At 42.5% G+C, this 124,796-nt stretch overlaps 2 protein-coding genes across 3 annotated transcripts in view; both read left to right on the forward strand.

The window, feature by feature from the left end:
* Positions 1-37,610, forward strand: part of CIP2A (cellular inhibitor of PP2A) — a 52,561-nt gene extending 14,951 nt beyond the window's left edge. The window contains exons 6-21 of one of the 2 annotated variants that reach the window (XM_044285142.1): positions 1,783-1,905; positions 7,658-7,803; positions 13,103-13,178; positions 20,761-20,988; positions 22,006-22,165; positions 22,443-22,584; positions 23,582-23,681; positions 26,220-26,338; positions 26,982-27,168; positions 28,887-28,961; positions 29,045-29,155; positions 30,832-31,028; positions 32,428-32,541; positions 34,354-34,436; positions 35,473-35,612; positions 35,939-37,610. In XM_044285142.1, the coding sequence (XP_044141077.1) occupies positions 1,783-1,905; positions 7,658-7,803; positions 13,103-13,178; positions 20,761-20,988; positions 22,006-22,165; positions 22,443-22,584; positions 23,582-23,681; positions 26,220-26,338; positions 26,982-27,168; positions 28,887-28,961; positions 29,045-29,155; positions 30,832-31,028; positions 32,428-32,541; positions 34,354-34,436; positions 35,473-35,612; positions 35,939-36,109 (2,172 nt within the window). In that variant the 3' untranslated portion in view covers positions 36,110-37,610. The remainder of the gene's footprint in view (positions 1-1,782; positions 1,906-7,657; positions 7,804-13,102; positions 13,179-20,760; positions 20,989-22,005; positions 22,166-22,442; positions 22,585-23,581; positions 23,682-26,219; positions 26,339-26,981; positions 27,169-28,886; positions 28,962-29,044; positions 29,156-30,831; positions 31,029-32,427; positions 32,542-34,353; positions 34,437-35,472; positions 35,613-35,938) is intronic. The other variant, XM_044285143.1, reaches the window with a different exon arrangement.
* A 22,262-nt stretch (positions 37,611-59,872) lies between these two features.
* Positions 59,873-121,621, forward strand: MYH15 (myosin heavy chain 15). Its single transcript, XM_044285021.1, has 42 exons — positions 59,873-59,997; positions 65,183-65,286; positions 67,262-67,405; positions 68,001-68,157; positions 69,512-69,539; positions 69,793-69,889; positions 70,204-70,224; positions 71,288-71,380; positions 72,098-72,161; positions 76,770-76,868; positions 79,715-79,818; positions 79,930-80,068; positions 83,267-83,385; positions 85,531-85,680; positions 88,861-89,031; positions 89,117-89,296; positions 89,387-89,519; positions 92,667-92,734; positions 93,529-93,616; positions 93,704-93,821; positions 94,287-94,410; positions 96,125-96,261; positions 98,099-98,354; positions 100,415-100,657; positions 101,046-101,222; positions 102,051-102,196; positions 102,749-102,839; positions 103,169-103,558; positions 103,978-104,104; positions 104,455-104,573; positions 105,210-105,406; positions 108,986-109,335; positions 110,428-110,552; positions 111,522-111,637; positions 114,123-114,315; positions 116,110-116,313; positions 117,098-117,223; positions 117,410-117,580; positions 117,663-117,767; positions 118,085-118,180; positions 120,313-120,444; positions 121,496-121,621. The coding sequence occupies exons 1-42, from the start codon at positions 59,907-59,909 to the stop codon at positions 121,511-121,513; spliced, it is 5,811 nt and encodes a 1,936-aa protein (XP_044140956.1). The 5' UTR covers positions 59,873-59,906; the 3' UTR covers positions 121,514-121,621.
* Positions 121,622-124,796: the final 3,175 nt, after the last annotated feature.

Genomic DNA, 124,796 nt, shown 5'->3' on the forward strand with positions numbered 1-124,796 from the left:
AATATTTTCAACATATTGTGGTCTGTCCTGGGCCATTGAAAGTTGAAACAAGACTCATACAATGACAATGGGCAGTCCATTGTAATGTTAGATATTGTGACTGTAGTAAAGTCACAGTGGGGACCTGCAGGAGTCAGAATAACCCCTGGCAATATGTTTGTTTATGACCTACACCTCTTTCCTTCATATTACACTACTTTCACATCAGCGTTTTGGCATTCCGGTTTTGAGATCCAGCAGAGGATCTAAAAACTGGGCCAAAACAGTTCCGTTTTATCCGTATTCATTTCAGTGGGGTATGGTCGGTCCGGGATGCATCAGTATGCCTTTCATTCTGGTAGCATTCAGTTTTGTGACCAGACACACAAGCGCTCCAGTTTTGTGTCTGGTCATGGAAACGGAACAAATCAAATTCGTCACTAAAAACAATGTAAGGCTACTTTCACACTGGTGTTTGGTGCGGATCCGTCTTGTATCTGCACAGACAGATCTGCACTGATAATGCAAGGGCTTGTATCCATTCAGAACGGATCTATTTGCATTATTCTTTAATTAAAAAAAAAAGTCTAAGTCAAAACTTTCAATGTAGGTCAGGACGGATCAGTTTTCAAATGCACCATATTGTGTCAGTGAAAACTGATCCGTCCCCATTAACTTACATTGTAATTCAGGATGGATCTGTTTTGTCTCCGCATCGTCAGGCGGACACCAAGCGGCGTTTTGGTGTCCGCCTCAAAAGCGGAGCGGAGACCAAACGCAGCCAAGCTGACGCATTCGGAACGGATCCTTATACATTCAGAATGCATTGGGGCTGAACTGATCCATTTTGGGCCGCTTGTGAGAGCCCTGAAACTGACTTCACAAGTGGACCCAGAAACGCCAGTGTGAAAGTAGGCTTAGTCAGTGGTGTCAGATCCGTTTTTTTCGGATCCTAAAAAAAACCAGATGCGTCACCCATTGACTTACAATGTTTTTAGTGACGGATCCAGTTTATTCCATTTTGATTTAACACAACCGCATCCTAGTGGAACAGATGCATCCTGATGTTAAATAAACAGAACCATTTTGGTCCGTTTTTGAGATTCTCTGCCAGATCTCAAAACTGGAAACAAAAACGCTGATATGAAAGTAGCCCAAGTCATTGGAGCATGTGGTTATGGCCTTGTGGCTGCTGGATGTGTTACACTCTACGTGACTGGCCCAATGTCTACATGCTAGCTCTGTTGGGTCCCAATCAACCCAGTTAAAAAAAATAAAAAAAAATAAAGCGTTGAATGGGTAATGATCTTTTTCTTTCTTTTATTTGTGTGCTCTGAGACTTATGCATGTTGGACCCAATGGGGGACATTTATTAAGACTGTCGTTTTCTACGATGGTGTTAAGTCCCTTTGCGCTGCTGGAGGAAGCGCCAAAATATTGTAGAGGTACTGGTTCTCTAAATAGGTTTGGCGCTTCCTCCAGCATGCTGTGCGGCAGATCTAAATCTGTACCAGCTCCCTTGCTGTCGTACATTTGAGACCTTTTTCCACGCCAAAAACCAGCATGGAAAACGATAGAGCTGGGCCTGCCAGCCCGCCTGCTTTTCTTAACCCTCTGGAAAAGTCGTGTGAATAGGGAAAAGTTTGCGACTTTAATGTGGCAAAAAGTGACGTATATAAGTTAATAAATTTCCCCCAATGTATTGTAGATACCAAACAGTAATATAACCAAACAAAACACCTCTTCCATCAAAGTGTTTGTTCTACATTTTATGTGCATTTTTATTTTCTTTTTTTTTAACAGAACAATGTTAAAGGATTCTATCGCACCCTGATTAGCTTCTTGGCCCACACCCGTTTGACTGTTGTAGTATTTGCGCTTTCACTACTGGCAAGTCTGACATTAAATGAAGAAGTGGGAGAAAAGGTGAGGTTTTCAGTTTTTTCCCCTCAGTAAGATAAATATACAGTATTTCTTTATTATTTAACGTGCATTGAGACATACTCCACATGTTCTTTCTTCTGTGCTCAGCTTCAACTGTTTGGCTTCTGTCCTATCTGGGGAATTACTGCAATTGCAAATAGTTGGCAGTGACGGACGTTTGCATTTTTTCCAGTTCTTTACAGCTATCGTTCTTTCATACATCATACACCTGCTGTAATTTAAGTAAGGCTACTTTCACACTAGCGTTACTTTCATCAGCTCTGAATCCGGACAACCCATTTAAGTGGATGCAGTTTCTATTACAGTCACCGTCCTGGGAAGGACTGTCTACTAGTTTGGTATATAAAAGGGGCAGTTTAAAGTATAATGTACATCTTCTGGGGGGGGGGGGGGGGTCGCCACTGTCGGGGAGGGTGCTCTGCCTGTAGGCAGGGGTTATACAGAGACACCTCAGGGAAAGAAGATGCTTATCCCGTCTGCCATTATTCTGCCAGATTCCACCGATTCAGTACTGTAAGAAAGACTAACGGTATATCCATCAAGATATTTTGGGTGATCAGAGTTATTGGCATCTATATGCAACAAGCATTTATTATCTGTGAGAATGTCTTTTCATATAAGAAGTTTGATTTATTTTAATCGTTTAGAATAAAAGATTTTATCAGAGGCGTTTAGTTCTGTTATTAGTGGCTTTTTGTATACAGTGATATTTCAGTCTAATGAGATGTTCTGTGTCCCTCTGTGCTGTATGTTGGCCTGCTGAGACTTGTGGTGCACCACCAAAGCATTTCTAGAACTGATGTACTGATCCTGATCAATCATATTGTTCATTTGCAACAGTGATCTCTGAATCCTGTTCCCCAAGTCCCTATTTTTTTATAAATAAAAATGAACTATTTTGACTAACATTTACCACTGTCATGAAGTACAATATGTGAGGATAAAACAGTCTCAGAATGGCCTGGATAAGTGAAAGTGTTTTAAAGTTATCACATTTCAGATTTGCTAAAAATGGCCTAGTCCTTAAGGTGAAAAATGGCAGGGACCTGAAGGGGTTAAGCTCATGCCAGGGCAGTCTTGGTCAGATCTAGGAGCCAGCTGTAAAAGTACAGAGCCTAATATTGACTGACTTAAATGCCAAACAACCTGGTTGAGGAGCAAATGATGGTGTAGCAAATCAAGGGTGGTATGATAACTTATTGAATACCTGCAGTGCTATAGCTGTGTTTCTTCTCATGTGGCAGCTTTCAGCTCTACGTTTGGAGGAGCCACTGCTGATAGCAGAGAAGTGTGTTATTCCTTGTGTTCTTGAACTTCAGTCAGTACTCTGAAGTGTCTGTTGGCTGCAGACAGCTGTCCTGCCAAGGTCAAGCACCTCTCCATTTTGTTTAATTGCCTTTAATTTCTACTAGAAGAGGCTTTAAGCTTCTCACTATTGATCAGCTTTTAAGTTCGCCATCGTTTTTCGGAAAAAAAAAAAAGTTAATCCTTATTTCCCCGGTCTTCTTCATGACAGCACATCAGAGATTGACTTCCTCTGATAGGACAGGAAAAAACACAGAGAGGTTAAAAACCCCACCCCTTCCCCTCATCGCCAGTGTTTTTTCCTGTCCTGCCAGGGAAGTAAGACCAGAGAGGTGCTGGGAGCTCTATGGGGTTCCTGACAGTATCATTCTTTGCGCATCTTTTTATACAGACCGGAGGTCGGCTCCGGCTGCTCGGCTCTCCCTCCTCCTCCTCCCCCTCCTCCTGCAAAGGTCTGTGCCCAGGCCCCTGCAGATGTTGGTGACCTCAGCAAATTTCCCTACTGCAGCGGTCCGGGGGGGCTATATGCGGAGTAGATGGCAGCTGGAGCAACGCTAGGACGCGCTTCCCTCCAGCCGCTGAGTAATGACGTCGGACGCAGAGCGGGCATGACGTCGCGCCGCTGCTCGTTCCGGCGCATACCCAGTGGAATAGAAGTGGGCTAATGCCGGCTGAAGATGGCGCCCAGCCACTCGGACAACTCCACAGCAGTGGCTTTCATTCGTCATCAGGGAGAAACAAGGCATGATCAAGACAGATATTCTCGTGGGCAAAGAAGAATTTAAAATCTCTTGCAGCAGTGCTCCCTCAATGTAAGGGCAGATTTTCTCAGATGGCAGAGACTAGATCCAGGCGAATGGTCTCTTTCTCAGACAGCCTTTCGGAGGATCCAGGTTCAGTGGGGCAGTCCGGGTCTGGATCTGTTCGCCTCAAAGAAAAACCACAAGGTTCCTCATTACTTCTCCCTCAACCCAAGGGATCCCTGCGTAGCGGTAGATGCCTTCACTCAGTATTGAACGTCGGGTCTCGTCTATGCCTTTCCGCCAATTCCGATGATTCTGAAGGTCCTGCAGAAATTCCATACCGAGAAATGTACCCTAATCCTGGTAGTTTCCTTTTGGCCCAGAAGGGTCTGGTTTGGTCTTCGGAGATCCCTCAGCCAGGAGGATCCACTCCTGTTTTCCCCGGTCGAGGACCTCCTAACACAGGGCCCATTCAACCATCCGAACCCCAGGCTTCTCAAACTATCAGCCTGGTTACTGAAAAGTCCATCCTCCTAGGTCTGGGTCTATCTCAGCAGGAAGTCCAAAACCACATATCTTAAGGTGTGCAAAAAGTTTGCCTCTTGGGGTGGGGACAGGTTTAACCAGTCCACTCCCAATATCCCTCTCATTCTGGATTTCCTTCAGGATGGGTTGGATATGGGTCTCTCCCAGAACACTCTAAGGGTACAGGTGTCTGCCCTGGGTGCCCTCTACAACACTAGTCTTTATAATGTCCCCTGGGTTTCTAGGTTTTTAAAAGCTGCAGATAGGCTAAAGCCTAGAATTAAGAATATGGTAGCTCCGTGGAACCTGAATACAGTTCTTAGGCTTGTCAGATTCCCCGTTTGAGCCTATAGATCAGGGGTGGCCAACCTTACAGACACAAAGAGCCAAAAAAAAATATCTTATGACTGCCAAGAGCCACAAGCTATCCGTTTACACAAATATGCGTGCACACGACAGTATTACTGCAATTAAGTTATCAAACATTTAAAAGTGCATTTAAACCACCTTTCCTACCTGTAGTGTAGACAGCTTTAGTGAGACTTCTGGCAATCTTTGTTTTTCACAATGTGTTTCAAGATTTCTCAGATGACGCCCCATGCTCAGATGACGCCCCATGCTCAGATGACGCCCCATGCTCAGATGCTCAGGGGTGATTTGACATAGGGCAGATGTGAGCATGGGGTGTCTGATATTTAGTGTCTTATGTGAGCACTGGAGAGGCTTATTTGTGGGTCTGATGAGGATTTGGGGGTCTTATCTGAGCTCATACTAACCCCATGTCAGATAATAAAACTGTGGAGGCTTATCCTACCTCTGCTGCCGCTGCTCTGAAGACTGTGGCGACCTCTCCATAGTGACCTGAGCGCGGGCCTGCATGGTATTAAGGGGGGGGGGCACTACGCCACCAATGACAACCTTTAATACAGATACAGGGGGCGGGTGCCGGCAGAATCTCATAGCCGACACCTGGCCTCTATGCTGCGTTCCCCAGTGGAAACAGCCCCTCCCCTCCTCTTCCCCTCTTAATTCTCATTGGTCGAAGCAGCACAGGGAGGAGGAGGGGACTGCTTTCTTCTTCCTTCTCCCGTGCTGCTAATATTTTTAAAACCTGCGACATCCCTGGCCCTCTCCCCTGCGAGCCGCATATGTAGAGGAGACCGCACTCCTCTGAGAGCCGCAAGTGAAGGTCCGAGGAGCCGCATGCGGCTCGCGAGCCGCGGGTTGGCCACCCCTGCTATAGATTCTCTATCAGGTGGCTTACTCTTAAGACGGTTTTCCTGGTAGCAATTTCCTCTGCTGGGAGAGTTTGTGAGCTTCAGACCATTTCCATCTAGGAGCCATTCCTTAGGGTCCTAGAGAATAAGCTAATATCTGAGCTGGACCCCAATTTCTTCCTAAAGGTAGTATCCACCTATCACAGTTCCCAAGATATTGTTGTTCCCTCATTCTGTGCCAATCTCGGGAATGAGCAGGAAGCTAAATTCCATAGTTTAATTTCCGCAGTTCTTTGTTATATAGATGCTACCAGAGAATGGAGGATGGGCAAAAATCTATTTGTGCAGTTTTTTGGCCCTTATAGAGGCAGGAAAGCAGCTAAGAGCTCCATATCCCGTTGGATAAGGAGTGCTGTTACAAAAGCATATAGAGCCTCTGGTAACGAGCCTCCTCCTTCTCTCAGAGCTCATTCAGTAAGAGCAGTGTCTACCTCCTTGGCTGAAAGGGCCTCTGCCTCCTTAGGCAGATTTGCAGGGCGGCTGCTTGGAAGAGGGCCCATACTTTTTACTAAACATTAGAGGCTTGATGTATTTGCCAATGAGGATATGGCCTTTGGTCGCAAGGTCCTGGGTGCTGTAGTCCCTCCCTGAGTTTGTTTCACTTTGTTAGTTCTCTGATGTGCTGTCATGGAGACGACTGGGGAAATGAATTACACTCACCGGTAATCCGGTTTCCTGGAAGTCTCCATGACAGCACATATTTCCTACCCTTCTATTCTATAATATTCTTTTTGGTTCTACCCTTTATCTTGGTTTCCGTTATAATACACTGGCGATGAGTGATTGGAGATCCAAAGAACAGTCCCAGTTACTGAGCACATCACCACCATGATAGCTTTCCCCTTCATTTAGAGCAGTAATAGTTAATAAAACCATTACAGGTGAAACTCGAAAAATGTGAATATCGTGCAAAGTTCATTTATTTCAGTAATGCAACTTAAAAGGTGAAACTAACATGAGATTACATGCAAAGCGAGATACTTCAAGCTAGGGCTGCAGCTAACGATTATTAGAATAATCAATTAGTTGTCGATAATTTCATTGATCGGGAAAAACACAAAAATGACAAAAAAAAGGGGTTTATATGATTTTACTTGAAAAATTATGTTCAAAGGCCATATTAAAACAAATTGTGAATGGGGGATCTATGGATGGCACGGTTATGGAGGGGTTCAGTGGATGGCACGGTTATGGAGGGGTTCAGTGGATGGCACGGTTATGGAGGGGTTCAGTGGATGGCACTATATAGCATCTTATGCTATATGTGTCATCCACAGATCTCCCCCATAGCAGTGCCATACACAGATCCCCCTCCCCATAACAGTGCCATACACAGATCCCCCTCCCCATAACAGTGCCGTACACAGATCCCCCTCCCCATAACAGTGCCATACACAGATCCCCCTCCCCATAACAGTGCCATACACAGATCCCCCTCCCCATAACAGTGCCATACACAGATCCCCCTCCCCATAACAGTGCCATACACAGATCCCCCTCCCCATAACAGTGCCATACACAGATCCCCCTCGCCAATTTGGATGATTATGGCTTATAGCGTATGAAAACCCCAAAGTCACAATCTCGGGTCCCCTTTGCTCAGGGGGTATGGCTTAATTAGCTGACTAGAGTGTGACACTTTGAGCCTAGAATATTGAACCTTTTCACAATATTCAAATTTTAAGTTGCATTACTGAAATAAATGAACTTTTGCACGATATTCAAATTTTTCGAGTTTCACCTGTATGTTTAGGGTTGCTATTAACTTGTAATTTTTAAAATGAGGAAATTAATACATGTCTATATAATGTGTGAAATATATTGAATTGTGATTTGCAGTACAGTTTTACAGTTTCGCCATTTGAATTCTATATCTTTCTATAGCTTTTTCATTCCAGAAATATTCATCAAACATTTCAGTTAATATTTAACATTCTTGTCAATGGGGATGGTACTTTAACAAGAAAATACTCTGTGGACCTTCTTATGGATTTGTTAAAAAACCCCAAAGTTGCAGATTATTTATCAAGGTAGGATTTAATGCATTTTGTGTATTCATATGTGTTTTTTTTTTTTTTAAGGCTGAGTTTACAACAGACTTATTTTCCATAAACAAACAAACACATTAAACACAAACTGAGCACAAGTCATTTTCAAAACCCATTCAAGTAAATGGCATTATTATGGTACAGAATAACGGAAAAATCCACACCAATGTGAACTTGGAGAGTACAAAACCATATTTCTCGCCCATTTCCTTGGGGGACACCGGAGACCTCGGGGTATAGCTCAGCTCCCTAGTAGGCGTGACACTAAGTGAAAACTGTTAAGCCCCTCCTCCAGCAGCTATACCCTCAGCCTGGAGAGAGAGACTGCCAATTTTTTGCTTGGTGTCCAAGGAGGCAAGACATTCCCTGCTCTGCGGGCTGCTTCTCCTTATCATTTTTTATTTTTGATCTATTTTTGTTTTCCTCTTCAGGGACAACAGAGACGCCTGGACCTCTGTTTTTCCCAGGGTCGAGTTGCGCCAGTGCCGGTCACCCACACTGCTGCCTCCCCCACAGAAGACGAGGTGGACCAGGGCAGCCTAGCTCCCCTGCATCCCGCCAACTTAAGGGTCGCCTACACGCCAAGTCCCTCTTCCAGCGTCCTGCCACTACGGTGCCAGTAGCTGAAGGGGCGACCCTGCTGGAATGGACCGAGGGTGAAGACAGCAGACTGTGAGAGGTGGCTGCTCCAGCCCTAAGCCTCTTCCCCGCCCCCCCGCATCTCTTCCGTCACCTGGGCTCTCTAATTGGACGGTGGTCGAGCGCCCCTGACTTCCAGGACCGCGTCTGCGATTCTACTGGCCCCCGCATCTCTTCCAGCCTGCTCCTGCTTCACCTGATTGTTCTAATTGAATGTCGATCGAGCGACCCTTCCTCAGCTCCGCCGGGACTCCCGACGGGCTGCTAATTTCTCTTTCATCGGCACCAGACTAGGCTAGATCTGGTCCGGCGGCTCCCCGCTTCATTGCAGCACCTCAGGGGTTAATTTTACAGCGCACGCGGTACTCTTCAGCAGTGGGGACGAGGCCTATTTTCCCACACTCCGCTCTCTTCCCGCCGCTCTGCTGAGGACAAGGAACCTGCCAGCGCTGCTGCCTCCTTTACCTCTGGGACCTCCAGCCGTCCAGTGCTGACTCCTGCCTCTTCTGCTGCTCCTGGTGTCACCTTTTCTCTGCTGCCTGCTCCTGATGCTGCTGCTCCATCGCTTTGAGGCTCTCCTGGTAGGACCGTTAACTCCTCCTAGCACCAGTGGCCCTAGCCTAGGTATAGGCCCTCTCTTCCTGGGTTATTTATACCTCCAGCATTTCAGATCCCACAGGGGCCCCTAAGCCTTGGTACTATGCCTGTACCGCCTGCAGAGAACCCTTTCTGCGTGGACAATCTGATCTGCATTGCTCTGCATAGCAGGGTCCGCCGTGCCGTTCCCCCCCCCTGTTCCCTCTGGACCGCCTAACTGGGTTAGATCCCTGTCCCAGACCGTGGAAAGTCTCACCCACATAGTAGGCCGTCTTGTCAAGAAACCGCCTACCCCGCAGGCTGCCGCACCCTCCTGGACTTCCGCTTCTGCCGCCCCCACTAGTTCCCTCGCTCCCAGTGAATCCTCCAAGGCCCGGCACTGTCTCTTTTTTTCCCGCTCCAAACAGGCATCCTCATAGTCCGCTCTTCTGCCCTAGCCGTTTCCGTCAGAAGGGAGCTTTGGCTGAAGGTTTGGGCGGCGGACGCCGCCTCTAAGCGTTCTCTTACTGGGCTACCATTCACAGGCTCCCGTTTATTCGGGATCCCTTTTGGATGAGATTATTTCTGAAGCCACGGGTGGCAAGAGCACCCATCTTCCCCAGTCCAGAACCAAGGGCGCCTCTCGAGGCCGCTCTGGTTTATCTCGTTTACGATCCCCCCGCAGGTCCTCCGGGGATCGGTTCGCAGCTGGTTCCTCCTCTGGCCCCTCCCAAGATAGATGCAAGAAGCCCTTCTCCTCTTCAGGGACGTCTGGTGGGCTCCTGTCTCCGACGCCTGGGCGCTCAAAATTGTATGCCCCCGGATACAAAATCGAGTTTGCGTCTCTCCCTCCGGATCGTTTCTTTCGGTCCCGTTCTCCACGGGACCCCGAGTGTGCGGCTGCCTTCTCCGCAGTCATTCACACCCTACTGGACAAGGGAGTCATCGCTCCCGTGCCTCCGGCGGACCGGTTCAAAGGGTTCTACTCAAACCTCTTTGTGGTCCCCAAAAAGAAGGCTCGGTGCAGCCAATTCTAGACCTGAAACAGCTAAACAGTTTTCTCCGCCTTCGGCAATTCCGGATCGAGTCCCTCTGATCTGCTATGGCTTCCCTGGAGAAGGGGGATTTGTCATCAGTCGACATTCAGGAAGCCTACCTCCACGTTCCGGTCACTCGGTGTCACCATCGTTTCCTTCGCTTCGCAGTTTTAAACTATCGCTATCAGTTTGTCGCCCTTCCTTTCGGCCTGGCAATGTCTCCTCGTGTATTCACCAAGGTCCTAGCCCCTGTACTGGCCTTGCTCCGATTCAGGGGAGTTTTTCTGCTGCCTTACTTGGACTACATCCTCATCAAGGCGCCCTCCTTTTCTCAGACATCCACCAGCGTGGACCTCACTCTGGAGACCCTGACGCGGTTCGGTTGGCTTGTCAACCTTCCCAAGTCTTCCCTGAACCCCCTCCAGACGGTTGATCTTCCTGGGGATGCTGCTGGATACGGAGGCGACGGAGATCCGTCTTCCAACGGACAAGCGTCTGGCCCTCCACCGGTCGGTTCTCAATCTTCTTCTCTTGCCGCCGTCCGTCTTTCCGATCCAGCATGCGGGTATTGGGGCAAATGGTTGCCTGCTTCGAGGCGATTCCATTCCCGCACCTTTCAAAGGGCGATCCTCTCTGCCTGGGACAAGTCGCCGGAGAGTCTGGACCGGCCCTACCATCTACCTCCCTGAGTTCGGGCTTCCCTCCACTGGTGGTTACGGACCCCTCTCCAGGGCAAATCATTCCGTCCAATCACCGAGCTGGTGGTTACCACCGACACCAGTCTGCAGGCTTTGGGGGTGGGGCGGGGTTTCCTCCCCGGTCCATCCAGGGAACTTGGTCTCAATGGGGGTCCAAGATTCTAATCAACATCCTGGAATTGAGGGCGATCCTATTGTCGCTCCGACACTGGACTCCTCTGCTAAAAGGCCATCCCGTCCGTGTACAATCGGGCAACGCCACAGCCATGGCGTACATAAACCACCAGGGGGCACTTGCAGCGGCATTCTCCTCTGGGCGGAAGCTCACGTTCCGGCCTTGTCAGCGATTTATGTTCCAGGGGTGGAGAACTGAAAGGCAGACTTTCTCAGCCGGACCACCATCGATCCAGGCGAGTGGTCACTACACCCGGACGTGTTCGAGTCCATTTGCCTTTGTTGGGGTCGTCCGGATGTGGAGCTCATGGCCTCCAGGGTCAATCACAAGCTTTCCACCTTCCTGGCCAGGGCAAGTGACCCGAGAGCGTACAGCGCCGACGCCCTCGTTCTTCCGTGGCAAGTATTTTCCCTTCTGTATGTGTTTCCCCCTACTGCCTTGGGTTCGCCGGAAGATTGCGACAGAAGGCATTCCCACGATCCTGGTCGCTCTAGATTGGCTTCGCCGGTCTTGGTACGCCGACCTGATGCAGCTCCTGGGAGACGCGCCGTTGCCTCTCAGAGAAGATCTCCTCTCTCAAGGACCGATCTTCCACTTGCGTTTAAGGTCGCTACGTTTGACGGCGTGGCTGTTGAGACCACCGTTTTGACGAGACGGGGATTTTCCGCAGATGTGGTTCGCACCATGATCCGCGCCCAGAAGCCTGCCTCGTCCAGGATCTATTATCGGACTTGGAGGTCTTACCTGCGATTCTGCAAGAATCTGGCCGTTCCCCCTCTCCGCTTTTCTCTCCCCACGGTTCTGTCCTTCCTCCAGTCTGGCCTGGACTTGGGGCTGGGACTCAGTTCCTTGAAGGGTCAGGTGTCGGCTCTGTCCATCCTCTTCCAGCGTCCCCTGGCCCCTCTCGGGCCTGTCAAGACCTTCATCCAAGGAGTGGCTCACTCGGTTCGTCCGTACCGTTCTACGATTCCATCCTGGGACCTGAATATTGTGCTTTTGGCGCTCCAAGCTTCCCCCTTCGAGCCGTTACGGAAGATCTCCCTACGTCTTCTATCCTGTAAGGTCGTATTCCTTGTGGCCATCACATCTCTTAGACGGGTGTCCAAATTTGCGTTCCTTTCTTGTTCTGAGCCTTTTCTGGTCTTTCACCAAGATAAGGCTGTTCTTCGTCCCTTCCTTCCTTCCGAAGGTGGTCTCTGCCTTTCATCTCAATGAGGACATCGTCCTCCCCTTTCTGTGCCTCCAAGGTGGCTATAGCCCACATCATCAAATTGGCTATTGCTGAGGCTTACCGCGCCAAGGGCAAGGTTCCGCCTTTCGGTATCACCGCTCATTCCACCAGAGCGGTCGGTGCCTCTTGGGCCCAGAGACATCGGGCTTCGGCTGAACAATTGTGCAAGACGGCCACTTGGTCTTCCTTGCACACCTTTTACCAAGTTCTATAGGGTGCACACTCGTGCATCGGCAGATGCTGCTTTGGGCAGCCTGGTTTTGCAGGCGGCGGTTTCTTGATGACTACAGTTGCTTCGCCGTGGGCTTTGGTCCCTCCCCTCCTGGACTGCTTTTGGACGTCCCAAGGTCTCCCGTGTCCCCCAAGGAAATGGGCGAGTAAACAAGATTTTTGTATAACTTGGCAGTAAAATCTCTTTCTCGCTCTTCCTTGGGGGACACAGAACCCACCCATCGTTGTTTGTTCTACAGGTTACGGTTTTGTTGCCCCTGTTGGGTAACTGACTTGTTGGTTCCACTTTGTTGGTCATTGCCTTTTCTCACTACTTGGACACGCAACTGGCAGTCTCTCTCTTTCTCTCTCTATCTATCTATCTATCTATCTATCTCTCTCCTGCATGAGGGGCTTAACAGTTTTCACTTAGTGTCACTCCTCCTAGTGAGCTGAGCTATACCCAAGATCTCCTGTGTCCCCCAAGGAAGCGCGAGAAAGAGATTTTACTGGTAAATTATACAAAAATCTTGTTTTTAATAGATCCTACCATTAAATTTTTTTTATAAAGAGGTAATTTTTTTGCTACTTTGGTAGTTTATAGGAGCAGTGATGATTCACTTCAATAAGAACTAATAATAATGCTTATGATTCATCAAATTGTGTGTGGACTTTTTACATAAAATCTCCTTTCTGTTTTGCATTACCTTTTTAGATATGAACATTTCAATTCATGTCTTATTCAAGTGCTGGGACTCCTACATGGCAAGGATCCTGATTCTGCTATGAAGGTATTTTACCTATTTATCTTAGGCCTAATTCACACGTTAGTGTTTTGGTCAGTATTTGGACAGCGAATATAATGCAATAAGGTATAATGCAATAATTTGCACATATTCTGTGTTTTTAACCCACCCCTGGTTTCGGCTCACGATTGCTGACTCAATGAACTGGTACTTAACCCCTTAAGGACCGGGCTCATTTTCACCTTAAGGACCGGGCCATTTTTTGCAAATCTGACCAGTGTCCCTTTAAGTGCTCATAACTTTCAAACGCTTTGACTTACCCAGGCCGTTCTGAGATTGTTTTTTCGTCACATATTGTACTTCATGACACTGCTAAAATTGGGTCAAAAAAGTTATTTTTTTTGCATAAAAAAATACATTTTTTACCAAAAATTTTGAAAAATTAGCAAATTTCAAAGTTTCAGTTTCTCTACTTCTGTAATACATAGTAATACCCCCAAAAATTGTGATGACTTTACATTCCCCATATGTCTACTTCATGTTTGTAGCATTTTGGGAATGATATTTTATTTTTTGGGGATGTTACAAGGCTTAGAAGTTTAGAAGCAAATTTTGAAATTTTTGAGAAATCTTCAAAATCCCACTTTTTATGGACCAGTTCAGGTTTGAAGTCATATTGTGAGGCTTAGATAATAGAAACCTCCCAAAAATGACCCCATTCTAGAAACTACACCCCTCAAGGTATTCAAAACTGTTTTTTCAAACTTTATTAACCCTTTAGGTGTTCCACAAGAGTTAATGGCAGATGGAGAAACAATTTTGAAATTTCTATTTTTTGGAAAATTTTCCAATATAATAAATTTTTTCCAGGAGTAAAATAAGGGTTAACTGCCAAACAACACTCAAAATGGGTTGCCCTGATTCTGTAGTTTGCAAAAACACCCCATATGTGGTCGTAAACTACTGTTTGGCCGAACGGTAGCACATAGAAGGAGGGGAACACCATATGGGTTTTGGAAGGCAGATTTTGCAGGACTGGTTTTGTTTATACCATGTCCCATTTGAAGCCCCCTGTTGCACCCCTAGAATAGAAATTTCAAAAAAGTGACTCCATCTAAGAAAGTACACCCCTCAAGGTATTCAAAACTGGGTTTACAAACTTTGTTAACCCTTTAGGTGTTCCACAAGAGTTAATGGCAGATGGAGAAACAATTATGAAATTTCAATTTTTTGGAAAATTTTCCAATATAATCAATTTTTTCTAGGAGTAAAACAAGGGTTAACTGCCAAACAACACTCAAAATGGGTTGCCCTGATTCTGTAGTTTGCAAAAACACCCCATATGTGGTCGTAAACTACTGTTTGGCCGAACGGTAGCACATAGAAGGAGGGGAACACCATATGGGTTTTGGAAGGCAGATTTTGCAGGACTGGTTTTGTTTATACCATGTCCCATTTGAAGCCCCCTGTTGCACCCCTAGAATAGAAATTTCAAAAAAGTGACTCCATCTAAGAAAGTACACCCCTCAAGGTATTCAAAACTGGGTTTACAAACTTTGTTAACCCTTTAGGTGTTCCACAAGAGTTAATGGCAGATGGAGAAACAATTATGAAATTTCAATTTTTTGGAAAATTTTCCAATATAATCAATTTTTTCTAGGAGTAAAACAAGGGTTAACTGCCAAACAACACTCAAAATGGGTTGCCCTGATTCTGTAGTTTGCAAAAACACCCCATATGTGGTCGTAAACTACTGTTTGGCCGAACGGTAGCACATAGAAGGAGGGGAACACCATATGGGTTTTGGAAGGCAGATTTTGCAGGACTGGTTTTGTTTATACCATGTCCCATTTGAAGCCCCCTGTTGCACCCCTAGAATAGAAATTTCAAAAAAGTGACTCCATCTAAGAAAGTACACCCCTCAAGGTATTCAAAACTGGGTTTACAAACTTTGTTAACCCTTTAGGTGTTCCACAAGAGTTAATGGCAGATGGAGAAACAATTATGAAATTTCAATTTTTTGGAAAATTTTCCAATATAATCAATTTTTTCTAGGAGTAAAACAAGGGTTAACTGCCAAACAACACTCAAAATGGGTTGCCCTGATTCTGTAGTTTGCAAAAACACCCCATATGTGGTCGTAAACTACTGTTTGGCCGAACGGTAGCACATAGAAGGAGGGGAACACCATATGGGTTTTGGAAGGCAGATTTTGCAGGACTGGTTTTGTTTATACCATGTCCCATTTGAAGCCCCCTGTTGCACCCCTAGAATAGAAATTTCAAAAAAGTGACTCCATCTAAGAAAGTACACCCCTCAAGGTATTCAAAACTGGGTTTACAAACTTTGTTAACCCTTTAGGTGTTCCACAAGAGTTAATGGCAGATGGAGAAACAATTATGAAATTTCAATTTTTTGGAAAATTTTCCAATATAATCAATTTTTTCTAGGAGTAAAACAAGGGTTAACTGCCAAACAACACTCAAAATGGGTTGCCCTGATTCTGTAGTTTGCAGAAACACCCCATATGTGGTGGTAAACTACTATTTGGCTAAACGGCAGGACATAGAAGAAGGGGAACGCCATATGGTTTTTGGAAGGCAGATTTTGCTGGACTGGTTTATTTACACCATGTACCCTTTCAAGCCCCCTGATGCACCCCTAGAGTAGAAACTCCATAAAAGTGACCCCATCTAGGAAACTACGGGATAAGGTGGTTGTTGTTTTGGGACTATTTTTGGGGTAAATTTGATATTTGGTTGCTCTATATTACTCTTTTTTGAGGCAATGTAACAAAAAAAAAAAAATCTAAAATTGTTTCTACATTCGCTATTTAGTTTTGTGGAACACCTAAAGGGTTAACATAGTTTGTAAAGTAACTTTTGAATACCTTGAGGGGTGTAGTTTCTTAGATGGGGTCACTTTTTTGGAGTTTCTAGTCTGGGCTACATCAGGGGGGGCTTCTAATGGGACATGGTGTCAAAAAAAAAACTGTCCATCAAAATCTGCCTTCCAGAAACCGTATGGCGTTCCCTTCGTTCTATGCCCTGCCGTGCGGCTATATAGCCATTTACGACCACATATGGGGTGTTTCTGCAAACGACAGAATCGGGGCAATAAATATTTAGTTTTGTTTGGCTGTTAACCCTTGCTTTATTACCGGCAAAATGGATTTAAATTGAAATTTTGCCCAAAAATAGGCGTTTTGGCACCGTTTTTATTTTATATTTTTAACACCGTTCATCCGAGGCGTTTGGTCAAAAGTTATTTTTATAGCGACGACTTTTACGCACGCGACGATGCCCAATATGTATGGCTCTCAGACTTTGGAGACACTAAGCAGGCATCCTAAAACTGCGGCCCTCCAGATGTTGTAAAACTACAATTCCCACCATGCCCTGCTGATGGCTGTAGGTTGTCTGGGCATGCTGGGAGTTATAGTTTTACAACATCTGGAGGGCCGCAGTTTGAGGATGCCTGCACTAAAACTAATATTTTTGGGGGAAAGAAAAATAGTTTTCGTGTCTCCAAAGTCTGAGAGCCATAGTGTTTTATGTTCTCTAGTGAACTGTTGGGGATTATAAAAATTTAGTACTCCATGGAAGTGTGATACTCCCTGAAGCAATCGATAACGCAGAGGCCCGGATGATCGGGGCACGTGTCGCACTGAGTGGTGGTGTCCTTCCGTATCCCCCTCCTGCGACACACTCTGCACTTTTTTTGGGTTCGTCCCTTCTTTCCAGTATGGGGGACCACACCTGGAAAGTGTTGGCCAGGGACGATCCGGGCGCCTCCAGTTCCCGAGGTACTCCGGCCTGCTCTTTCCCGGTCCGAAAAGATCAGGTCCTTGAGGACTGCCTCATAGAATTGGAGGAATGTCCCTGTGCTGCCAGCGCTTCGGGATAGTACAAAAGAGTTGTACATGGCAACCTGCACCAAGTAGACCGCAACTTTTTTGTACCATGCCCGGGTTTTGCGCATGGCGTTATATGGCGTGAGGACTTGATCCGAGAGATCAACTCCTCCCATATACCGATTGTAGTCGACGATACAATCGGGCTTGAGGACCGTTGCCGCGGTACCTCGCACAGGGACTGGGGTGGTGCCGTTACCGTGGATTGTGGACAGCATAAGGACATCCCTCTTGTCCTTATACCTGACCAGCAACAGGTTTCCACTGGTAAGTGCACGGGTCTCACCCCTGGGGATAGGTACCTGGAGGGGGTAGGCAGGGAGGCCGCGCTGATTTTTCCGCACGGTCCCACAAGCGAACGTAGATCTGGCGGCAAGGGACCTGAACAAGGGAATGCTGGTATAAAAGTTATCCACGTACAAGTGGTAACCATTATCCAGCAGTGGGTACATAAGGTCCCACACGAGTTTCCCGCTAACACCCAGAGTGGGGGGACATTCTGGGGGTTGAATACGGGAATCTCGCCCCTCGTACACACGAAATTTGTAAGTGTACCCTGAGGTACTCTCACAAATTTTGTATAGCTTCACGCCATACCTCGCTCGCTTTGTGGGAATATATTGGCGGAAACTGAGTCTCCCCTTGAACGCAATGAGCGACTCATCAACCGCGACCTCCCTTCCAGGTACGTAGGCCTGCTGAAATGTGGCCCCAAAGTGATCGATGACAGGCCGTATCTTATACAGCCGGTCATAGGCAGGATCACCTCGGGGTGGACATGCTGCATTATCGGAATAATGCAGACATTTCCGGATGGCCTCAAACCGGGAGCGTGTCATGACCATACTGTACAGTGGGGTCTGGTACAGGACGTCCCCACTCCAGTATTGCCTGACACTGGGTTTTTGGACTAGACCCATATGCAGCACGAGGCCCCAAAATGTCCTCATTTCGGCTGCACTGACCGGCGTCCAGCCACCGGGTCTAGCCAAAACTGAGCCTGGGTTTTGAGCGACGAACTGTTGGGCGTACAGATTCGTCTGCTCCACCATCAAATTCACCAGTGGGTTACTGAAAAAAAAACTAAAATAGTCAATTTCAGTAAACCCCACTGTGGGAATCTGGATTCCAGGATTGCCAGCGAAATCCGGAATCTCAGGCTCAAAGTCCACTGGGGGACACCAGCTAAGTTCATCGGCAGGGGTCTCCGGTGAACTTATTTGGTGGGCCGGGAAACCAGTACGAACCCCAGGGCGGCTCGTACTAGGGTGGGCCACAGGATCCCTAGCATGTGCGGCCCCTGGCTCCGCCTGGCGGCGTCTCCGCCGCCTTGGTGGCTCATCGTCATCCGATGATGATGAGGAGGATGCTGATGATAAGAGGAATGTGGGGTCATCCTCATCCTCACTGGGGCTCTCGGAGTCGGAGGCAATCTGGGCATATGCCTCCTCGGCCGAGAACACCCGGCGGGCCATGGGTGTGTGTGCGTGTAGGTGTGCGTGTGTGTAAAACTTTATTATATGTGCGTGTGTGTGGGGGCAACGGGTGTTCGCGTACTAAAAAAAGGAAAAAAGGGCAAGTGTTAGGAAAAAAAAAAAGTTGCTGATTAGCGGTACAACGCTGATCAGCGGTGGGGCAGGCGATGCGCTAACAGTGGACGGACGCTAAAAAGTGCCGACCAGTCAGCGAACGCAGAAAAAAAAGTGGTGGTGAGGGGGCTAGTGGTGGTGGTGGGGGGATGGGGGGGGTTGGGGGGAGTGGTGGGGGGGTGGGTGGGGGGGCTGGTGGTGGTGGGGGGCTGGTAGGGGGGGGCAAGTGGCAGGGGGGGGTCTGGGGTCTGATGGATCAAAAAAAGATTTGTGTAAAAGTTAAAAGTTTTTTTTTTTTTTTTTTCCTAACTAACTTTTCCCTTCTTTCCCTGCCTAACGATGCCTCTCCCTCACTGACCCTAACCTACCTGGGTGGCGATGGGTGCAGGAGGGTGATGGATGGCGATTAGGGGGACACAGGAGCTGGTGCTGGACGATGCTGCCGGGTGCTCGTGCAGAACAGGAAGAGGAGGGGAGAGAGGAGCGCAGGAAGTTTGAATCTCGCGCCTCTCTCCCCTGCACCAATCAGCACCCTGGACAGCAGTGTTCAGCACCAGGGCCAGCACCGCCTCCTCAAATCCTCGGACTGCGATTGGTGGTGTATAATTACGCCACCGATCGCAGTCTTTTTCCGGTTCATCGGGTCACCGGACACCCGAATGGACCGGAAACGCAGAAAACCGCAGGTCTGAATTGACCTGCGGTTTTCTGCGATCGCCGATACGGGGGGGTCAAATGACCCCCCCCTGCGTTGTTACGGGATGCCGGCTGAATGATTTCAGCCGAAATCCCGTTCCGATTAACCCCCGCGGCGCCGGAATGCCGATTTTAAGTCAGGACGTACCGGTACGCCCTTGGTCCTTAAGGACTCGGGAAATAGGGCGTACCGGTACGCCCTGTGTCCTTAAGGGGTTAATAGGACTGGCAATGCAGGGAAGACTGTGTTTTTATTCATGTAAAGGATGTGTGTAGTGATGATTTTATTAAACTTTTTTTATTCTAAAAACCTTAGTTATTATTGGCCTCCTAATAGACTAATTTCTTTTTGTTATGTAGAGATTACTTCTTAGCAGTTATCCCTTTTCCACAGGCAGGATTACAATGAAAGGTAACACCGGTTTCTAGATAACACAGGATCCACCATTCATAGGTGATGGTTACATCTTATCACCCCCCCCTCTCTGCATAATGACCTGCAAATAGAGGTCTGTCACAGAGCATAACTAGAAAGCTTTCCCAGAGAAGACAGTGAGTTATCTCCTGTCCTTTGTCCATGTGGCTGAGGTAAAGCAAATCTCTGAATCTATGTTTAGAAAATGAAGGCAAATGAAATATAAAAATATGCTTCAGTATTTGGTTTCAGTTTGTAAAACATGAGGTGATACATTCCCTTTTAAAGAGCATTTGTCACCTAAACACATTTTTTTTTCCTGTTAGGTTGACCAATATTTATTCTCTGCATTATTTGAGGGTAATTTTCTTAATATGCTCTACCCCACTCGGTGATCCACAAATTCCTCAGTATTTCTTAGTCATAATCATTTCTAATGAATAGCTCCTAGGACAGGGATGCTCAACCTGCGGCCCTCCAGCTGTTGTAAAACTACAACTCCCACCATGCCCTTCTGTAGGCTGATAGCTGTAGGCTGTCTGGGAATGATGGGAGTTGTAGTTATCAAAACAGCTGGAGGGCCGCAGGTTGAGCATGGATGGCTGGTTAGCTTTTGTTATGTGACCTTTTACGTATGACTTAAAGGAATTCTGGCACCAGATTTAACCCTATTAATCTAGCTGACATTAGCGATGTGCTAATGTTAGCTAAACCTAACTAGCCTATTCCTATGCCCCCGTTGCGCCAGAAATCTAACTTGTATATGCTAATTAGCCTCTAGGAGCGGGGGGGGGGGGGGGGGGGTTGTTCCTGCTCCTAGAGGCTCCGTTCTCCCACCCTCCAAGTCCTGATTGACAGGGCCAGGCAGCGCTCTCATCTGTTTGCCAGTCCTGTGCTCTGGTGAATTCTGTATTTCGGGTGCCTCAGCCATCAAAGACGTTACGTGATGAGAATAGTATATCTTCTACATGAGTCCGTAAAATGATTTCTCACCTAAAGTTCTGTATTTTTCAGGTGTTAGAATTGTTGCTGACTTTCTGCTCGGTCCCCAGTTTACGCCACGTACTGCGACAGACTATACTAGAACAATCGAGTATGCCTTCTGCAGGGAATAAGAGACTTGGGCCACGTACAAGATCTGCTGAGCCTGCTGTGGCTCTTGTTCATTGGTCCAGCCAAGCACTGGACGCTCCTCAGAACTGTGCAGTACTGGCACTGGAGCTCTTCAAGGAAGTTTTTGCAGTAATTGTCTACCTTTCCTTTCGAATTTGATGTTTCTATACAATTGTGAAGAGTATCTGTAAATAAAAAGGGTGACCTGACCTGGTCCTTTCTTTTCCTCTGATACATACTAGTAAATCTTTGGAGAAAAGACTTGTATTTTTTTATTATTATATGCTTGCTCTTTGTCGTTAAGTTACTTAAAGGGAATGTGTCATCAGAAAATGACCTATTTAAATCATGTTTTTATGTTTAACATTATTATTATTATTATTATTATTTTCCATGTCAATATCTATATGTTAAACATACAATCCTAAAGTTTTGGGTCACTAAACATAATAATAGTCACCAGTTCTTGTTCTGTACAGATCTCTTTATTGCAGTTATCTGATTTTCATTGCAAGCAGGATTACAATGACCGATATCACCTAACATAGAGTAGATAGATTATACAAATTTGGATATATTGGACCAGACAGATTAGGTTAGATTGGACCAGACAGACGGGTAGATGGATTAGATAACGCAGGATCCACAAATCGCAGTTTATCTACTACCTCCTGACATCTGCACAGGTCACAGAGCATGCCTAGAAAACTCTCCCATAGAAGTCACTGAGGTCCCCTCCTGTCCTTTTTGTCTATGGCCCATGGTGGCTGCTGTAAAGCATATCTCTAAATACGGTTAGCAACAGCTCAGGCAAGATCTTGTTCAAAAGGTAGAATTTAAAAATCTGTCATCAGAAAATGAAGACCGATTAGAAAAAGGATATGTGTCACTATCTGGTTGTAACTGGCAGATAAATGTTTTTGGTGGCACATTCCCTTTAACTACCATACCCTTTTAGCCAAGAACAGTAAAATCTAAATGTTAAATAGGTCAGACATAGCCATTGGATGTGATGATCTTTCAGGGTACCTTGCCCCCCAATCAGAGATTGATGGCCTATCCTAAGGATTTTAAAATCCCAGAAAATCCATTAAATGTTTCCTCAGTAAGGATTTGATTGTTCATTCCTCTCTACCTTCTTATTAGGATGCCATTGACACTGGGACCAGCCAGTCTGCAGAAAGGTTTGTAGATCTTCTGTTGCCTGTTATCCTTGAGCAACTTCACGTTCCTGATCCTTCTTTGGATGAACAATTAACAAAGAAGAAATGTGAAAGAATGGTGAAATCAACAGACGTATTGATCAATATCCTTTCATCCAGCTTATTTTTGTAAACCTGCCAAATATGAAGAATTTAGATTTTCACCACAATAGTTGATCAATATTTTACAGCCATTTTTTAACCCAAAATCAAGAGTGGAGGCAAAGAAGATAAGTATACATTTACATTCAGAAGGATACACTTTTATTATATTGTTTGTGGTTACGATCCAAAATACTGATCAAGTGTAAAACGGCTGGGTCAGGTGGGTCAGTACATACTATCCCACAGTTACAGCTCTTCTCCTTAACCTTACTTTACCGCTCTGTACCGAAGACGCATTAAAATCCCGGGTCGCCACGAAGCTTGCTGTCAACAGATGTGTTGCTCTTGTAGAATACCAGTTCACCTTCAGTGGGGCAGACTCCAGCTTTGGGTCTAAAATGGTGGATTCTGAACTCTCGTAAGTTTTTATGTTTTTTTTCCCTAACTGTGTAGATGCATAACCGTGTGCTAGCCTGATAACACATTGAATCAAGGGGTTGTTAATGAGACTATTCCGAATTGCTGATGTTTTGTTTAGCACAGGCATGCTCAACCTGCGGCCCTCCAGCTGTTGCAAAATTGCAACTCCCAGTATGCCCGAACAGCCTACAGCAGGGCATTGTGGGAGTTGTAGTTTTACAACAGTTGGAGGGCCAAAGGCTGAGCATACCTGGTTTAGCATAATTTTGTGCAGTGTTTTATACCTCTGTTCAAAGGGAGTGAGGCATATGGATCCTATATACTTTTTTTGCATAAATTCTGACTCTATACAGAGTCGATGAAGTGCTCAGAGCAGCGTCCCCCTCCCCCCTTTGTGTGTTTTTGTTTTGCTTTTTTTTTCCCATTGATTATGATGTAAATAACATTTGAGGATTTTTTTTACTTCTTATCGGCATTAAAGAGGTTGTCCCATTAACTATATTGATGACCTATTCTCGGGATGGGTCATTAATATCAGATCGGCAGGGGTTTGACTCCCATCACCCCTACCAATCAGCTGTTTGTAGAGAACGCAGCACTCTCGCGAGCACTGCTTTCTCTTCACTGTCTATCTGCTCATCATCAACATTGCAGCGGTGAGCAGGTGTAATTACAGCTCCACTGTGTCATTCACTTCAGTTGGAAGGAGCAGACAGAGTGTAACTGTCAACGGCAAGTAGGTAAATGGTGACAAGAAGGCTGCGCTCACAAGAGCGCTGCTTTCTCTTCAAGCAGCTTATCGGCAGGGGTGACGGGAGTCAGACCCCCCCTCACCAATCTGATATTGATGACCTGTCCTGAGGCTAGGTCATCAGTATAGGAAACAGGACAACCCCTTCAACGCGACACGCCAAATTCTTAAATATGATTGCAAACACAAATGTGGATACATTAATTTTATTTATTTTTTTACAAATATTTGCTTTTGTATCAAGCAATGTTTCCTCAGATGTTATACTGAAGACTTTGGACGTTATGAGCAGAATAAAACAGTTGGTCACAAACATGGAAGCTGCCTTCTATAAGATACTGCAGGTATGGCTTGTTAACAAGCAGTCTGTATGGATACCACTGTTTGCAGTAGTGGTCATGTCTGAAGACAAGTATACTGAGGAAGCAGTGTCGTATTCCCCGGCATAGCACATAACTGTTGGGGGAATATAACTCACCCTACTGAAAAACAGTGGACTTGTTCACCACAGCATTTATTCCCTTACATTTGGGCCAGACAGTTTATGATTGACCCAAAGTATTTTCTCTTCCAAGCAGTGCTTATATATCTGTTTTTTTGGGCAGGACCTAAGAGTATGTACTGTATTTATGTATTTTTATTTTTTCTTAGTGTAGTAACTCATGCACACATAAGGCATCATATATAGTGTCCTAACAAATAAAAGGGAGATTCCCAACTGGATATTAATGGCATATTCACAGAATATGCCATAAACGTCCGGAAGAGATTGGAGCCCGCCCCATCACGTGACCGCTCATGTGCAGCACTCTCCATTTGCATTTTTGAGAGTTCTGAAAAAAGTTGAGCGCTGTTAGGGTACTTTCACACTAGCGTTTTTCTTTTCCGGTATTGAGTTCCGTCCTGGGGACTCAGTACCGGAAAAAAAACTGATCAGTTTTATCCTAATGCATTTTGAATGGAGAGCATTCCGTTCAGGATGCTTAAGTTCAGTCCCTCTTACGTTTTCTTGGCCAGAGAAAATACCCCAGCATGCTGCAGTTTTCTCTCCGGCCAAAAATCCTGAACATTTGCCGAAATGCCGGATTCGGCCTTATTTTCCATTGAAATATATTAGTGCCTGATCCGGCATCGTGTTCCGGCAAAACGGATCCAGTTTTCCGCGCAGACCTTTAAAAATGCAAAAAAAAAGTAAATACCGGACCCGTTTTTCCGGATGACACCAGAGAGACTGATCCGGTATTTCAATGAATTTGTCAGATAGATCCACATCCGGATCCGTCTGACAAATGCCACCCGTTTGCGTCCGGATTGCCGGTGACTGAACTGCCTGCTGGAATCCTCTGCCGCAAGTGTGAAAGTACCCTTACTCTATTACATTAGCTACTTATAAAAGTGAATGAAGAAAGCAGTGAGACAGGTCCCTTTCTTCAGATTAGGTGCAGGTTCCACCTCTTCACAGTCGCTGTGTGAGCCCTGTTTCCAAAGAGGTAGGGACCGGCACTTGTCAGACATTTATTGCATATCGCGTGAATATGCCGTAAATATCCAGATGGAAATAACCCTTTAATTTCTAAACTTGCTCTGGAAAAAAGCTGTCGCTGTATCGCTGTGATTTGTTGAAAATTGAAGATGGAATTCTAGCAGCCTTTTTTTTTTTTGTTACTAACTGCACCAGGAGATAAAACATTGGCTCTCTGCTTTTCTTGAAATGTGTGCTAAAGAATAATAGCATTTGAACACTTTAAATCATCAAGTGCTCTTTTTGTCACACTTAAAAAGAAATGTAAAAGCAAAGATTTTGTGGAACGCCTACTATGCAGCTTGTGAATTATTTCTAGTGTAATTAGGAGGCAAGAATCATGCAAGATCAAAATGCAATCTTACTGAGTGTAATATATATATATATATATATATATATATATATATATATATGTGTGTGTAGATTCCAAAGACATACTGATAGGGACCTTAGATTGTGAGCCCCATTGGGGACAGTTGGATGATAATGTCTGTAAAGCGCTGCGGAATTAGTTGCGCTATATAAGTGTGTATAATAAATAAATAATATATATATATATATATATATATATATATATATATATATATATATATATATATATATAGGGGCGTACATAGAAATCATTGGGCCCCATAGCAAGAATCTGAATTAGGCCCCCTAACTACCCACCCCTGGCCCATCCCACCACCTGCCATGGCTCCTCTCATGCTACACCCCCGTTGTATTCCTACTGACCCAGAGAATGAAGGGCACAGGTCAGTTTTGCCGCAAAAGGAATGCCGTAGGAACAAAACCTGTAAAACGGTGGAGGAATAGCTTTTTTTTCCCCAATTCCACCCCATATTATGCCCCCCAAAATGCCCAGCAACGCATACAGGTAATACTTATGCCTGAGGAAAGGAGTGCAGCCAATAGCAGGCTGCAAAGGAAATGAGCCATCCTAGCGTCACCCGCGATACTAGGGAGGCTCGTTCCCATCGTGGCCTGCTATTGACTGCCCCCCACATCCCCGGATGTTTTCATTCGCGCGATGGGGGGGGGAATGCAGTGGCGGCTGTGTGGGCATCAGCGACGCAGGTGCCTGGGAGCAGACTAAGTATTACCTGTATGAGGTGCCCAGGCATTTTGGGGGGCATTATATCCTTGCTGCCTATGCACCACCGAACCCCCCCACCCACCCCAAACACAGCAAGGTGACTGAGTGGGTATGTGCTGCTGGGCACACTGCCGTCTATCATAAAGCACAGTTTTAAATACAGATTTGGCTAACATTTAACATCTGCTTTTGGTGCCCTAATTTTAACAAGCCCATCTGTTGCCTTCACACCTACCTTGTTTCATGTACGTTTTTTCCCTGCAGGACCAGCGTTTGATTCAGTCACTGTCTTTTGCATTAACCTCAGATAACAGAGAGCGAGTTCAAGCTGGTCTTCGAATATTATTTGAAGCTGCACCACTGCCGGACTTCCCAGCATTTGTGTGAGTAAATGGAATGCAAAAAGTCATAAAAGGCTAAGCAGTAAACAAGATAGCGAAAATAATTGAAATAGGTTTAAAGAGATAAAAATTACAGCATTTCACCTAACCAGCAATTACAGTATTTTGGGGAAGGGGGGAAGGGGGGCACTTTAAATATTTAAGCATAGTTGTGTTAAGTGAAAATTACAGAGCTTGCTTCCTTAGGAAACTAAAAGTTTATGGGGGACATTTATCAAGACCAGGGTTTTCTATGTCTTTCTTGATATCCCCTGCTCCACCAGGGGATGTGTTTAATTTATAATAAGGCTTAGGCCTCATAATAAGTTGAACGCATCCTCCAGCTGTCTGCACACCTAGAATGAAACCTACAACAGCTTGTAGCTAGTGTAGATTTCAGTCATCATTTATTCATACATGCTATGCCCCCTGGATAGTATGAAATCGGGATATGTGCAAAAATATATTTCTTTTTTTTGCAAATGGCATTTCAAAATTAAACAAAACCCATGATCCTCTAGCATACTGGATTGGTAAATGATCCCCATTATGTTTTGTTTCAAAAATGTTATTTCTTGGAAATCTCAGGCAGAGCTTGTCAACATTAAGTACTGTGGCTGATCTGATATAATCTGTACCCTTTTAGGCTTGGGGAAAGTATCGCTGCTAATAATGCATATATACGGCAAGAAAAAGATCATCCGTCAAAAAGATTTGGGTTGCTTGTTACTGCAAACAATTGTAAACCACAACAGACCCCTAAAATGCACAGCATGGATATATCAACCTTAAGTATTCAGGATCTCATTCAAAAACTGCAGACCGGGATGGAGGTAAAATTTAAATACTGTATATACTCGAGTATAAGCCGACCCAAATATAAGCCGAAGCCCCTAATTTTACCCCCCAAAAATGGGAAAAATTATTGAATCGAGTATAAGACTAGGGTGGGATAAAAAGAATGCCAACTATGTTTGCATAGAGCAGCCTGTGTTGGGGCTCATACTATACACACAGTGTTACTGCATGAGCTGCGTTACGGCCTTCGTGCAGGAGAACAGAAGAGCAGTGATATCAACAGTCATTGGACCACCCACAGAGGCTGCAGAGGATGAGTGGGAGAGACTCCCATCAACTGGGCATTTTTCATTTTTTATTTTATTTTTTATATTTATCAGGTTGTTTTTTTTTTTGTTTTTTTTTGTTCCCCCCCTCCCTACTTCATACTTGGCCAGGGAGGGGGGGCTGTCCAGGGGGAGGGGAGACTGTGCAGGGGCCGGTACTTACTGCCGGTGTAAATCTTGCGGTCTGCTCCCAGTGTAAATCTCGCGGCCCGCGTGTCTCGCGAGATTTACACTGGGAGCTTATTAGAGGTGCCGCGCGGACGTGCTGGGAGCTGACCGGAGCAGCTGTAAAGGTAAGTAACAGCTTCTCCGGCCCCCAACATGTCATGGTCTGTATTATGGCAATGTAAGTTGCCATAATACAGACCTAGACTCGAGTATAAGACGAGGCTTTTTGAGCACAAAAATATGTGCCAAAAAACTCGTCTTATACTCGAGTATATACAGGTGAAACTCTCAAAATTAGAATATCGTGCAAAAGTCCATTTATTTCAGCCATGCAACTTAAAATTTGAATATTGTGAAAAGGTTCAATATTCTAGGCTCAAAGTGTCACACTCTAGTCAGCTAATTAATCCATATCCCCTGAGCAAAGGGGACCTGAGATTGGGACTTTGGGGTTTCATAAGCTGTAAGCCATAATCATCCAAATTATAACAAATAAAGGCTTGAAATATCTTGCTTTGCATGTAATGAGTCTATCTCATATGTTTCACCTTTTAAGTTTCACCTGTATATGTGTGTGTGTATATTTAAGATTATATATTATCCTGAGAACAGTTTAATCACCTGGACCTATGCTTGTATATGAGAAACTGTACGATACAGCACTGTCTGACAAAAAAAACACAGAGCAAATTACAGGGAATTCTGTTCTGTTCTTTAGGATGACATGAGCTATATACTGCTGCTCTATCGTGAAAAATATTCTACAGTTTTCAAACCAGCACCCGAATCTGAATACTTTTGTAATTGCGTGTAATTAAAAATTTAGCATAGCCACTGAGTTATTCAATAAAGTTTACCTGTACAGCTCCACTTTTTTTTTTCTTTGACCTGCGCACTGAGATGGCCTTCTGAGCTCTCAAATGCTCTTTTTATATTAGTCATGGGATAGCCCCTTTAAGCCTTTCCGCCTCATAAAGGAAAAAGTTTTGATATATTTGATACATTATGCTTGTATAACAAAAAAAATTTAGGTACACCAAATATTTAATTTCTGGAGCTCCCGGCATGCTGGACTACTACTTGGGTGCAAATTCCTGGTCCCTTGTCTTGTAGTTTGAATACTGAAATGTCCATGTATGCCAGTGTTGTAAAGCCTTGGTTACTCCTGGGCGCCATAATTCATATGTACTTGACTGCAATGTCACAAATAGGAGAAGTTATGCAAATGACCATATTTATTGTTCTGATTATTTTTGCAGTTGAAAGAACAAGTGAGTGATGTTAGGATTTCTGATATCATGGATGTTTATGAACAAAAACTGTGCGCTCTAGCTGTAAGTACTGAGCTTTTTAGCAAGGTTATTCAGGTTTGTACTCTAGAGAACTAGTTATTTATCTGTCCTATGTGTTTTCACAGTCTAAAGAGAGTCGGCTACAGGATCTTTTAGAAGCAAAGACCTTAGCTCTTGCTCAAGCAGATCGACTTATTTCACAGTATCAATGTCAGAGAGCACAAGCTGAAGCAGAGGTGAGACAACTATTTTGCAGAGGCATCTGACAGCTTGTGTTCTATAGATGAGCTGCATAACTAAAGTGCACTGGATACTCTTATTCTGTCACAGTATAGTATCGGAGCCATTTATTTGTGTCTGAATACATTTAAAAACAAGTGTATGCCTTGGATATATTAAAGTTTATATAGAACTAGCTGAAGGACCCGGCTTCGCACGGGTATATTTCATCTATTTAATTTAATGTTTGTGTGCGTTGTTAAAAGATATCGACAGTATCCACTAAAACAGTGACATCTACAGCACCCCGCCCCCTTAACACTAACCCTCTCACAGTGCCCCGTGTCCTTAAAATGGGACCTCCACAGCAGCCCAACCCTTTAACTTCAACCTTCACAGCAACCTGCCCCTTTAACAGTGAGTTCCACAGCACCCCACCCCCTTGACAGTGACCTCCACAGGGGCCCGCCCCCCTTAACAGAGACCTTCGCAGCAACTGCCCCTTTAATAGTGGCCTCACAGTCCCCTCCTCCCTTAACAGTGACCTCCACCGAGCCCTCCCCTTTAACAGTGACCTCCACAGCAGTCAGTCTTTTTGTGACCTCCACAGTACCCAGTTTCCTTAACAATGATTTTCGCAATAACTCACCCCCTTAACAGTGACCTCCACAGAACTCTGTTCCCTTAAAATGTGACCTCCACAACAACCCGCCCCCTTAACAGTGACCTCCATAGCGCACACTTCCCGTAACAGTGACCTCCACTGTTCACTGCCCCTTTAACAGTGATTTCCACAACACATGGCCCCCTTAACAGTGGCCTCTACAGCAATCTACCCCTTAACACTGACCTTAATAGCGGACCGTCCCCTTAATTGTGACCTCCACAGCAGCCTGCCCCTAGGTTGGCCAGAGGTCCGTTTTTAGACCGGACAGTCCGGCTTTCAGATTCCCTGTCCGCTGCAGGGCCTGGACGGACACAGGGATGTCCTTTTGAACAGCTAACTCTCGGATAGCAGCACTGTACTGTCTGAGTGTGAGATACAGGAAGAGAGTCATCCTCCTTCCCACCCCTGCAGCTGACAGTTTATTTTTACCTTCATTTTTTCAATCCCCGTAGGCTGTGGAGTGGGAGGGTGTGTGGCCTAACCGGGTCGGGGCATGGCTTAGCGGGACCTGGGGGCAGGGTTTTTAAGTCCATCTTTTGAGGGTGCCCTAAATGGCCACCCTACCTGCCCCCTTAACTGTGACATCCACAGCACTCCGCTCCCTTAACAGTGTCACCTACTGCGCCCTGCCCCTTTTAAAGTTGACCTACAGCAGTGAAGAAAAATGGCTGGGTTGTTATGGAAACCTGGTGTAAAACTGTATGTGGAGACTAAGGGCCTGCGAGCTTCTATTGGCGGATAAGGGTCATGTGACCGTGTGTATGGCAGTTGGGATATGAAGAGAAAGACCTGCAGGCTTCTATTGGCTAATGCATTGTTTGGGAATATCTCAGGAACGGTACGTCCTAGAGAGCTGAGACCCGGTCTAAAACCTTCCCAGACACCTAATGTACCTGTGTCCAAATTTCGGATTCCTTTAGCGGACATGCACATTTACATACACTCAACTTTATACATTAGATTATATTTGTTTTCTCAATGTCTGGCACCTTCATATTTTTTGCATGGATTTTTTTCATACTGCAGGCAAGAAAGCTGGCTGCATTACTTAAGGAGGCAGAAAGGAAGAATGAGGAACGCTGCTTGCTTCTAAAGTCTCAACAACTTGAGTCTGAACGAGCAAAGAGTGACATTGAGCAGTTATTCCAGCACAGCAGGAAGTTACAAGTTGTGGCGGAAGAGCATGAAAAACTAAAAGTCTCCTATGCTGATCACATATTGAAGTAAGGATTCTCCTACTCGTTCCTCTTCAACAGGAAATTTAAAGGGGTTGTCCAGTTCAGAAAGAAACCGGACAACACATGGGATCCTTCAGCAAACAGAACGGAGTGTTGCACACCTGACGGATCCTGCACCACTTCTCTGGTTCTCTCAGGCAGGCTTTGTTACTGCAGCGGTGATGTCATGTTAACAACACGTGACCACTGCAGCCAGTCCTCAGTGATCACCACTGCAGCCGGGTAAACGGAGCCCAACCAGGAGAACCAGAGCAGCGTTGTGGGATCTGTCATGTAAGTAACACTCAGTTGTTTTTTTGCAGAAGGATCCCATGTGTTGTCCTGTTTCAGCAAGAAATGCCTTCTTTGTCATGCAGTTTTTGGTACACTTTGCAGTATGTCAAGAGACTATTCTGTAGTCAGGATTTGGTAATTGTTTAATTTACTTACATTTTTGGGCATTTTTGTAATGTTATATTATCAGTTTTTTCAAAAGGAAGTGCGGCCACATTAGTAACCACGAGATGAGCTTATGTTTGAAAATGTGATTTGTCAATGTTACACTGACTATAAATTCCCTGTTACTAACCCGTATTTGCTGAAGCAAGTGCTTGTTTATGGAGTCATATTTCTGTCCCCATTTTCATCATATGTAATGTATAATATGGCCCATCGCTGAACAGTGACAGGCTTTCAAAGCTTCACTCATCACTATATGTCACCTTTTTAGTCAGCTTCTCGGAACTGATGGTAAAACTGAAATTCCATTAGCTGTTTCCATTTATCATACCATAATAATATCTATTAGTAAATGAAACATTAACATATTTGATATACTGTGACCGTCACTCTAATGTCTGGAGACAAAAAAAGCTGCACAGAGTTGCAGCCTCTATTATAGTCCGCAGCTTCATCTCCAGTTCTGATGATTTCAGAACAGAACGCCACCACAATTTCATTCTGACTTAGGGTGCGCAGGAGCGCACGGCGTCATTGGTTGCTCGGACGCCGTGCGCTTTATGCCGCCGCTGCTGTACAGTAATACACTCATATGATTTAAACGAGTGTATTACTGTACAGCAGCGGCGTCACTGAAGCGCACGGCGTCATAGCAATCAATGACGCCGTGCGCTCCTGCACTAAGCAGGATGCCAGTCCGGTATCTCATGGACCGTGTGAATTCAGCCTTAGTGAGCGTCTTTGCACCAGGACCTGTACCATAAATCGGCCATTTTGACTTTTTTTTTTTTTTTTTTTCACCGTATGGGATACATTTTTTTGTTTTATTTTAATAGTATGATGTACGTTTTGCTTGGGAGCCATTTTGTGCCCTTGCGATTTAGCTCTTGGGCTTGATGTTGCTGCCGTAGTTTTTGCGTGCAAATAAACATGCCTTGTTTTATAGATATGAACTCTGTGAAAAACAGTACAAGGAGCTGCAGGCGTCGTATAATGTGTTAAGTAAGCAAGCAGAGACCATGAAAAAGCTGAATGACTCCCTCAAGCTACAGAATGAAAAGTAAGATTGAGTTTCTTCTTTTGAATTCCGTATGTTCAAGAGGTTGTCGACTAAACCCTGAGTTCCCAGCTTCCCATATGTGCAAATGTTTGAACAGTTACATTTTTACAAAGAAGTAATTTCAATAAAAATTTTTACGATTTATAAAATATACTGTAGATTGTTTTACCGCTTAACTCAAACAAGGTAAACTCAAATGTAAGTTCAGATTTGAAAAATTTACAGTAATATATTTATGTAGCAGACACAGTGGGGGAGATTTATCAAACTGGTGTAAAGTAGAACTGGCTTAGTCGCCCGTAGATTCCATCTTTTATTTTCCAAAGGAGCTGTGAAAAGGTGGAATCTGATTGGTTGCTGTGGGCGACTAAGCCAGTTCTACTTTACACCAGTTTGATAAATCTCCCCCAATATCTTTTATCCTCTATTTCCGAACTGCTCACTTTTTAGCTTTGCAGATTGCCTAACCTTTTCTTGCTACTTGTATGCAGCCCTACGACTTTCATATTCAAGAATCAATTTTAATTATAAAGTAGTAAATCAGGAAACAGTTTTTATGCATTTCCCTAATAATCGCTGAAGAAGTATGGAGATGTATTTCTACCTAGAAATTATATAATAGGAAACTCAAGTATTAAAGGGAATCTGTCACCAAGTTTTGGGCTATAGAGCTGCGGACATGCACGGCTAGATCGCCTCTAGCATGTCCACAATATATCTGTCCTTTAGGGCTGTGTGGTTTTAATTTCTTAAAAAAATGATTTTATAGATATGTAAATGAGTGTTGTATGTGTCCAAGGGGCTGTACTAACCTTCCTGGAGCCCAGCCGTGCCTGTGAAGGAGCCCAGCACCGTCTATGTCCTCCGAATCTCCTTTTTTCATCAACTATAGATTGCCGTAATCTCGCGATGCGCAGTGCCAGTCCTTCCCTGTGCTGGCATCAGCCTCAGGGAAAGAACTGCGTATGCTCGAGCTCGCACATCGCGAGATTACGGCAATTTATCGTTGATGAAAGGAGGAGATTCGGAGGACATAGGCGGTGCTGGGCTCCAGGAATGTTAGTACAGCCCCTTGGACACATACAAGACTCATTTACATATCTCTAAAATCCTTTTTTAAAGAAATTAAAACCACACAGCCCTAAAGGGCAGATATATTTCGGACATGCTAGCGGCGATCTAGCCGTGCATGTCCGCAGCTCTATAGCCCAAAACTTGGTGACAGAATCCCTTTAAGTTCCCTATTATGTTCTGAATACCTGAGGTGATTCTCTTGCTGACATGTTAGTAGACGTTCTTTCATTATTAAAGGAAACCTGTCACATTCTACATGCAGTTCTGTCTGTGGGCATTATGTTATGGTGCAGAAGTTGCTGAGCAGATGCATAGTTTTTGTATGAAAGCCTTGAGTATAACTGTATTTTATTCATTTAAATCTATGTGTAGGAGTCAAGTGAGCGTTCCTATGAGTGATAAACAGCTATCTCTGTATGAATAGTCATACGTGGAGGGCTGTCAATGACTGAGACCACCCAATCATAAGCATAGAAGAACAGGGATTTAGAAGAATAAAATGCAAGTTATAATCCTGTTCTATGATATAATAGAAATTTCTCCTGTTATATAATATGCAGCTTAGATACTATGTTCAACATGCCAGGTTCCCTTTAAATAACAGGACCTCTGTTCTGCAGCAGATCGGCCTGCTGATGAGACAGCACTATTTAGTCATTAAACATAAATGTAAATTATCCTGAGATAATATGTGATTAATATCGTTGTTTATCTGGAAATGGTGTAATAATATTTCAGAACTCTGGCACAATTAGAAGACATTGAAAATCAAAGAAAAGAAGTGTCCAAACAGTTACAAGATCGAGAGAGCAAAATACTGAGTAAGTAGTACCATTTTATTAAGTAATTTTTTTGGTAGTAATTTAAGTGTTATTTAATATATGTTTGAAAAGCACTAATTCGCACCACCTGCAAAACCTACACTTGAATTACAACTCATCCAAAAACGTGGTTCAGCTTTACTCACTCATGGTACACAGAAACCTTTCAACTTCACAATGAAGCTTTAAAATGGTTCTGTTGTAGAGTTGAAATATTGTTGTGTATGGTACACATGGTGGATGTATCAAAGCCTTATGTTTTTGTAAGCATTGGAGAGCTGCTTCTGCTGTATTTTGGTCAGTAGCCTATATTCTGACCTAATAGTATTAATTTGGGCTGGCTGACTACCTTTTAGAAGCCACAGATGTGTATAGTGATCATTCAGGAGCATCAATCGTATATAGTTACATAATCCACAAGGTTGGAAAAAGACACTGGACCATCATGTCCAGCCTATAATCCTACAGTGTTAATCCAGAGGAAGGCAAAAAAAACTATACGGCACTTGCCTTTATATTCTGGGGTTTATAGTGCTCAGCATAAAAACAAAGCCACTTACCTGTTCACCAGCACTCCATTCCAGCACCGAGGGTCCCATCCCCACTGCCTAAAATCCCTTGTGAACCAGAAGCATGATGTTCTGTCTGTCATCACATTTATTGGCCTCACCGGTCATGAGACATTTTGGGACATGTCACTGCTGAAGCCAGTGAATGGCTGCAGCGGTGCTGATCATTGGGTAAGTGGCTTTTTTTTTATTTATTTTTTTAAGCTATGCACGTTCAGAGACGTAAGAAAAATAGCTTTGGGCGTTGGACAGAAATTCGTCCCCAACTCCAAATATAGCAATCCGAATAAATCCCTGGATCAATATCCCATTTCCAGAAATGTATTGCCTATAACCTGCGGTATTTTACCTTTCAGGAAATGCACCTGACCCCAAACAAAGCCTCCAACACAGATGTGAACATGACCTTAATCTTACTTTTTGTATATGTGCATCTTGTAATATCCTTTTATGTTTAATTTACATAGATTTTCAACAGAAAGTAAAAGGGTTAGAGGAAAAAGTTAAAGCGAAACAAAAGGAGAAAGAAGATATGGAAGAAAGTATTGATATCCTTCGTAAAGAATTAAGCAAAACTGAACAAGCAAGGAAGGAATTGAGCATTAGGGTAAGACGTAACAAAGTATTTCCCAAAAATATAAACTAAATATGCGTACTAAGGAGTTTTGCAAGAGCTAAAGTGCATTGCCATTGATCTATACCAGAATGAAATTACATAATTCCCCATTTTATAGTAACGTCATCCCTGATGTTCTCACTAAATACGTTGCCAACACCTACCAAATTGTAGGTGCTCTATTAAAATGCAGCAACACAGGCCTCTTTCCTCGTGACCCCTACGGATGAGAAACTTGTTTCCTATCCTTGCCTTCTTCCTAATTTTTCTATTTTTTTTATAATCTTTTTTTGTCTTTTTGATTCTTTATACAACAGACATCTTCACTAGAAGTTCAGAAGACTCAGTTAGAAACCCGTCTGGAAGAGAGAGAAGCAATTTTAAGATCCCAACAAGAAGAGCTGAGCAAACATTCAAATATGATTGCCATGATACACAGCCTGAGCAGTGGCAAACTCAATTCAGAGAATGTGAACCTCAGCCTTTAGTAAAAAAAAAAAAAAAAAATTGCTATATGGTTCATTCATTTGTGCAGCAAGCTTGTAACATCACAGAGAAAAATGGTCACACCACGCAGCTACTTTTTTAATATGTAATACTAATGGTCAAAAACTACTTTTTAATTGTTTTACAATACAGTCAACAGAGGAATTCTCAATACTCTGTATAAAATATACATTTCCTTTACATGGTATAATGGTGTGGCTTTTTTCATTCTTTAGCTCTTCCAATATAGAATAAGCAGTTCATGGAGTCGCTTAAGTCGAGCTTTATTAAAATAAAGTTTAATTATTACATAATAAAGGTTATGTTTCTCTGATATAGTCTTGTGTTTCAGTTCATCACCATTTTCAAAAACTTTGCGTGCAGAATTAGAAACATTCAAGTTAAAGGGGTTGGCCAGTAAATAACTGTACAGGCAGGATAGTAACCAGTTCCCTGCTCCATTTCATATGGGTCTCCATTTACTAATGCTGAAGCCAGTCACCGGCCTCAGCGGTTATGTGCTTAGACTCAATGTTTTTAGCTGCCCAGAAATAAACTGAGACTGGTGGCACTGGAGTTGCTGTGGGATTAAATGAGTGAGTATTGGTTACTTAGCATTTTAAAGCATCCTCTGTCTGTACAAACATTTCTATTGGCTGGAAACCTGTTAGGCTAATTTCACATGTGCGGCACAGCTCTCTGGGAGGCTGTTCCGGCAGCGAACACCCTGCCAGATCCAGCATTGCCAGATGTTACTGGAATGCCCGCTGGCCCCATTGACTATAAAGGGGTCCGGGGGAGATCCGGCCACTACCTGGCAAATATGCTGGGTTTTTGCCAGATGAAAACCGCTGGACACACCATTTTTTGGCAGGACGATTTCTGGCATTCTGTGCCAGAACAGCCTGCCAGAGAGCTGTGCCGCAAATAGGAAAGTAAACCTTAGTCAGCTGATATTTCAGTTTTTGGGTTGATAATTAATTGCTAATTTTGACAGCAAATTAAGCAGAGATCTTTGAAATGGTGAAAAACTCTAACACATAGTACTATAAATTGTAGTAGTCTTTTTAATTTACAGGGATTATGCTTTCTTTGCATATAAATGTATTGCAGTTTCCAACATCACATTTAAAATAGTGACCAGTCTTTTTCAGCAGCAGACTAAGGACTGTCACTTTTAACAACCGCAAATGTTAACAAAGGATTAGATTATTGCTGTTTTATCAGCCCGGTGTGCACTTTTAGCAAAACAAATATGAATTCTATTTTATAGCATATTTATTTTAGCTGAAGTATGAAATGTGTATAGTAGGTGTACAAGCATAAATTCATATGTAACATGTTGCAGTTTCACCATAAGCTCACTAATCAGCACTACAGATGTCTCATTGGCTTTTTAGGAATATCTGAAGTACATAATTTTAATGCATAAATACATTATTTAACAAACTAGTGTAATTATTCTGTTGGTATGTGTCTGAAAATATTAAAATGCTAAACATGTACAGTGTGGCTTTTGATTCCCTTCCATTTGTGTTCTCTGAAGTATAAACTGTTGAAATCTAAATAGATGGCAGGTAAACAGCTTTAATAAGGGTGGTGACTAAAGATCAGTGAAGTTTTCAAAAATTCAATTCGGACAGTTTGGCAAATTTTCCAAAAAGATTGGATTTGATCCTAATTTATTTGTGACGAAGCGCGTTAAAAATCAGCTATTTCCTGGCTGCAGAGAGTCTGTATATCTGTGTACAACACTGTGCATTGCAGAAACATGCATAGGCAGTCCGCCGTGGTAGTGAAATAGTTACTGTGCGTCAGTATGGCAGGCATTTGACAGATGTCACTCTTAGAATCCGTTCACACCACTTATTTGGTCAGTTACAGGGCCAAAACTGACCAAATAACTTGTGTGTGTTACAGGTCAATATTAGCGTTAAAGGGAGTCTGTCACCTCTATATGGCCATAGACAGTGCTTACATGGCTCTGTAGCACACCTATACAGGATTGTAACGGTACCTTTGTTCTTTTCTTTAGACTTGCACAAGCAGGAAAAGCTAAGTTTAATTCATATGCAAATGAGCACTTGCAAGTGCCCAGGGGCGGCGTTCAGTGTGTAGGTGCCCAGGCTGCTCTGCCTTCTTTTCACTTTACTCCTCCCCAGTCTATGCCTTCGCCCACCCTTCAAGTTTCTTGCCTCATCGATAGGGCAAAGGCAGAGGCTGGGGAGGAGTAAAGTGAAAAGAAGGCAGAGCAGCCTGGGCACTTACACACTGAACGCCGCCCCTGGGCACTTGTGAGTGCTCATTTGCATATGAATTAAACTTGGTTTTTCCTGCTGGTGCAAGTCTAAAGAAAAGAACAAAGGTACCGTTACAATCCTGTATAGGTGTGCTACAGAGTCATGTAAGCACTGTATATGGCCATATGGAGGTGACAGACTCCCTTTAAGTATAAAGAACCGTGCAGTGGCCGAAGATTGTCAGCTGATTCCACATAGATTTCTACAGAACCTGTTTTGTTACATGCTGATACAAGTAGTGGCCCCATGACACAGTGGACACTGTCAGCAGTAAGTTTGTGTAGACTTCCCTGTTTATTTTCCCCTTCTGATCCGTTAGAAGAACAACCCCCAAAAAACGGATCCTGTCTTTTGAGCATCTGCATTCACACGATCAGCATTTGTTCAGTAATCCATCAGTATTGCTAAGGCCAAAGATTAACCAGCAGTAGATCCAAAACAGAGATGACACGTGATTGGAATATTTGCATGTCTTCTGTGTTTTAAGCATCCAAAAATATAATGGTAGAATATAGCACATGTGTGGGACCCTAACCAAGGTACCCCAATAAGCAATGCCACACATTTCAAGGTACAAAACAGATCTTTATTAGTTAGTCCAAAGAGGACATACATGACACAACATATAACAGAAATAAAATATCCATGCGAGAAGTGCAATGAACCCCCACCCCCAGAGTAATGGGTCAAGTAAGTAAATGTAATGTTCCAATCTTCACAATGACTGAAATGGTGTAATGCTGTGGGGGATACTGGGTATTGGACATGCAAATGAATAATTGCCAAGAAACTGGTATAAAACACCCCATAAATGATCGTTGCAATATGCAGCCTACTGATGAGGCAGGGTTGCAACTCTAAAACCCCCTAAATAGTAGTCTGTAATCCTAAGTGGAGGGAGGGGAGCTAGCCCTTAATGTGATGGGAATCTAATTATTCTCAAGTGAGAGCTACTGCAAAATAAATCCCACATTTAATAAGGTTTAAATCGCCAACCACCACTAAGGTCCCTGCACTGGTGATGCAAGAAAGGAGCAACAGTAATAAAGCATAATATACTGACCACACTGGGGAGGACAAAAGCCCGATGTACGTTTCACGGACGTGCTTCCTCAGGGGGTGTGTCTTACCATTCCCTAACACTTAGCGCGGCGTCTACATGATTCCTCAGCACGAGTAGTAATCTATAATCCACGGCCTCAAACGACAGCATGCGCCATATTTGAAATGGGCAGCATACCACAACATAATAGGTAACAAAGTATCCCGAAACAATGTATGTATTTGGGGCCAGCTTAATCAGATAGTAGTTTGATCATGTATATTTGATAATGCGATCATAAAAATGTCCTCCAAACAGACATTAAAATATGAGGATAAAATATATTGATGGTGAAAAAGTGTATTACATAATGACTATAAATAATATCAGAAAGTGATTAAATAATTCTTCTAAAAAAAAAAAAAATATATATATATATACAGTACAGATCAAAAGTTTGGACACACCTTCTCATTCAAAGAGTTTTCTGTATTTTCATGACTATGAAAATTGTAGATTCACACTGAAGGCATCAAAACTATGAATTAACACATGTGGAATTATATACATAACAAAAAAGTGTGAAACAACTGAAAATGTCATATTCTAGGTTCTTCAAAGTAGCCATCTTTTGCTTTGATTACTGCTTTGCACACTCTTGGCATTCTCTTGATGAGCTTCAAGAGGTAGTCACCTGAAATGGTTTTCACTTCACAGGTGTGCCCTGTCAGGTTTAATAAGTGTGATTTCTTGCCTTATAAATGGGGTTGGGACCATCAGTTGCGTTGTGGAGAAGTCAGGTGGATACACAGCTGATAGTCCTACTGAATAGACTTAGAATTTGTAATATGGCAAGAAAAAAGCAGCTAAGTAAAGAAAAACGAGTGGCCATCATTACTTTAAGAAATGAAGGTCAGTCAGTCCGAAAAATTGGGAAAACTTTGAAAGTGTCCCCAAGTGCAGTCACAAAAACCATCAAGCGCTACAAAGAAACTGGCTCACATGCGGACCGCCCCAGGAAAGGAAGACCAAGAGTCACCTCTGCTGCGGAGGATAAGTTCATCCGAGTCACCAGCCTCAGAAATCGCAGGTTAACAGCAGCTCAGATTAGAGACCAGGTCAATGCCACACAGAGTTCTAGCAGCACACATCTCTAGAACAACTGTTAAGAGGAGACTGTGTGAACCAGGCCTTCATGGTAGAATATCTGCTAGGAAACCACTGCTAAGGACAGGCAACAAGCAGAAGAGACTTGTTTGGGCTAAAGAACGCAAGGAATGGACATTAGACCAGTGGAAATCTGTGCTTTGGTCTGATGAGTCCAAATTTGAGATCTTTGGTTCCAACCACCGTGTCTTTGTGCAACGCAGAAAAGGTAAATGGATGGACTCTACATGCCTGGTTCCCATTGTGAAGCATGGAGGAGGAGGTGTGATGGTGTGGGGGTGCTTTGCTGGTGACACTATTGGGGATTTATTCAAAATTGAAGGCATACTGAACCAGCATGGCTACCACAGCATCTTGCAGCCGCATGCTATTCCATCCGGTTTGCGTTTAGTTGGACCATCATTTATTTTTCAACAGGACAATGACCCCAAACACACCTCCAGGCTGTGTAAGGGCTATTTGACCATGAAGGAGAGTGATGGGGTGCTGCGCCAGATGACCTGGCCGCCACAGTCACCGGACCTGAACCCAATCGAGATGGTTTGGGGTGAGCTGGACCGCAGAGTGAAGGCAAAAGGGCCAACAAGTGCTAAGCATCTCTGGGAACTCCTTCAAGACTGTTGGAAGACCATTTCAGGTGACTACCTCTTGAAGCTCATCAAGAGAATGCCAAGAGTGTGCAAAGCAGTATTTAAAGCAAAAGATGGCTACTTTGAAGAACCTAGAATATGACATATTTTCAGTTGTTTCACACTTTTTTGTTATGTATATAATTCCACATGTGTTAATTCATAGTTTTGATGCCTTCAGTGTGAATCTACAAAGTCATGAAAATCTACATAGTCATAGTCATGAAAATAAAGAAAACTTTGAATGAGAAGGTGTGTCCAAACTTTTGGTCTGTACTGTATGTATATGTGTGTGTATGTATGTATGTATGTATGTATATATATATATATATATATATATATATACGCACACTATAAATGTTATTAGAGGTTAAAGTGCCAGTGTGCAAAACAGTGCAACGGGTGAGAAGTGCCCAAAAAAACAAGAGCATGCTGGGGACAAGTGAAAAACGAGTGATAGCCAAAGGACTAGTGCAACAAATACCAAAAAAAAAAAAAGGGTCTGGGTGGAAAATATATCAAGAAATATATATACGAATAATATCTCAATTTAAAATTGTACAACCCTCACATACTATAACTGTGTCTACCATTATATCATAACACTCTATCAGCTCAAAATTGCAGATGTAGTAATTCATCAGTGTCATTTAGTGCATTTAAATATTGGTACTAAAAAGGAATTCATATTATCCAAGCATAATTCATCAACCCCTCCTATGATGTCCCAAAATTCAATTCTACAATGAATCCCAGGTTTCTTGGGGGGTATGATGATAATATAGTTTCAATTAGGCCTATCTTCCCGCAGGGTTCATGGACGCTGTAATCTTAATAATAGCCATATATCATCCCTGGTATCGATCAACTTAAAGCAGGGAGGCATAATTCTAAAAAAAATAGAGTGTGATGGTAAGTACACATGAAGACCACCAAACAACTGATAAAAAACACAATTAAGACCAAATAAACTGAATTAAAATTCAGAGTTAAAATAGGATCTTACCTAGTGGTCAAGTAATGCAAATCAGAGGAGCACGACAGAAGCCTACAAAAAAGGGGCAAAGCTGTTAAACCAAATGGTGTAGTAGTGTTTAGCACATACACTCACTCAGAATTATTAGGAACACCTGTTCTATTTCTCATTAATGCGATTATGTTGCTTCAATGCATTTAGGGTTGTGGTCCTGGTCAAGACAATCTTCTGAACTCCAAACTGAATGTCAGAATGGGAAAGAAAGGTGATTTAAGCAATTTTGAGGTTGGCATGGTTGTTGGTGCCAGACGGGCTGGTCTGAGTATTTCACAATCTGCTCAGTTACTGGGATTTTCATCACAACCATTTCTAGGGTTTACAAAGAATGGTGTGAAAAGAGGAAAAACATCCAGTATGCGGCAGTCCTGTGGGCGAAAATGCCTTGTTGATGCTAGAGGTCAGAGGAGAATGGGCCGACTGATTCAAGCTGATAGAAGAGCAACGTTGACTGAAATAACCACTCGTTACAACCGAGGTATGCAGCAAAGCATTTGTGAAGCCACAACACGCACAACCTTGAGGCGGATGGGCTACAACAGCAGAAGACCCCACCGGGTACCACTCATCTCAACTACAAATAGGAAAAAGAGGCTGCAATTTGCACAAGCTCACCAAAATTGGACTGTTGAAGACTGGAAAAATGTTGCCTGGTCTGATGAGTCTCGATTTCTGTTGAGACATTCAAATGGTAGAGTCCGAATTTGGCGTAAATAGAATGAGAACATGTATCCATCATGCCTTGTTACCACTGTGCAGGCTGGTGGTGGTGGTGTAATGGTGTGGGGGATGTTTTCTGGGCACACTTTAGGCCCTTTTAGTGCCAATTGGCCATCGTTTAAATGCCACAGGCTACCTGAGCATTGTTTCTGACCATGTCCATCCCTTCATGACCACCACGTACCCATCCTCTGATGGCTATTTCCAGCAGGATAATGCACCATGTCACAAAGCTTGAATCTTTTCAAATTGGTTTCTTGAACATGACAATGAGTTCAGTGTACTAAAATGGCCCCCACAGTCACCAGATCTCAACCCAATAGAGCATCTTTGGGATGTGGTGGAACGGGAGCTTCGTGCCCTGGATGTGCATCCCTCAAATCTCCATCAACTGCAAGATGCTATCCTATCAATATGGGCCAACATTTCTAAAGAATCCTATCAGCACCTTGTTGAATCAATGCCACGTAGAATTAAGGCAGTTCTGAAGGCAAAAGGGGGTCCAACACCGTATTATTATGGTGTTCCTAAAAATTCTTTAGGTGAGTGTATATCCAGGGGGTTTCCTTCTGGCTTAGGAGCTTTTTCCAATTGCCCTCCCTGGGGGATATGCTAACATGATTAATCCCCCTAAAACGGAGAAGGGAGCTGTCACAGTTATGCACTTCCTTTAAAATGTCTCGGAATTGTTGTCAAGATATCATTTTCGCCAGCCTCGTTGGCCGCTTCTATCACCAACACATGCTTCCAAAAGCGCCTTTTAAACTGTGGTAAGGTCATTCCTACATACAGTAGATCTCATTACAGGGGCAGATAGCCCAATAAATTACTCCAATAGTCGTACACGTTATTGGATAGGTAATTTTGTACAGTTTTTTCTGTGATAAATCCCAGAATACATCAGACTTGTCCATGTTTCTACATGCTACAAACATTCCGCAGTCCTTATTACCCCATGGAGGTGCTCCTGTCCACCTGTATAATCAAGAAATCGTTTATGGTCTTCCTCTGCTCATATAGTTGGTCTAACGTGGAAGGTGGAAACGTCAGATACCAGACGATGTTAGGGAACGCTATTCTGCCATTGCAGCTCAAGGAGGGTGTGTTTTGCAGTGTAAGAGTGGCTTTATTGCATGCACAGTTTCCTGGCCATTTTCAGGAGGTCTTGCAGTTGGATGGAAGACTTCAGAAACCGCTTTACAACTGGGTCAGCCCTCCTTGACGCAGCGCCGACACGATGTTCTTCCCATTATCGGTGACCATGGTTCCGATCTTTAGTTGGTGAGGAGACATCCAGGATTTGATTTCCTCTTGAAGGACACTTAGCAGTTCCTCCCCGGTGTGACTCCATTTGCCCAGGCAAACCAGGTGCAGGACAGTGTGACACCGCCGTGCTCTGCATATGTGGTATGCTGGAGGAGCACTCCAAATTGTGCTTTCGGTGGAGGCTGAGGATAAGGAGGCAGAGGAGGACATTGGCGCAGGACTCACAGCTTGAGAATGCGGAAGCAGTAGTGCCGTCATCTGGCCAAGTTGCTGGTGTGGCTAGGCATGAACCACATTTACCCACCGGGCCGTAAAGGACATATATTGTCCTTGACCGTAATTACAGCTCCACACGTCGGCGCTGCTATGAACTTTAGCAGACACCGACCGGCTCACGGAATGGCCCACCTTCTGTTCAACATACGTGTGCAGGGCTGGTACAGCTTTTTTGGAGAAGTAATGACAGCTTGGGACTTTCCACCTTGGCTTAGCACAAGCCAACAGTTCTCTGAAAGGTGCACATGGACTACCACATGGAAAGGGAGGGACTGTAGTATCAGCAACTTGGCCAGGAGCACGTTCAACTTCTGGGCTGTTGGATGAGTGCACGAATACTGTTGCCTTTTTGCAATCGCCTCGGTGATCGATTGCTGAATAAATGAATGACGAGGAAGACTATTAGGACCAGTAGATGTTGGGAAGGAAACACAGCTCCATTCTGCTGAGGTGGTGGAGCCTTGACTGCTGGAGAAAGGGTGCAGGTCACTAGGAGATGCAGCGAGCACTGCATCAGGCTGTACCACTACATTAGCACCACAGATTTCCCAGGCCACTTTATGGTGACACTGCATATGTTGACTCAAGCATTAGCACCCTGGCCACACTTCACCTTCTACCCACAAATTCCAAATTCTACAAACGGTCACGCTGACGTCCTCCGGCGACTTTAAAATAATTCCTACACAAGCGAGTATGGCATTTTCCCCCCACTACTACGTGCTGACTGCCTACTGCTGCTGCCTCCATGAACCCATGCACTGTTAGTTCTTTCCGGACAGGTAGGCTCCTGAGTAGCAGACGGTCTACCCCGGGCATGTTTGGCTCCACACCTCACACTGCTGCCACCCTGCTGACTCACGGCCACGCTACCACTCTTATGGCTCAGCTGCTGCCTCACTTGTAAGCTGCCACCCTCATCCCCTGATGATGATGATGATGATGATGAAGCCCCCCCTTCACCCAGCTCCCACGTGCGATTGGCTACATCATCATCCACTACTTTCAGCATGTCACTGATGTCACCCTCACCAGTCTCAGGGCCACGTGCCTGATCGCTCGCAACACCTGCTCCCACTTGACTCTCATTGTCGCTACTTGCCTGTCTACTGGAGGAAGCAGCAGATCTCTCCTTCAAATATTGGCTGGGCAGTAGCTGCTAACTGTCCTCAATAAGCTCATCCTCGCTGAAAAGTAGGGCAGAACTGACAGCATACAATACTTCCAGAGCAGAAGGAACAGAAAATGAAAGAGGCAGGTTCAGGACAGGTGGGGGCACAGAGCTTGTTCCTGGGCCATGCCAACTAAGTGTGGTGTCAGAGGAACCCACAGTCTCCTGGCTGGGGGTGTCTGATGTCACTTGAGATGATGTTAATGACCGAATCAACCATTCAAGGACAGCTGAGTTGCTGGTCAAAACACGACCACTGGATTACTCTCGGAGCTCTGGCCTGTGGCTGCAGCTGCTGCTACTACCCCCCTTCTTCTGCTGCTACTTCTGCTAGATCCAGAAACATTTTTGACACTACTCGTCACCTTGGCACCTGTCTGTCGGGTATACTGTACAGTAAGTGTGAAATAGAAGTAGTGTCAGGGTGCAATTTCACCCCATAAACAGGATGAATGGATTTACTTATGTATAAAAGAACATCAACACCCCAAAATCTGTAGCATCAGGCCACAATTTCACCCCAAAATCAAGGATGAATGGATGTACTTATATATAAAAGAATGTGAGCACCCTAAAATCTGTAGTATCAGGCCGCAATTTCACCCCAGTTACACAATTAAGCATTAGGGGATTTACTTATGTATAAAAGAATGTGAACATCCCAAAATCTGTAGTTTCAGACTGCAATTTCACCCGAATTACACAATTAAGGAGTATTGAATTATGTATAAAAGAACGTGAACACCCTAAAATCTGTAGTATCAAGCCACAATTTTACCTCAATTGCACAATCAAGGATTTTATATCAAGACACAGAGGCTCATATTTGCTTAACTCTTTCTTTACTGAGAATATTAGCAGCAAAGACAACTGAAGAAAAAACATCAGTGTAACCATGGTAATAACTCGACCCCCATAGCCCCTATATAAGGAGCATCACCAGACGGACACCTCCTCTTTCTTTGCTGCTCCAACACAGATAAGTACCTTGGTTATTATTCTGTACTGGATTTTAGTTTGTATTTGTATAACCTAGTGGGTTTATCGGTTCCCCCGTTTACTTTGTAGGGCTCATTTGACTGCCCAGTTAGTTTTCCACAGCTTCCGTCTGCGGTATTTCCTTATTCCTCTTTACATTTCCCCCTTTATGCTTGGTTAGATCATCGGACCTTATATTTAGTTGTCTGCCTTATTTTCTAGCCGTCAAGCCGCCTTTTGTCTTTCCCTTCTAACTCCCGGCTCATTGTGTATTCCCTCTGGGGTCTGTGCCGTCCTGCGGCCATTTTTTCGCCACCCCCCCACATACCAGCTCTCCTTACCTTCTTTCCGCTTGTTTCCGAGCTTCGCGCGGTTGAAATCTCGCGAGGTACGAGATTCTCGGGCGCCATCTTTGGTTAGTGTTTCTTGGCGCCGAGATCTCGCGGCGCCTTGCGGGATTTGTGGACGTCATCTTCTTGACTCACCGCTCATTGGCCCTCACACTAGGGAGGAGGAGGCTCGTTTCTAGCCACTCCCCCTCTAATTCCCGGTCTTCTCAGTGCCTTCATTCAGCCGTTACCTACTGTGTCTCCCCAGCGCCGCACGTCCCTTACCGTTGTCTCCCTCTTCTTCAATCTTCTTTTTCTGTTGGGGTGACTCACTCCTCCAGATTACAGTTCGTCATGTCCACTGTTCCTGCTTCTCCGGCCGTTTCTGTCCAGGACAGACACACAAGTCAGGTAGCTCCCACCACTCCTCACAGAGTTAATGAGGCTCCTGCTCCTGTAGTACAGGCTGCAAACTTGCAGCAATCTATTTTGGATGCTATTGTTGCTGCAATGGGGACCATGTCAGCTTCTCTGACACAGTCAATCTCACAGGCCCTCAGGGCTCACCCTGTTTCTGATATGCCCCCTCCTGCCTCCAGAACACTCCTGAATGATGGCTCTGGCCCATCCATTGACTGCGCGAATAAGTCGCGTAAAAGAGCTAACCCGCGCCCGGCAGAAAGGGCACGATCATGGAAAACCGCCCGGGCACTACCGGATCCGGTATCTGATTCAGACACAGAGTCTGTTGAGAAGGCTATTGAGAATTGGTCCAATCATTCAGGGGATGATTTAATTGATATAGCAGTTGACCCTGCCATGGAAGACCCGTCTCAGACAACGGGTGTCATTTCTGAGCCACAGGAAGACGTCAAGGACGCAATCATAGACCCCATGGGGGATCCCCTTTTCAACCATGACCAGTTACATTACCCACGGTCCTCAGAGTGGCTCCCCGCCACCCATGTGACTCAGTATCTAGAAGCTAGGATCCGCATGCCTCTTTCCAAAGAGGCTCGCAGCAAGCTGCGGGCGGAATACCCTTGTCCCCTTATCCCTAACAGGATATGTGAAACCCCTAGCGTGGATCCTAAGGTGGTCCAATTCCTGGCAAAATCTTATTTCAACCCGCGCAAGGGGCTTGATTCTGCATTAAAAGCTTGCCAGGATAAACTTCTTGATGTGACCGGCCCGCTTGCAAAAATCTTCGATTTAGCCGAGGCCGCTAGGGTGGCAGGCACACAGGTTGACCCGGAGGATCTCAGTGGCTGGGCCCAAAGGGCCATATGTATGGTGGGCAATGTAATGGGCAATGTAAATACATCCATTGCCATTGAGAGAAGGAAAGCCATATTGATGAAGATAGAGCCCAAGTTAGCTAATTTGTCCCTATCTGAATCAGGCAAGGAAGCGCAAGGCCTCCTTTTTGGAGATCCCTTCATTAAAGAGCTGGGGAAATATGTTGGGGCCTTTACGGCTCTTGATAAGGCGCAGAGCTCTATGCGTCGTGTTTTCCAACCACGTTTTTCCTCCAGGGCCGGCAGTCTCAGGGGCCAACTGTCTGGCCGCTCCAATTTTTAGCCCAGAGGCACGGGCAGAGGCTCCTTTAACTATCGCCAGTCCCTACAGGACCCCAGATACCAACCAACCTTCTTTCCATCACGCAAAGGTTCTTCCCGCTCCAGAGGATTCCGAGGCGCTCCAGGATCTAGACGCCCGTATGGTAAGTTATCTCTGTGTGTCATATCCGATTTCACAACGGGTTGGGGGAAGACTCCGTCTCTTTTCCCGTGCGTGGTCAAGGATCAGCTCAGACCAGTGGGTCCTCTCCACAGTCCAGAGGTTCACCATCGAATTGGTGTCCACCCCAAGGGACCTACCTCTCATTCCAAGGTTTTCTTGCTCAAACCAGACCCAGACACTCATGGATGCGGAGCTTACATCCCTCTTCCAGAAAGAGGCGATCGAGTTATCCCCCGATCCTCACACGGGAATACTGAGCAGTATCTTCCTGGTACAGAAAAAAGGTGGCCAATTCCGCCCAGTCATAAACCTCAAACACTTGAATGTCTTTGTTCGTTACACACATTTCAAGATGGAGGGCATCCATCTGTTAAGGGATATGCTTCAACCAGGAGACTGGTTCGTCAAGTTAGATCTGAAAGATGCATATCTCACAGTCCCAGTGGCTCCAGCATCCCGAAATCTTCTCCAGTTTCTTTGGAGGGACCACATCTGGCGCTTTACCTGCCTCCCGTTTGGCCGGTCATCCGCCCCATGGTGTTTTACAAAACTCATGAAACCGGTGGTGGCCTGGCTCAGAGGGAGAGGAATTCGTCTGATCATTTATTTGGACGACATCCTGATTATGGCCTAGGATCCGCCCCTTTTACTCATACCGGCCACTTCCATAGAATTCCTAGGTTTTACCATAGATTCTGGGAATCAAATGCTCAGTTTACCTGCGGCCAAAGTCAGGGCGATCCGCAAGGAGATTCGTCATTCTCTCGCCCTCCCACAGGTGTCTCTCCGTCAGCTGGCTCGCCTAATCGGACTTCTCACTTCGTCCATTCAGGCGATTTTCCCAGCTCCCCTCCACTATCGAGCCCTTCAGAGTCTCAAGATCGCTCACCTCAGGGCGGGAACCTCATACTCGGACACTCTAGTCTTAGATACAGAAACCAGACATGAACTAGTGTGGTGGATCCACAATTTGGCTGTGTGGAACGGCCGTGCCATTTTCGGCCCGCGTCCAGACCTAGTCATCAAAGAGGAAGCCAGCCTCATGGGATGGGGAGCCCATTGTCAGGGGGTATCCACGGGAGGAGCGTGGTCCCCAGACGAATTGCATCTACATATCAATGCTCTCGAGCTCTTAGCGGGATCCTTTGCGATCCGCAGCTTTGCACAGGGCTCGGTTCGAGCGTGTGTTCGCTTACGGATTGACAATGTTTCGGCTGTCTGTTATGTGAACTGCCTGGGAGGGACGCGTTCCAAGGTCCTGTCTTCTCTAGCCAAAGACTTTTGGGAGTTTTGCCTATCTAGGGGAATATCGGTGGTGGCCGAATACCTACCAGGACTCCACAACACTTTGGCCGACTGGAGTTCTCGTTGTCTTTCAGATTCCAGCGACTGGAAGTTGGATTCAACGGTTTTCCAAGATATTTTATCTCTTTGGGGCCCGTTATCCATCGATTTATTTGCGTCGCGTTTGAACGCACAACTCCCCAGATTCTTCAGTTGGCGTCCGGACCCGGAGGCAGAAGTGGTGGATGCTTTCCTCCAACACTGGGGCGGCTCTCTACTCTACGCCTTCCCTCCGTTTGCACTCATCCCGCGGGTGCTCGCTCACGTTTGTCACCAACAGGCACAGTTAGTATTGATAGTGCCCTACTGGAGAACGCAGTCTTGGTTCCCCCAGTTACTGAGCCTTCTGTCGGAAGAACCTCGGCTCTTGCCGTCTTTTCCACTGCTTCTACTCGACCCTTATGGTCGCCCACACCCTCTACTTCTAGACGGATCGCTTCATCTTCTCGCATGTTGAATTTCAGGGGTTCCTGGGACTCCTTGAGCTTTTCGGCAGCGACTAGACAGCTATTGGAGTCTGCATGGGCTCCAGGCACTAGACGAGCCTATCATGCTGAATGGGACGTCTGGGGTCGTTGGTGCGATTCACGGGACTTGGATCCCGTACAGGCCCCTGTAACGGACGTCCTTCAGTTCCTTACATGTCTTTTTGAAGCAGGGAAGGCTTACCGTACTCTGAATGTGTACCGTTCTGCTATCTCTTCCAGGCATTCAGGTTTTGACGGTTCTCCTGCCGGCCAACATCCTTTAGTGTGCAGATTGTTACGCGGCTGCCGGTTAGCACGTCCTCCAAGACCTCGTTTCTCTTCCACTTGGGACGTTGTGACAGTTCTCAGATTTCTGGAGGGTTTGCCTTCCAACTCTATGTTGTCTCTATGGCAGCTCTCTGCCAAGTTAGTGACCCTTCTTTGCTTAATCTTGTGCAAACGTGTCTCTGACGTCCGGGCTCTGGATATTGACGCACGCTATTTTACTCCAGAGGGAGTTATGTTCAATATCTCTCGGCGCACTAAGACGGGCATTAAGTCCGTTTCTTATCCGTCTTTCCATTCATCTCTTCAGTTATGTCCGGTGGCTAGCTTGCGGGAGTATGAAGCTCGCACGTTGTCTTTCCGCGCTGGGAATGCTCCTCAGCTTTTCATTTCCTTCCGTCGCCCCTTTTCTCCGGTTGCCAGCGTCACTCTATCCTGTTGGGTTAAGTGGATTTTGTCTTTATCTGGTATTGACACGTCCATATTTACCGCGCATTCGGGGCGCGGGGCAGCGGCTACCTCTATGTCCGTGGCTGGTGCTCGTTTGGAGGATGTCTTGAAATTGTCGGATTGGTCCCGAGTCGCTACCTTTCGGGAATTCTATTTTAGACCTGTTCCTCACGCCTTTACCTCCGTGATTGCTCAGCTTTAAACTAGCAAATATGAGCCTCCGTGTCTTGATATAAAATTCAGGATTTTCCTAAGTCATGACGTAAAGTCATGATTTTATGAAAGACACGGAGGCGAGTATTTCCCACCCGTTGCCTTTAATTGCCCACCCGTCTGGTCTGTGGTGTCACTTGACTATCGTTTATCTCTGATTTTTTGACGTTATCTATTTATTTATTTATTATTTTGACAACAAGTAGGAGATTTGTCCATGTATAGTTGTCTAGATTCAGATAGTTAATTCCATTTTACCATGATGTCTCATTTTTCCTTTAGGTTGATCGCCTTCTGTCAGCTGTCTCCAGGTGCTCACCTTGCTGCAGTCCCGTTTTGTTATTCCGCAGCCGAAGTTCTGGCTGTTGTTGACCGTTCCAGGTTCTCGACAGTTGAAGTCCACAAAGAAAGAGGAGGTGTCCGTCTGGTGATGCTCCTTATATAGGGGCTATGGGGGTGGAGTTATTACCATGGTTACACTGATGTTTTTTCTTCAGTTGTCTTTGCTGCTAATATTCTCAGTAAAGAAAGAGTTAAGCAAATACTCGCCTCCGTGTCTTTCATAAAATCATGACTTTACGTCATGACTTAGGAAAATCCTGAATTAACGGATTGAATTACAGGTATATATAAAAGAATGCAAACAATCACAAAATCTGTAGTATCAAGCCGCAATTTCATACCAATTATACAATCAAAGATTAACGGATTTACTTATGTATAAAAGAACCCCCAAAATCTGTAGTATCAGATCGCAATTTCACCCCAATAACAGATTCAAGGATTAATGGAATTACTTATGTATAAAAGAATGCAAACAACCTAAAATCAATAGTATTAGAACACTTTTTAACCCTAATGGGAGAGTTCCAAACCTCTGCTGACCAAAAAGAACACGACGGCCTGTCTAATTGTATCCATGGGAGAGTTCCAAACCTCTGCTGACCAAAAAAAAAACACAAAGCCCTGTCTCACATTTGCAAAAAACATTTTAATAATCCCCAATCCTTTTGGGAAAATATTGTCTGGACTGATGAGACAAAAGTGGAACTCTTTGGAAGGTGTGCGTCCCGTTACATTTGGTGTAAAACACTGCGTTTCAGAAAAAGAACACTACTAACTGTACTATACTAACAGTCAAACGTAGTGGTGGTAGTGTAATTGTTTGGGGCTGCTTTAGGACTCGGATAACCTGCTGTTAATTGAAGGAAAAAATCTTGAAGGAGAATGTCCAGCTCTGAATGGCTAAAAAAAAATGAATATGATGTCCTCGAAGTGGTCTAGTCAAAGTCTGGACTTAAATCCGATTGAGGTGCTGTGACATTCTTAAACAGGCCGTTCATGCTCTAATATGGCTGAATTAAAACAATTCTGCAAAGAAGAGTGGGCCAAAATTCCTCCACAGAGATGTGAAATACTTATTGCCAGTTATCGCAAACGCTTGATTAGTAACATAGTACATAAGGCCGAAAAAAGACATTTGTCCATCCAGTTCGGCCTGTCATCCTGCAAGTTGATCCAGAGGAAGGCAAAAAAAAACTGTGAGGTAGAAGCCAATTTTCCTCACTTTAGGGGAATAAAAAATTCCTTCCCGACTCCAATCAGGCAATCAGAATAACTCCCTGGATCAACGATCTCTCTCTAGTAGCTATATCCTGTAATATTATTACACTCCAGAAATACATCCAGGCCCCTCTTGAATTCCTTTATTGTACTCACCATCACCACCTCCTTAGGCACAGAGTTCCATAGTCTCACTGCTCTTACCGTAAAGATTGCAATTGTTGCCGCTAAAGGTGGCACAACCAGTTATTAGATTTAGGAGGTACTTTTTCACATAGGGCCAGGTTGGTTTCAATAGCTTTTTCCCTTAATAAAATAAATAATCATTTAAATTCTGCATTTTTGTATTTACTTAGGTTATCTTTGTCTGATATTCAAATTTGTTTGATAATCTGAATTATTTAAAGGGGTATTCCATCACAGACGATGCAGGAATATTGCTATATGTTGTCTGATAGGTGCGGGTCCCACCTCTGGGACCCGCACCTCTGCCGAGAATGGAGCGGGGAGAGCAATGGCTTTCCCGGGGTCCAGCCACCGCCAAGCACTCTCCACATACAAGTAAATGGGAGCGCACCGTGCCACCACTTACATTCCTTACTGTTGAGCCGATGCAAATAATGTGCAGTGCACCCTCTGCCACTTTCCCAGCTCCGTTCTCGGTGTAGGTGTGGGTCTCAGAGACCATGGGGGCATATCCTAGCAATATGCCCCCATTGTCTGTGATGGGAAAACCCCTTTAAGTGTCACAAATGTGCAAAAAAAAAGAAATCTGTAAGTGTCACGAGGGTATCGAGAACCACGCCTGACTCCGTTATACCCGGGGTCAGGAAGTCGCAGCGGTTGGCTGCACGCTCTATTTAAGATAGGGCTGTTTTCCTTATGGTAGCTTTCTGGGTTTGCTTTGCAAACCCTTTTGGCTCACTCAGGGATCCGTAGCTCCTTCTCCTCAGCTGTTCCTTGTCCAGCACTCCCAAACCTCCTTATATTCCTCTCTCACACTTCTCTGGTTGCCAGAGATAGAGCTTCCTGCCTGGACATCTATCCTGACCCACTGGAGCTGTGTTGCTGCGTTCTCTGACTGTTGATTCAGAACGCTACCCTCCGGATCCCTGTTGGACCTTTGTGGACAGTTGTTGTCGTCCACCTGGGTGTTTGTGTTTGTCTGTGTTTGTCTGTCCTCTCCCTGGTGTTTCCCTCTTAGTGCAGTGGTGAGGACTAGCGATCCCACCGGCCCGTTCACTATCTAGGGCTCATTTCAGGGAAAGCCAGGGTTTAGGCACGTGATCGCCGCACGGGTGAGGAACCCGTCTAGGGACGTCAGGGCAGTCAGGTGCCAGCCGCAAGGTGAGTTAGGGGTCACCACCTTTCCCTCTCCCTTAGGCAGGGCTTTCCCTGTTTTCCTCCCTGTGCGTGACACCGGTCATTACAGTAAGGGGGCAAATACTTTTCAAAGCACTGAATCTTATTTATACCGTATAGTTAATGCCGTAAAAACAAATATTTATTGTGTATGAGGAACGCCGTACTCAATTTGCTGTTTTTTTGGTCACATTTCCCTCCAAAAAATGAATTAAAAGTGATCAAAAGTCATATGTACCCCAAAATGGTGGCAATAAATACTATATAATTGACACCACATAAAGTTGGCTTCGCTCTAAGGCTGAACCCAATTTTTTTTTTGTTTCACCTCACAAACAATTTTTTCCTGTTTCCAACACAAACTATAGTAAATTTAATGGTGCCATTAAAAAAAATAGAACTCCTGAAAAAAAAAAACTCATATCACTATTTGAGGGGAAAAATTAAGTTATGGCTCTCAGAGCACGAAGAGGTAAAACAAAAAATGCAGAAACGAAAACTGTCTGTGTCCTTAAGGGGTTAATTGAAACTTTTAAAAAGTGAAACTCAGACCGCCAGAAAACAAGGCGGTTTATGGCATATGCTTTACGGTAAAGCTGTCCTGATCTTGCAGAGCAGACTCCCATCCAGTTTTTGGCCCTCAGTATTATATAAAGCTCCCGCACGGAGCTGTAATAAGGTCATGTGTAGAGGCCAGATTGATAATTCACAGGCATTTATAGCCATTTAAAGTCCAATGTCTGCCTCTGCACAGTTATTTAGAACGTCTTAATAATGTGACTTCAGCCAAGATAAAGCTGTCATCAGCTCCTCTCACAAATGAATTGTCTTAGTGGGTAGATGGGCTCTTGTCTGTGCACCAAGCTGTGTGTGAACTGAAGTCTACAGATGAAATCAGGATACTCTGGTGTGTTCATTAAATAAGTAAAATAATGCATACTGGTTTTTTTTTGTGTAGGTGTAAATGTATATTCGGTAACTATTATTTTTTTTGTATATTGCAAATACTCTGCTTTTTAATTAATTAATTTAGTATTTAATCATAGCAAGAAGAGGTGGACCAGAGACCTACCTGGTTAGCATCTGTTTACCCCCTTGAGGTGATCATGCATATTCACTGCTCTCTCCTTTATACATTTGTAGAAGTTAGAGACAGCATTTTGAAACGGGCGCCTCACCCCGGGGCCTCTATATCGCGTCCCTGGAACAGTAGGAATGCTGAGTGGTGTAGTGCAGCTTAAATGTCTCTTTATGTGTCACAGTGCTCCTACCTGGATACTGCTGGCCCCCCGGCTTTGGCTCTGAATAAAAAAATAGGGAGAATAATTGAGGTATTGGAAAGAATAACTTGAGTCCAGACCTTGAGATGAAGTTCAATGGCAGCTTTACTTTAAATATAAGTTTCTTCAAACAGTTTACAGGCTTTTTCTTGGTTTCAGCAGGCTTTAGCATTAAACTGGCAGGCAAACTCAACTTTGCTATATCTTTCTCTCACTCTGCTGTATTGACAAGCTGACTGGATAACTTGACTTCTTCTTTACGCTGCACTTCACTTTTTAGTCGGACTTATCTTCAGCCAAGGAATAGGTTAGAATCCTGGCAGCTCCAACATGGAGTATCAATCAGCACAAACCAGAACTGCCCCACTTCCTTCTGGTAACAAGCAGGACTGGCTGACTTCTGACCAAAGGGAAGGGGGGAAAATGGAATGGTGAGTTCCATTCTATCTAACTATAGCTCTGCCATGTTTGCTGCCACCTAATGGTGAACCAGGTAAATTATTATCATTGCACCATATAAAGGACCAAAATACATAAGATGACGTTGTGTTAGCCCATTAGAGATAGCATTAGAGTAGCACATCTCTTTTTAAAGCTTTCTTATTTTCCTTACAGAAAATACATGAGATATCTATTTTGCTGGTGTCCCCCTCCCAAACCTTGTTGTCCAATTTACTGATGCTTGGATCTATAGATAAGGTATAATGCACACATCATAGTTGTAAAATATTACCACCTTATAATGCTTCTATAGTGTTAGTATTAGTGTTCTAAAATCATGGTGGCTAAATAACAGGGCACATGCGCTACTTTTAAAGAGGACCTGTCACCAAAAAATGCAGTGCTATCTGATAGGACCATTTTATAGAGCAGGAGAAGCTGAGCAGGTTGATATATAGTTTTGTAGGAAAAGATTCAGTGAAACGTGTAATTTATACATTTACTGTATATCTCTGTTTTTTTCTCCTTTCTGTGAAGAGCTATTGGTACAGGTGGGAGGAGTTATCAGTGACTGACAGCATTATGTATATAAGTGTACATAGAGAGATAGCTGTCAGTCACTGGTAACTCCTCCCTCCTGTACCGATAGCGCTTCACAGGGCTGCAGATATAAATGTTAAATTTATACGTTTTACAGAATCTTTTCCCACAAAACTATATATCAATCTGCTCGTCTTCTCCTGTTCTATAACATGGGGCTGTCAGATTGCATTGCATTTTTGGTGACAGGTCTTCTTTAACCCATCTACAGATGCCACATAAATGCCAGGGAAGTGAAACAGAATTAAGACCTGAATGGGGACCTTTTCTTATAACTGTAAGGACTGTAGAAGAAATATTCAACATAAAATAGAGAACTATTTAATGTGGTAACTTTAATCACATCAACTACTTTACAGGGTGAATGTCAAAATTGAATTTTTTTTTCTCTCCTTTTTTTTGTTCCTTGTGTAATGCCAACAAACTGAAAGGTCAGTAGTTCTATGTTGATGCTGAAATGAAGGCCATTATGTCCTAGAAAATAAAGAAACAAAAGATATTGGTAGAAGAAAAAATAGTCACACTTAGATTGTCTTAAAGTGGTTGTCCAGGTTTCTTTAAGTGATGGCCCATCTTGAGGATAGGCCATTACTAGCTGATTGGAGAGGGTCTGACACCTGCCAATCAGCTAATCTGTGTAGCTCTGTCGATGGAAGTCAGTGCCTGAACTACACAGCACCGTCAACATTGCGGGAGCTTGCTATTTCAGTGCTGCCCTATTGATTTCAATGGGAGCAGCGCTGTAGTAGAGAACTTACTTCACTACAATGTTGCTGGTGCTGTGTAGCTTCGTTGCTGACCTCCATCAACGGAGCTACACAGACTAGTTGATTGGCGGTTTGTCAGATGGTGATCCCACATCTGAGGATACGGTATCATTCAATAAAAAACCTGGACAACCCCTTTAATAATAAAGGATTATAAAAATAACAAGTTATTATATCAATCTACACGTTAAATAATTGTTTCTGTAAAGTGCACAAGATTGTTTGCATGGGTGGAATTCATCAAGTGCGGTATAGTTGAAGTCTGTTTTGCTGGGGGCAATATTGCCATTATTCGTGACAAATGCAGCAAAATGTTACACAAACATTCGGTCAAATTTATAGTTTTTTTAGATATGTCTAGATATGTTTCCACCGACCTCCTGAATGACAATGTGCAAAAACTTTGTGACATTTTATGGGTACCTTTACACATGGAGAGAAAGGGATGTAGATGTTTTCATAAATTTTTAAGTGGATTTCTGTGCAGATTACATCCCCTTCTGTCTCTTTGTGTAATCCCAGACAGACTTGATTTTGAGATCAGGGCTCTGTGGGGCATATCATCACTTCCAGGACTCCTTGTTCTTCTTTACACTGAATATAGTACTTGACATTGGTTTTATGTTTGGGATTATTTACCTGCTGGAGAATAAATTTGGAGCCAGTTAGATGCTTCCCTGAGGGTATTACACGAAGGATACGTACCTTCTACAGCCATAATTTGTTTTCGCATGACCAGTGTAGGATGGCGTATGGTGGAGTTGATTGAAAAGAGATCTAGAGGGATGTGCATAAGTTGTAGGCAGGCGTGGAAACTATGCTGCAAAGTAAGAATGCTTTCAAAAAGAGATTAAGTTTATTCTGTAGCAGGACAACAACCCCAACCATGCAGCCATTAAAAACTATCTTCAGCTTAAAGAAGAACAAGAAGTCCTGGAAGTGATGATATGGCACCCACAGAGCCCTGATCTCAACATCATTGAGTTTGTCTGGGATTACATGAAAAGACAGAAGGATTTGAGCTAGTTTACACCCACAGAAAATCTGAGGTTAGTTCTCCAAGATGTTTGGAACAACCTTCCCTCCCGAGTTCCTTCAAAAACTGTATGCAAGTGTACCTAGAAGAACTGATGCTGAAGGCAAAGGGTGCACACACCAAATATTGATTTGTTTTTAGATTTCTCCTGTTCATTCACTTTGCATTTTGTTAATTGCTAAAAAAATAAACTATTAACCCTTCTATTTGTGAAAGCATTCTTACTTTGCAGCATGTTTCCCACCCCTGCCTGAAACCTTTGAATAGTACTGTCCAAAGGAAAGGGGAATACAATGCTCTTACAACAGCACCCAAAAATACTAGAGCCGGTGTCATTATGTAAGTTTGCAACAAGTTAGCCTGGGTTCACATCACCTTTTAATTTTCTGTTCTTCAGATCCGTCAAAAAAAACTGAATCCAGTATTTTAGGTATCCCTTATGCACATTTTGCATCTGCTTTAGCCATTTGCGTCTGAAATCCATCAGTTTAGATGAAAAAATAATATAATAGTTCTGCATACAGGACTTTTTTTTCCATAAAAAAATACGGCTCAGACAGAAATGCTTAGGATCCGTTTTTTTACAGGATCTGTTTGGGTTTTTTCTGCTTTTCTGATGGATCAGAAGAACGGAAAATGAAACAGTGATGTGAATCCAGCCTTACCATGAACAAATGTAATGTGCAGTGAAGACAAGTTCAAGATCTCAGGGCAATCCACTTTGCTAATATAATTTGGCCCTGGCCCTGGCCATTTTCTTTTGTTATGGTCACTCCGAGAAGAGAACTCATGCATATTTATATTAACCTTCATACTTGTACATTTCTATTCCTTTATTTGGCAAACAGAATCCAGTCTTTTTACTTGGCCATTAGGATTGAAGTGGAGAGTGATAAGGAAATGTTTCAGGAGCCACGATGCACGTATTTTATCACGTATGATTAGGAAAAATAACTTCACTGTTCCATTAGGTCATTTATCAACAATGTACCAACAATCATGTGAAGACACAAACAGGAGCCCAAAACCCTCCCCCCATAACTGTATGCCTATTGTCACCAATCTTCACACACCCACCAGACTAATATAGCATCAAATGAGAGGTTCCAGGGCTTGTTGACCTTGGAGACCTGATATAAAAGGTACAACACATTAGGCAGGCACAGGTCATTGGATCATTTACTTGACAGGGTATGATCATTAGACATACTTGAAATCATTTACTAATTATGCATGGTATATATTATATTGTATGTTGATAATGTCCATATGAAATATTTTATACATTGTTTTATGTTTGCAGGCGCTGATTTTGTTTATCACATCAATCTGTCAAAATGATGGACATGTCAGATTTCGGGGTGGCAGCTCCCTTCCTGAGGAAGAGTGATAAAGAGTTAATGATACGGCAGACTGTGGCTTTTGATGGCAAGTACAACATTTTATTCATAGTTAGACTATTTTGGACCTATAGCAAAGAGTGTTTGTTTTCTTCAGTCCATTCTAAGAGTTTTAACTTTTTTTTTTTTTTTTTTAATGGCTTGCTTTATGGTGGTGGGAATGGAAAAAATGCAATTGCTTCTTTACTTTTTGATTAATTTTTTTCATGTCACACAAATACTTAGTTAACATTATTCTATGGGTTGGTGCAATTACGACAATAAAATATATTTAGTTTTTTATGTTTTATTACTTTTCGGGTACGTTCACATCAGCGTTCAAAATCCGGCAGGCTCTTTCGGCAGAGGAACAGCCTGCTGGAGATCACTGCATCCAGGATAGCTTGAAACTGCTGCAGCACCCCATAGACTAAAATGTATTTTAGGACACTTTCACATGCTCAGTATTGTATCAGTATTTGTAAGGCAAAACCAGAAGTGGGTCAAAAACACAAAAGAGGGACAAATCTTTCCATTATACTTTTTCTCTGTAGGTTCCATTCCTGGTTTTGGCTTACAAATATTGATGCAAAATACTAACCGTGTGAAAGTGGCCTTACCATATTCCTTGCATTTTTCACCTATAACTGGAGATATCTCAGGAGCCCAGTTACAGGGTGGGGGTTGGGAACAGTGATGGGCAGTTCGCATTGTTCGCCCGTGAACATATGCGGGCTGCCATCTTTTTTCACAAGTCCGGCGAGGCACAGGTAAGCCCTTACCGGCGCCTCTGCGCGATCTGGTCTGAAAACAAGTCCGGTCAGCGAGAGCAGGCAGTTATGAGAACAGCCACCGGGGGCTTTCATCGTGCTGTTCTCGGAACTGCCTGCTCCCGGTGACCGCATTTGTTTTCAGACCGGCTCGCCGGACTTGTGAAAAAAGATGGCAGCTCGCATATGTTCGCGGGCTCTGCTAGGTGCAAGTCTTCTTTATGCCAGTTTTCTGGCTTAAAAGAAAGACCTGTCTACAGCAGCTTGCTATGCCGTTCTTGATATGGCCTGCACCGCCAGAGGAGGCATTACATTTTTTTTTTTTATCAGATATCTCTTTATTATCAGTTTTCAGTCTTTTTAACAGCATTATGTCATGCTTGTAGACATTAAGACTATCCATTGTCAGAAATATACAATAAATATAGTACAAAGCATATGGCTACATAGTGAAGACATACATCCAAGCATGAAGTCATACAATATAAGCATCTCTAAGGTAATCATTAAAACCTCCCAATAACAAGTAACCCCCTTATCCCGCCCTCCACCCCTACCCCTACAAAAGCAGGACACAATTATAGCAATCTCCCTTCATCTCCACCCTTGGATTGCCGGCACCGCAATACTTATTAGCAGACTATCACATAATACTATCCTCCAATCACCTATGTAGCCGTAGAGTATCTCCTACAAGCATTCATTTCCACATTCAGCCATATCCTAGCTCCATTTAAGTCGATCAGCAGCCAGTTTTGGCATATACACATCACATATATCAACCACTGTGGTCTTCCCCCCCCTCCACATATTTGCTTCCTAGTCATATTTACCTTCCATACTCAATACACTCACCTAGCACACAAAAAGCTTCTTGTGAGCGCTAACCAGGGACTACAGCATCCAGAATTATTAACCCAGCTTCCCTATATCGCCTCAAATTTGGATAGATTTTTCCTTTTTTGGTATACCCCCCTTTCCAGGCGAATCACCATATTTAGTTTAGCAACATATTCTGATATATCTGGAGGTGTTGATTGGATCCATTTTGCCGCTAACGTTTTCCTTGCCTGGTATAGCATTCTCCCTATTCTAGTGGCTATAACAGATTGTAGATTATCTATCGGTATAATGCCTAATAGGCACAGCCTAGGGTCTAGAGTAATATTAGCACTATATACCTTATTGACCAGGTGTATTACAGCCTTCCAATACGATGTCAATGACGGGTATGCCCACAACATATGAAGTAGATCCGCCTCAGCACTTCCACATTTCGGACAAGCCGGACTATCTCTACAACCTATTTTGTGTAAAAACACTGGGGTCTTGTACACTCTATGTATTAAGTACAGATGGGATAGCCGCGCCGCTTCACTAAGAGATAAGTCAGGGGTAAGGTCTAACACCTCCTCCCATTGCTCATCCGTAATATTACCCACATCTCTTTCCCAATGTTGTCTACTTTTAAGGGGGTATCCTTTAAGAAAGTCCTCCAACAAGGTTTGATATACCATGGAGATCGCTCCCTTTACTGGTCCTACACTGACTGCTATGCTTAACATCTGATTGGAGACAAACGTCACCGTGGCTGTTTTGGACTGAGCGTCCAATGCATGTCTAAGCTGCAAATACCTGTAGAATTGTGAGGAGGGGCAGCCCAAATTCAGAACATATCTGCTGGTATTGCTTTAAAATCCCATTAGAATAAATGTGGCCTAAGTTCCATAGTCTTTTATTTTCCCATTGTGAGAATCTACTCAGGCCACCCAATTCATGGAGTGCTGGGTTGTTCCATATAGGTGAAATATTCACTAACCCCGTTATTCCTAAGATTTTTTTTCCTTGACCCATACTTTCTTCATAAGTTGTAAAGTTGGAATACGCCCCATTTCCCCTTTAACCTCTCCTTCAAAAGCTGCTAATGAGGGAGACCTATTCGATGCCCATCCCATCAGCCGACCACTTTTTCCTCCCAAGTCACCTAACACTCCCCACCCCTTAAAGTGCTGTAATTGGGCCGACAAAAAATAAAGCATAGGATTGGGTAGAGCCAAACCACCTGCATCTTTATTCCGCTGTAGAATTTCGTATTTGATCCTGCCTCTATTATTTTTCCAGATAAGGAACCTAAACAGTTGTTGTATCTTATGAAAATAATGCACAGGGATCCATACAGGGGAGTTGTGTAAAATATATAGCAGCTGAGGCATTAGGATCATTTTCAGTAAGTTATCTCTACCTATCAATGATAAAGGCAATTTGTGCCAGGTGGCAATCTTACTTTTAAACTTCCCTAGCAAAGGCAGTAGATTATTAGAGATATAATCAGCAGGGCTCATCGATACTGTCACCCCGAGGTATTTAAAAGAGTGCACAACTTGGAGCTCAGAGAAATTAGCATGACGGGTTTGCACATGCGAAGATATTGGGGGATCACTGATTTATCCCAGTTTATGCGAAGTCCAGACTGGTCACCAAACTGTGAGATTATAGAGATGATAGAATCCATGGAATCATCTAAATCACCTACATAAATCAGCATATCGTCCGCATATAAAGATACACGTTCCTCCATTGAGCCCCTCGCTAACCCCCTTATCAGTGGCGTAGATCTTAAAAGACATGCTAATGGTTATATTGCTATCGCAAACAATAGGGGAGATAACGGACAACCTTGTCTTGTCCCCCTCTCCAGATCTTTTGCAGGTGATAATTGGCCATTCACTCTAATTCTAGCTCTAGGCTCATAGTATAGAAGCTTGACCCATTTTAAAAATCCAGATCCGAAGCCCATCCTAGTCATGACTGCCCAAAGATATTCCCACTCAACGCTGTCAAAAGCTTTGGCAGCGTCAAGTGAGACCACCGCAGCTCTACTATCTTGCATATCTCTTCCCTCCAGCTGGAGATTCAGGAATAATCGCCTAAGATTCAAAGCCGTAGATTTTCCAGGTATGAATCCAGATTGATCGTCGTGGATAATAGTTTGAATGACTCTAATTAGTCGATTGGCCAAAACTTTAGCTAGTAGTTTTACATCCACTGTCAGTAGAGAGATGGGCCTGTAGGAATCCACTAGTGAGGGGTCTTTGCCCGACATGGGTATCACTACCACTATCGCCTCTCTCATGGAACAGGGCAATTTGCCCTCTCGATAGGCATCTTTAAAAACCGTTTAAAGCTGCAGAAGTAATAGTTCCCCATGTTTCTTATAAAATTCCCCAGGAAGGCCACCCCCCCCCCCCCACAGAATTCAGCGCCACCTCTTATTCCTCGGAGGCATTAAATTTACGATGAGGCACAGACTTTGTCATAAATTAAATGCCTCTTACGGCAGTCTGTGCGCTCGTAGCTGGGGTAGATTTCAGTCATCAGTTTCTAATGTAAATGATGATGAATGAGTTGGGGCTGACAGCCGCACCACAAAAGATGGGAGATGTCCTATACATTGAAGTCAATGGGTCCGCAAGGTTTGCGAACCGCAAAATACTTAGGGTAGTGTCAAACTGTGAATGTCCTTAAGTGCTTGTGTACTCGCTTTTACATTTTACAATTCTTTCTTTCATAAATATGATTGCTTGTACGTTTCTTAATTTTCCCGCCCCTCATACAGTTGACAGGAAAACGCGTGTTGACATGTGTATTTACAGCCGACAAATGGTAATTTTACGCCGGTCTTAATAAATGACCCCCTATGTCACTGTCTAACAATACATTACCTTTAACTAACAGTCTAAGGCCTCATGCACACGACCGTTGTGTGCATCGTGGCCGTTGTGCCGTTTTCCGTTTTTTTATCGCTGATCCATTGACTTTCCATGGGTCCGTGGAAAAATCGGAAAATGCACAGTTTGGCAGCCGATTCCGTGATCCGTGTTTCCTGGCCGTGAAAAAAATAAGACCTGTCCTATTTTTTTCAACGGTTCACGGACCCATTCAAGTCAATGGGTCCATGAAAAATCACGGATGCACACAAGATTGTCATCCGCGTCCATGATCCGTGTCCGTGATCCGTGTCTGTTTTTTCCTATCATTTCAATGGCAAACTTGACATTTTTTTTTCATTTTTCATGTCCGTGGATCCTCCAAAAAACAAGGAAGACCCACGGACGAAAAAACGGTCACGGATCACGGACCTGCGGACCTTAAAAAAAAACGGTCGTGTGCATGAGGCCTAAGAAGCAGAAATGGTCAAAAGAAAAAAAGAAAAACAGTTTTTGTCTTCTCCTTTGGGAGTGTGGTTGTATCAGACAACAGGGCGCCCGACCGATACAAATCTGCTATTCCACTGCAACATGAAACTGAGGTGCGCCGAAATAAATCCTCCTAATGAATGCTGTAAAGGGCTGGAGAAACCAGTATAGCTTGCAGGCATAAGTTGCATCACATGCTAAAAAGATAAATGTAATGTAAAACACTAAAACTGCGGCTTCAATATGATGGACATTTTTATTGTAACAGGAAAAAAGAAATGCTGGATCCCTGATGAGAAGGAAGCCTATCTGGAAGCTGAGATCAAGGAGACAGCTGGAGGAAAAGTCACTGTTGAAGTGGCTGATGGAAAGGTAAAATATACCATGTAGTATTTAGTACGAGATCTAGAATCTGAATGAACACACACATAGAATTTGACTAATTTCCTCTTCTTATAAGCATACAGTATTTATCACGTCCTGAAATGATTTTAACACCTACTTTATATTTTATAAAAATAATTTCTGTGCATTAGGTATGCCGAAATACCAGGGGCCAAGTGATCCTGGCCTGATATGTCATATAAGGCATAAATACCAGTACCATTAAAAGCATGGTTCCTCTAACAAAGCTACTTGCAAGCAATTCACCACTATGTTGTAAATGACAAGCAGGGCACGGTGTCCTTCGACCGTTTGTCCTGACAGCGCCATTTTTTTTGCAAACGTCTTGATACAATATTAAATCTGATTCCTGGCATCGTCCTAATAAAGAGGACCTGTCGCCACGAAATGGAATAGAGCAGGAGGAGCTGAGCAGACTGTTATATAGTTTTTAGAAAGGATTCCATAAAACTTGTCATTTACACTTTTAAATCCCTGCTTTTTCAGACTTCACTTGGGGGAGGTGTTGTCAGTGATTGATAGCTTTCTCTGTGTAAGGGCTTATTCAGACGACCGTATACGTTTTTGTGGAATGGAATGGCCAGCCCTATGATAGAAATGCCTATACTTGTCAGCAATTACGGACAAGAATAGGACATGTTCTATCTTTTTTGCCACGGAACGAAAGTATGGATGCGGACAGCACACAATGTGCTGTCCGCATCTTTTGCGGCCCTATTGAAATGAATGGGTCCCCATCTGTTCTGCAATTTTGCGGAATGAATTATATGGTCGTGTGAATGGGCCCTAAGTGTGTAAAGTGTATCTGTCAGTCACTGATAATGTCCTTTCTGTACAGTTAACTCAGAAATGGCAGAAATTTAAACATATAAATAACAGGTTTTACTGAATCTTTTTCCAAAAACTATATATGAATTTGCTCAGCTCCTCCTGCTCTATAACAATGGAAAAATGTGTGTATGTTTTTTTAACTTGGAGTTTTATTTTTATTTTTTATCAAACTTTAATTCTTTACTTTACACTTATTAGTCCCAGAAAGAGACTTTGACATGCAATCCTCCAATCACTTAGATAATACACTGTACTACATATGTAATACTGTGTATTATGCTGTTAGTAGGATACTGACTGGCAACCTATTCGGCTGTGCCTAATAGGAATACACTAAAAACAGACCTGGAGGCCTTCATTAGGCCCCCGGCTGCTGTGTACAGACATCAGCACCCCTGCAATCTCTTCACCTAGATGTTGCAGTTGCCATCTAAGGCATGGGGTCAGTGATTCTGCCAATCCAAGACATCAGAGAAGGAGCCCAGCTGTCATGAGAGAGACTTAGACTAGCCTGCTGTAAAAAGACGGTGATCTAGCCTAAAGGTCACTTTACACTGGACAATATACAAGCAGATTGTCAGGAAGGTCCCTTAGTGCCTTCCGTAAAAAGGCGTATTGTTGGTCACTAAAGGGTTAAAGGCCCTTTTAGATTGGCCAGTACCTAGCCAATTATCTGGATCTGGAGCAAAGGTGATCTCCTCTGTGTGGGGATGATAAAAGATTGATACTGTAATTGCTTGTCCCCATACAGATTTGCAGTCAAATGACGATTTTAGGTGACATATGTAAAATGTGATTACCTGATGAATGGATTTTGCATGTTAATTAGGTGATTGGCAACACCTTTACATGGGGCAATTATTGGGAACAAGCATTTGCAGGAACATGATTTCCCAATAATTGCCCCATATAAATTGGCCATGACATTTTATAGTCTGGAACTTTTGAGCATACACCTGTTTACAGCGTCACTAGACTTCTTCTATATATGTGGAATGCATTTATTTTCTGTATTTTATCTGTATATGCTATATACATGCAGTATATGTTATTTTGTACATTAGAAACTTAAGCTATTTAAACTCTTGGTTATTGGTTTATGTTTCTTTAGTCGGTTGTTGTAAAGGAAGGAGATGTTCAGCAGATGAATCCTCCAAAATTTGACATGATTGAAGACATGGCCATGTTGACACATCTGAATGAAGCTTCAGTGCTATCTAACCTGCGTAAACGCTATGCTAACTGGATGATCTATGTAAGATGGCCCATTCTTTATGTATTATTCTTAATTATATAATTACCTGTATACTTCATTTTAAAGTTAGCATTTCAAATTTGTTGTACTCTAGTAAGGGCTCATGCACACAAACGTATTTTTGTCCATTCCGTTTTTTTTGTGGCCCCTATGTGGAACCATTCATTTCAATGGGGCTGCAAAAAAACTGAATTGACTCCGTGTGCATTCCATATCCATATATCCACAAGTCCATTCTGCAAAAATATAGGACAGTGGATCTGCAAAAAATCGGATGTAACACGGAAGTCACACTTTTTTTGTGGATTCATGTTATGCGGACTGCAAAATACATACTGTCGTGTGCATGAGCCCTAACTAATGCCCCTCCTGGTATTACCATGCATCTACTATTCTGACACTCACCACACATACCTAATTTTTCTTTCTCTTTCATTTCTTTTTTTATTTCCTCAGACATCAATCATGTTCTTGAAAGTTTTACTTAGAATGTCCATCAAAAAAGTTCAAAATATCAAAATTTGATAGTGTGAAATTCTTCTTTAAATTTATTGTTTTGCTGTATTAATTCAATGTGTTTTTTTCTAAATTTTAGACTTATTCAGGCCTTTTTTGTGTGACTGTGAATCCATACAAATGGCTTCCAGTCTATAATCCTGAAGTGGTTTCTGCCTATAAGGGCAAAAGACGTTCTGAAGCCCCTCCTCATATCTTTAACATTGCTGATAATGCTTACAATGACATGTTGCGCAGTAAGTATCACTTATTTCTTACTACAGTACTTTCTACACGGTGGCCCACGAAAAAGTAGCCTGCCTCCAGCGATAGTAAGACAAGATGAAAGAGCAAGTGTTTTTTTTATTTATTACCCACAAATCACAAAAGATGCTGAAAGTGGTCCCCGTTCATTTCTATGCATCTTTGGGCAGGTCAGATTATGTTGGCTGATACTGCTTGTGATGCTTCGGATAGTGTTTGTGATGTTTTCCTTGAGTTCATCCAGGGGAGGTGGATTGTTATTGGACACTTTCTGGTTTAAATTTCCCCACAGATAGAAATCTCATGTAGACAAGTCTGGGGAACGTGGCCATAACCCCTTGGTCACAGTTCGCTCCTCTGTAAACAGTTCATGAACCCGCACCAGTTCAGTGAGGTGGGGCATGTTGCCTCATCTTCAGGGGCGTAGCTATAGGGGGTGCAGAGGTAGCAGTTGCTACCGGGCCCAGGAGCCTGAGGGGCCCCAAAGACCCTTGTACCACATGAGAAGATGTTTTATAGAAGGTGCATGCTGGTCAAGTTACACCTCTGGCTGGAGGGAAGGTGTTGGGCAGCTCGGGCAGCAGGAAGGCAATGTGCTTCCCTGATCCTGGCCACAAAGCAATGAGGGATGTGGGCCCCAAGCTAAACTCTTGCACCAGGGCCCATGAGCCTTTGTCTACGCCCCTGCTCATCTTGTTGGAAAAAGCAGGACATTTTTCTTCTGCACCATCACAAGCAGTATCAGCCATCGTAATCCGACGTGGCCAAAGATGCAGAGACATGAATGGGGACCACTTTTAGCATCTTTTGTGACTTGTGGGTAGTTAAAAAAAATTAAAAAACACTTGCTCATTCATCTTGTGATACTACTTTTTTGTGGGCCACCGTGTAGATAATTTTGAAGTCATGTCTTACATTTTGAGATATTTAGACTGGCGGAAACCATGTTTTTTCATCTTGTTAAAAGGTTTTATTTGTTAAGGAAATTTACCAATAAAGCAGGATTCATCAGAAATAATGCAGGAACCTTTTTCTATCCTGTTTAAAGGGGTTATCCCATGAATAATGCAAAACATGGTCGCAGACATTTAATAGTCACGGTCATTTAACACTTCAGATGCCGTGGTCAATCCTGACCACGGCATCTGAGAATGTGCAAACCTGGAAGCGTATGCTACAGCTCTCCCATGGGGCAGTTGGAGGAGCCAGAGCTTGTACATATTGTGAATAAGTTGCAATGTAAATATTAAGTGATAGAAAAGTCAGTTATCATACTGCATGTACTGTACCTATTCAAGTATATAATTAAATATAATTTTTCTAATTCTATACAACTTTCTTTGTTAGATCGGGAAAACCAGTCAATGTTGATCACGTAAGTAAAATGCATGCCTTACAGAATATTTCTACAAAGGAATAAAGCAGCATTATTTTTATTATCTCAAATAAATTCTATCTATGTCTGTCTATCTATCGATCTCAAATCTATCTCTCTTAAATTATAGACATATACGGTAAATGTACAAATACCACAGCTACTACAGAAAATGTATACTGTCATGTTGCCCACTGTGCATGTATGTATGCTTTTGTTCTTATTATTTCATTTATTCTGATCTGTATTTTAGAGGAGAATCTGGTGCTGGCAAGACTGTTAATACGAAACGTGTCATTCAGTACTTTGCCACAGTAGCTGCAATTGGTGACGCCAGTGGTAAAAAGAATGTAAGTCTTGGTCTAGATGGTGTGATCTCACTTAGTTCATTATTATTATTTCATTTAAAGCGTCATAAACGAGTACAATAAACATGAACTAAATGTGTGACAGACTGGTACAGATGGAGAGAGGAGCGTGTCTGCATGGGGAAAGCTGGCAGCGGGTCTTGGTAGGTTTTGGTAATTTCACCTGTAGAAATGAGGATGAAACAATTTATATTATCCATGTTACAGGCCTTTTTATGTAGTTCTATAGACAGACATATAGTCAACAAGGATTGATTTGATGAGAATTTAATAAGAACTTTGCTTTTTCATTACAGCAACCAGCTACAAAGACTGGGGTAGGTAGAAACACTTGACTTCAAAACATGATGATGTATTTCTATTAAGTGTGCATGTGCTGAATGTGCAGAGCATACTGTGTGTATATATATATATATATATATATATACATATACAATGGCACTTGGGGTGGGATGTACAAATCAACAACTTGAGGTTGATGTGCTGGAGGCAGGAAAAATGGGCAAGCATAAGGACCTGAGCAACTTTGACATCTGCCAAATACAATGGCTAGACTGGTTCAGAGCATCTCCACAATGGCAGGTCTTCTTGAGTGTCTCTGAGATGCAGTGGTTAGTACCTACCAAAAGTGGCCCAAGAAGAAAAAACTGTGAACTGACAAACATAGACATGGGCACCCCATGCTTATTGATGCAGATGGGGAGCAAAGGGTAACCCATCCGATCCAATCCCAAGATCTACTGTAGCACAAGATGCTGAAAAGACTAATGTTGGCTATGATAGAAAGGTCCAAGCACACAACACATTTCAGCTTGGACTGGACCATGGAGCAATGGTAGAAGCTGGCCTGGTCTTATTTTACATCATGTGGACGGCCAGGTGGGCATGCATTGCTCAGATGGGTAAGAGATGGCACCAGATGCACTATGAGAAGAAGGCAAGCTAGCGGAGGCAGTGATGCTCTAAGTGAAGATCTTTTTGGAAACCTTAGGTCCTGACATCCATATGGATTATATATTAACACATACCACCTAAAACAGATAAGTGACTACTATGCAGAAATAGAAGAAGTCATAAAAAAGATTTTCATGACGTAATATTCTGTCAGACTATTTTCAGTGAAATAAATGTTTACATGACTGCCCAATAACTGAATAGCTCAAACTTCATTTGCACTTAGTTTGCATCGAATTCATTTGACATTTCCAGCATTTGTCTAGTCAAGCTTATTTTATAGAACGAAATAGGTGCCCATGTATTCAACCTCACCCCCTTGTTCTCACAATGTGAATCATTACAGCACCTCCAAGTCTATGTTTACTTGCCAGTGGTACACATAAATGCATAGTATTTCAAATGCAGTATATTTTTATCTTGTAGGGAACCCTGGAAGATCAAATCATCCAGGCAAACCCTGCCCTGGAAGCCTTTGGAAATGCCAAAACTCTGAGAAATGACAACTCTTCTCGTTTTGTAAGTTCACTCATTTAACTGGGTCCTTTCCAGTAAATTCTCAAATTAAACCTGTGTGCAATTTATCATGGGCTATTGGCTTACTGCTATTATATATCGTTGCTATTTCTAGTTGCCATCTACCCTAGATGTAGGAATCATGTTTAAAGTGAAGGATTTCTGGTTTGAATCATGTATTTTTTATTGTGAAGTGGTGCAGCATAGCAATCAAATCCAGAGTACTGAGGCTGCCCCATTCAAGAGCTTTCTCCATATACAACTGAGGTTGTCAGCCTCCTCTATATACCAGAACAGAAAAAGTGACTAGTCTGGGATCTGTCCCGTGCTCACCTGGTGGAGCTGTACACAGGCACAACTTTATTATAGGCGTGTGAGACAGAATAGGACCAGTAATGGGCAAACTGCCTGTAATCTGAGTCCTGAAATGTGTAACAGGCAAGTGCCCCTATATACCAACATAGACAAAGCAGAAAGGGGAGCCAAGGCTGCCTTTAGGAATTTCTGGGACCCATACCACCAAAGAGTCTAAAAGCTGTAACTTGGGATAACTTGGTCAAATTAAATTACATTGTGGGTAATAAGTAGGGATGAGCTAATCGACTTCCGATGTTTTATCCAAAGTCGATTCGCTCATCCCTAGTAAAAAGCAATAGGGGATTTGAAAAGAAACAGGAGAAAGAAACATACAGTAAATTTCCATTTCAACTATTTTTTCAGGGTAAATTCATCCGTATCCATTTTGGTACTACCGGCAAGTTGTCTTCTGCTGATATTGAGATTTGTAAGTTTACAATGTATTCAGAATCAGTCTGTGCTCCATGATACCTTTGTATTAGGGCTCATCCACACGGCCGTTGTTTTTATGACAATAGTTTTTTATTGGATTTTTAAAATAGACAAATACAAAACAATGTATCCAGTTAAATTCGAAAATATAGGAAAATATAGGTTACCGAACATTCCTGTTTCTGTCGAAGATTTTATGCCGCATTTTATGCCGCAATAAAGCTACGAGATTTTTTCCACCATCTCTTGAGCTGGATTTTCCTATATTTTCTAATTTACCATTACGCATCCGGGTGCGTCATCCGTGCTCGACTGGTGAAGGGGAAGGTGAGAGCTGCTGTGTACTTAAATGTATCCAGTTGACATTAAATCAGAACATCACAAAATGATGGGTATTCTAAAGTCAAGTGGCAAGTATGCATCCAAGCACAACAGATCTTATGTTTTGGCAAACAAAGTAATACATCAGATTGTTGTAACATATGTTTGAAATGTATGCACACAGAAATAATGCTCCGACTAAGTCGAGTCAAATTGGAAGGTATTTAATACATCAACCAAATATAAAGGAAAAGAGATAGAAAAGAAAACAGAACAAAATTAAACTAAACACTCTCAGCAATAATAAAAGATGCCAAAAGTTATTATTGGCTAGGTACAGGGGTCAAGTCCTGGGAAAAAAAGTGTGGGAACTCACCCAAATGCCTCCGCGTAACGTCACGGCGCGCGGCGTACGCAAAGGGCAGGGGAGGTTGGGAGGAGGAGCTGCGCACACCGCCTGTAGAAATTCCCCCCAATATGCTGCGCATACCGCCTGTCGAAATTCCCCCCCCAATATGCTGCGCACACCGCCTGTAGAAATTCCCCCCCAATATGCTGCGCACACCGCCTGTAGAAATGCCCCCCCAATATGCTGCGCACACCGCCTGGATGGAGAAATGCCCCCCAATATGCACACACCGCCTGTAGAAATGCCCCCCCAATATGCTGCGCACACCGCCTGTAGAAATGCCCCCCCAATATGCTGCACACACCTGGTGGAGTACACAATGCCCCCCCAAATATGCTGCATCCCCCTTTGAAGCATTGTCCCCCAAAATGCTGCACACCCCACATGTATTAATCATTGCCCCCTGTCCCCCAAAATGCTGCACACCCCACCTGTTTTAATCATTGCCCCCAATATGCTGCAACCACCCCCCCCCCCCCCCTGCTAGAAGCCAGCCAGCAATTAATATAATCTAATGAGCGCTGTGTACTGTGGAAAATCCGCACGTGCGCAGTGTCAGGGTAAGGAGATTTTTTACATGTCGAAACAGACTGTGATATCTCCTTAACCCTGAAGGCGCATGTGCGGCTGGGTGCACGCGCGGTATTCTCGCGCACACCCAGGAATCAGCGCGCACTGTATCTTGAATTTACTAAGTTCCTGGTCGCCCGTTGTACTGTGCAAGCGCAGCGGTGCACACCCCCCCCCCCCCCCGACACCCCCCCGGAAGTCACGTGGGGTAAGGTTTTCTTTCAGGGTAAGGTTTTTTCTCAGAACACTGGCCCAGAACGGGAACGGCGTTCTTGCTGTGAAAAAAGTGCAGGAACGTCGTTCCCACCCGTTCCCCCTCGACTCGACCCCTGGCTAGGTATAACTGTGTAAGTAGAGGACAGCCAGATCCGCCAGGAGGATTCAAGTCGGGGGTAGGTGTGGTTCATATAAGCTATCATCTTTTCATATGCACATGAGGTATTTACCAAGTCTATCACTTCTTTTCAATTGAGGAATAGTTGGGGACTTCCAATATCTCGTTATTACCAATTTTGTAGACAACAAGATATGGACTATAACGTATCGTGACCTGATTGGAAAATGTACTATATTATGAAATAATAGGGCCAGTACTGGGGAGGGAATTATATGGTTTCCCGTGATGGAAGAGAGGAGTATGAAACTATCTTTCCATGTAGTTTGAATCTCAGGGCATGACCAGAGGATATTAAGGAGGGATCCCCTGCCACCACATCCCCAGTCAACACAAATTGGAAGTGCCCAGGTATATGTGACTTTAGTCTGTCAGGTGTGAGATACCATCTAAGCATTGTTTTAATAGCAGCTTCATAGTGAGAAATAGAAGTGAATGTAGTTGATATGAAAGAGAGCGAAGATGACCAATTTGAGTCTGGAAAAACTTTGCCTATCTCTTTTGGTGATGTATTTTACAAACTTTCATAGAATAAATAGGCCTCAATCCATTCTATGAAGGGCTTTCAGTGTTCCAGAGATCAAGGATCTCTTTACATGCTGATACCTTGAAAGGGTCTTTATTTTGGATGAGATGTCTTATTCTGAAATACATGTAGAAGTCTTTGTGAGAAATTAGATATTGTTCATGTAGGGAGGAGAACTGTTTGAAATGGGAGTCATCAAATAGGAATGTTACAGAGGTAAGGCCATTAGATACCCATTTTGTTAAATCCATACCAGGGATAACGTAAGTCAGTGTCTCCAATGAAGCTAATGATTAAAGGGAGAATTGAGTTTTGGGAGCTTTGGAGTGAAAAATCCTCCATAATGAAGCTGAGGTAGAAAGGAAACTTAGTAGGGATCCCAGGGGGAGTGATTGGTCTAGAGCATCTATGAGTAGCGCCTTTAAATTGTGGCTAGGAGAGACAGCCGTCTCTATGTGTATCCAATGATGTTGTACATCTCCTCTCCACCATTCTCTCTGGAAACTCAAATGGGTAGCAAGGTAGTAATCGTATACTGTATGTTGGGAAGACCTAGTCCTCCAGCTTTCCTATATTTGTTCAACAGTTTATAAGCCATGCACGGTCATCAGGAAGTCTATATAAATGTATTAAGTATTCTAATGATACGAGGGAAAAAAGACAGTGGTAGGGAAATAGGAACTGTCCTAAACGTGTATAATATTTTTGGAGGAGTTAGCATCTGGAAAGTCGTTATGCGATCCACCCAAAATATTTCCTGTTTGCTATATTGGGCCAGATCTCTTTCTACTTCCTCAAGTAAAGGGAGGTAATTAAGGTGATACAGGAGTTGTATCTTATTGGTGACGTTTGTACCCAGATTCTGCAAGGAGGAAGTTTGAATATTGATGGGAAGGGCTTGTGAATTTTTTTCATTGACTTTGTAAAAGGAGTATTTGCCAAATTGGCGAATAATCTCCATAACTAAATGTTATGGGGAGCTGAGAGTCAATATGACATAATCTGCGTACAGTGAAAGTTTATGTGCTCTCCCGCCAATGTTTACACCTTTTATTTGTTCAGAAAGGCGAATGGCCTGTGCTAAAGGCTCTATAGACATGATGGTGATGAGGTGATGAAATTCACTGCTTAAACTGCCTTAATGAAGCCTGGAGGCAGCTTTTAATGTCGCTGGGTGTTGGAGCTTTTGCTTCAAGCGGCCATTAGCCTCGGCTGCCAAGCCTCGCCCCCACGACCGTTGTTTTTTGTCCGCGTCCAATCCTTATTCTTTGCAGGTCAGCTGCAGACCCATTCACTTAATTAGGGCCACAAAAGATTCTGAGAGCACACCATATGCTGTCCACATTGGTATGTCCGCTCCACTCCACCAGCAAAAAAAAAAAAAAAGAACATGTCCTATTCTTATACGTTTTACGGACAAGGATAGGACAGTTCTATAGATGGCTGGAGGTTCCCAGCCGGTATGCGTGTTTTGCAGATCCACAATTTGCGGACCGTAAAAACTGCTACGGCCATGTGCATGAGGCCTTATATGCAGCTTGCATTTACACTGTAACCCCTTTACTGCCAGGAAAGGGAAAACATCATTGCTTGCATATAAAGTTCAACTCTAAAGGGGTTTTCCGGGTCCCTGATATTGATGAACTATTCTCAGCATAGATTATCAATATCTGATTGGCAGGGGTCCGACACTTGGCACCCCTGCTGATCAGCTGCCCAAAGCAGAAAGTACAGCTCTGTTTACATTGTAGTGGCTGTGCCTGGTTACCACAGCTCAGCCCCCATTCAGGTGCAGTAACCCAGCATGTCCACCACTCTTTGACCAGAGATGTGCTTCCAGCTCCACTCAAAGTTTTACTTCCATCTCTGTCATCAGCAGGAAATAGCTGATTGGTGGGGGTGCTGGGTATCACACCCCCACTGATTCGAAATTGATGACCTGTCCTGAGAATATCTATAGTGAATATCTGTCCATTCACTTCCATGGAGCTGATGTAGACAGCACTCCATTGGTTCAATAGAAGTGAAAGGAGTAATAGTGGACTGACATTCACACGACTGCTCCATTCAGAGAGGGGCTCAAGGACCCCATTGGTGGTGGGGGGGGGGGGGTCCCAGCGGTCAGACTCCCTCAATCTGTTATCATCTATTCTCTGGGTGGTATAACCCCTGTTGTAGACAGCATCTGCCCTTTACTGTAAATTTTATAGACATATTATTACATATTTTATTTGATAAATGAAAACTAAGAATGCACAAGTACCACATCAAATACACAAGAGCAGCTTCTATGAGTATTATCTACTATGGAGTTTAGATTTTTTTTTTTCAGAATACAGTTGACAAAATATGTTGTGACAATTTAACAAAATATATTTTTCAGATTTACTGGAAAAATCCAGAGTTATTTTCCAGCAGCCAGGAGAACGAAGCTACCACGTCTTTTATCAGATAACCAGTGGGAAAATGAGTGAACTACAAGGTGAGATGCAATTCAGAGCCGCAAAACAATACATCACACCACCATACCTATTTTATAGCATGTGACTAGAGCTCATCTGAAGTGCTATCTGTAAAAGGTTTAAAGAATTGAGAGCCTTTTACACAGGCTGACTGACAGGCAATAACAGGGAATGAACCACAGGTTCCCAGTATTTGCCTGATCGTGAGTCGAGTTCATAGCTGCTTTTTCATGCCACAGCGGTCTCCTCTGTATGGAGACGAGCAACTGTCATTGTGATCACTCATTCCCCTACAGATTCCTTGTGTCTGGGCAGAAGATTCCGGTTTACACTGCTCAGAAATGATGATGATGTTGGGTGCCATATGTTCACATTGAGTGACGTTTACTCTTGGTGAACAAGAATTGCTCATTCATGAGGTGATTTATAAATTTAAACAGGGCAATTATCGGGAATGGGAGTTTATGAGAATGTCCATGCCCAATAATCGGCCCGATAATCTGCCCATGTGACAGGACCTTTAATACTGCTGCATAAATCATATATGATTTGAGGACACCAATCAGTTTTACCAGATTTAAACAGAAGCTGTCACAATAAAAATGCTATCAAATATACTGGCATTTTGGTTCAGAGCAGAAGAGCTGAGTAGACTAATACATATAGGTTTATGGGAAAAGATTCAGTAGAATTTGTAATTTATTGATTGAAATCTATGCTCGATATATCAGTCTACTCAGCTCCTCCTGTTCTGCTACCTGCAGATCAGACACCATGTGATCACGGCTAATGTCCGCGATCGGCAGGAATTTCGATCACATATATTTAACCCCTCAGATGCTGTGGTCAAATGTGATCATGGCATCTGAGAGACCAATAACCCGGAAGCGCGTGTTTCTCGGGTAGGAACGCCTTTCCCGTGCGGAGATTGCAGTAGGCCTCCAGGGTTATTACTTCTATATTACAATTCAGGCCATCAGGTGGCAGCACTGAACTGTAATTACTCTATATAAATTGCAATCTGATGATTGCGTGTTGTGATCTACTTGGGGACCTAAAAAAAAAGTAAAAATGTTTTAAAAAATATTTTAAAAAAATATATATAACAATTTTAATCACTCCCTTATCCCAAAATCAAAATAAATAAACAATTAAAAAAATAACATCATGGTCATCGGCGCGTGGGAAAATGCCCATACTATTAAAATATAATTAGCCATTTTAACTCCCCAAAATTTTTTATAAAAAGTGATCAAAAACTCATACACACCGCAAAACATTATAAGCAAAAACTACAGATCGTCCCGCAAAAAATCAGCCCTGTAAAAAGTTATGGAGGCTAGAATATGGTGATGAAAAGGACAAATGTTTTTTTTTTTTTAGTTTTTCTTGTTTTCAGTATTCGCTGTAATCGTACTGACTTGGAGAATAAAGAGCACAAATCAAAACAAAACCCATAAAACTGTGGAGGAATTCCCCATTTGGAAATTTTTTCCACTACTTTCTGTGCAATATTAAATGGTGCAGTTAGAAAGTGCAATTTGTTCCTAAAACAACAAGTCCTCACATGGCTATGTGAATGGAAAAATACAAAAGTTATGCCTCCGGAAAGGCAGGGAGCGAAAAACAAAAACGCAATAACGAGAATACGCTGCATCAGGAAAGGGTAAAAGCCAAGAATAACAAAATTATTGTCACTAAGAATGATTTATTCTCATGAGAATAGTTTGCTTAAAAAATGATAATAGTCAAAACTACTTTTCGCATACCTATTAAAGGTTCTTTAAAGGGGTTGGCCACTTTCTGGCTACTGTTAACCAATGTATGTAAGATGACTACATGGCATCTACTAAAACAGCCTTGGGTGATGTTGTGTGTGATTTGCAATTTTTAATAAGCCGTGTCCCCTCGTTGGGCACATGTTTATGGCCGGTGATGGAGGCTTATGTGATGAGACACATCGCTCAACCTCCTCCATTCAAACGCATTGCACCTGCAGAGTGCAGGTGCAGTCTACGTGAACGGAGATCGAGTGATTTCCCTGGTCACATGGTCCTCCATCACCAGCTGCTTTATAGACAGCACTCCCACAAGGAGACATACCTTATGAAATATAGCAAATGGTGCAGAATAACAACAAAGGCTATAATAGTAGGTGCCATTTAGTCACCTGACAAATATATCACCAGTGGCCATCCCTTTAACGGCTCATGTATACAACTGTATGTATTTTGCAGTCCACAAACATGGACACTGGCCGTGTGCATGCCACATTTTCCTAATAGAACTACCTATTCTTGTCCACAAAACGGACAATATGACATGTTCTATAACTTTCAGAACGGCCGCACGGATGCAGACAGCACACAGATGACATTCGTATGCCGCCCGCATTTTCTGCGGACTCATAGAAATGAATGTGCCTGTATGCGATCCGCAAAAAAAATGTGGATCGGACAAGGACCCAAAATACAGTTGTGTGCATCAACCCTAAGTATTTCAGTGCAGACAAGGCTACAATGAAGGAGTACACACTGAAATGGTATGACTGTACCTTTATTATTGAGTCTGAATACAGCTTGTTGCAAATACAGGCAGACTATGAATTTACAATGTGCATGGTCAGAATGATAAAATACCAGTCAGTGGTCAAAGCTACTCTGCTTTCTCTATATACTTTATGTACGAAAGGGTTCATAGCTATAACCTAAAATAATCACAACCTAATACAAATATTATAATACACACCATAAGTTAGCTATTCTGTTTTTGAACCTGGTATATGTGGTGACATATCTAGACTTGCCTTGAATAGCATAGGTGGCAGCATTTACCATTAACCATCGTGACATTGTCTGTTTTGTAGATATGCTCTTAGTGAGCACAAACCCCTACGATTTCCACTTTACCTCACAAGGAGTTGTTACAGTGGACAACTTAGATGATGGTGAAGAATTTGTTGCAACTGATGTAAGTACTGACAGTCCAAATTATTGAACTTTATAAACGTTTAGTTATAAAAAAAATATAGAGTCTTGAATCTTCAAGCACTGTTTGAACTTTACGTGTACATTTCTACAGCAAGCTTTTGATATCTTGGGATTTATACCTGATGAGAAGTTCGGAGCCTACAAATTGACAGGTGCCATAATGCATTTTGGAAACATGAAATTTAAACAGAAACAAAGGGAAGAACAAGCAGAGGCCGATGGCACTGAAAGTAAGTTCAGCATCTTGGAGAACATTAGTTTTAGCATACTGATGACCTATGCTCCGGAAAGGCCATCCATATCAAAATAGTGGGGTCCAACTTCTGGCACCCCTGCTAATCATCTGTTTGAAGGGGCACAGCTCATGGGAAAGATGTGGCCTCTTCCTTCTTTACATATGTCCATTTATCTGCATGCCATCTATTCAGGAGCAGGCATAACTCAAGAAGCAGAGGAGATAACGGCATATATTATCCATTAAACTTTTTTTTTTATTGAACTAACAGCAAAAAGCAAAATTTTGATGGTTGGATGTTTCTTAAGTATGCCTGCATAAGACCCGGCCATTGTAAGGGGTCGAAACCTTGAGACTTGTAATATATATAAGGTGGAACCTCGGTGAGCGAACCACCCAAATTGCAGGAAAAAAATGTTCTAAAAAAAAAAATGATGAGCAGTAGTCATAGCCTAAAAGAGAACTGTAAACATGTCACATGAAAATCTGGTCTTTTGAAGATTTTTTACTGTACATAGCTTATTACAGTCCTGATCAAAAGTTGATCACTTGAAAAATGGCAAGAAATCATATTTAGCATGGCTGGATCTTAACAAGGTTCCAAGTAGAGCTTCAACATGCAGAAAGAAGAAATGGGAGTGAGACAAAACATTTTTTGAGCATTCAATTTAATGAAAACAACGAATAAACTGAAACAGGCAGTTTTTCAGCTGATAAAAAGTTTAGGACCACACCGCCAAAAAAAAAACTAAACCCCCCCCAAAACAGAAATCCAACTTCCAAACATGAACTCAGTAATGAGTAGCTCTGCTGTTATTGTTTATCACTTCCAAAATTAGTTTCGGCATGCTTGACGCAAGCGTTTCCATGAGGTGAGTGGGAACATTTCTCCAAGTGGTGAAGACGGCCGCACGAAGGCCATCTACTGTCTGGAACTGTTGTCCATTTTTGTAAACTTCCCTTAACATCCATCCCCAAAGGTTCTCAATTGGATTTAGATCCGGGGAACACGCAGATAGGGCCAAAAGAGTGATGTTAAGCTCCTGGAAGAAGTCCCTTGTCCTGCGGGCATTGTGTACTGTAGCGTTGTCCTGTTGAAAAACCCAGTCGTTACCACATAGACGAGGGCCCTCAGTCATGAGGAATGCTCTCTGCAACATCTGGACATAGCCAGCGGCCGTTTGACGCCCCTGCACTTCCTGAAGCTCCATTGTTCCACTGAAGGAAAAAGCACCTCAGACCATTATGGCGCCCCCTCCACTGTGGCGCGTAGAAAACATCTCAGGTGGGATCTGCTTGTCATGCCAATAACATTGGAAACCATCAGGACCATCAAGGTTAAATTTTTTCTCATCAGAGAATAAAACTTTCTTCCACCTTTGAATATCCCATGTTTGGTGCTCTCTTGCAAAGTCCAAACGAGCAGTTCTGTGGCGTTCAAGGAGATGAGGTCTTTGAAGACGTTTTTTGTTTTTGAAGCTCTTCAGTCTCAGATGCCGTCTGATGGTTATGGGGCTGCAGTCAGCACCAGTAAGGGCCTTAATTTGGGTCGAGGATCGTCCAGTGTCTTCACGGACAGCCAATTGGATCCTCCGGCTCAGTGCTGATAAATTTTTGTTGGGGTCTTCCACTTGACCTTTTTGTTCCATAACCCTCAGGATCATTTAAGAAATTCCAAATGACTGTCTTACTGCGTCCCACCTCAGCAGCGATGGCGCGCTGTGAGAGACCCTGCTTATACAGTTCAACAACCCACCCACGTTCAAAAAGGGAGAGTTTTTTTTACCTTTGCCATCACAACGTGTGACTACCTGACAGAAAATGACAATGAATCCACATCTTTGCACAGATTTGGGCTTTTAAAGGCATGTGGTCCTAAAATTTGGATCCGCTGAAAAACAGCCTGTTTCAGTTTAATCGTTATTTTCAATTAATTGAATGCTTAAAAAATGTTTTGTCTCACTCCCATTTCTTCTTGTTGCATGTTGAAGCTCTACTTGGAACCTTCAATGTAAAATATGATTTTTTTGCCATTTTTCAAGTGGTCTTAAACTTTTGATCAGGACTGTATTAGTTAATCATTTAAATTTCAGTTTTAGTTAGGGAGTCTCAACTAGAACTGCTTGAATCACACTGTAGCTCATATACACACTTCACAAATGGTACCTTTATTTCCCTTGTCTGCAGATGTGATGCTGAAAAATCTGACTTTGAAGCAATATGCTAATGAACTCACAAGTGGCAGGGGCATTTTCTATTGCTGCAAGGGCCCAGGCCCCACAGCGTTATGCGTCAATAACGTCTTCCCTGTCTTTCTGGAAGTCAGCCCAGTCACTGTCTCTGCTTCTGATATCATGTGCCTGCGCAGCGGGCCCAAGCATGCGCCGTACAATACCCTCTTCCAGTTATCCTATTTCACGCCAGCAATGCCGCATGGGCAGCCCAATCATTGATGCAGCTGCCCACAGTGGCTATTGTACGGAGCATACCTGGGCCCAGTGGTGAAACTGGCAGACCTGTTGCATGTGCACTTGGCAGCTGAAGGCATCTGTGTTGGTCCCATGTTCATATTTGCTCGCATTGCTGAGAACAGTGAAGTTTTAAATATATGCAAATGAGCCTCTAAGATCAACAGGGGCGTTGCTGTTACTCCTAGAGGCTCCACTTTCTCTGCAAATGCTGTGGCATCTCCATTTTGATTAACAGGACCCGGCAGTGAAAACGTCATCACGCCTGGCGCTGTCAATCAAAGTGCAGAAGACACAGTAGTTGCAGAGAGAGCAGAGGATCTAGGTGTAATGGCAACACCCCCATTGCTCCTAGAGGCTCAGTTGCATATATTTAAAAATCATTTTTCTCAGCAACACGAGCACATATGAACATGGGACCAACACAGATGCCTTCAGCTGCCAAGTGAACATGGAACAGGTCAGCCAGGTTCACAGGTACAAATCTGCTGACAGATGCCCTTTAAAGTTGTCTTCCCAGTAACAATACTTACGCATACAAACCCCATGAAAAAGGAGCAGTGATGCGTATCTGTGACCACCACTCCATTCACTTCTATGGGATGTTGGAGAGAGTGTGAGCTATGATTTAGACAATGTTTTGGAGATAAATAGCAACATTTGTGTTCTGGTTGATAATAGTATTAAAATAGTGAACAATGCGCGGTCTGTTTTTTTAATATTAGATACGGATAAGGCTGCATATTTGATGGGCATCAGCTCTTCCGAGTTGGTAAAGGGGCTGTTACATCCCAGAGTGAAAGTGGGCAATGAATATGTGACCAAAGGACAAACTGTATCACAGGTAAGAAATTTTACTACTCAAACATAGACATTTTTTCCCTCGTATCCTCAGTTTACTAAGTCACTGTATTCTAAGGAAAGTAAAACATAACTTTATGTACAGGCTCATCATAAAATGTATGAATAATGTAATATTCTTCCTAAAAATATTGTACAGCATTACAATGAACTTATGAGCTTGCTAAGTTGAACCAAATAATAAAGCTGTATGCATTACGCTACCTCTAGTCCGTGGTTACAGGTAGTCAGACAGTTATTATTTAATTCTCTAATTGGCCGTGTCTGGTTATCTTGTGTTTTTGGTTTATATCTACATTAGTTTTGGTCCCCATAACGTGTGATTCCCAAAGTTTCTTCATTTTGCCTGTAATACCATCACAATACACTAGGCGACAGACAGACCCCCAACATCTCTTGCTAAATTGAAACAACTGATCAATATCAACATACCATGTCTGCACTCCAGTGGTAAGTCCTGCCACAATTTGGAGGCATCGCGGACGTTGCACTGTTGCTATGGCAACTAGCCCAGCTGACAGTGGGGCTGCTCGGTCTATTAGGGAGCCAGATGCCTCCTGAGGTGGGCTATTTAAACAGGCAGCTGCTGACAGCATGTGCCTGTGATTGGTGTTCTATGCCTCAATAGTTAGCTGTGTGTTTTCTATTCTGGATCACTGACCTTTGCTTGCTGACTTTGACATGATTACTGACTTTGACTCAAGGACCTTGCCTTTGTCTGCTGTATTTGACTCTTATATTATCTCCTGGTTTCACTTTGCTGTGTATTTGTATCTGATTTTGGATCTGGTCCTGGCTTTGCCTGTCGGGTTTTCACCTCTTTCTGCCTTGCTACTCTTTTTCCTATTATGGTTTAGGCCCCTGCACTTAGTTAAGAAGGAACTGTCATCCAGTTGTGGTCCGTCACCTAGGACAGAGCGTGCAAGTAGGTAGGGACAGTGGTGCGGGTGGAGCACAAGGCTGCACTGTTCCCAACCCTTTCATGACAGTTATATTCACTATCAGCGGTGGTCCCATCAAATAAAAAAAATATGGGCTCCCTGGTTGGATTTCATTTACAGTCTTGATCCTAAAGACGTGTGAGGTTTCCGTGGGATTGCCATTGCCTTGGTCAAATGGCACGTGTCTGTTTCGTCTAAACCAGGACAACAGAAATGAAAAGAAATAAGCTAACATGTGGTCAGGTTTTATTTAAATGACAGTATGATGTTTAATGTCATTGGGCTCTTCACTGTGACCCATACTACTACCAATGTTTGTCTCTGAAGATTGTATGGTTGTGTGCTTGATTTGATGCATCTGTCTGCAATGAGAGTGGCTCAAACACCTAAACTCATAAAAGGTTTTGTGCGAGTGTTTAATACTGATGACCAGGGGTGCACCACCAATGAGGCCAGGTGAGGCAATTGCCTCAGGTAGCACCAGGTATCGGCAAGAGGGGGTCAGCGGAAGGGCCATGGGCAATGAGCGCTTTCATTGTGGCAAAAGGGTTAGGTTAATCAATTGGAATGGGGGGGGGGGCTGTTTCAGTTTTCGCCTTAGGCAGCAGAAAGGATAGGTCATCAGTATGTGATAGATGGGAGTCCAACACCTCGAACCCCCATAAATCAGCGGTGAGCGCTGTAGCCTCCTCCCAGCTTACCAAGCACAGCACTGTAAATTGTATAGTGGCTATGCTTGAAATTCACTTGGATGGGACTGAGCTGTGCCTAGGCCATGTGACCCATCAACATGACATCACTGGCCTAGGAAAAGCCTGTGGAGCTCATCGGAGTGCCGTGGCCTCTTCAAACAGCTGATCGTGGGGGTGCTGGTAGTTGGACACCCACCGATCAGATACCAAATGACCTATCCTGAGCTATATAATTTAACTAGGAGGGTTACCCACATACTTTTGGTCATAAAGCATTTACCAAGAAGTGGTATCTCAAGTAAACCTTTCTCTAAGTTGATTTAAGTTATTACCTGGAAAAAGAGCTCAGATCTAGAAATAAGTCATCTTGTGTATATTTATTTCTATATTTACCAAAAGAAAAGAAAAAGATATTATGTGCTGTATGTACTTTGCTGGATAAATATGGCATTGAAAATGATTATCCTTTACATTTAAAAACTCTTTCTCTCGAAGGTTGTTTATTCAGTTGGTGCATTGGCTAAAGGCATCTATGACCGAATGTTTAAGTGGCTTGTGGTCCGTATCAACAAAACACTGGATACAAAATTACCCAGGCAGTTCTTCATTGGTGTGCTTGACATTGCAGGATTTGAAATTTTTGATGTAAGTCATATATTCCAAGAAACTAATAAACTATACTGTGTAAGGCTATTTACCTATAAATGCCTTATTATGTTCATAGTAGTTTAGCATCCTGGAAAACCTTACCTATGTGTTCTATCATGGACTACTTAATACTTGTGTGCTCTGGAATAAAGTTTTGAACACTTTGGGGACATTTACTAATCTATTTAAGCCACTTTTGTGGAGTATATAAGTAGCAAATTCGGTCGAACACTGCATTTGTACTGTAAAATTTGCGACATTTTCCCCTTCACGCAACTTGTCAGAAGAGGCGAGAAACGGGGAGCTTTATAGGCAGGAAACAGGCGGTGCTACAGGCGCGACACGTTTATCTTTCTTCACAACAGTTTTCTGGCATGAATAAAGACTTAAAGGGAACCTGTCACCGGGATTTTGTGTATAGAGCTGAGGACAGGGGTTGCTAGATGGCCGCTAGCACATCCGCAATACCCAATCCCCATAGCAATGTGTGCTTTTATTGTGGAAAAAAAACGATTTGATACATATGCAAATTAACCTGAGATGAGTCCTGTCCCTGACGCATCTCACATACAGGACTCATCTCAGGTTAATTTGCATATGTGTCAAATCGGTTTTTTAAAGCAATAAAAGCACACAGAGCTATGGGGACTGGGTATAGTGGTTGTGCTAGTGGCCATCTAGCAATCTATGTCCTCAGCTCTATACACAAAATCCCGGTGACAGGTTCCCTTTAAATCTGCAGCAGTTAGATTTAAGTTTGTATTGTGGGACAGCCAGAAGACGCACCAAATATATGAGAGGTGTGCGCCTCTGCATAAAGGGTGTAAACATTTGAAAGTAAGCCTAGGCAAGTTGGGCACCTCAAAGTTGGGCAAACGCTAGGCCTTACTGCTCCCTGCTGGCATTACACAGCACCCGCAACCTCCAACACCTCTCTATATTTTATTTTTTATAGGCTCATCTTTTACCTCACTTCTGCTGGGTCTCAAACTTGGGACCAGGTACATGGCAGGCAGAAACATTAGCAGTAATCGATAGGCTACATTGCTGGTTATGAGAGTATTTTTCCTCCGCCTAACTATCAATTTTTTTTCTCCACTTACCTATCAGTACTATTTTTCATAGTCACAACATACTGGAAGTTTGGCATAAACAGTGGTGCTTCAGAATTTCTATATTTCTGCATAAATTTGACCTAAAACTACATCATATTTTCACACAAATCCTAAAAGTCGATAAAGTTAACCAAATTAGGGCTCGTTCACACAACCGTGCCGTTTTTGTCAGTCAGCAAATTGCGGATCCGCAAAACATGGATGCCGCCCCTGTGCCTTCCACAATTTGCAGAACGGAAGAGGAGGCCCATTATAGAAATGCCTATTCTTGTCCGCAAAATGGACAAGAATAGGACATGCCTCATAAATTTTGCGGGGCCACGGAACAGAGCAATGGATGCGGACAGCATCTTTTCCGGACCCATTGACTGAATGGTTCCGTATATGGCCCGTTTATGGAACGTAAAATACGGCCTGTATACGGAACGCAAAAAACGTTCATGTGAACGAGCCCTTAAACAAATAGGTTAAAAATATTAGACTTGGTCATTTATTTATTAAGGAAAATAATCCAATATTACATGTCTCTGAGTGACAAAATTATGTGAACCTTAGCAGATAATTAAAAAATTTTCAATCAATGGGATGACAGCTGTGAATGGGAGACGTGTTTTATTTAAAGAGGTTGGCCTCTTTCCTATATTGATGACCTATGCTGACAATAGGTCATCAATATAGGAAACTGGCCAGCCCCTTTAAAGAACATAGACCTAGTTGTTCTTCTAAAGAATGGTTAAAGAAGAATAAAGTTAAAGTTTTGGAATGACCAAGTCAAAGTCCTGACCTTAATTCAATAGAAATGCTGTGGACCTGAAGGACCTGAAGCAAGCAGTTCATGGGAAGAAACCCACCAACATAACAGAATTGAAGCTGTTTTATATGAAGGAATGGGCTATATTCCTCCAAGACGATGTATGGGACTAATCCACAATTACCAGAAACATTTAGTTGATTATTGATGCACAAGGGGGTGACACCACATACTGATAGCAAAGATTCATAAATATAGAAATATAGAAAATTATAAAGTGTTCACAAACTTTCAAGAACCACTTTAGCAATATATAGCTAGTACTTTATAGGATTAGAGTTGGAAAAAAGATCAAAACTAAAAGCCACCTGATGGGATCCGCTGCTTCATTCAGCTCTATGGGACTACCAGAGATAGCCAAGCACAAGCACTTGGCTATCTTCGGCAGTACCATAGAGCTGAATGGAGTGGCAGCATGCATAAGTTGATGTAATAGAACAACCCATTTATTAAGATAATTATTTATTTGCTTGTTTATGAGGGCTGCTTTAAAATATGTTTTAAATATGTTTGTGTTATTAATGGATGGATTTATTATTATATTTGTTAATTAATCATGACTCACTTGCAGTAAATAAAGCTTTATGTTAAAGAGGTATTTCGGTTAGAAGCAATTACTGCATTACCTATCCACTGGATAATGGATAACTTCTAAAACAGTTGGGATCTAACCGCTGACATCTTGCCATTTTCCAGAATGGGTGTCCCCCGGCTTTTTGAATGGCATGGCAAGCATGCATATGTATTATTGAATAAATCAAAGTCTGTGGGACTGTCAAAGATAGCTGATGTCCTGCACTGGGCTATCTTCACCAGTCCTATAGACTTTGATTTGATTGGGGCAACAGCTTGCACACTCGACTGTTACTCCATTCAAATAGGGGGCACGGGACACCTGTTTTGGCAATGGATGGGGATCCCAGCAGTCCAACCACCACGATCTAGCAGTCATCGCTTATCCAATGGATACGTGATAATTGTTCATAACCAGAATAAGATATAATTTGCCTATGGATCACTGAGTTATATTTTTATATTCACAAAAGTCTACAAACTATCCTCAATATAAGCATGTACCTACTTGCTTAATAGTATGGCTCACTTCAGCAGGATTATGAAAGGTGATGTAAAAAATGAGAGGCTGTACAGATTGAAATTCAAAAACATTTTAATAGTTTGAATTATAAATGTATTCTTTTATCAGTATTACTCTCTCTCTCTCTCTCTCTCTCTCTCTGTATATATATACAGTTTAACAGTTTTGAACAACTTTGCATCAATTTCACAAATGAAAAGCTGCAACAGTTTTTCAACCATCACATGTTTGTGTTAGAACAAGAGGAATATAAGAAAGAAGGCATTGACTGGGAGTTCATTGACTTTGGCCTTGACTTGCAGGCCTGCATTGACCTGATTGAAAAGGTAATTATAGTGGTTTATAATATACTTTATATCAATTCTATGGTATTATATTGTATTAATCCATTGCTTATCTTTTATGTAATAGCCTATGGGGATTATGTCAATCCTTGAAGAGGAGTGTATGTTTCCTAAGGCTACAGACTTGACATTTAAATCTAAGCTTTATGATAACCATCTTGGAAAATCACCTAATTTTCAAAAGCCAAGACCTGACAAGAAGAGAAAATATGAGGCTCATTTTGAGCTTGTACATTACGCTGGAGTGGTAAGTAACCCTACAAGAATATCCATATATGTACTGATATCATAGCATCATATACAGTATATACATAATATTTTTATTTTTCACCTGTAGGTTCCATATAACATTATGGGTTGGCTGGAAAAAAATAAGGATCCACTAAATGAAACTGTGGTACAGCTCTTCCAAAAGTCATCAAACAAACTTCTTGCTTGTCTCTTTGAAAGCTATATCAGCTCAGACAGTGGTTAGTACCATTATACACGTGTACCAGCTACAATAGTTTGAGATTGTAACATAGTTTATAAAGCGGAAAAAAGACATTTGTCCATCCAGTTCAGCCTGTTATCCTGCAAGTTGATCCAGAGGAAGGTAAAAGCCGATTTTCCTCATTTTAGGGGAAAAAATTCCTTCCCGACTCCAATCAGGCAATCAGAATAACTCCCTGGATCAACGACCCCTCTCTAGTAGCTATAGCCTGTAATATTATTACGCTCCAGAAATACATCCAGCCAGGCTCCTCTTGAATTCCTTTATTGTACTCACCATCACCACCTCCTCAGGCAGAGAGTTCCATAGTCTCACTGCTCTTACCGTAAAGAATCCTCTTCTATGTTTGTGTACAAACCTTCTCCAGACACAGAGGATGTCCCCTCGTCACAGTCACAGTCCTGGGGATAAATAGATGATGGGATAGATCTCTGTACTGACCCCTGATATATTTATACATATTAATTAAATCTCCCCTCAGTCGTCTTTTTTCTAAAGTGAATAACCCTAATTTTGATAATCTTTCAGGGTACTGTAGTTGCCCCATTCTAGTTATTCCTTTAGTTGCCCTCCTCTGGACCCTCTCCAGCTCTGCTATGTCTGCTTTGTTTACAGGAGCCCAGAACTGTACACAGTACTCCGTGTGTGATCTGACTAGTGATTTGTAAAGTTCTCATCACGGGCATTTATTCCCCATTTTGATGCAAACCATTATCTTATTGGCCTTGGCAGCAGCTACCTGACACTGGTTTCTATGGCTTAGTTTGCAGTTCACTAAAATTCCTAAGTCCTTTTCCATGTCAGTGTTACCCAGTGTTTTACCACTTAGTATGTACGGGTGACTTACATTTTTCCTTCCCATGTGCATAACTTTACATTTGTCAGTGTTAAACCTCATCTGCCACTTCTCTGCCCAACCCTCTGTAGTAGTATACTGTCCTCTTCAGTGTTAATTACTTTACACAGTTTAGTGTCTAAGCCTTCTACAAGGTCATTAATAAATATATTAAAGATAATAGGGCCCAATACTGTCCCCTGAGGTACCCCACTAGTGACAGTGACCCAATCTATAATCACCCTGTTTTCTATCACTCAGTTACTTACCCACATACACACATTTTACCATTTTGTAATAAAAAGCCCTACATTTTTAACCGTCTGTCTACATAGACAGAAGTGGGGATACATAAATTATCCTTATCCGTAAGAAAGCACTGCAAATTATGCAATAATTCAAGTTATTTTATAATATTACCTTTTCTGCTCCATCCTGTTTAGAATTTATTTCTTATGTGATGTAATTATACAACATAGTCCTCTTGTAATGCTGGACATGTAAATTGAGCATGAGTGTACACTGGACTTTAGAAGGATAGAATCAGATTACATTTACTAACTAACTTCACCCTAGAGCAGTGGTGGCGAACCTATGGCACGGGTGCCAGAGGCGGCACTTAGATCCCTCTCTGTGGGCACCCGCACCCTGGAAAAAGTCTATGGTGTACCAATATGCCTTAGACTTTACCTGCCATTCATCAGCTAAGGACGTGCTATGAACAGCACAGGCAGCGCACTGAATGTAGGCAGGCTATTATAGCTAAATGATAAAGTACATGGAAGATATGCTATATTGGACTGTAGTATTCAGGATAAATTGCCATGTTGGCACATGTTTGCGATAAATAAGTGGATTTTGGGTTGCAGTTTGGGCACTCAGTCTCTAAAAGGCACCATTACTGCATGCATGCAACCTAATACATCAGAAGGCAGTAATGTTATGTATCCATAACTACTGTCTGTATATGACTGAGTTTTTAGAAAGAGAGCCAAGCAGACATATGTATATAAAGTGAAATTACAAAGTCTTCACACTAGTCTCATGGCTTCTGTTTCTAACAGGTACTTTGACAGGTTTGTGTCATGATGGATTCCAATGGTGACCATCTGAATACACTGATTTATAACAGTCTAATGAGAATACTGTTCAATTTTGGGGGTTATCCAGGGTCACCTAAAGATTCAGAAATAATTGCCATGGGCCAGATTTATCATGACTCTGACAGCTCACTCCACTTTCACATATGGCTAAAGTCAGTTTTAGCCAAGTCAGATTTATGATCGCCCCTTTAAGACTGTAATAAATGTGGTTTGACGGTAGCAGTTTATCCGTCAGTAAGCAGCTTTACAAAAGTCGCACATCTTTACGAAAAACGCAAGTTTTTATGAAAACGTCACATGTTCTATTAAAAAGTCTAAGCATGGTCCTCACTGGAGTGAAATTGCAACTTTTTTGCGACTTTTTAAATAGTCCCAATAGTAAATCTGTCTAGAGATTCATTTACATAGGAAAACACGCCCACTTTCAGAAAACTGGCGAGCATAGTGCAGAGCAGAATTTGTGCGCAGTTTTAGCGTTTGCGCATTTTTTGGGGACTTTTTCACTCCATTATTCTGACCTGAGCTAATGGTAAATCTGGCCCCTAATGTTTAAAGCTGCAGATTAGAATAGCATAAATCCAACCGGATCTGGATGGATAAACGATTACTGTGGCCTACCACATTGTGAAAATATTTCAAAGGATTTTTATATTAGTATAAAGGAGTCATAAAATGTGTCTGTAGAACTCCAGGAGTTCTGAGTTTTTGCCTGACTTCATGCACTACTTCCATTATAGAGAAAGGGAACCTTTTGATTTGGAGTAAGTCAGGGTTCCATTAAAGTTGTCATCATTTTTACATCAAGAATATATGCTGTGCTATTCAAAAGTGGCAGAAACCCTAATGGAACCATCAGTGGAGTCTCTAAATGAAGATGTGAACAAAGCGTAAAATAATAAAAAAAATATCTCCATTAAGAACTATAACAATAGTAAATGAAAAGGTACTGACATTTTTTTTCTTTCTTAACCTATTTCTGTAGCTGTCTGGTATATTTCTAACAAACACTTATCTCTTCCTTTTTATCTAGCATTGTAATTATAATATTGCATTTATTGTACATTTCTGTGTCCAATGAAAAATATATAGATGGTCAAAGGTTGGAATTATGCAGTAGGGACCGACTGGAGTTATGTTCGTTTTTTGAATCGTTCACTGTTGTTTCCAATATTGGTTTGATTCACAGCTGACCAAGGTGGAGAAAAGAAGCGCAAGAAGGGAGCTTCATTCCAAACTGTGTCCTCTATGCACAAAGTAACGTGTGTTTTTTTTACTTTAATAGCTTTATGTACAAAATAGTTTTAACTGACAAATGTGCCTTGAGTGGTTCATCTTCTATGAGCTTTGGAGAACTATCAGCTTAACATGGTGGTACTGAATAATGATAGATATACCAGCTTTACCAGCTGTAACATTTGGAATTTATTTTCATATATATTTTTTTTAACATTTTTGGATACCCATGTTGCAACCAATAATACTGCAATTACAGTAAGTTTGTACTATAGGGATAGTGATTCGTGAGGAAAAAAAATGAAAATGATGCACCCCACACAGCACAACGGTTTTTGTCTAGCCGATTCTAGGCATATTTGCTGGGTAGCGGCCAGATCTCCGCTGGACCCCATTATAGCTAATGAGTCCAGTGGACATTCTGGTATCATCCGGCAATGCCGGATCCAGAGAGCTGTCCCTGCCAAAATAGCCTACAGAATTTCTTATGGCTAGTGTGAAATTGGCCTAATACTATCCTGTACCCACAATTCTGGAGATCTTTGGAGGTTTTCTGATGGCAGCCTCTATCTTCATGGCACCATGGATCTCCATAATAGAGGGCACCAGGCAAGTAGAACTTTGGGGTTTAGTGAGCATCTTCCCGCTACACAAAGATGTTTTTTCCGCTTTCCCAAGAGGGTAACTATAAGGGCTTTCTCCATTTAGACAATTCTTCATTGTTATGTGTAATATTTCTTATTACAAAGTCATAAACAGTATCCCTGATAGCCACTAGTTTTTTTTTTCATTAGTATACATTATTTTTATTTCAGGAAAATCTGAACAAATTAATGACCAATCTCAAATCAACAGCACCACATTTTGTACGCTGCATCATTCCCAATGAAACCAAGACTCCAGGTAATCTTGCCTATCAGTCCAAAGCCTTACATCTATATGTTAGATCATGCTTTGGAGGTGTTACTACCCACTGTTTTCCTATGTTAGGTGCTATGGACCCCTTCCTGGTCCTTCATCAGCTCCGTTGCAATGGTGTCTTAGAGGGAATACGTATTTGCCGCAAAGGATTTCCAAACAGGGTTTTGTATGCTGACTTCAAACAGAGGTACATTATCAGCCATAATCTGTATATTAACCAGTTAACTGCCAATAGCCAACATAGACATAGATCCTTCAGATTATTATGATACATAATGTTATATACTTACATGTCATATATAAAACCCTATAGAAGTAGCGCCCAACTTGTTTAATTTTAACAGCACAAAGCAAATCACAAAAGTAGCAAAACCATTACCTAAGTTACCATAAGAGCAAGACAATTATATAAGTTGCTAAACTTGGTAGAAAACTAACATTCTTTTATTAAACTTAATCTAGTAGTTCACCATTCATGGGAACTTCACCTAAGGCGGCTTCCTTTGTCTGACAGCAAAGGGGCAGCGTTTGACAGATATACAATCCATTTTGAGGAAAAGAGAGATGCTAATGTTTGCCCCAGATTGCATAAAGGCTAGTGATATCCCTTATTTAATCATAACTAATCTAATTCACTGATTTGTTTTGGAAGGTATCGTATTCTGAATCCTAATGCCATCCCTGAGGACAAATTTGTGGACAGCAGGAAAGCCTCTGAAAAACTTTTGGGCACTTTGGACATTGATCACACTCAGTATCGATTTGGGCATACAAAGGTAATAATATTTGAATTTATAAACATTATGGCTAACAATTTATACAATTACCATTTTTGTTAGAGATTTACAAAAAATCTATGTATTACAACACATACATTTTTTGAAAAAATGTGGTCAAGTGTAGAGGGTGGCCCATGTCCCTCAGGTGTCTGCTGTCATGGATCACCAGCAATATAGTTATATTCAGAAAGAGGAACAGCACTCCAAATTAATTACAAAGCAATTAGACTTAGGGCTCTTTCACACGGGCGTCGCGTGTGAGGGCCGGATAAGATACGGATGCGTCGCGGGAAAATGCGTGATTTTTCCACGCGAGTGCAAAGCGTTTTAATGCATTTTGCACGCGCGTGAGAGAAGTCGGCATGTTTGGTACCCAGACCCGAACCCGGACTTCTTCACAGAAGTTTGGGTTTGGGTTAGGTGTTGTGCAGATTTTATTATTTTCCCTTATAACATGGTTATAAGGGAAAATAATAGCATTCTTAAAGGGGTTTTCCGGGTTCAGATCTGAACCCGGACATACCCTTATTTTCACCCCGGCAGCCTCCCTGGTGTTGGCATCGGAGCATTTCATGCTCCAATGCGATCCCTTGCCCTGCGCTAAATTGCGCAGGGCACGGGCTCTTTTGCTTACAATAACACACTGCCGGGCGGAAACTTCCGTCCGGCAGTATGTTCAGTGACGTCACAGTCTCTGATGGGCGGGATTTAGCGCTGCCCTAGCCGTTTTACTGGCTAGGGCAGCTCTAAATCCCGCACATCAGTGCCGGTGACGTCACCGGGGGTTCCTGGCAGCCCCATGGAGAGCCTGGTACGTCACCGGATGACCAAAAAATGCCTTTGTCCTGCTCGATTTAGCACAGGGCAAAGGAGAGCATCGGAGCATGAACTGCTCCGATGCTCATGTCAGGGGGGCTGGCGGGGTGAAAATGGAGGTATGTCCGGGTTCAGTTGTGAAACACGCACAATATAGAGCATGCTGCTATTTTCACGCAACACACAAGTCATGCGTGTAAATCACTGCTCATCTGAACAGCCCCATAGAAATGAATGGGTCTGGATTCAGTGCGGGTGCAATGCGTTCACCTCACGCATTGCACCGGCGCTGAAAACTCGCCCGTGTGAAAGAGGCCTTATGGATGATCTAGTGTCACCAGAAACAAATAAGAATCTACATTTCAAGTTCACACGTCCTATATCAAGCTGGGTGTGAAGTTGGACTGGGACTAGAGTTATAGCAAGTATGAAGTGTAGCACAATCTACTGAAAGTGGTGACAGAAGTTGAATTAATACTTTTTAGGCATCCCCTTTTGGATGGATTTCTATGTGTATTTTTAATTGCAGAAGTAAATTCCTTAATTGAGAATCCTATATTTACCTCAATTCTCTTGAATAATGTAACTGTGTGTAGGTAACAAGTAAAAAGACATAAAACTGTATAAACACAACATTTTTAACTCACTGGGGGAGAGTTATCAAAACTGGTGTAAAGATTGCCCAAAGCAAACAATCAGAATCCACCTTTCATTTTTCAGAGCTCCTTTGGAAAATCAAATGTGGAATCTGATTGTTTTCTATGGGCAACTAAGCCAACTTTCCTTTACACCTGTTCTGATATATCTCCACCACAGTGTTCATTACATCATGTCAGCTGCTGACATAAGGAAACATTACATAGTAAAAAGTACAACATGCTTTTGTGTGCACTAGGTATTTTTCAAGGCTGGTCTTCTAGGACATCTTGAAGAGATGCGAGATGAAAGATTAGCTAAAATTCTCACACTTATCCAGGCAAGAGCCCGCGGAAAACTAATGAGAATTGAATTCCAAAAGATTATTGAAAGAAGGTAAAAGACTAGGGATTACAAAAATATAAAATTATGCATATATGTCATCAGAAAATCACCTATTGCGAAAATCAAGTTTTGTATGTTAAACATATTTTTCAATAATTTTTGGTGATATTTAATGTTAAATGTCACTATCTATATATTTTTTTTGCTGAATTGGATGCATTCACTTCATTGAGGCTGCAAAAGATGTGGACTGCACTCTGTGTGCTGTCCTCCTCCGTATGTCCTTTCCGTGGCATCTGCAAAAATATTGAACATGCTCTATTCTTGTCCAGATTGTGGACAAGGATAGGACTGTTCTATTATGGGCCGCACATTCCTTTCCGCAAAATGTGGCACGCACACAGCTGGTATCTGCAGTTTGCGGACATGCAACATTTTCTTCAGTGGAAAGAGGGGATAAGCCACTTCGATACGTCTCTGGCAGTGGATTCTCTCTTCTGGGAGCCAAGGATTGGACATATTGAAAAAATGCCCAATCCTTCTTCTCCCCTATGTCTCCTGTCAAGGAAGGATCAGGAGATCTCATACACATTAGATAGTTGTTGAGCCTGGTGTACAGTAATCGTTGGGTTCGGATCGTTTTTATCTAATGTGTATTAAAGGTTTTATACTAAACTGGGAACCAACTTTAAAATATGTATAATGACAGTAATGGAAACATCAACTAGATATGACTAAAACGTTTTGCATATACAAGAATGTCATGTATGAAAGTTTTGGGGTACAGAAATACATATTACCGATTTATACCACTGTATAGTGGTATGTTGATTAACCTCTTAAGTACAAACATGTACAGCAGATGTCTGTACTTTAAATATGGCGTTCGCTCAGAAGCTGAGCCGATGCTGTAGCTGCCAGTTGCCTGCTGTTTTACACAGCATACACCCGGAGGTCCAGGCTCAGAGATAACGCTTATCACATACTTTTAACCCCTCAGATGACGTGGTCAATTGTGACCACACCGTCTGAGCAGTGAAAGCCCGGGAGCGCTGTACTCCAGGTGCCAGAACGGCTCCCCGTGCCGATATGAAGAAAGCCGTTCAGTTGCTATGGCAGCCTCAAGCCTTATGAAGGCTCAGACATAGGAACCTATTGACTCTCCCATAGAATGCAATGTTAAGCCATTGCAGTCTATGGGAAAAGCTATGGGGATTTAATATAAGTGAAAAAAGTAAAAAAAATATATCTTTTTTTAAGTATTAAAACAGAATAAAAACTACATAAATGTGGTATCACTGTAATTATACTTACCCGAAGAATAAAGGGAACAGGTCAATTTTGCCGATAGGGAACACTGTAAAAACTAAACCCATAAAAGTGTATTTCTTTTTTCCAATTCCACCTTTTTTAGATTTTTTTGTCCGACTTCTCACTACAGCATATGCAATATAAAATGATGCCATTACAAAGTACAACTTGTCCCGCAAATAACAAGTACCTATAAAGCTATGTGACCGGAAAAATCTAAACGTAATGGCTCTTGGAATGCAGGGAGTAAAAAAACTAAAACACAAACGAGAAATTGCCTGGTCCTTACGGGATTAAAGAGTGGGGCTTTTTTATATCATATTTTGAAGGAACACGGTTTGTTTGTACCTAGAATATTAAAAATATTAGTAATCCCTGACACATATGAGCCATCATAACAAAATATTATCAGCCACTCTACTGGACTACTACAATGTTTCACATATAATGTCTTTTATAGTAACCCCTAACAAGGGTTATCATTCATGATGACCCACAATATCTCCACATACCTTTGTCACCAAGTTTAGATTTTTAGGAAATTCAGTTATAAGAAAGTATACTATGTTTTTATCAGGGATGCACTGCTTGTTATCCAGTGGAACATTCGTGCTTTTATGGCTGTTAAAAACTGGCCTTGGATGAAGCTCTTCTTCAAGATTAAGCCTCTGTTGAAGTCTGCAGAAACTGAGAAGGAAATGGCTAACATGAAAGATGAGTTCCTCAAGCTAAAGGAGGCACTTGAAAAATCAGAAGCCCGGAGGAAAGAGCTTGAGGAAAAACAAGTCACATTAGTGCAAGAGAAGAACGATCTAACACTTCAGTTACAGGCGGTGAGAGCAATTAAATCCTGGTTAAATATTCATTGTAAAGCACATGTGATTGGTACTGCACATGTCTGTATTCATAAGGTTACAGTGCTAAACACATAAATGGGAACATTGCCATGGCATTTTCTTTATTACTAACAGAGTACACTGAAAAAATGGAATGAATAATTTTGGAAACAATAGCCTGGTTTTTAGATAAACTGATGATAGTAAATGCTAATCTCATATGTAAAACTAATGATATCAATTTGCCTCTTCATAAAACTTGAAGATTACAGTTAAAATTTTTGATGAAAATACTTACTGCCAAATGCAAGATGTAATAACAGTGCAAATGAAATTTAAAAACAGAATATAAATGAAGCATTACACTCACTATATAGCAATTACTCATTCATAATAATATATACTCAGAAAACCTACATGCTAATGAGTGCTGCTGTTGGAAATAAAGAACCTATTCCTAAACAGATTTGTCCTAGACTTAAACGCACTGGAAAACAAAGAATAGTTCCAGTGCAGGATGGTAAATATCAGCAATCATATCCATTGCTTAATTATATGGGTTGTCCAGCAGGAAAAAATGTTTAAAAAGGGGGCTGAATGGTTTAAGAAAGTAAAAACAGTTGTGTGACCCAGACGGACAAATGTCTGTTATCAACCATACTATGTCTCTAATACCTAATCAATCCTCGCCACTCCCGTTCCAATGCTTCTAGGGTCCCGTACTGGTCTCTACATTCTTGGTCCCTTTCAACACAGGAAATGTGACCAGCCAATCACTGCCTGCAGCGGTGACTTCTCTCAGCCAGTGATTGGTTGAGTAGTCATGTCAAGAGGTACAAGAAAATAGAGACCAGCGGGGCACCCAGGATGCATCAGAATAAGATAACAGGGAAATTGGTAAGGGCCACTGTGGCCCTTGTTTAAATGTTTTCCTTCTCCAACTACCCCTTTATTAGCCTTCATTATATCGGTGTGATACACTAGGCAAGGCGCAGCCAATAACCTTTGCAGTCCTAACAATTCCTCTTATCTTTCTTATAACAAAAAAAAAATGGAATAAAAAGTGATCAAAAAGTCATACACACCCCAGAATGTTATCAATACAAAAGTACAGATCGTCCCGCAATAAAATGAGCCCTCACACAGCTCTGTACACTTAAAAATAGAAAAGTCATGGGGCTCAGAATATGGAGATGCAAAGGAAAAATAATTTTATTTCAGTAGTAAAACACAAGAAAAACTATACATGTGGGGTTTCATTGTAATCGTAATGACCCAGAAAATAAAAGTAAAGAGTCAGTTACCACATAGGAAATTATGTAAAATAAATAAATAAATAAAACCTTGGCAGAATGTTTTTTTTTTTTTATAATTCCACACCATTTGGAATTTTTTAGCTGCTTTCCACCACATAATATGCAACCGTGAATGGTTCCATTAGAAAGTACATATTTTCCTGCAAAAAAACAAGCCCTCATACAGCTATGTGAATGAAAAAATAAAAAAGTTATGGCTTTGGGAGGGCTGGGAGTAAAAAATGTAAATGAAGAAATGTAAAATCCCCCAGTCTTGAAAGGGTTAACATAACCTCACTGTATTTAAAGGGAACCTGTCACCGGGATTTTGTGTATAGAGCTGAGGACATGGGTTGCTAGATGGCCGCTAGCACATCCGCAATACCCAGTCCCCATAGCTCTGTGTGCTTTTATTGCTTAAAAATATCAATTTGATACATATGCAAATTAACCTGAGATGAGTCCTGTACGTGAGATGAGTCAGACACAGGACTCATCTCAGGGTAATTTGCATATGTATCAAATCTGTTTTCTTACACAATAAAAGCACACAGAGCTATGGGGACTGGGTATTGAGGATGTGCTAGCGGCCATCTATCAGCCCATGCCCTCAGCTCTATACACAAAATCCTGGTGACAGGTTCCCTTTAAATATGTAGTGTTTGTCAATGTGAAGGTACATTTGATTTTGCCCAGATGTCACAAACTGAATATGAAAATGATATAATCAGGAGTTCTTAAACATTCTAAACCTCCTCATAGGAACAAGACACCCTGGCTGATGCGGAGGAAAGATGCGACATGTTAATTAAAAGTAAGATTCAAATGGAAGCCAAAATCAAGGATCTCACTGAGCGCATAGAAGATGAAGAAGAAATGAACTCAGAGCTCGCTTCTAAGAAAAGAAAACTGGAGGATGAATGTTCTGAACTTAAGAAAGACATTGATGATCTTGAAATAACATTAGCTAAGGCAGAAAAGGAAAAGCATGCAACAGAAAATAAGGTAAAAGCCGTACTGTGTTTTTTTAGGAGCATTTAAGATACGGATTTAAGATACGGTTGAAAATGCACTAATGACCATTTAGCAGTGGAAAGTGTAAGTGGCCTGAATAATGATCTGTGCTTTAAATAGGTACCTATTATAGCAGCAGGGTAGTACAATGATTAGTTTGGATCCGACCAAGGACAACATCTGCATGGAGTCTGTATGTTCTCCCCGTGTTTGTGTGGGTTTCCACCCATACTCCAAAGACATGCTGATAGGGAACTTAGATTGTGAGCCCCATGAGAGATAGCAAGCGATGATAATGTGTGTACAGTGCTGCAAAATATGCCAGTGCTAAGTGAATAATACTAATATTACATTTATTGTTTTTTCAACCCATTTCCAGGTCAAAAACTTAACTGAGGAAATGGCAACTCTGGATGACACTATTAATAAGCTAACTAAAGAGAAAAAAGCTTTACAGGAGGCTCATCAGCAAACCCTGGATGACCTTCAAGCAGAAGAAGACAAAGTCAGCACTCTAACCAAACTGAAAACAAAGCTGGAACAGCAAGTAGATGATGTAAGATCAAGTCTAGGTTAACGGCACCATAATAACGTCTTAGCAGGGCCTTGTTGCATCAAATTAAGAATAAAGCCATGTACACCAAGTAGATCACTAAACACGGTCATACACATTAGGCTACTTTCGCACTGGCGTTTTGGTTTCCGTTTGTGAGATCCGTTTCAGGGCTCTCACAAGCGGTCCAAAACGGATCAGTTTTGCCCTAATGCATTCTGAATGGAAAAGGATCCGCTCAGAATGCATCAATTTGGCTCCGTTCCGCCTCCATTCCGCTCTGGAGGCAGACACCAAAACGCTGACTGACGATGCAGAGGCAAATGAATCCTGACTCACAATGTGAGTCAATGGGGGCGGATCCGTTTTCACTGACACAATATGGCACAATAGAAAACTGATCCACCCCCCATTGACTTTCAGTGGTGTTCAAGACAGATCAGTTTTGGCAATGTTAAAGATAATACAAACTTATCCGTTCTGAATGGATGCATGCGGTTGTATTATCGGTGCAGATCCGTCTGTGCAGATCCGCGACGGATCTGCACCAAACGCGAGTGTGAAAGTAGCCTTAGCTTAATGTTGTCCAAATATGCCGATTTCAGCTGAACTAGACAACCATGTATGCGGGTGAACTGTGACCAGTGGCAGATGTTAGGGTGATAAGCTGATGTCTGATAAGAGATGTCTGGCAGCAGTTTACACATGAATGCTCAGCCGATTATACATATTTATGGGAGAGTTGGGAGGAACAGCTGTTAGCTAAACATACATTCTGCAGACAGCTATCTCATGTGTATGGCTAGACTAAGTCTTCATCTTTCTTTGCAGCTTGAGGGTTCCTTAGAACAAGAAAAGAAAGTGAGAATAGATCTTGAAAGAGCTAAACGCAAGCTGGAGGGAGATTTAAAACTGACACAAGAGAGTCTTATGGATTCCGAAAATGATAAGCAGCAGTTGGACGAAAGACTAAAAAAGTAAGTTTACAGAAGAAAAAGGAAGAAGGTCTTTTTGGTTAACTAAATGAAAAAAGTCCAGCAATAAATATGTTTAGGTGACAATCATTCTTTTTTTAAACTTTTAAACGTTACCCCAAATTTACTATTAAAGGTGTAATCCCAACTGGACTGCACTTTATCAAAAGCAAGCCACCATGATGTTCAGCTAATTCCCATGGTTCTGGCTGCTGAAACTGTGTGGTCCACACTTGCAGAGGCCCTCTATGTAGTATTACATGGTATCCATCTCAAGTTGAATAAATGACCATGTAATAAGAGTCAAGAGTCCAATAGAGGAGTGACCACTTTCTGCAGTGGCTGTATGCACTAGCTAATAGCAGAAAGGATTGGGGTGCGAAAGCGAGGACTCCCCAAGTCCTAAGTATTGTATAGTTAAAACAATCAGTTTATCACCCCTAAAACATTTTTATAAGCCATCAAAATACAGTTACTATAAATTTAGTTATAATTTTAGGAAATGCATCTGTTCTTGTAGCCGTTTTTCTACGTTTTGTTTGCTGTCTTCAATAGGAAGGATTTTGAACTCAATCAACTGTCTTCTAAAATTGAAGACGAACAAGCCATGATCCTCCAGCTTCAGAAGAAAATAAAGGAACTTCAAGTAAGTACCGGTAGATTGTTATTAGTTACTGGTAATTTGATATGTTACCAAACTAAACTGTTTACAGGAAATGCTGAATATATATATATATATATATATATATATAGATATATATATAGATATATATATAGATATATATATACTAATTCATTTAATTTCTCAGTTGACCAAAAATTTCAAATAAAATTCAGTTTAATTAATTTTCTGCCTATAGACATTTGCATCAATGGCAGGGAATAAGTAATATGATTGGGAAAACATTTTATGCATATCAGCAAATGAGCAAAATGCTGTAGACTAAAAGATATTTGATACTGGCTACCTTTCAGGCTCGAATAGAAGAGTTAGAAGAGGAATTGGAAGCTGAACGGGCAGCACGTGCAAAAGTAGAAAAGCAGAGGTCAGATCTCACAAGAGAGTTGGAGGAATTAAGTGAGAGACTAGAAGAAGCTGGTGGAGCAACATCTGCTCAGTTGGAAATGAACAAGAAACGGGAAGCAGAGTACCTAAAACTACGCAGAGATCTGGAAGAAGCCACACTACACCATGAGGCTACTACGGCAGCTCTAAGAAAGAAACACGCAGACACCGTCTCAGAATTAGGAGAGCAAATTGACAACCTCCAAAGAGTAAAGCAAAAACTTGAGAAGGAAAAGAGTGAGTTCAGGTTGGAGGCAGATGATCTGTCATCAAATATGGAACAATTGATCAAGTCTAAGGTAATTTTTAAGATCACATATTATTAATTTAAAACATTTGACTCCATATTTAGCGGAACATTCAAAATGTATCTAAAAAGTTGTTTGGTGGATAAAACATAAATGCAAGTAATTCCTTGTAGTGCCTGAATTCTGCAATCCACTTAGTTTATAAGATATCTTGGCTAAGCAATAGACTCATCCCAAAACTGTGCAAACAGTGTGTTGCCAGCAGATTGCCTTGCAAATTAAGTACGGTAGTCCTTAGGAAATCTGTCAGAGCAAGTGCACAGATTCAGCAGAACCAATTGTTCCAATAAAATTGTCTGCATCCCTCAATCCCATCTCTTAAAGTATCCCTACATGTATATGGCCAGCTAATACCAACTGTCATTTCATGGTACTGTATATCATCAAAAATCCATTTGGCTTTGTTACAGGCCATATCAGAAAAACTTTGCCGCACATATGAAGACCAGCTTAATGAAGCGAAAGCAAAACTGGATGAGATGACCCGTCAACTGAATGATGTTACCACTCAAAGAGGAAAACTTCTCACTGAAAATGGTGCTCATGTTTTTTTACCCACTACTAACATCAATAGAAGCAGTATACGGTTTTAGAAAGTACAGTATATAGCTATAGCCAAACATTTTTTTTAATTATCCTATATACTTCCATAGTTGCTAGTTAATTTAATGCACAGGAAATTCAATATTGTGTTCTAAGCAATGCCAACCATTTACCATAATGTTCATAAGGTGTTCTCCAAAATAAATCCCACACTTAAGATATATAAAGTTTAGATTTAGAAAGAAAAGCTTACGTATACATTACTTCTGCCCCTGGCACTAGAACATAAGAGAATTGTCATTTCCTTTAACATTTAATATATTTGTTTAATAAATGTTAAACAGGAGAATTTTCAAGACTTCTTGAAGAGAAGGAATCTTTAATAAGTCAGCTATCCCGAGGAAAATCTTCATTTACTCAGCAGATAGAGGAACTTAGAAAACAACTTGAAGAAGAATCCAAGGTATGCAAGAAAATATGGGGAAGATTTATCATCTCCCTTGTGCCAGAAAAGTGGCTTTAAAAAGTCGCAAGCTGTGTGTATGTGACTTTTTATATGCAACGTTAACAAAAAATTGCAAGTTCCTCTTTTCACTCCGCCCTAGCCACTTTTCCAAAAGAGTGTGTGGCAAGGGTGGCATTTTAGACGCTGGTCTTAATAACCCCTTTACCTGGCGGTGGATCCGCCGAAGTTATGAAGAGGCGCCGGCCTCTACAAAGCTTGGAAAGATCCACCGCAACTTCTAAATGTAAGACAGCTCCCTAGCTGTCTTACATTTAGACCATTTTCTACACCTAAACCAGGCGTAGAAAATGGTAAATGAGACGGGCCTGCTGGCCCTTCCCCGCCCACACCACACCCCTTTTTTTAAACCTGCCGTGAGCGGGGAGAAGTCACAGATTGAGTTAATCTGCCCCAGAAGTACGCCTAATTTAGCCGTATTTCTGTTTGATAAATGACCCCCTAAAAACCTAAGCCTTATATTCTAGTTAGAAAATGGTTACATACTGTACACTTGAATGATGGCAGTATTGATTTGGCTATTGGAATTTAGGCTTTGGAATTTATGTGTAATAAGGCATTCATTTTGTTCCTTAGGCCAAAAATGCACTGGCTCATTCTCTTCAATCTGCCAGACATGACTGTGATCTTCTTCGGGAACAATTTGACGAAGAACAAGAAGCTAAAGCTGAGCTCCAAAGGAGTTTGTCCAAATGCAATGCTGAGGTGGCTTTATGGAGGAACAAATATGAAACAGATGCAATTCAGAGGACAGAGGAGTTGGAAGAGGCGAAGTATGCTGCTTTCAAATGGCTAATTATTGCCCCACTTTCACGTCTATTTATTGCCCATTAGGGTGCATTCACACTACATCTGCAACGTATTTTGTCGTATGTGGTGGTAAAGCTCCTTATGTATACAGTACAGACCAAAAGTTTGGACACACTTTCTCATTCAAAGAGTTTTCTATATTTTCATGACTATGAAAATTGTAGATTCACACTGAAGGCATCCAAACTATGAATTAACACATGTGGAATTATATACATAACAAAAAAGTGTGAAACAACTGAAAATATGTCATATTCTGGGTTCTTCAAAGTAGCCACCTTTTGCTTTGATTACTGCTTTGCACACTCTTGGCATTCTCTTGATGAGCTTCAAGAGGTAGTCACCTGAAATGGTCTTCCAACAGTCTTGAAGGAGTTCCCAGAGATGCTTAGCACTTGTTGGCCCTTTTGCCTTCACTCTGCGGTCCAGCTCACCCCAAACCATCTCGATTGGGTTCAGGTCCGGTGACTGTGGAGGCCAGGTCATCTGGCGCAGCACCCCATCACTCTCCTTCATGGTCAAATAGCCCTTACACAGCCTGGAGGCTGTGTTTGGGGTCATTGTCCTGTTGAAAAATAAATGATGGTCCAACTAAACGCAAACCGGATGGAATATCATGCCGCTGCAAGATGCTGTGGTAGCCATGCTGGTTCAGTATGCCTTCAATTTTGAATAAATCCCCAACAGTGTCACCAGCAAAGCACCCCCACACCATCACACCTCCTCCTCCATGCTTCACGGTGGGAACCAGGCATGTAGAGTCCATCTGTTCACCTTTTCTGCGTCGCACAAAGACACGGTGGTTGGAACCAAAGATCTCAAATTTGGACTCATCAGACCAAAGCACAGATTTCCACTGGTCTAATGTCCATTCCTTGTGTTCTTTAGCCCAAACAAGTCTCTTCTGCTTGTTGCCTGTCCTTAGCAGTGGTTTCCTAGCAGATATTCTACCATGAAGGCCTGATTCACACAGTCTCCTCTTAACAGTTGTTCTAGAGATGTGTCTGCTGCTAGAACTCTGTGTGGCATTGACCTGGTCTCTAATCTGAGCTGCTGTTAACCTGCGATTTCTGAGGCTGGTGACTTGGATGAACATATCCTCCGCAGCAGAGGTTACTCTTGGTCTACCTTTCCTGGGGCGGTCCGCATGTGAGCCAGTTTCTTTGTTGCGCTTGATGGTTTTTGTGACTGCACTTGGGGACACTTTCAAAGTTTTCCCAATTTTTCAGACTGACTGACCTTCATTTCTTAAAGTAATGATGGCCACTCGTTTTTCTTTACTTAGCTGCTTTTTTCTTTCCATAATACAAAGTCTAACAGTCTATTCAGTAGAACTATCAGCTGTGTATCCACCTGACTTCTCCACAACGCAACTGATGGTCCCAACCCCATTTATAAGGCAAGAAATCCCACTTATTAAACCTGACAGGGCACACCTGTGAAGTGAAAACCATTTCAGGTGACTACCTCTTGAAGCTCATCAAGAGAATGCCAAGAGTGTGCAAAGCAGTAATCAAAGCAAAAGGTGGGTACTTTGAAGAACCTAGAATATGACATATTTTCAGTTGTTTCACACTTTTTTGTTAGGTATATAATTCCACATGTGTTAATTCATAGTTTTGATGCCTTCAGTGTGAATCTACAATTTTCATAGTCCTGGAAATAAAGAAAACTCTTTGAATGAGAAGGTGTGTCCAAACTTTTGGTCTGTACTGTATGTCAAAAGTATCCAGGGTCCCCTATTTTCTCGACAGAGTCAAAAAGAGTTGCCACCATCAGTCCAGTATATGGCAATATACAGTACCCTTTTTTCTGTATAGAATAGTGTAGTTGACAAGGGAAACAAAAACATATACAGTAAAATATTTGGGTGCATCTATCAGAGGTATAAGTATGTTTTTGGAATGTAGGAGAAAACGGGAGTTCTTGGAGGTAGCCACAGACACAGGAAGAATATGCAAATTCCATGTGAATTTGTCCTTAGTCAGATTTGAATCCAGGGCCCCAGTGGTGTAATGCTAACCACAGGGCCATTATGTTGATCCAGCTTTATGATCACATTTGTCTCATTGGGAAAATGGGGGCATATCCTAGCGATGATGATGTCTGATAGGTGCGAGTTCCATAGCTTGGACCCGCACCTGTCTCCTAAACGGAGCCCCGAAAGTGATGGATGGTGCACTTGCCATGCGCAGCTGCCCTCTATTCATTTCTATGGGGCCGCCAAAATAGTCAAGTTGGCTCGGCTATTTTCATCGGGCCCATAGAAGTGAATGAGAGCAGTGGCCGGTCATGCGTGGTGCGTTTAAATTCACTTCTATGAGGAGAGAGCTTGGTTTTGGCAGGACTAGAGTCCTCCAGCCACCACTTTGGCCCGCTCCGTTCTTGATATAGGTGCGGGTCCCAGCAGACAATGGGGGCTTATGGGGGGAGATATGCCCCCATTGTCTCAGATGAGACAACCCCTTTAAGGACTGATTAGACTGCTCGATAATCAGACAGGGTGAGTGCCGATGGGTGCTAAACACATTCATCAGAGCTCATTTGCACCTACCTATTACACAGGCCGATGCAAAGTAAATGTGGGAGAAATATTTGCTACTGCAGTCATTGCTCCCATATTAAGTTCTATTGATTATTGGGTGCATGTACCTGAATACACAGGAAATGTGTTGCCGATAATCATGCATCCTGTATCCTGATGAAAGATTCCAATCAGCCATCAAATGAGCATTTGCTTGTTTACTGGCTGATCAGCTGCTCTATTACATGGACCAATGAACAATTCCTATGAATGCTTGTTCCATTACAGATTCTGAAAAATAGTGCTGCATGCTGCATTATAAGTCAGTGGGACCCATCAGCCACCATCGGTATCCATCATGTGGGGTATCCGGCACTGCATTGTGGTTCCATTTATAACTAAAAACATAACACAGATATAAGGCTACTTTCACACTTGCGTTCGGTGCGGATACGTCTGGTATCTGCACAGACAGATCCGCACCTATAATGCAAACGATGGTATCCGTTCAAAACGGATCTGTCTGCATTCTATGTCAGAAAAAAAGTCTAAGTCTAATTGTTATTCAGACGGATTCGTTCTGACTTTACATTGAAAGTCAATGGGGGACTGATCTGTTAGCAATTTCACCATATTGTGTCAACGTCAAACGGATCCGACCCCATTGACTTACATTGTAAGTCAGACGGATCCGTTTGGCTCCGCACGGCCAGGCGGACACCAAAACGCTGCAAGCAGAGTTTGGGTGTCCGCCTCCTGAGTGGAATAGAGGCGGAACGGAGCCAAACTGATGCATTCTGAATGGATCCGCATCCATTCAGAATGCATTGGGGATGTACGGATCTGTTCGGGGCCGCTTGTGAGAGCCTTCAAGCGGATCTCACAAGCGGAACCCCAAACCCAAGTGTGAAAGTAGCCTAAACAGAGCTTTACATGTTAAGGCCATAACAACAGAAACTAATGTTCATAATTACCATTAATATGTGCTTTATTTAACTGCTGTTACATTGTTTCATAGAAAAAAGTTAGCTGCGCGGCTCCAGGAGGCTGAAGAAGCTGTTGAAGCCGCTAACGTTAAGTGTGCTTCTCTAGAGAAGACCAAGCATCGCCTGCAGAGTGAGCTGGAAGACCTGATGATTGATCTGGAGAGGTCCAATGGTGCTGCTGCTGCCATGGACAAAAAGCAGCGGAACTTCGACAAAATTATAGCTGACTGGAAACAAAAGTATGAGGAGGCCCAGGCCGAGCTTGAAGCCTCACAGAAGGAGGCACGCAGCTTGAGTACTGAATTGTTCAAGTTGAAGAATGCCTATGAAGAAGTATTGGATAACTTAGAAACTGTAAAGAGGGAAAATAAGAATCTGCAAGGTATGAACTGTATTAAAGGAAGTAATGTCTATTTCATTTTATTTCAAAAATATATCTCATGCTTAAATGTGAGGCACAGTCTACATAGATTTCATCTACATCATTTTAGTTATTCTGTTAGACTGTTTTACTCCCTGCCTTCCCAATACTCGCTAAACAGATTCCAATGGGTCGCATTGACCTACTTATAGCTCCTCATTTACATCCCCTGCATTGTCGCCCTTTACAAGGAACAGTGGATTAGCAAATATTTGTGGCTACAATTTTTTGTGTCACTGCCAATGTTCAGTAGTTACGACATATTTGCAGTAATGTCTATTGCCAGTACATATGATGAGCCACACAGGAGGGGTTGTGAGCCACATGTAGCTTCAAGGCTACTGGTTGGGGACCTTTGCTCTAAACCCCAGAGGTTATAGCTGAAGATCCAGTGAAAACCCTTTGGTTTGTAATTAAACTAAGAAGTAGGTATCATTGTAAGTTCCACTGGTATCTGTTTGTGGGTTTAATTCTAGTGTTTAAATGCCAGGACTGGTAATATAACATGGTAAAATAGTCTGTAGGGCTGGAAAAAAAATACATACGTCCATCTAGTTCAGCCCGTTATCCTGATCAGATATCAGGAACAATGACACTTCTCCAGAAATCTAATAACTATAACCTGTTATATTATTACACCCCAGAAATACATCCAGGCACCTCTTGAACTCTTTTGGTGAACTCACCATCACCACCTCCTCAGGCAGAGAGTTCCATAGTCTCACTGCTCTTACCGTAAAGAATCCTCTTCTATGTTTGTGTGCAAAACTTCTTTCCTCCAGACGTAGAGGATGTCCCCTCGTCACAGTCACAGTCCTGGGGATAAATAGATGATGGGATAGATCTCTGTACTGACCCCTGATATATTTATACATAGTTATTAGATCTCCCCTCAGTCGTCTTTTTTCTAAAGTGAATAACCCTAATGTTGATAATCTTTCAGGGCACTGTAGCCCCCCCCCCCCCCTTCCCATTCCAGTTATTACTTTAGTCTGTTTGTGCTTAAAATCACAGTTATGTCTAACCTGTAACCTATGGATATTTGTGTTTCAGAGGAGATTTCAGATTTGACTGACCAAGTTAGTGAGAGCAATAAGAGTCTGCATGAAATAGAGAAGGTGAAGAAACAAGTTGAGCAAGAGAAGTCAGAGGTTCAGGTGGCCCTGGAGGAAGCTGAGGTGAGCACGACCCATAATATACAAGTACATGTTTCTAATAGACACAGTGGGGAAGATTTACTAATGAACGTGCACCAGAATTCTGGCACAAATTTGAATAATATTATGCGCCATGTATGTATTTAAGGTGCACCATGTTTGGTAAGTGGGCATGGCTTAGTAAGAGAAGGGCATGGCTTAGCTGAAAGGAGCTTGGCCTTATTTACAACACTTTGCTCCATAAGTAAGCCAATTCATAGATGGTGTGAACACACTACACAGTCTAAAAATGCACTATATTTATCAACCACTGTGTTGGCGCATTAGATTTACAAATAGTGTCTAAATCTTAGACAGTCTGCCCCAATGCATCATATAAAGAAATTATTGGATGTCATACTGAATTATTGGAATTATTGGATGTCAGAATGATTGTTTGACTCTCTGGAGTCAGCAAAAAACATACTGTAAGTTATACAGTGCTTTGACTTGTGAGATTTAAATGAGTTATCCAGCAGCCTATTGTACCTGTTGAAAAAAATCATACCTGCTCTCCCTTCAGTAGTCTTCCAGTCCCGATCCTGTAATTTTCTGGACGGACATGGTCACGTTCACTGCTGCAGCCAATGACTGGCCTCAGCAGTGAACTGCTCCTGTTAGCAAGTGACCCAGAAAAGACGTGCTGCTTAGGGATACATCTCCGCTGAAGCCAGGGAGCCGGAAAGTGTTAAGGTGCAGAAGAGCTGATTTTTTTTTTTCAATAGGTACAATAGGCTGCTATCAAAAGTTAAAAAAAAAGTCCAAAAAGCAAAACACCTCCTCTAATGACACTTGTTCACAGTTGTGGTGTACCAGCAATCTTGAGGACCTGCATTTTTTTCATCAAATCACATAATCTATGGTATATTGCTTTGGTGATTTCAATAAGTGATGACCAGTTGTAAGAGCAATGTGGTATAACCTAGAATTTCTTTCTCCTCGTTTTTAAAGGGTGCCCTTGAACATGAGGAAAGCAAAACCCTCAGATTTCAGCTAGAGCTGTCTCAGATTAAAGCAGAATTTGAACGAAAATTGTCTGAAAAGGATGAAGAGACAGAAAATATAAGGTATTATCTGCAGACATTTGTATAGTTGGACTGTATTGATGCACCTTTCAGTTTTAATCAGTAGTTCTTCTTAGGCTACTTTCACATCTGCGTTTTTAATTCAGGTTTTGAAATACGGCAGAGAATCTCAAAACATGAATTAAAAGGATCCGTTCCATTTAATACATCCTGATGACTCCGTTTTGACAGGATCCGGTTGTATTAAATCAAAACTGAACAAGCCTGATCAGGCATGAAAATCATTGTAAGTCAATGGGCACATGTCCCGTGTTTTTTTCTGTAATGGAAAAAATGGATCAGGCACCATTGACTAATACCTTGATTTTCATGCCTGATGAGGTTTGTTCAGTTTTGCAAACTAGACACAAAAACGCTGCTTGCAGCGGTTTTGTGTCCGGCCCCAAAATGGAACTGATGCATGCTGATCAGTTTTGTCCCTATTGACAATGAAAAACTCATCCGTTTAATTCCGGGTTTTGAGATCCTCTGCTGTATCTCAAAACCTGAATTAAAAACGCAGATGTGAAAGTAGCCTTAGTCAGAGATCATGGGCCTTATGTATGAAAACCGGTGCAGACAGCTGCTTGAGGTAATGCTCACCAGTCTGACTACTGCTTTTATTTTCTGACCTGCTTTCAAAAATTACTGTACAAGCTGAAATGTGATTGTTCGCTAGGGCTAATAAGTTGTCATATATGAGGCCCCATCTGTCACTGTTCTTAGTTATTGTATTCTAATGTATGAATTATTTAGCGTAATCATTTAGATTATCTCCTCAGTGCACAAATTTCATTTCTAATAAAATAGTCTATTTCTAGAGTTCATGGTGTTGGGTTTATAGATTTCTTCACAGGGAACTAAAGGCACATTAGTTTACTGGCGGGTGCAACTGACAGTCTGATACAGGGATCAGCAACCTTCGGCACTCCAGCTGTCGTGAAACTACAACTCCCAGCATGCTCCACTCACTTCTATGGGAGTTCTGAGAACAGCCAAGCAAGTGTGCAAGCTGGGAGTTGTAGTTTCACCACACCTGGAGTGCCGAAGATTGCTGACCCCTGGACTAATATATATGTGCGGAGGTTCCAACTCTCATCCGACAGATGAAGTCCGCTGAGAAGTTTCTCTGTTCATTGATGTGTACAACACATCCCAACTAGTAGCACCTAGTTGTCAATTTATTCATAAATTTGGAGAAAGAAAACACAGGGTTCTAAGAGGAGATCCAGAATTATTTCATAAGAAATATAAGCTGTGCAGTCCTCATTAAGATGCTCTTTATAAATTGATGCATGGGGTAGTCTATCAGGAAACCTGTCTAACTTATGGTGCAGTGACCATCCATCTGCTTCCAAGCCCTATACGCAGTAGGGTTTGCAGGGTTACACACACATCTGGTAACCTCGATTCATTTTGGGTGGTGAGCTGCTCCACTCCACTGTATAGTGTGAGTTAGGCCTTGCACACCTTTGTAGCCAACGTTCACCTCTCACTCAATGGCTTGTGGTGTTCCTCAGTTTTCCACCTTGCTTATTCACAATGGTGGTTTTTGTCCACTCACAATACACATTCACCAGGGCAGCACATGAACAGTTCACAAACTTTGCAGTTTCAGAAATACTGCCACCCTTGGCACAAAAGCCAATAATCATCCCTTTTGCAACTCTGATAAGTCGCCCCTTTTACCTATGACAGCAATGAGGGATATGCGTGCAGACAGCCTATTGCACACCTTATATACCCACCAAGCCAGCTCATGATACGAGACTTCACGCTGCCAATGTTGAAAATATAAGGCAGTTATAATAATGTGACTGTATTCTACATCCTGCCCTGGCTCCTTAAAGTCTTCCTTTGTTTGGACATTTAGCACTGCAAACAGTCTTAACGCCAGACCATTCACTGCAACCAGAGAGGGAAGGAGTAACTCAATCAGAGAATCACACATTACAATGATCAGTGTAATGCTCTTCTAGGGGCATCTTTGTCTAGGCCTAGCAAGAGAACAATAGATCTGTCATCAATATTACCTTAATTCTACACCTACTATTGTAATGAGGATTACCTTGCAGATAACATCTTCCCCTCCCAGCAGCAGTAAGCTAACAATAGATTACCTATCTGTATAGGAGTTTTATCTCTCTGTGTGGACTGCTAGAGAAGGACAAGATTTTATATACAAATTTAAATAGCATAATATTGCCTATATGAAAAACAAATTGGTAAAAAAAAATGCTTTATGTTAATATTCAGTTTAAAATAATATCCCCTTTCCCTTTAAACAGAATATTTGTTCCTGTCCTTTATATTAAAAAGTCATAGTTTACTTCAGCAAAAGCCAAAACTAAAATTATTAGTTGTTAATAACACTAACATACCTATTGTATAATTTAAATACTTATACTTCAAGACTACCAACCCTTTATGTATATAGGATTTTGGCAATGTATAGCTGTTTATAAGCCTTTACTGTACTTCTATCCAGGAGAAACCAGCAGCGTATTATTGAGTCACTGCAATCTAACCTGGAATCAGAAGCCAGGAGTAGGAATGAGGCAATCCGGCTAAAGAAAAAAATGGAAGGAGACCTGAATGAAATGGAAATTCAGTTAAGTCATGCTACACGGCAAGCTACTGAGGCAACAAAAGCCGTGCGAAACCTACAAGCACATATCAAGGTATTGTGAACAGTTGTGAGCAGATAATATTGTCTGATATGCACAGGTTTTATTTAAAGGGTATCTATCACTAAAACCAGCTGACATGGTACATACAGTATGCGCTAGTCAGCTGAATCTAATGCTGTTGTTGTCATGTCGACAAGTGCCTGCAATCTGTAGAAATTAGCCTCCTTTTATTAATATGCAAAAGAGCCCCTAGGTGCAGTGCAACGAGATGGTATCGTTGCACCCAGAGGCTCCACTCACTCACTTACAGGACACCCCCACACCTGTTTGAATAGCTAAAGACACTGAATCACGCCTAAGTGAGTGAGTGGAGCCTCTGGGTGCAATGGCACCTCCCACTATGCACCTAGAGGCTAATTAGCATTTTTATAAAATACACATTTTTACAGATTGCAGGTACTTATTGACATGGGAACCACAGCATTAGATTCAGCTGACTAACGCACATGTCCCATGTCAGCTAGTTTGGTAAGATATTTGGTCCCTTCAAGCTTTTTTGAAATATGTTGAAAAGACATGTGCCCCATCCATCTACGAGAAAAAGTGGCACTGTGGTCCATGGGCTGGCTTCACATCTCATTCCCTGTATGCTGATCACAAGGTGACCAGACTGATGGTAATACCAGCTGGAATTTCCTGTATACGCGTTGGGACACAACTTGGGCATTATTGTGATGTTATATAGACATATGATATTATACTACAGATGAAAAAAGGTAAAAATATAAGTCCCATAATGGCATAAGAAATTTTGTTAAACATAATTAAAGCTTACAAAAAATACAATTAAAAAGTGTTTTACTAAATAAAAATTAGTTAATTGTACACATTAGAAATCTGCCCATATAGCAGCCCGGAACTGCCCATATAATAAAGTTACAGTATTTTGGCAATTATGGTTATTTTTATTTTTTTATTTTTAAATATTGTTGAATTACACAATTCATATAAAGTAAACAATGACTTATATGTACAATAATTTGTAAAAAATTAAAAAAAATAATCTACTACCTATCTGGCATTAAAAAAGGTCCCATGTAAGGCAAAAACCTGTTTTGTCTAAGTTAAAGGGGTCGTCCTGCCTAGCATCAGACACACGAAAGTGTGATGGCCGTGTCCATGTTGCAAATTGGAAACTGCGGATTTGCAAACCGCGGACGCTGGCGATGTGCACCCCGTATTGCCTGTAATGGATCCACAATCTGCAGGATGCAGCCAGAGATAGGACATGTCCTACATTTTGGGACGTGGAGGCACAGACCCAGAAGCACACGGAAGCCTTGTGTGTGCTTCCAGGTCCGTACCTCTGCACCGCAACACAGACACGGCCGTCACACGGTTGTGTGAATGCAGCCTTAGACATCAGTTGGAGTGTGTGCCCAAAGAAAAGAAAAACTCACCTGTCCTGCCATTACTGCACCATGGCTCCTGTCCCAGCTGATTCAAGTCCTCACCTGACCAGAAGCGATGAGGTCCCATGACTGCTGCTGCCAATCACTGACAAATTTAGCTTTGGATGGGAGGAAAGCGTCATGTAAATCGGCATGAAATAAATTACTAATTAAAGAACAGTTTAGGCAGAATTCTAATCTGAAGTGGGTTTACCGTACAGTGCAGTCTATTCTGCGACAGTTCTTGTGCTTACTAATGTCAGCAGTCCCTGGTGAGATTACTTTTTTTTTATTATTGAATAGTATATGATATGAGTTGACATACAGAGCACATTAAACTTTACATACTGCAGTTCCTATTTATGTCTTCATGTCAATCATTTCATGTCTCAAGGATCTTCAAGTCCAGCTAGATGATTCAATGCATCTTACTGAGGAACTTAAGGAACAGTCTGCAGTCAGTGAGAGAAGAAACGTTCTGCTTCAAGCTGAGCTTGATGAACTGAGGGGAGCTCTGGACCAAACTGAACGTGCAAGGAAGTTGGCAGAGCAGGAACTCCTTGAAGCTACAGAAAGGGTCAACTTGCTTCACTCACAGGTCGACAAAGTTCTTTCAGAAAGTTATATACTGTAGTTTTGTACTGAGAAATTGTACACACTTGTGGGCCAGGTCAACCCAACGTGGATATATTATGAAACAGCCAGCATTTGTTAGAGGGGTTGTCCATCCTTTACTAAGCAATTGCCTATCCTTAGGACAGGCCTTCACTAGCTGATCGGCAGGGATGACACTCAGCACCCCTACCGATCAGCTGTTTGGGTGTATAGTAGTTCCATCGCCGACTTCCGGCAATGGTGCTTCTCCTGAACAGCTGATTTGGGGCAGGTGTTGGGTGTCAGACCCTCTCTGATCAGCTAGTGATGGTTTATCCTGAAAATAGGCCATCATTTAGTAAAGCCTGAACAACCCCTTTAGCTTAATGCTGAATTTTTAAAGGTGTTCTCCAGGTTATCCTCAGTATAGGTCATCAGTATGAACTGTATGAAGGTAAGGCGCACGCGTGCCGTCTCCCTTCCTGCTTGCTTTAGACATAGCAGCAGCGAGCAGGAAGAGAGAAGGGAGACGGCATGCACACACTGCGCGCACCTTTCCTTCATACAGCTGATTGGTGGGGGTGCCGGCTGTGGGACCCCCGCCGATCTGATATTGATGATCTATCCTAAGGATACGTCATCAATATTAAAAGCCCTGAGAACCTCTTTAAAACAAATAAGGAAAATAACCTAAAAACACGTTTGTAATTGCCCAGGTGACTAAACATTATTTACATTTGGGGATATAACTTACAATATTCTATATTCTAAAATCTATCTTCTAACAGAACACAAGCCTCATTAATCAGAAGAAGAAGCTGGAAGCTGACTTGTCCCATATGCAGAATGAAGTCGAGGAGTCCATTCAAGAATGTAGAAATGCAGAAGATAAAGCTAAGAAAGCTATTACTGATGTGAGTCTACACCTACCCATACATAACATATGCACCATCAATTTCAGTAAATGCTTTTTTGCAACAAATAGTCGGAAAATGGAAACCAATTAACTTGGCAATGTCGTTGTTATCTGGTGTTTCTGCATTCTTAGCGTATATTACTGATTGGTTTGTTGGTCTGTAATAGCTTGTATGTATATTTAGGCTGCCATGATGGCAGAAGAGCTAAAGAAAGAACAAGATACCAGTTCTCACTTGGAAAGAATGAAGAAAAACATGGAACAGACTATTAAGGATTTACAGAAGAGACTGGATGAAGCAGAACAGATTGCACTTAAAGGAGGCAAGAAACAGATTCAAAAGCTCGAGTCACGGGTATGATACAGGCAGACATTTCTATCCATGCATCATTAGTATTATATTTTAGTTCCGCAACTTGAAATATATTGTGTTTTAGATCCGTGAATTAGAAAATGATTTGGAAACAGAGCAGCGCCACAGTTCAGAGTCACTGAAGGGTGTCCGCAAGTTTGAGCGCCGTATCAAGGAACTCACATATCAGGTATTGTTGTTTAGCTATTAGAAATTGTATTTAATGGAAGGAAGTAAACAGCCATATCGATAGCTATGAGCATATGGACTTTAATGTGTTCAGGAGATTAAAGGGCAGACAATTTGGGGGTTTGTACAGGTTTCGGCAAAGCCTATAGAGCTCTGATGCTGTAGTTAGTGGCCTTAGAGTACAGATTGCTGGGAAGAATCTAATCTGCAGGACGGTGGAGGTCTACAGGACGTGTGAGACACACTAGAGTCTGCTTCCTTTACTGTCATCGAAATATGATATATTTTCTTATTGTTCAATCTTTTCTACTCCTGAAGGCAGAGGAAGACAAGAAGAATCTAATTCGTATGCAGGACCTGATTGATAAGTTACAACTGAAAGTTAAAAGTTACAAGCATCAAGCTGAAGAGGCTGTAAGTTTTTCAACATGTAGAACTATGTACAGTACAATTCCAAGAAAATAATCATAGATTAAATTTAATAGACGCTGGATTATAAAGAAAACGTACAGTGAGAAAAAGTGTACAAAGCTTCTTACAAGGATTGAGATTCTTCAGGAGGGCTGCTGAAATCCAAAGGTTAAAGGGTTTTCACGGGAGTAAAGTATTGATAACCTATCCACCGGGTCCTCAGTAGCTGAACTCTCAGCAACCCTGCAGATCAGCTATTTGAAGAGGCAGCGGCGCTCATCTCTGCCTAGGCTACTGATGTCACCTTCATCGGTCACATGGCCTATATGCAGCTCAGTCCTATTCAAGGACAGCTGCTGTCTACAGGAGTGCAGTGAGTTCCTTGCAATTCAAACTACCATATTTTTCTCTTTATACGACACATTTTTTAGCAAGAAAAAATCTTGCTGAAAAGTGCCTGCATCTTATAAACGGCAGCCAGGGAGATGCAGCATGGCCAGACTCCTGACTGCTTCCTTCATGATCCAGCAGAGCGCACATACAGCGCTTTGCCCGATCATTGTTCCAGCCAACAATTAGCAGGATAAAGATTAAGGACCTTTGATGATGTTATCAATGGGAGAAGCCAAAGCAGGAAAACTCTACAGCGGTCACTAGTGCAGGGAAATGTGAGTTTTTATTAAAGTGTGTTTGTGTGTGTGTGTGTGTGTGTGGCAGAGCTGTATGGGTGTAGCAGAGCTGTATGGGTGTACCAGAGCTGTATGGGTGTATGGCAGTGCTGTGTGTGTATAGCAGGGCTATGTGTCTACCAGAACTGTGTGTGTCGCACAGAAAAATACTTAAAAATGATCTAGCAGAATAAGAAGCATGGCAGTACACAACAAAGCAATGACAGGAGACACATTTATTCGGATAGGTACTTTTAATGAAGTGACCACATGCACCACTGGTTATTGCACAATGGTCAGCAGATGACACACTAAGGGTAACAGGAACTGACCAAAACTATCCCCCCCCCCCTCCTACACTACATCCAGTGGCGTACATTGAAAATTAAGGGCCCCCATAACAAGGATCAAACCAGGCCCCCCACACAGGACAGAAGGGTTTCCGCCTAAACCTCTTTCAATGACCCTTGGGCCATTTTTTCCTCTGCTTTGTTTGATAAAAGTTCTTTCTTTAGAGGGTACAGTCCTGACCAAGTTTTGACCCCCAGTAGAAGAGGAGATGATCCCAACTGGGCCCCCTCTTGCCCTGGGCCCCATAGCAGTCGCATGGTCTGCCACTATGGTAGTTACGCCCCCGACATCCTAAAGTTACTGACCTTGACCTCTCCACTTCAGTAAAACACATTCCCTTCAAGGAGGATCTAGAAAATATTTTTTTTCTAATTTTCTGTTGTGTAAATCTGGAGTGCATGTTATAGTCCAGTGTAGTACTCCTCTGGATTGACAAAATTGGGAAGTCTCCATGTAGCTCCACACATGGCACATTTGTTGCAAATATTTCTACAACTGTCCTATACATCTAAATTAGGTTTGTAACATTCAATGCACATTTTGTAGAAACAACTCCATTTTGGTGTAGGAAGCCGATTTTTGCAATAAATCTGCCCCCCTAAATAAACTTTAATGCATACATTCCCTCTACAATGATAAGAGAAAGGATTTTAGCAGCTCTGACCTCTGATCACCTGCATGAAGCACGGAAAGAAAGTGGCTTGAACCTAGCCACGCTTGATAAGTCCAAAAACAGAAGAGGTTGATTCCAGCTTTTAGCATATAAAAAGTTTTCTTTATTCGGCTTGTAAATTTAAGATCCAACAAATTGTCACATGGGGATACACAAAAAGACTGTGACGCGTTTCGGGCTGTAGTATTAAGCCCTTCTTCAAGACAAGAAGGGCTTAATACTACAGCCTGAAACGCGTCACAGTCTTTTTGTGTATCCCCATGTGACAATTTGTTGGATCTTAAATTTACAAGCCGAATAAAGAAAACTTTTTATATGCTAAAAGCTGGAATCAACCTCTTCTGTTTTATTCCCTCTACAATGGAATTCTCATTATGTTACACTATGTCTATCGCCAATCATAAAAAAATATCTGTGGTAGAATAATCCACTGTGTTTCATAGGAGCAACAATCCAATCAGTACCTGACCAAATACAAGAAACTGCAGCATGAGTTGGATGACGCCCAAGAAAGGGCTGATATAGCTGAATCCCAAGTAAACAAATTGAGAAGCAAAACAAGAGACGGGGGAAAGGTAAGATGACATCACCAAGGCTTCTTTAAATATAGAATTTAAATCTATATTGCTGTTTGTTTCTAGTCTACATGCATGAAGACTTCAAATACCAGATGATCATATCCTGATGACTTAGGCCTTGTGCACATTTCTGTTTTTCACTGATGTTTGCTCTCTGCATTTTTTGCGGACAGCACACCTGCCCGTTGATTTAAATGTGTCTATTCAAACATCAGTATTTTTTTACGGTAAAAAAATTCACAGAGACATGCACTACTTTGGTCCATGATGAGGGCCAAACACGCCCATTGAAGTCTAAGGGTCCGTAAAAATCTAGGACAGAATATGGATGGCATCCGTGGTGTGTCCGTTTTTCACTGAAGACTGATAGGAGATGCTCTGGCAGTTAATTTTCAGCTGAGCAACATCTGTGGATTATGGAAGACACATGGAGGGCAAAAACGGACACATGGACACTTCTTTCACAGACGTTAAAATGACATGGAAATGTGGAAGGGGCCTTAAAGGGGTTTTCCTGGATTATGGCCCTTTTTAACAAGCTCCCGAAGTGAATGGTACATAATGAAAAATCTTACACACCTGCTTCCCCCCTCTTTGTTCCAGCACCCTGGCTCAGTTTGGTAAATTTGCAGTCCCTGGCCTGTGTATGTCCAGCCGCGGCTCACATGTACTGCTGCAGTCAATGACTGGCCTCACCACTGGCGTGTCCTGGGGCAGCAGGTGACCCAGCATTGACGTGCCACTTGGGGACTTGTCACTGCTGAGGCCAGTTGGCTGAAGTGTAGCACCTGACCTCCTACATAACCCTGGAAAACCTCTTTAAACTGGCGAATCCTCAAGTTGATTGCACCATTGCCATCATTGGTTGTTAGTATTTTACTCTCCTAACCTCTATGCACCTATTTTATTTTTGACTTATTAGCCATTGATCCATCAGTTTGGTTTATTCATAATAACACAACTGGACACAAAACTGGGTTTATATTGTAGTAATGAATGGAAACTTGTATATCTAATTTCATATTCATATTATGTATTTCAACTGTAGGTGCGTGAAGAGGAATAAACTGAAGACTTGTGAAGTATGAAGACTTTGAAGTTTAAAGCAATTTGTGCTGAAGTTGTAAAGCAACGCTAGCATGCAAATAAGCGCAATAAATTTCATCTCATCTAATGCAGCTGTTTATTTCATCCTTTCTTGCTTCTTTATAGCTAGCAATCCTTATAATTTGTTCCAGCGATCATTCTGATTACTGTCTAGTCTAAATGCACAGAAAGATCAGTAACAAAACTCTAATGTATTTTCTGTCATTTCATAATAGAAGTGTATAAAAATGTTTACAAAAGAACGGTAGGAATACATTCAGGAAAATAATGGGAGCCATACAGGAAGTGCATCAACCAACCTCCACAATTTATGCTGGGATCATTTTAAGAACTAAAGTACTAGATGTACGAGCACACCGTCTGTGAAGTATGGAAGCGATAGGAGGGTACAATGTCTAACAAAGTATTAAGGGTACTTTCACACTTGCGTTTTTCTTTTCCGGCATTGAGTTCCGTCCTAGGGGCTCAATATCGGAAAAGAACTGATAAGGCCTATCCCCATGCATTATGAATGGAGAGCAATCCGTTCAGTTTGCATCAGGATGTCTTCAGTTCAGTCGTTTTGACTGATCAGGCAAAAGAGAAAACCGCAGCATGCTACGGTTTTATCTCCGGCCAAAAAAACTTAAGACATGCCTGAACGCCGGATCCAGCATTTTTTCCCATAGGAATGTATTAGTGCAGGATCCGGCATTCAAAATACCGGAATGCCGGATCCATCCTTCTGGCATGCGCATGCGCAGACCGGTAAAAATGTAAAAAAAAGATACAAGACGGATCCGTCTGTCCGCATGACAAGCGGAGAGACGGATCCCTCCTTGCAATGCATTTGTGAGATGGATCCGCATCTGAACTGCCCAGCCGATCACACTGCCGCAAGTGTGAAAGTACCCTAAAGTAGAGAGAGAGAAAATTTTAAAAGGATAAAAAGTGCTAGGGGTAAAGAAGAAAAACAATAGTTATAAATAATGATAATGTTAAAAAAAAAGCTCATTAATCGCATCGATCACATTGCCAAGGTGGGACTCATTTTCAAATCGATGTACACTGACTATGTCTTACCAAACGTATGTAGTTTGTCCTCATCTTCTGGCGTGAACTGCATCAAGTGGTGCACCTAAATACCCATTCCCTCAAGAGATGGTGCAACAGATCACTTTCAGTACCGAGGCATCACCATCATAGCAGGAATTGTCAAATTGTCTGTAATTGTCAGCAAACCTAAGCCAGCAAGATTTCTTCTGATGATGCGACTGTACTGTACATTTAAAGAAAAACTGTCTATTAGGTGAAGTATGATAACTTCCATCAGATATGGAGAGCATTGCCATTCTCAAACCCACATCACCAGCAGAGAACAGATATCAGGGAAACAGCGTGTTAGGCTGTTCCAGCAGACAAGCAGAGAATTGCATGCAGCGGTTTGTGTCCAGCTGGTTCTCCGCTTGTCTGCCAGAATGTGTACGGATCTCTGCTGGACCCCATCATACTTAATGGGGCCAACGGACATTCCGCCCGCATCTGGCAGTGCTGGATCTAGTGAATTCCTGCAGGCTGAAAAAAGCTTTAGGAAAGTCTTCAGACCCACTAACTTTTCACATTTTGTTATAATGCAGCCTTGTGCTAAAATAAAAAATTAAGTTCTCCCCTATCCATTTGTATTCAATTCCATTTGTATTCAATACCCCATAATGACAATGTAGAAACTGAATTTTAGAAATGATTGAAAATGTATTAAAAAGGAAAAGCTAACATTTCTCCTGGACATAAGTATTCAGACCCTTTGCTATGGCACTTGAAATGTATCTCTGGGGGCTTCCCATTTATCTTGATCACCTTTGAGATGTTTCTACACCTTCATTGGAGTCCACATGTGGTAACTTGAATGGACATGATTTGTAAACATATACCCCTGTCTATATAAGGTCTCACAGCTGACAATGCATATCAGAGCAAAAACCAAGCCATGAGGAAACAGCGTGTTAGGCTGTTCCAGCAGACAAGCAGAGAATTGCATGCAACTGCCTGTAGAGCTCAGATACAGGATTCTGTGGATGCAGAGATCTGGAGAAGGGTACAATTTTTTTTTTTTAACTCCATAAGACATTCTTTTCCTCCAAAAGTGTGAGAAAATGGCAGTGCGTCTTATGGAGTGAATACTAGTGCACAGTAGGACCGGGAGTGGTGAATAGAGCATTCCTGGTGCTGGCTGTACTCACAGATCCCTGGTATACTCGGGGCACCACGCTGCACTGTCCTGACTGCGTATCAGGACGTAGAGTGCACTCTGACCTGGCACTGTGAGATGTCAGGTTGTAGTGCAGCAAGGCGCCTGTAGAATACCAGGGAGCGGTGAGTGCAGGAAGAGCCGATAGATTTGCAGAGAGTTGTGGTGACGCCCGAAGCAGGAAAGGTAAGTTCATCTGAGGTCTGATGAGGAATGGGATTCTGATTTGAGGTCTGATCTGAGGTCTAATGAGGAATGGGGCTCTGTTGAGGAATGAGGGTCTGATTTGAGGTCTGATGAGGATTGAAGGTCTGATTATTAGGGGTCTGATCTGAGATCTGATGAGAAATAGGGGTCTGATCTTAGGTCTGAAAATATTTTTTTCATATTTTATTCCTCTAAATCTTATGGCCCAGTGCATTTTATGGAGTGAAAAATACGAAATCAAGGAAGAAGGGCCTTAGGGTTTGTTCACACGACCGTTGCCCCTCCGTACCCATTCTGTGGACTGCAAATTGAGGTCTAGAATGCACGGGCACCGGCCGTGGGGCTGCCGCATGCGGATCGCGACCCCATTCACTTGAATGGGGTCCACGATTCGTCTGTTCTGCAAAAAGATAGAGCAAGTTCTATCTTTTTGCGGTGCAGAGGCACGGAATGGAACCGACGGAAGCACTCCATAGTGCTTCCGTAGGGTTCCGTTCCGCATCTCCTGATTTGCAGACCCATTCAAGTGAATGGGTCCGCATCCGTGATGCAGAATACACTCGGGCCGCAATACGTCAACGGAGGGGCAACGGCCGTGTGGACAAGCCCTTAGTAAGAGAAGTAACCGAGAACCCAATGGTCACTCTGGCTGAGCTGCAAAGATTCTGTGTGCAGATGGGAGAAACTTCCAGAAGGTCAGCCATCACTGCAGCGGTCCCATCAATATGGGCTTTGTAGCAGAGTGTCCAGAAATAAGTCTTTCCTCAGTAAATTACATTAAAGTTTGCAAAACGCACATAAAGGACTC

This window comes from Bufo gargarizans, chromosome 3, assembly GCF_014858855.1.
Source record: "Bufo gargarizans isolate SCDJY-AF-19 chromosome 3, ASM1485885v1, whole genome shotgun sequence".
NCBI lineage: Eukaryota > Metazoa > Chordata > Amphibia > Anura > Bufonidae > Bufo > Bufo gargarizans.

Bases quoted from the DNA above. Each gene is read 5' to 3' on its own strand.
- MYH15 (XM_044285021.1), top strand. From the start codon at position 59,907: ATGATGGACATGTCAGATTTCGGGGTGGCAGCTCCCTTCCTGAGGAAG. The intron at 85,681-88,860 runs GTAAGTCATATA...ATATATATACAG, and splicing joins CAGGATTTGAAATTTTTGAT to TTTAACAGTTTTGAACAACT. The intron at 117,581-117,662 runs GTATGATACAGG...ATTGTGTTTTAG, and splicing joins TTCAAAAGCTCGAGTCACGG to ATCCGTGAATTAGAAAATGA.